Genomic DNA, 144179 nt, shown 5'->3' with positions numbered 1-144179 from the left:
TCAGCCTTTACGCAGACACATGGTTCAGTTTTAATGACAGAAATGAGAATTATTGGAACAGTCTTTGCAGTGGAGAATTCTAACTAAACCTCCAGAGGGAAGTTAAGTATGTAAGTGGAGTGTCTACTAAAGTGGGGTTCTCACAATTCTCCAGTCATGTAGATGTTCAGATTTTGTCAACATTAGCAATTAACCATGTTTATTTTTCATCATTTTACTTTACTTTGTATCCATTAGATGTTTCCCAAATTGAGTCCCAGTGTACTGAACCCCACAATTTACAAGACAGCCATGACTAAATAGACTCAAAAGAAACCAGTACAAATTATAAATGTGAAGGTTTCTTGACCCAAGATGCCGACAGATTCACTTCACACATTCATTGATGGAAATTGAGGTGCTCTGACGAGCTCAAGTCACTTTTTGGTCTTAACCACCTTTACTACAGTCACACAAATATTTCTGTTAAAAAAACAACATATTTTCATCATATGCATTTTGTTTTGTGTGTCATGATACAAGCTTCACCCCAGTTCAAGATGTATATTCCCTTATGGTGATGGAAATGATTGACTTCCCCAGTGAAGACGAGCGTATGGTGACCTGAGCTCTGGGTGAGAGCACAGACTTCTAGGTCATGGGTAGCAGACAAGGCTGAGATGCTGATTGGTTGGCTGTAGCACTGTGAATCGGGATTGGCGCCCAAGCCCTGTCCCTCCCCCTTTCCTCTGTAACTGAAGTCTGCCCAGGTGGACAGTCATCAGTACTGAAAGCTCTGCATTGTGTTTTCTGATGTTCTGATCCCTGTCATTTTAGTTTTGTGCTGTTGTTTTTATTTTTCAAACAAAAGACTGATGTAAAATATTTGTACATTCTATTTCATACTTGACCTGACCGAAAGAAGACAAAGAAAAAAAAAGATTCATTTCATTAAATAAAAATTTGTTTTGTAAGTCTTGTCTTTGATTTGTGACTTGCCAAACAGCTGATGTTCAGAGAGTGAAATTATTCCATCAGCAGTGGAACTCCTTTTATCATTTTGAAGTAATCCATGAAGGAGACGGAATACATGAAAATGGCCTCTCATTCTGGGCCTGAAGAAGACACGGATCTTACCTGAGATGTAAACAAAACAACTGGCAATATTATATTCTAGACTTGTTTGATGTCCTAAACGAAGGTCCATGAATTGTCATTATAGGCCTAAATTACAGTTTCCCTGCTGAGGCTATAATTGTGATGTAATGTTAATGTGAAGAGATCAGCATTCTAAGACGCTCAGAAATGATATACTGTATATAGCCTCGGAAACATAGAGACGTCTGGCTATATCCTCACTTGAAAGAGCTTTTGTGGACAAATAGGGTGAAGAGTTAAATGGCAATGATATTATTATATACTCGTTAATCTGACTCCATTTGATTAATAATTTGTATCACCAATCAATTACCAAGTAACTAGTTTATCAGCTATGGAGGAGAATGGCATGGCACACTACGAGAATTGAAGTTATCCGATTGGTAGACAAATGAACAATTTAATAGGCATTCAGTCTTAAAGGTAAATGTAACCAATATCACTTCAGTTGAATGTCCAAGTAAACTCACATGGTCTACTGTAACAAAGTAGCAAATGGTAATAAAGGAAACTTAACCAATTCACAGAGATAAACTTGACAAGTTAGAGATAACAGATACACCAGATAAAACAATACAAACCCAGAGGTAGAGAAAGACAAAGGGAGACAGAGAGAGAGAGAGGCAGAAGTCCAAGCCACAAGGGCCTGGCTCAAGAGGAGAGTGGAGATGGAAAAGGAGAGAGAAGAGGGAAGAGAAGTAGAGCCCAGGAGGACCAGAGCCTCCACTTTTATCATTCACTTGGGCCACCCCCGACTTATCAGAGCCTCCACTTTTATCATTCACTTGGGCCACCCCCGACTTATCAGAGCCTCCACTTTTATCATTCACTTGGGCCACTTGGGCTGTTAAGAATGAATATTTGAAAAATTCTCCTGTCAGGAAGACAGGAATAATTTTACTACTTAGGTTATCTGTACAGTCTAGGTGCTTTGAAAACACAAAAAAACTAGAGTCTATTGCTCTATACAGAAGCATACAACAAACCTATTACATCAAATTGAGTGAACATTTAAATGTTAGCACTATGTGTCTGCCACACATGCAGTCAGCCATGTGTGGACGTCCAACATTTTCGCTCGTCATGGCCCACTTTGTGGCACGAATGGCAGAATCTGCTGGCTTTCCTCGTCTGGCCTTTCCGCTTGTTGATCGGGCTCATCAGTAGCATTTCTCACATCAGAAAAAGTTTGCAAAGATGATACATCAGAATTATCAGAGGCTTCATTTGTGTTAACAGCAGCATCATCGTCTCTCATATCAGAAGAATCAGTGTTAGGAATTTCGTCTGTGTTAACAGCAACATCTTTCACATCCGCAGGATTCCTTACTAGAAATATAACTTCAGGAAAACAACGTTGCTATACGGTTTTGAGAATATCGGATCATCTACTCACCAAATTAAGCATCCAGAACATCAATGCTACAAGTAGATAAATGCAGTAGTTATACAGAAAAAACACCTTTAAATCTGAGCCGAGTGAACACATTTTTCTTTTCTTTTTTTCAGAGTAAAAGGTGTCTATTGTGTCTGGATTTTTCTCTCCATCTATCTCGTCATCTTTAATAAAAGCGATGTCCTGGCGAGTGTCGGGAAGTCAGTGGAAGATTAGCGTCTGTTCCTCGCCGCTCTCGCTCTCCCGTTCACAGACACGACAGTGAAGGCATGCCTCAGATCTCCCGGCGAAGGACCGCGTCTGCCTTTATTCTGACAGGGTGCCACTGATCTCTGAACACCGGCGTCTGGGAGAGCCGTACCTGCGCTGCCTCCGATGTAATTTCCTGAGTCACCCTACGAGGGGTTGTGAATTAAACGAGGTTCACACTGTAGAAAACAAATGGCCTCTCTCCAACTGAAATGTCTCGAAAGTTAGTCTCAGAAACCTTTAGACGGCAATATCACCCTGAATTACTCAACACATTAGCCTCTGCACAGCTTTACTTATTTCCCGCATGTCAGCTTTTCCTTGCTCTTTAAGTGAGCCCTAGTGTTCTGACTTCTTGTTTGATTAGCCATATTGATCCTGGGCTCATTTTTAATTAGTGTGTTTGTAATCCCATTAGTCACTGAACTGCAGAGTGGAGCGGCCGGGTTATTCCTTCATAATTACGCTGATGAGCTCCAGATTGATTGTGAACCTCGAGCGTCATGATCATCTGTCAAAGACTCCCTTGTGTTTTCCTCTGATATTAACCCGAGGGAACTGGGTGAGCACTGTTCCAGTTGCTTTAATGTAACCGGCGCCTTTCACTGCACATAGTGATTGGGTGGGTGACACAACACTGACACTGTGGAGAAAAAAAAGAAAGAATGAAAACTATGTTTTTTTCCCCTGTTCTTGCGGTCTAAGAGAGCAGAAAAGCTTTAACAAGGCCAGGCCATGCTGTTTGGGAGCAGAGGGGTTCCTCTCCAGAGATCTGCCATTGATCCTGTAGTATCCGCCCAGTGCTCTCTTAGGCTTGCTGGATTTACCCACATGCTTCCATTAAATCACTTTTATGACTCCATCGACTTGGCAGACAGAAAAGTTATGCGTCGCTCCCTTTCTGCACAGCTCCCAGAGAAACAGGAGAGTTTAAAGCTATTCTCTTTTTTAAGCTTGTCTCTTTCCATTCTTGCTCAGCCCTGAAAGGCAAGCTTCTCTAACCCCTGAGGTTCGTTGGAAAGGTCAGGCCTGGGTTTGACAGACAGTCGGCAGTGCAAGAGCAGGTCCCAGGGAGATTTCATGCTCACCTCTTATCTCATATCTGTCTACAGGGCATTTGAATCCCCACTCCCCTAATTTTAGTTCTCTTACCATGAGAGACTCCAGTCTGAACGTTGTGATTGGTGGCTATGATTGATTGGCATGCCTTGAAACCAATGGCACGTTTCAGACATTCTGATGGACAGGTGAACAACACCCTTTGCCATGGAGGTCCCAGGAGAAGGGGATAGAAATGCTGACAAGCAGGTTTCCATGGTGATGGGAGAGTGATGACTGGTATTTTGAATGGGGGGAGAGGGAGAGGAATGGGAGAACTGTCACCATTTTAAACACTGAATTATTGGACCCCAGGTGGTGGGGTGCATATACACAGTAGTGAAATGAAAGAAATTCCCCACAAAATGTACATACAGTTTGAATCTATGCAGTCTCACTCTCTGAAAAACAATAAATTCCTCCTCCACGGCGTCGTGTCCCTTTGATCTGCTGACGTTTCTAGAAAATGGCGCGTCTTTTCAATCAATAATCGAGCCGAGCAGGTGGGTAATGTGAGACAGACACCAGGTTTTGAGGCGATGTTCTGTCACCTCAGTTGACCTGATGTAGCTACAGCGTCATACTGTCAGGCATCAAACAAAACACAGGAGGTGTGAAATGATACAGACTCTCTTCATGGCCTCACATCCAACACAGATACAGGAGACCGCTGGGTGAGTATTCATCAATGTTTCAGAAAGGGAAAAAAGTAGGACTATAGTGGAAAAATAGAGGGACTATAAACTCAATCATGATGTGTTTGCATGCATACACTCCTAAAACGAATGTGTTGAAAACAACACAACTTGCATTGTTTTTAACACATCTCTGTGTCCATATAGGGACAACACAGTTTGTGTTGTTTCCTTTTTTTATTTGTTATGAGGCAAACAGGGTATCGCATCGACGACTCCAGGCCTACCGGGTGTGTTAGTTCAAATAGTAGCTTATATCAGTCCTTCAGTCAAGAAAGAACTCACACACCAATATTGATGAAAAGTGCAATGTGCTACCAAAGTGTCTTTGTTACACAATATGTGTTGAAAATAACGAACACATCTCTGTGTCCAGATAGGGGCAACACATTCATTTTAAAAGTGTAAAAACATGTACTCACATCTCTGCAGTTACCTATCTTCTAATATAGGTGTGTCTTTGGTGTTACAGATGCTGATGATGAGTGTTAGGGGTTCATCTGACTCCAGGGCGGATATGGCCCTCATCCGGCATTCCAGAGGGCTCTGGTTAGTGGAATAGCTGCAGTGAAACATAGGGAATGAAGGGGAAAAGGTAGCCGAGGTTGAACGGACACAGAGGAGAATTTAAGACAGGTTGATTTGATATTCTGTTCTGGACGTGAGCCATATTGGATCGTTATGTGTGGATCGATGAAAAGGCCAGTGACCTTTAATGTGAACCTCACTGATGATTACTGCCTTTTTATCGCTCATAACCAAAGCTGTAATTCAACAGAAAGACATTGGATGCAGGCCAGATTTGCCAGCCTTGCCTGTGTGTGTGAGTACTGCCACACATGCACACAGCTTTGTGGTGGCATTTGGTGAGCATGGGCACGTTCATGACAAGGACAGAGGCTTGGTAATGCAGTCGATCAATGTCTTGCATTCGTGAACAACAAGTCTTTCTGAGTGTGCTCAGCCCTCACTCCCTACTCTCTCCTGCACCTCCGTGTTGGCATGTGTTCCGCTTTGGATCTAGATAGCTTTTCAATACACCAGTGTCAGACGGCCTCAATGGTGCTTTAAAAACGGATGTGTTGTCCCTATCTGGACACAGATATGTGTTAAAAAAAAACAACGCAAGTTGTGGTGTTTTCAAGACATTCGTTTTAAGAGTGTATAGCTTTTCAATTCATCAGTGTCAGACGGCCTCGATGGTGCTTTAAAAACGGATGTGTTGTCCCTATCTGGACACAGATATGTGTTAAAAAAACAACGCAAGTTGTGGTGTTTTCAACACATTCGTTTTAAGAGTGTATAGCTTTTCAATACACCAGTGTCAGACGGCCTCGATGGTGCTTTAAAACGGATGTGTTGTCCCTATCTAGACACAGAGATGTGTAAAAAAAAACAACGCAAGTTGTGTTGTTTTCAATACATTCGTTTTAAGAGTGTAGCTTTTCAATACACCAGTGTCAGACGGCCTCGATGGTGCTTTAAAACGGATGTGTTGTCCCTATCTGGACACAGATATGTGTTAAAAAAACAACGCAAGTTGTGTTGTTTTCAACACATTCGTTTTAAGAGTGTAGCTTTTCAATACACCAGTCAGACGGCCTCCGATGACTGCAGAAGGAGTTTGGCATAAATCAGTTCAGCCGCCGTCCCACTCATGCCCACCCGTCCAAACCCTCCACCCCACCCCACACAGAAGATGGAGATGATGGATGGGAGGGAGCCTCATTTGCACATGCATGACAACATGCTCCGAGCTCAGCCTCCACCATTTCCTGGTGAGTCTGGAGCCGCAGAGCTGCAGAAGATGAGGTTTTTTGGTCTCTGAAAAGACCCTGCGGGTGGTCACTCTGAAACGGTGGTCGATGCACACTGCAAAGTGCAGACACTTTTAAGATCATGGAGCATGCCTACCCGAAGAAAATAGCCAACTGTTTTGGCAGAAGCAGTGTTTCAAAGCACTGTAATTCCGCTAATGTATTTAGCTTTGATAATAACTAGGTCAGCTTGACAAGGCACCGGTGCGTTTCTTTCTCTCTCTTTCTCTCTCCCTCTCTCAATCTCTCTCTTGTGGAGCTTGCTAATGCTGCTTTTGAAAGGTTTTACACTGCAGCCTTGTTCCTTTTCCTTTTTGAAGTGGGCCTCAGAAATGAGAGGGGCACAAACAAATGCACAAAAACACACACACACACACACACATACACATATTAGTTCCTCAGCCATCAAAGATGAAAAATGGGGCCGGAGCTCTTGGCGTATCCGTATCTGTCCAGTGTCACCAGCACGGCTCAATACAGATGGCTCTCTCCTAGCCATCCGCCTCTCACACCTCGGTGTTCCATTGTCAGATTGAATCTGTCGGCGAATTCATAAAATAAGTGAGAGCTTGGCCATTTCCCTCTCCCCCAATGCCAGGTAATTCTACAAGATGTTTTTTTTTATTATTTTGAGGATCATGGCTGAGATGGATTCTGCCGCTGATAGTTTAAAAATTATAGTGAATTCTTGGAAGTGTTTGCCCAGGCGTGATTATAAGTGTGGTTGCGAGAGGTTCTCGGAAGTAGAGCTTTTACGACAGGAGCTGAAAAACATTTCCAGGAAAGGGAAATAGACTTCTTCATGATGTCACCAGTCAATATAAGGGAAAAAAACGTCCTCGAACCTTATAGCGCTGTGAGACCCATTGTGAGAACCTTGAGTGCAACCTTTTGTGCTCTTAAATGGGCTTTTTCATGAATGTTGATGATATGTATGAAGGATAAACATGCCAGTTGAGATTGAACCCTCATCACTCATCAATGCAAACTAATTTCCTTCAGATGAGAGCATTATGTGTGTCTGTTCCATTGCATTTGCCAGTCCTCAGATGAACCTCATCAGATGGACTGTTTTCTGAGAGGGAGGGCATTTGAGATTCTTGGTTTCTATTTTTCTCACTCTATTTTTCCTACTCAGCAGGAAATTGCTCTCTTCTCTCAAACACTGAGTCATACTGTATAAAAGCTTTAACCACATCCAGCTTCTGAGTTTGAAAACACTATCCACTTTTCAATCTGTAGATAGATAGATAGATAGATAGATACTTTATGGATCCCCAAGGGGAGTAGCAAAATTGTATGGATGACTTCCACTGATAGTTCTAGAGCATCCGTTCTTGGTTCTTCCTTTTAATGCTCAATGCCAAATATCCTGAGAGACATCCAGTTTCCATCTTGTTTATTCTCTGTTACACTGCAGAATGAATAAGCAATGTCATCATGTTCACAAAACATATTTCCAATCTAGTCTGCTACCCAATAAAATATTTTTATTGAATACTTCAGATAGCATTTTGGTGTTTATAATCTTCCAATATATAGTATTTATGTTCTTTTATACCATGTGCATATTTTATCAGTTTGGAATGCAGAGGAGATCATATGTTTCATCAGGAACGAGGAAGTCATAACAGTAATGTATCAGCTTGTGCTCACTGTCCACTGAAATTATGTTGATATTGGCCTTCAAATTGATGCTATTTCATCAATGCAACATACATTTATTTGCCTTAATTATTTTTGTTTTACTTACATTCTCATTGATTGTGCTGCAAATCCTCCACCACTAGCACCTGTGAAGTTAGCAACAGATATTAGGCCAGTGTCTTCACCTCTGCATGACCGGGATGGGCGTGTTCAGCATGATCATGTCAAACTCTTGCCGTGGCCCCGGGGCTGATGAAATGAACTCAGCAGGCAGAGAGACTCACTTTTGCCATCTCCCGCTCAGCTGCGCAGTCCGACAGCTTGCGGAGACAGCCATGCCCTTTCCTGCTGGAGGTGTCTGGGCGGAGAGGGGAGAGGACATCCCCCATCGGTGGCTCACCAGCAGGGGAAGAGACTGGCTGGCATTAGCCCTGCAGCGCCAGGCGTCACCAAGCTGAAATGAATTCCAGCAGAGTGGCCTATCATGTCTGGAGCAATCTAGCCATCTGACGGCTTTATCGGGAAGAGCCTGTGTCTATCTCGACATTCAGCTGTGTGTGTGTGTGTGTGTGTGTGTGTGTGTGTGTGTGTGAGTGCGCACGCACATTCTACAGTAAATGTAGACACATCTCATTTTATGGCCCTGTTCAAAACTCATCAAAATGCCCTTGCTGTGGCAAAGATGTTTCCCATGTAGAGGAGGATTTGTTTTGGAACTCAAATCTTTTTATTTTAAACTATGGCCACTTGTATCCGATTTGTTTCTTTACGAGTTTAACCTATTAATTATCAATTATATATATGATACACAGTGACATCAAATAGTACACATTTTGTTGTCTTCTGGTTAGGTGACTTCTTCCACCTCATGGTCCTGTGTCCCTTATCACATAATTGATGTGTGTTTTGAGCTGCCTGCTAACATGCTGGTTGTTCCCTTAATCAAAGACCTGTGGTGGGAGATAACGCCACGAGTGTCTGAGAGTTGATTCTTATCCTGGCGCACACCGCACCCGTCGCTGTGATATTCCGATAAACCAAATCCTCTTCAGCCGAGACGGGGCCACCGTGTAGGCTGTGGAAATAGAGTTATAGGTGTCATAACATCACAGTGAAACGGGCTATCATCTTCCTTCTCCCGAATTGCGTGCCCAAATGGCTAGGCTAGTGCTAAGGTGACACTGAAGATGAGACACGGCTTCATGGTTATCGCTCTCCCTCTCAATTCCCCCTATCAGTCTTGGTCTGTACCTTTCCCACCCTGTTAGAGCTGAGGAGATTATGCCTATACTTCTTCAGCTGTGCTACTCGACTCGGCACAAAATATTAATGTGATATATAACCCTTCCACGACTGTGTGTTATCCCCAGAGCCGGACAGTAACGGAGTACAGTACTTGAGTACAATTTTGAGGGATCTGTACTTTACTTTTGGGGAGTACTCATGACTTTACTCAAGTACATTTGAGTGGCAAATATTGTACTCTTTACTCCACTACATTTCTATCCATAACCGTGAGTACCCGTTACTACTTCTAAAAAAGAAGGAAAAAAGAAAAATCTCAGAAACCCTCAATTTCTTGTTTCCCTCTCAAACGTGATTGGATTGTGCAGGTGCCACTGATTGGGACAGCCTATCAGCAAACACCTTCAGCTTTCCGCCAAAGTCAACTCCATGGTTAGATTTAGATAAGAGACGAAACCATGGACGAAACAATGGATGAAGACGCAACAGGTCCATTCCGGGAATGTGCCAACCTGTGGCCCCACCTCGCCAGACTATTTCAGTTTTCTGAACAAGTTAATGATAGTTTTCGCTTCAAGTGTTTTAATTACAAAATAGTATTTTGTATTTTAAATACATGTATTAGAAATAGGCTACTGCCCATCCCTGGCAACATGGTAAAAAGATGAAAATGACTTGATTTTACTTCCAATTCATTTTACATTCTCCAAGGTATTAACATTAACATTTTTCATAACTACATGTAGGATGTTTCTGTACATAAATATAAGCACTGTGGCAGTAGTAATGCAATATTTAGAAAATGTAAGCTACTCTTGTACTCTTGATACTCAAGTACTTTTAAAAACAAGTACTTCAGTACTTTTACTTAAGTAGACATCTGACTGTTGTACTTTTACTTGTACTTGAGTAAAATTTAGCAAAGGGTATCTGTACTTTTACTCAAGTAATGAAGCTGTGTACTCTGTCCGCCTCTGATTATCCCCCATAATGCATTGTGTCCTCTCCTGTCCAACCCAACAGAGCAGGCCATCCAGCTAAAGGAGGCTGCTGGGACGCTTGGGCAGCTGTACGGGCAGGTTATCAAGATTGATGCGGGTTCATGCAGTGGCCTCTGTGGATATTATGGGGGGAAATTGGTTTAGATAACCCACTTACATGAATGGATGTCAGTAGTATATGACACAAGTGTTGGATAGTTTGGATGAAAAGTGTAACACTTATGAAATCTCCTTTTGAATGAAATGCAGTTAACAAAGATTCATGGCATATTAACGTAAAGCCTCTTGAAAGGAAACGTCGTTATAGGATGGTCAATATTTCTGTAAAGGGTCGATATGCCAAATATCATCAGCCAATTTGAACAGTATAAGCTTCTCATATTTGCTGGTGGTCATTGTATTTTTTTCGCCACAGTATTACCAGCATGGAAGCAGTATTTGTTTTTTGTTCACAACTGGCCTCTGGTCCTTACTTTAATTCCACTCAAGTCACTCTTTGAGCTACAGAATGTGTCTCATTTGTGATAATCTCTCTCTCTCTCTCTCTCTCTCTCCACAGCTAGTCCTTCAGGTCTACCAAAGGACCCCTTCAGGCTTGGCCTCATTGCCCCATTGTTGTTCACCTGGATCTCTCTCTCTCCCTGCGCTTCATGACGCGACACTTCCAGAGTGAGTGTTGTAAATGCACAGAGGTCGTCCATTCAACTCTGAAACGGTGGTCGGAATTACAGTGCTTTGAAACGCTGCTTCTGCCAAAACAGTTGGCTATTTTCTTCGGGTAGGCATGCTCCATGATCTTAAAAGTGTCTGCACTTTGCAGTGTGCATCGACCACCGTTTCAGAGGTCGTCCATTCAACTCTGTTTCTTTTGAGGAGCCCCTTTCTGTCCCAAGGGTTTTTCACCATCAAATGGTATATATATCTGGTATAGATCCTTTACCTTTATTTGCCCATTCAAAAAAAACATCTGTTTGAAGTGGAGTATTTTTTTTCCCTTTTGTGCCCTCTCTGGTCTCAGTAATGACCCTGATACTGGTAGCATCATGGTCTTCTATTTACAGGAGTTAGACGTTGCAGGAGCATGTGGGTTTGAAGACTCTCTCTCTCTCTCTCTGTCTCTCTCTCTTCTTTCTCTGTCTGTTTGTCCTTCTCTCTCTCCTGTTTTCTATCTATAAATCAGACCATTCTTTGTGTATGGGGCTGACTGGCTAGGGAATCAGACTTGTGACCGAAGGGTGTCAGTAGGAAAAGTGTGGACAGGGACAGTGGTTGAACATTGCTCTTCCATGTCCACATATACTGTACTGTACGGCTGAGGTGCTATTGAGCAAGGTGCCTAACCCCCCAGTTACTTCCCAGGAGCTGCAGCAGAGTGTGTGTGTGCGTGCGTGCGTGCGTGTGTGTGTATGTGTGTATGTGTTCACTAAATGATGTTTTATAAACAAAGTTCAGGTGGAGCCTTCGGGATGATTGACAGCAATTAACTCACCCACTGCCGCCGCAGGGTAGGCCTATTTAAGCCGACCTCCTTTTCCATACGTCACACGCTCCGACGTTCGCGAAATCATTCAGTCTGCGTATTGTTTGCATTGACAAGACAGCTCTCATGGAACTGGAAATCCACGCCTCTTCCAGCGATCTGGAGGACAACTTCGTCCCGCCAACACCCGACACCCAGGGCCCTCCGCCGGGCGAAAATAATCTTATTCGTTCCCCTCGCCGCCAGCGTAGGGAATCCAGGACACAGGGTCGCAGAAGGTGCTCCTCTCCTGCCCCCGTGCGGGGCAGCATTTCCCGCTCAGCAGCCTCAACTCGCGGCAGCACCAGGACCCAGCGCCAGCAAGGCGTTGACCCTACCCACTGGACAGTGGCTCGCATCCGCAGCACTCTCCATTCCCGCGGCATCGCGTTCCGTAGGTCGGATAGGAAGTTCCATCTCCTCCGCCTTCTAACGCAGTCGGATAACCCGGTCTTTTCGCCCTCCCGCTCCCTCACCTTGTTTTCCTCCCCAGACCAGGAGGCAAGCTGCTCCTTCTGGCATCCTGACGCGGTTCCTTCCGCCGGCCATTCAGCCGGACGAAGCACACACCACCAGCCACCTCGCGAACCGGGCACGCCGACAGCACTTTCCGGCACCACACGCTTCAGAGCGTATCATTCCGCTGCTTCAGCCACAGCCACTGCCACGTCAGCGCTCAGGCCCATTCCCGCCGCATCTCCGCCGTATTTCCGGGTCCAACCCCACTTCTCCAGACGGCCCCGGTAGCGACAGCGTCGCTACTCCTCCCACCCCTTCTTTCCCTCCCCCATCCACCTCCCCTAGCCAGGACTCGGTCCAGGCCTGCCCCACCTCCAGTCGTTCCGACGACTGCTCCCTCCCTCCCCCCTCTCCCCCCTCCCCTTTCCATTCCGGGAGCCACGTCTGTAGGCCTACAGCACGCCTCAACTCACGAAGCGTCAGCTCGAAGAGTCACCTCACTAGCTCCCCATCTCTCTTATGAGTTAGCGAGCACCTGGTCTCAGCCGGCACCGATAGCGACAGCGTCGCTACTCCCCCCTAACCCTCTTTCCTTCCCCGTCCCACTTCCCGCGACCCTGTCCCAGGTTGCTCCCCTTCCGGTCGCGTTAGCGACCGCTCCCTCCCTCCCCCCTTTTCTCCCTTCCCATCTCTTCCCCGGCTCCGCGCTAGACCAGCCCGCAGCAGCGGGTCATCAGCACTCAACGAGTGCTTCGGACCACAACGTCCCGTTCCGGCAGCAAAACTATTCTTTAGCCACAGCACAGGCCCTGCCACCGCCTCCTCACGCTGCAGCATTCGAACCACCACCCGTCACAGCGTCCACCAGGAACCTCATCTTGTCAGGTGCAGACGTAGACCTTTCTACCATTCTTCCCTCCCTTCCTATTCCCTCTCATAACCGGGATCTAGTTTGCGGCGAACTGGTTTTTTCTCTAAAAAATTCTGGCCCAGCATCAAAAACCCTGTCATTTCCCGAGTTCACCGTAGCTTTTACCAACTACACGGAAGTCATCTGTTTCGCGTTCCCCAGCCGACACAAAGAGCTGAACGACTACCTGGCCATCATCGCCGGTCTAGCCGTATCCTACGGGGGAGCTCATTTCTACACATATCACCGGCTGTTTTCAGCTAAATGCGCTGCCAGAGTCGGCCTCTGGAACCAAAACCCCTACTGGGGCGCGCTCGATATGGAGCTCCATAACCGCGTTTTTCTAGGACTTAAGCCATCTTGTCCCCTCTGCAATAGCCCCAGTCACGGCGCGGCCGAGTGTCCACTAGTCAACCCCGACCATCAACTCCCCAGCTTTTCGGAGACCATCTTCCTATAAACCACCCCCTCAGCTATCTTCAGCCCATCACGGCCGACCTAGCCCTCCAAGCCCTCGCACCCAGGACCATGCAGTCCTACTGGACTGTTTGGTCGTGCTTCAAACAGTTCCATGCAAAGCACTCACTACCATTTCCCAGTTTCGATGCAGTCACCATATCATCATTTATCACCCATGCCCACACTTCACTCGGGATCAAAGTCTCTTCCATTAGAGTCTACCTAGCTGGCATTCATTTCGTCTACAAACTCCTCCACGGCTCCGAATGCCCTTCCTTCTCTGACACCAGGATAGGCTGTTAATCAAAGGTATCCGTAGGCAACAGCCAGTCCCCCAAGACTCCCGCCTTCCCATTACCTCAAGCATTCTCGCCACCTGCCTCGCTACCCTTCGCAAAGGGTTCATGTCACCGCATTCCGATTCCACCATCTCCGTTATGTTTCTACTGGCCTTTTTGGGCTGCTGAGATGTAGCTAGTTTACATGCCCTTCGTCTCTCTTCATTCCCGATGTCCACCCGTGCATCGCAGATCTAGAGCAGCTAGACCAAGACACCATTCGATTTACCATCAAACAGAGTAAAACCGATCAGTCCCGAAAAGGACACTCCATATCTATTTAACTCCGCCTCAGATCTTCAGCCTTTCCAATACCTATCTCACTACATCTCATATCGGTCAGCTCAAGCTTCGTTTACTAGCCCGCTCTTCGTGTCAGACGAAGGGCTACCCATCACTCGCCACAGATTCCAGACACTCTTAAAAACCATTCTAGTCAAATCTGGTTTTCCCGCGGATCGCTACTCCGCACACTCCTTCAGGATAGGAGCTGCCACAACAGCTGCGCTCAACGGCTTATCGGAGCAACAAATTAAAATACTGGGCCGTTGGTCCTCGGATGCCTACCAGTCTTACATCCGCTCCAATCTAGCGGATTTACGACTCGCTCAGCAAGCACTTATGTAGTTGGTAGCCTTCCTCTGTGATCTTTTGGGGTGCAAGCGGTCATCGCTCTATTGCGATATCCGCTCCAGGCACTCCAGGACCACGGACAGCTACCTTGCCAAACACGCACTTCTCCCATACATTCTAGTCTAGCTGAAGCAATCATATAGAAGGGCGAACTAGTGAAAGGATGTTTTATAAACAAAGTTCGGGTGGAGCCTTCGGGATGATTGACAGCAATTAACTCACCCACTGCCGCCGCAGGGTAGGCCTATTTAAGCCGACCTCCTTTTCCATACGTCACACGCTCCGACGTTCGCGAAATCATCCCCCCTCCTCCCCCTACTCCTCCATTTCACCAATTGCCCTGTTACTCATCCTCCTTACACAGGGGGGTGCAAGCGGTCATCGCTCTATCGCGATATCCGCTCCAGGCACTCCAGGACCACGGACAGCTACCTTGCCAAACACGCACTTCTCCCATACATTCTAGTCTAGCTGAAGCAATCATATAGAAGGGCGAACTAGTGAACCACGGATGGGTGAAACGCAGCGACAGCATTTCCCAAGGGGTCAATTATAGATGTTATCTCTGTACATAACTGAAATCCCACTATGAAGGAACTCATCTTCTGAGTGTACCGCTTCATTTGCCTAATGTACACAAGACCCCCTCCGTTATTGCCACACAGGCCCTATTGGCCAATCATGTGGCGCAGCACAAAACCACATTTACTGTGTCCTATGATTTGAGAGTGAAGAAGCAGAACCCAAGAGGGAGAGATGGGGGTGGGGGGTGGGGGGTGGGGGGGGGCACTCTAGTGGAAGGACTGACACTTGTCCACGTTTACCGCTTGATTGCTCTCAGCAGGGATCGGGGTGGGAGGCTTTTTGTTTCACATCGCTCAGTTTAGCATCTGGCTTTGATGGTGTCATGGAGGGCCCAAACACCCACTGCAGCACACAAGGAGTGATCAGTGGATCTAAATCTCAGCTAACGGCACTGTAACCTTATCTAAACAAAGTCATTATACAGTAAGATGTTGGTATGCACAGGCGATGCTTTAGAAATGTCAAGCAGAGCAAATGCAAATGTAAATGTCTCAAGGCTCTTTCGGGGAAATGTGTCGCGCTGATTTTTTGCTGAATGATCTCAGTAAAAAAAAAAAGGTTCTACTTAAATGTTTTGATTAATAATAGTGGTCTTACATGACTGCACATGACCTTAGAGTAGCCCATTATTGACATTTGTGGATGCCTTCTCATTTACCCTCAAAGTAGGCTCTTACTAAGGTCATCCAGTTCTACTCCCATATTCAATTTCAAGTAAGAACCACATCCTGTATATGTACAGTAGCAGGTATTTTCTCCGTGCCTCATGGTAAGTCCTGGCCCTATACTGTTTGTAAATGACTGACAATGAGATTGCTGTGAGATATTGACCTTGTGAGGGCTTGAGTGGGGACAATAAAGTCTCTTGCAAGAAGGTGGACTTAGTGTGTCCTTGGCTTTGTGCAAGCTGGGCATGAATTTGAATATTGTACAAGAAAGGAAAATTATGTTGTTAACTCCACATGGCTCTGTTAGTTCTGATGATGGCCCTGTGTTATCAGAGTTTCTTTTCTATAGTTCTGATACTGTATCCAGGTAGATTCATAGAACTTTAGCTGATGCTGCATTTTGTTTGTGCACAAATAATGTTTTTGGAGGAAACTTGTGACCACAACAAGAAGCCAATAACTGTAGTCTGTGTATTTATGTCTAAAGAATCCATCACTGCCGTATGTGTGTGTGTTTATTTGCAGAGGCAACCACTTTCATTGTGGTTGAAAGAAAGAAAGTGCATACTGAAAGCATAACATGATACCCCTGTGTGTGTGTGTGTGTGTGTGTGTGTGTGTGTGTGTGTGTGTGTGTGTGTGTGTGTGTGTGTGTGTGTGTGTGTGTGTGTGTGTGTGTGAAAGTGTAAGAGAGATGGTGAGTGTTGGAAGAAGAGTGAATGTAAGCAAAAGAGGGCTAGGGAGAAAAGATTGCTGGGAGGAAGTGGACCTGAAGGGAGACTATAGCACCATGTGTCCTCACTCTTTAACAGAAGCCATAGGAAAGGAATAGCACGTCCCTTTCCATGTTACTTTAAATTCTTAGTAATATGAACATATGAACAGGTGGTATTGATTTGCATATGTGTGTGTGTGTGTGTGTGTGTGTGTGTGTGTGTGTGTGTGTGTGTATGTACATAAACCATAAACTTTACACACGTCTGCTTACACAACTTGCCCAAGACAGCTGCTTTCATCTTTCACTTTCAATCTTTCATCTTTCAATCAAACCACAGCCTGACAGTGTAACGTAACACCTCTAAACCAATATCGCTCTCTCGTTTGTGTGCATGTGTGTGAGAGAGGGTTGCCTTAAAAGTTGATAGAAGATCTTTATGCTCCCCAAAAAGAGACTGCACGGTAAGCCTCAAACCTTTTTCACTTGTGTTGTATCAGTTTGTCTGGCTGAAGCATAACTGCTGGTAGGTATTACAGTTACTGGTCTCACTACATCAGAGCAGAACTTTCCATTAGGAAAACAATTCTCTATGTACAGAAAAGACAAGTGCAGACTAGAAACTGAACGCGATGCTAGAACAATTAGATAGAAAGATAAAAATAGAAAAGATACACAGTCGTCTATTTAAAAAGGATTAATTATGATTGATAGTATAGGTAACAGACAGTATATTACAGTACGTGCCATAAAGCCATGTATCATATAATGCAGACATAACACGTTCAAGTGAAGAATTCGCTCCATATGTTAGCCGCTGCACTGGTGAGACAGACTCATCAGTCTTTGCATGAGTTCCCTCAGTGGTACCAACCCTTTCCTCATCACTCTTTATTCCTTCTCCAACTCATTCTCCTCCACTCCTGGCCCTAATTAGCAGACCTGGCGCTTTCTGTGTCTGCTGCATACCATACAGCAAAGCTGAGTTGCTGTCAAGATCCTGGGGACAGAAAAGAAGAGCGTTTGAGTGTGTGTGTGTGCGTGTGCGTGTGTGTGTGTGGCTGTGCTGCAGGATGTGACATCATGCAGAGTCTCGTTGTAGCTGTGTTCATTATTTAGGCTCAAACCCCCGCTGTCTGTTTGAGTGCTCCTCACCAAGTCTCTTGTCTCTCTCTCTCTCCCCTCCCTGCTCTAACCCTTGTCTGCATGACATCTCTAGACCCCCTCCTCCTCTTCCATCTCTCTCTCTCTCTTCCTCTTTCTTGTGTCTATATTCAGCATGGATGCTCTAGGCATCATTTCTTCCTCCCTATCATCTCCTGTCATCCTACCTTCCTTTATTTTTTTCTTCATGTTTTTCACTCCCTCCGTTTGTTCCAGGAGAAGCTGGCCCAGGAGTCCACCCCCCTGCTTCTCTCTCCCCACCTGCCCCCTGCCCCGGCTCCTGTGGTCAGTCACTGTGATGGGCTGCACTAGTGGGCTTCGCTTTGAAGTCTTCTGGAGAGCCGAGGAGGGGCCGTCGCCGGCAGGCCGGCTCTGGAGCTACGGAGGACGGAGAGGCTGGGAGTTAATGACAGGATGTTCAATTTAGCTGAGCTAATGCACCACAAATACAGACAGACGCACAGAGATCCCAGTCAGTGGCCACGGCTTTCAGCTGGAGAGTTCCTGAAAAATGTCACTCTGAACCTCTCAATGAAGGGGGTTATATGATTATCTCTTTGTACGTACAGTACATAAGTCTTATTCACCCAAGTGGATAGATATAGATAGATATTATATAGAAGAGGTGTAAAGGAAAATATTCATAGGTTTGCCAAACAGCCATAAAACAACTTTGTAAATATTTATGAAACTGCTCATAAACTATTCAGGACAGTAAGATTCAATTGTTCTAACAATTGTTTAAAAATTCTTAAAAATGCCCAATTTCCAAATTTGCTGACGTATTCAGAATGTATTTATTCCACATTATGTTATTAATTTCCACTGACAGAAACAAAATATTTCAGCTTACCAAAACAATTGCTTTTCTGCATTTTGTTTGTGCTTGTGTGTGTGTGTTTGTGGTAAGGATAAGCAAAATGGGGATGTGTTTCATTGTCAACTTACCTCTAAGAAGAGCAATTTGTTATTGCTGTTTTTTTATGAAATTGGAAATATTGTTATACACTGTTTTATGAAACAAGTCATGCATTCTCAATTCTTAACCGATAAAGTGTCTGAAAGAGCATATAGTTTATTCAGGATACTTACAACAGCAATGGCAGTGATACACCCAAACCACCACCCATTTCCTTTGATGTATTCTATAACACAAATGTTTCACAACCTTATGAATTTTCATTTAAATATGGTTTGGTCTTTATGTTATTAGTTTCAGTTTTTACATCACTGTGTTTCCCTGGCTTAGAAGCAAATTTAAAGTCAGATTTTCATTGGTTCTGTGGAGGTTAGCACAAGTGAATGAGTGCTATTCCTTTGCCCCTACACTCAACCGGAGACAGAAGGATAAAATATGGATCAATTTGGCCCTGATCACACAGAGGCCCAGTCAATTCAGATGGAGTTGGGAACTGCCCTCTGCCGCACCAGTGAAGTTAGATGATGTGAAGGAACTCATTATGACTAATCATTACATGGGTCATTACTAACCATTTCAAATGTGCAATTTATAATATCGGCAAAAAACTGCTGACCGCTGTACATGCTTCTTTGACCACCTCAGTTGGACAAGCTGTTGCTGAAGGGCATGTTCTCACTGTGAGTTTGCCATTATGTTCTTGTTCCACCCAACTCATCTATCTTTCCAGTGGCTGTGCGGTAAGAGGCGACACCTTCTCACTCCATTGTTCTACTTTTCCTCATCTCTTTATCACACCCTCCACTCCTCCCCTCCACTCTCCTCTGCTCCTCCCCTCCACTCCTCCCCTCCACTCTCCTCCACTCCTCTCCACCACTCCTCTCCTCCGCTCTCCTCCACTCCTCTCCACCACTCCTCTCCTCCACTCTTCTCCTCCACTCTTCTCTGCTCCTCTCCTCCACTCCTCTCCTCTCCTCCACTCCTCTCCTCCCCTCCACTCCTCTCCTCCATTCTCCTCCGCTCTCTCCACCACTCCTCTCCACCACTCCTCTCCTCCGCTCTCCTCCACTCCTCTCCTCCATTCTCCTCCATTCTCCTCCGCTCTCTCCACCACTCCTCTCCACCACTCCTCTCCTCCGCTCTCCTCCACTCCTCTCCTCCACTCCTCTCCTCCACTCTTCTCTGCTCCTCTCCTCCACTCCTCTCCTCCCCTCCACTCCTCTCCTCCATTCTCCTCCGCTCCTTTCCTCCACTCCTCCCCTCCACTCCTCTCCTCCACTTCTCTCCTCCCCTCCACTCCTCCCCTCCACTCCTCTCCTCTCCTCCACTCCTCTCCTCCACTCTCCTCCACTCCTCTCCTCCCCTCCACTCCTCTCCTCCATTCTCCTCCGCTCCTTTCCTCCACTCCTCCCCTCCACTCCTCTCCTCCACTTCTCTCCTCCCCTCCACTCCTCCCCTCCACTCCTCTCCTCCACTTCTCTCCTCCCCTCCACTCCTCTCCTCCACTTCTCTCCTCTCCTCCACTCCTCTCCTCTCTCCTGCTCTCCACTTCTCTCAGTCCCCACATATAATGGATGCCAGCGCTCATAAAAGAGGCCCAGTCCCAGTCAACGTTATGAAGGTGACATTTCATTTGAAAATAAAAAAATGGCAGGTGGCATAGAAGAAGCCACTGGGCACTGTTATTCAGAGGTGATACATCACACAGAAATGTTGAAATAAGCACACTGGATAAGATGGAAGGGATGATTATAATACAATTATGTCTTAATAACTGAGTTTTGTGTGGCCATATTGAACACCTCATCTTTGTGATGACCATAGTCATATATTTTGTATGAATTAAGGGTTGTTTGTAAACGGACATGGTCCAGACAGGAAAAAGTGCATTAATTGTATAGAGAATTCAGAGAAAGATCATGATTATTTTGCATTAGAGGGACCAGCTCTCAGTAGTTTCATAATTTCCTCTCAATGGTTCCAAATGTGTAGACGTTACTAATGGCTCCAGACAATGCGCACTCTGTGAAAAACTATCATCCAACTTATGAGCAGCTTTGCATATAAGAGTTGTTATTAAAGTTGATTTTGTGCACATCTTGTGCACATTTATTGTGTAATATACAAGTGTTTGCACATGTGTGTGAATGCGGATGTTACATAATATTGTAATATTGTTTACAGTGTTGTTTTGTTTGTTTACACTAAGGCAAATTACGCATTCCTCTAGCAGGCTCCTTACACTTCAGACGCTGGGATCAAAGGGATGGGCTTGGGCCTTATTATCATCTGGTGCCTTTTATATTTGGGTCATCAGCAGCACCGATAATTAAACGCACGTCAAAAGACCACTGCCTTTTACTGTAGTTTGAAACGTTATATTCATATTAATGCATCCTTTTTCCGTTTCAACGACACACGTGTTTAGTTCAATGATTTCCTGTGGCATTGGAACTGTAACAGCATGTGTCTTGGAATTGTATTTATATTTGGTAAATGTCATCCATTACTGTGAGTGTTTGTGTGTGTGTGTGTGTGTGTGTGTGTGTGTGTGTGTGTGTGTGTGTGTGTGTGTGTGTGCATCTGAACTCTGACTGTCATGACAGAAACATGATAGAGAAACCTTGTTAAAGCCAGCATGATGCCTTACAATTGTGGCCAAGCCATGATGAAACCCTTAGCAGGGTAATGTCATATTACTGCTCCCCAGATGGTGGTGGAAGTCCCCTGGACAAATAACTCAATAAGAACTGATAGACCATATCCTCAATGGAGGAAAAACAGCAGAGATGTCTGCCAATGCCTCAGGGTTTGGAAACAGTCAATGTCTCATAGTCATTTGCATGAGAAACAATGATTTTCTTTGTCCACCTTCCTATTCGGGGCAGCCGTGGCCCACTGGTTAGCACTCTGGACTTGTAACCGGAGGGTTGCCGGTTTGAGCCCCGACCAGTGGGCCGCGGCTGAAGTGCCCTTGAGCAAGGCACCTAACCCCTCACTGCTCCCCGAGCGCCGCCGTTGAAGCAGGCAGCTCACTGCGCCGGGATTAGTGAGTGCTTCACCTCACTGTGTGTTCACTGTGTGCTGTTTGTGTTTCACTAATTCACCGATTGGGTTAAATGCAGAGACCAAATTTCCCTCACGGGATCAAAAAAGTATATATACTTATATTCAAATTTTTCCTTTACAGTAATTGAACTTTCATGAGAATCCAATATGCCTTCTTTCTTTTGAAGAATCATGTCACCATCATCTAGGTCTACTTTGTGACTATCTTTTGTCTGACACCCTAATCTGATATTGCTTAATTGAATGGAAATTTGCTTTACCAAGATCTTGTATGCAATGTAATTTAATAATCTGCAGTTGTGCAGACATGACTGTATTAATCCACGTCGCTAACTCGCTTTTCAAAGCAGCGTCTCGGGCTGTAACAGGATTTTCCGTGGATAGGCATTTGATCGCTCTTAATCAGGGGCCAGCAATCATCAGGCAGATCCGCGCAGCCGCGCTACTTTTCAAGCTCCCTGTTTGGCTCATTAACCCGTGATGTAAACCCAGAGAGAGAGAGAGTAGATCAGAAGGTTGTAGACGACACGTCACAAATGCAAGCCCAAAGCAAAGGCAAAGATCCGGAAGCTGATGAATGGACTCTGATATGGATGGGGTTCCGCAGGCTGTCCATTCATTTGCTCGCTGTTTGTTTGTTAAGACTAAAAGGATGTCCGCTTGTGTGGAATTGATCCTGTGGAATCAATAGATCCTGTGGGTTGCAAACATCATTAGCTAGGTGAGAGCATTGGCCTGGCAGCCCTCAAGTGATTGGACACCCGCATTTGCTTCATTATTTTGTACTTAAACGGTACAAACCTCTTTCATTTCTGTTTTCATGCGTCCAGTAATTATGTTTAGAGCAAAAAGAATACACAAATGAAACGGTCACATTAATGGGGATCGATGATATACATTTGCTCAGTATCCATCAGTTTTTTTGAGATACTTTCTGTTTGCTGTGTTTGCAAACATTTTCACTGTGTGGAGTCGAGAGAAAGGGAAGGTTCTGGAATTCTCTCTCTCACTCTCCCTACCTCAGTGTGTGTGTGTGTGTGTGTGTGTGTGTGTGTGTGTGTGTGTGTGTGTGTGTGTTTGTAGAGTAGTCAGACTTCCTAATGCTCCCGAGGGAGCACAGTGCAGCACAGTGGGTGCTCTGTAATTCTTCTTTGTCGGCAGCTTCGTTCTACTCTAGATTGTAACTCTTGTCAAGCTCTTGACACTTTTATTCATTCGATCTGCCACAAAATATGAACCAGAGTCAGTATTTTGTGTGTGCTGACTTGTTTTCATATCAAACTTGTTCACGGTTATAACAGTTTCAAAATGCTACACAGACTCAGTTACTCTGTAAATTATAAAATGTGCTGACAAGAAAACCTATTTAGCATGTGTAGGAAACATTGCTTTGTACCAAGCCATGATGAATGAGAGCTAAAGGAATGGAGACTCAAGTTCACTCAAGGCACTTTGTTACTGTTTTTTAGCAATATGCAGAAAATGGGTTTTCCAATTGCTTTTACACCTAGAACAGTGTGGGTGTGTTTCTCAATTAGAGGATATGAAAGGAGGATTAATAGAATGTATCAAAGATCTGTAACACAATGTTGATCCTACACTAGGCTGCTAACACTGTGCTCTGCCACCTATTTCCTTCAATATGATAGGGGCAGGTGGGCAGAGGGGGTGGGGGTAAAAAAAAATGTCAATGAGATTTGCGAAGCGACTGTACAGGGAAGTTGACATTTAAGATTCAGTGTGTGTTCACTGAGAGACAGGAGGATAAGTCACAGCTGTGTGTGTGTGTGTGTGTGTGTGTGTGTGTGTGTGTGTGTATGTGTGTGTGTGTGAATGAGTGCGTGAGTGAGAGGGTGAGTGAGTGAGTGTGTGTGTATGTGACGGATGTGACTGAGCTGTTAAATGATTCAGCTGTTATTATGCTGCATGTTCATAATTCTTTTCTCAGCTTTATGCACACACACACACACACATACACATACACATACACATACACACATACACACACACACACACACACACACACACACACACACACACACACACACAGCGGTGTGATATCACACACACAATATGAATGACGTCAGCCATGACTCTGTCACACAGCCATGCACACAAACGTGTGAACACACACACACACACACACACACACACACACCAGTCTGGGACAACAACAGAGCATTTTGCTCAGCAACTGAGCATGTATGTGTATGTGTGTGTGTATCTTTCCAGTGGCGCCCCAGCACCTCCCTCTAATACGTCTCTCTTGTCTGACACCAGTTCACCACTCAGCTCACGCTGGCTGTCAATCAACCCCACCCCTTCACGCTGGCAGCCAATAAACTACCCCTCTGAGTGTCTGACACTCACCATGTCACCACTCCCTTCCATCCATCCATGTTGTCTTCCCAGTTCAGCATGTCAAAGTGTGGATACAAATCTGTGCAGTGGCTACTGTTACATACATTACTGTTAAATACGTTTTTCATAGAATTATCCAGCTGTGTGTGTGTGTGTCTCTCTCTCTCTCTCTCTCTCTCTCTCTTGCTCTCTCTCTCTCTCTCTCTGTGTGTGTGTGTATTTTGAAAGCATAAAATATGTGTGTGTGTGAGTGTGAAAATGTGACTGAATTTCACGCACCATGCCTTGTGTTCTGCTGTGTAATTGTTGTCGTTGGCATGTGGTACACAGCGTGTCCCAGCCTACCTCACTCACTGAAAAAGGGGAAAAAACATAGACACACACACTCACACACACGCGCACGCACGCACGCACGCACGCACGCACACACACACACACACACACACAGCTTTCCCATATACACATACGTACACACCTTTCCCTGTAGCTACATGCAGCTACATCTACGTCTGACTGTATCTCTCTGCAGGTCTGTGACACTCATCACACATGCAGAGCTCAAGACAAATAGCTCCCAGTAGCTCCTCATTCATATGGCCAGCGCTGTTTGTCACACAGACACAGGCGCATCAATATGAGTGCTCCTTCCCTAAAGATTGCGTCTGCTTGGCCTGATTAATTGCATCTCCTCTCTCTAGTGTGCTATAAATGACTTTATCAATAGCCTGCCCAGGACCTCCTGCCCTGGACCACACCAGGCAGTCTGCTGGACAGAGGAACCTCTCCGATGTCTATATCTCATGGTGCGTCCAGAACAGTCTCATATTACATGTGAATGTAAGTTGTCTTCATCTCATTATATCCACATACCATGTATTTTTTCCTTTGCTGTCCAATCTTTAAATTGTACTAATTTATATTAATCTTACATATTTTACGCAATCCCATATGATTCATGCCACCCCATGTGGTTCATGCCACGCCATGTAGTTCAAGGGAGATGCTTCGCTGTCTTGTTGTTTTATACAATGACAACAAAGATACCTTTACATGATCTCATGGTGTGCCCAGGAAGATCTCAGACCACATGCATCACTTAAGGATGTAAGCTAATGTTTAGTTTTGTGTCTGTTGCCATTTTGCTGTTCTTCGTCTTAAAAACTCCAATGCAGATATTTTAAATTACAAATATCCTCCGTCTAGAGAATGGATTCAGGCAATCTCCCTCATCTCAATTATAAACAAGGTCAAAGATCCCCTTTATGACAGTATGTGATATGAAAATGTAATCCCACTGTGTTAACTGTTATGAGCTTCAACACAATTTTATTCCACAGCCACAAATAACGGTAATCTTACCATACTTTTTTTGTCGTGTATACTTTCCATTTTGTTTATCGGAGGGGTAACAGCTGCCACCTTTATAATATTTCCTCCTAGGTCTACAGTAGCTTATTTGGTGTTTTTTTTTTTTTTAATTATTATTATTTTAAGCCAAAACTTGGTGGAATGGAATCTAATGGAAACACTGACTTCAGTAAAAAAAAATGTGCCCTGATAGATAACTAAAGCCCTACAGATGTAGGACAGTTGTAGGCCTATCCTTTAAGTAAACGGCAAAACTGATATAGCAGACTCGGGCTAGTGACATCAAATATATAGAATTCTCGCCCAACAAATCAGTTGTGTCTCGTCCTGGAAAGCCTGAGATTTTCATAGCTGCTCATTTGCTGCTTATCTGATTCCAATCACAGACGGAGATCGGGATGCAGCTGAATTGCTGCTCCATCTCTCACCTCGAGCTCCACTTCTTTGTTGAGTATTTGATATGACCGCTAAAAAAGGTCTAGGCTCCCTCCAGCGGGAGGAAGAGCGGTGGTCGAATGATGCAAGGGGGTAAGTGTCAGACTGTGACTTGAGGCTTTTTGATGCAATGATTTTGGTCAGACAATGCGCTGAGGTTGATATTTCTGGAGATAAGGCATAGGCTACACACTAACTTCAGCATTCTGTGAGCATCGGTGTGTGTCAGTGAGCGAAAATAAAGAAATACACTATAGTCTACTGGCCAGTGGCCAACCGTCAGTTGTGAAATATTTGGCCTTACCAGGTTCCATTTAAGTTTTAGGGAGTTTTATTATAAATCAATATTTTAGGTCATCTTATTTTAATTTTCATTTCATTTTAATATCTAAATCTAGCTTTCGATACGAGATCCAAAATTTAGGTTAGAAAATTGACAAAATGTAACACAAATATGAATGCTTAAAACATTCAAAACGTGTGGCAGGTTTTAGATAAGCTCTTTTTCTCTGTAAGCCCTGTTCTTGAACGTTTTGTCAGACAGCACGCAACCTCTTCTTCACCAAACTGGCCCAACTAGTCCAATCAATTTGCGCAAACTGACAAACGAGGTGAAACTGGTGCGTGCGGCTCCGATGTGGAGGATGTGAGGGACGAAACCACTACACCCTTCTTCCAGCCAACTGTAAGAGCTGAGCGAATTCCGCCTGTTTCTATCACTCTTTTCTGGTGGGATGTTATGCTGATTTTATGTAGCCTATTTCCTCATTTTAAACGTTTGCCAGCCAGCTTACGACGACTGTGGTCAAAAATCGTAACTTGAGGAAGGCGTGAAACTTGCTCTCCCTCCTTCGCCTCTCTCTGCGTCTGGATGGAAGAAACCTGCGGAGTAAAAGATCGGCTGTGCTTACCTGATTGGGGTGATGAGGATTCGTGAACGATATGTAGGATCGATGGAGTCGCCTCAGTTATCTTTTTCATTTTTTGCATGTTGAGCCCCGACATGCAAAGAAGTTTCTTCTCAATGGGTTTACGCCAGACACAGCGGGTGAGTTGCAGATATGAATATTCACCTTAAGTTTGAGAATAACATAATTTTTCGTTTGTGTGAGCCTCTTTACAAATTTAAATGAAAGACCATCACTGCTGCGTTCTTGTGTTATTCATAATATATGTAGGCTATATTTTATCAAGACCAACACCGTAGGCTACTGTAACATGAAATAAGAATGGGTTTAGCGTTTATTTGTATAGTTCAGCAACCTTTTTGCAAGGCAAGCACATTTACTCTACTTTAGTCTTTTCTTTCATCATAAGCTACTAGCCTATATTGTGCACATTATAACGGCAAAATAAAATCAGACTAACATTTCCCATTAGTAATAGTAGTTTATTATCTAGAGCTAATTTCTGTGTTTTCCGAAGTTCAACATTTTGATCAGAGGCATGTTGCGCAGACAGATGTAGTCGACCAAGAAAGATGAAAAATGTTCACAGTTCTACAATAGATTGCTTCGCGCAAATAACATATTGTGTCTTATGTCTTTCCACACGACCTGCTTTATGTAGGCTACTAACTTCAGACATGGTCCTCGAAAAAATGCAGATGTATTGGGGGATGGTTATGCATTACGGTTCTGGTTCAAAACAGAGAAGGTCCCATGAACGGTATATCAACGGTATATCTTTAAACTGGTTGACTGTTGGTTATTTCAAGTGCGATGAGGAGATTGTGATGCTAAATGCATGGTCTATTTTTCCTCAAGTTAGAAATGCAATGCAATGCAAACGTGCTAGTAAATAGACTTTGCCTGGTGGTAAATTGTGCACACAAAATATTGAGCATTGCACTCAGAGAGAAAAATCCAGACCACCTCAGAGTTGAAGCAACACCTTGGAGTGTAACCCCTAAGGGCGGTCTTCAGCAGTAGCCAATACACAGTACATGTGTGGAGGCTATTTGTAGTCTGGCCAGAGAGAAAACCATCTGTGCCCTGGGAAATTAGCTACAAGAGCATCCCACATGAGCCATTGCAGTGTCTAGTCAATCATTTGTGGAAGAATTGCAGCATATGTCTTTGATTATGTTTGCCAGATTATTGCTCTTGTGACCCCTTGTGTCAGTGTGTCCATGTTAACAAAATTACAGCTTACCCACGTTTAGGCCTTCAACCTGATGTAGCCTACCTGTCTACCATGCCTGAATTTTAATTATGCTGTTTGTATAGTCTTGACTGAGGTCCAGTCCTTTTGCATGTTGAACCATTAAGTCAAATTTTAAAATCCTTTATTCACTTGATCCTTTTTCCATTTATTACCTTCAGCTTTTTATGCATGAGTTATTTCTGAAATGCAAGTTAGAGAGAGAGAGAGAGAGAGAGAGAGAGAGCTTTCTCTTCGGGGTCCTCCCCAACCAACTTAGTATCTTAGTGTTTATGAAGAACACAGACTCGAGTATGTCTCAGACTTGGTTTGCAGTTTCTTAACGTGCACAAGCATCCAATACACACACTGGCACTTCCTGATAGACTGTCATGGGTAGAACAGGGGGGTAAAGGGTAACACATACCCATACATCAGGTTTACAACAAAGGAAATTATAGTCCTCAATACAGCATGCTCGTAATCGCCACAGCTGACTCTTAGGAACACATGGTCATATTTGTAAACATAACACCTTTTCAATCACACAGTTCTGAACGCACTGCACCCTGGAAACATTTAATTCATAAACACGGAACTCTGCTTAGTTATCCCTTGACAATCCCCATGCATACAATATTCTAGTTATGATCTCAAGAAATAAACGCACTGAGCACATTCAGCACTATTCTGATTGCTGAATGATTTTACAGGAGAAATTATTTAGTTAATTAATCTGCAATTAGTTTGCTAGAGAAAATCGACCAGAAACATTTGCACAGCAGCCGTACACAAGTTGCACAGGGTTTGATAAAGCAGTTTTCAAAACACCAAAATGTCAAAACAAGGCTCTGATGTGTCAGCAGCAAAGCACATCTTCCCACCGTGTCATGAAAAGTCAATCTGCTGAGTCACCACAGCATCACTTAAGTCATTAGACGTCTGCCATCACAGACACACAGAAAGGTCACTGAAACTGTTTGGTGGACACATCATAGCCAAGGTGGCCACAGATGTCGCCTTGTTTTTATTCCAACATGATGCTCCGGAGATAATCTCATTTCCATCCATCTTCACAGTGCCCATTGCTGTTTGTCTAGTGCAGTTCTCAGCCTGGCTCAAAACATCCCTGACCCCCCAGTGAACTGTTTGTAGTGTCCACTAACCAGCTTTGTTTTCTGATGTAGTCAAAACACTATTGTGTGGAATTGCTATCATCTTTATAATCATTGTTATTTTCTAGCATCTTTCCCGTTATTAATCCCAAATTGCTGGGATTATTGTCTGGCATGGCACCTACTGCCAGTGAGCTGTAGGGAGTAGTGGTGATGAGAGCAAGGAAAGGGTCATCCTTCGATATCCACCGAAAACAATAAACAGCAGCTGCTGTCAGGGAGTCAGAGGAGACCTGTGGTACCAGTGGTGACAGAGTAATGGAAGACTGAGCAGGATGCCTTTAGGCCTTCCAGGGGGAAGGACGGTCAGACTGGTCTCTGTTTAGTTCAGTAAGTTAATTTACATTTCTCTGTCCTGACTCACTCTACGACGAGCAGTCACTTTTCATGTCATTCGGATTGATGACACAGCCCTAATCTTAATCAAATCTGATTGTACCGCATGTTTCCAGACTCTAATGAATGCAGAGACTCTCGTGAATGAATGAGACGATCATGATTCAGCAATAATTGTGGGGGAAATGGTGGTGACACAGCCGTCTGGTTTCATTATAACAAACTTCTGTGCATATGAAGTTTGTAACAGATGGTATTTTACTGTATGTCAGGAGTGCCCAGTCTTCATCCTGGGGATTCACCCTGCTGCATCCAAGAACTCAACACTTTTGGGTACTTGGTGTTCAGGTGCTCCTGAGAAGTCTCAGCAGCTGTGTTAGTGGCCTCACATTAGTCCCTTAATAAAAGGAGGTTTGGATCTGACAGAGAAGGGAATTGAGCGCACCTTCCCAAACTCCAGCATGTGTCTTTTTCTAGCACAGGCTCTGGTAGGCTCTGGTGTTTATGACTCCTGTGGTTAGTTGAGGTAATTTCTTTCTGAACGACATGCCTAATAGTTGATGATTATGCCTGGAAAAGAGCGAGTCTGGAGGAAGCCAATTTAAGCAGACGTGAGCCTCCATTCACTTTCGCTAGGCTGCCTTCCGGTTTCATTACCTGTAGACCCCTCCATCATAATCAGAGCATTAATTCAGGAATTAAAGTTTGTTAAATTGCCTCGGCACTTGGAAGTGTAAAAGTTTTGAAGAGTGATTTAAAGTTGTTATTTTTAAAAGGAGGTCACAATGCAAATCTGAGAGTGGAATTCCATTAAGAGGCTGTGATGCATAAAATGCTTAGAACCTTCTGAACCTTGAGTAAAATCCAGCCAAATTGAATGACTTACACGGTAGTTCTGTTGGGCATCTTTGACATGGTTAGTTAGTAATGCTTGTAAACTTCCTCTTTAAGCCGTATAAAAGCCTAATAGCCCTATGGGGTTTTTAAAAACTGCCATGATCTTTTATGAGGTTGCTTTCTTATGCTGTTTCAATAATCTCGAATAGGCTTTTCTTTCAGCCAGTTCAGGACAACGTTCTGTTTAGTTTACATTGTCATATGTATCTTTCTGCATCGCCTATACAAGTATTTACAGAGTAACTGTTTACTCTTTGCAACATAACATCTGTCTCTCATCATCATTGTATTAACATTGGAGTCAGAGACCAATTGCTGCCATTAATCAATGTCATTCCTAGGTAGATGTGTACATTGTGGGGTCTTTCACATGTGCTTTTGTTCTGTAACCATCACATACTCAATACAACCACATAATTCACCTGAATGGGGTTCTACTGCAGGTGGAGGTGCAGGATTGAGCCAGCTGGTTTCCAGTTAGCTTTTATAATAAACACTTTGGAAGCTTTAAAGGGAAATACAGTAGATTGGTTGAGTCTTGGATATTACCATACTGTCATATCAAGCCTTTTCTGCCTGCATTTGAACAGGACTACAGTTCAGAGATATCTGACGAGCAGGCTGAGATAAAGATCCATGTCACATGATGCATTGATCTCGCAGCTCTGTCATTGCAAAACTGCACATGCTGTTGTAGCACAACGGATGGACGGCAGAGAGAGAGAGAGAGAGAGTGTGTGTGTGTGTGTGTGGGTGTGTGTGTGTGGCACATGTCCCTGTGGAACAGCATTGTGCAGCATCAGCGTCATTCTGATCTCATTTCTGCCATTCCAAAGCCTCTCATTATCCATGCTGTTCTTTGGAGGATCTTAGCATTCATTACTATAGCTACCCCACCCATTGTGTTTGAAGAACATACATTGTACATTACTGCCTCAGAAAAGAACAGTCTTCAAAAACCGTTAGCTAGTACTTCATATCAAGGGGCCGATTGCAGCTACTGATAGTCCTAGGGGATCTCTTAGTGCCTTTTTAAGCAGTGATCGGTCTCAATTTTGTGTCCCTCGGGTGAAAAGCTTAGTCGGATAAGCTGTGTGTCTCAGAGGCTGTGATAAGATGAGGCTTTGAGCCCCATGGACTTGGGTAGGATCCTCGAGACAGTCAGGAAGCAAGACAGACCTCACAGCTCACTGGCTGATACTCTAGTCTCTGTTTTGCTGTTCCCTTGCTGTGATCCTGATGCTTGGTGTCAGGTTAGATAGTGTGGGGTCGTGCAGGTGGTTTTTAAAAAATAACCTGTTTGTAGATTTCAGTTAAACTAGACGTCAGCTTAAGCTAAAAGTTGTTTTTCCTTCATGGACTCACTTAGTCATACAGTATGTGTAAGAGGAGGATGTTCAGTTACACTTTACTTGAAGGTACCTACATAAGAGTGACATGACACTGTCATGAACGTGTCATAAACATTATGAAGTCATAGATGTTTATGACATAACGCTTCTGTCACTCGCTTCTGTCAAGTGTCATTCGGTTTTTGTCATGACAAGTTAGGGTTAATGGTTATGATAGTGTCATGTCACTCTTATGTAGAAACCTAAGGTAAAGTCTGGATGTTCTTACTTTCCACATATTTGAGCTTACTGTAAGTGCTTGTGTGGTGAAACCTGTTTCTAATGTCAACTTGTTAAAAACCAACAAAAGCAGAGAGCAGCGCTGTGATTATAACCACTGTAAATATTAGCAAGTAATCAGTTGGTGAGAACATGATTTGGGTGGATTTACTCCTTTCGGCCACAGCAAAAATTAAACAATTACAATATTTCCTGCATATATAATGAGTTGTGTTCGGCTGTAAACATATATTAAACTCATATTTTCATACCGGTTAATATAATAACCCAAACGAGTGATTGTGCAAGTCTCTATTTATGCACAGATAATGATGCAATTCTGAAACCAAAACAGAAAGAGAATGGACAAATATCTCTACTATATTATCCAGCTCAGCTGAAAGAGTAAAATCAAACTATACTAATCAGTCAACCCAAAGCAAGGTTCGGGTCTAATTTCAAAAAAGGCCTTAAGGTCTTGGAGACAAAGAATAATTAACTCCATCTCCTCTGCAGTAGCCAGTACATCAAATGGAACATGTATAATTTGTTTGACTGTCTGATCTCTCTCTCTCTCTCTCTGGCTGCTGTGTCCCAGCAGTAAATTGCACTCAAGGCAAAATGATGTTCCCACATGCGAGGTCTTGGCTCTCATTCCTGTTGCTCTGTCATCTGTTGCCATTAGCGCTGGCTTTTTGGCTCTACCGCCGGCCGGCTCTCTAACTTCTGATGATGACTGTTAGCGCAAGCTTCTCACCAGTTGCTTCCCCATAATGGATTCGGAAACACTATCAATCAATATTTTATGAAAGAGAAAAAGGTTGGACTGACATGTCGGACAAGGACAGACCAAAAATTAAACACTGTAAAGTCATCAATATTCTCTCAGACTTTTAATGACATGCCTAAATAGACATTTAGCTTACTTTAAAATGCATTTGCAATGTTCAAATTGATCCCTTGGGACTGATTACATCATATGATTTCATCTTTTCATCAGCATCAGCATAAATAAGTCTGCATCTGATTCGTATCCCTTTTCCCCACATCACATAGCTGTTTGTTAGGTCCCATCATCACAATGTCTCCCTCATGAGCAAAAGTCAGGAAGGTTCTTCGGTGATGGAGGGTACTCTTTGTTCCACAGAGACCCATCTCTGTAGCCTTCATACAAGCTCATTGAGTTTGCTGTGTGATCTCAATAGTGCTGTAAATGAATCATTTATGGGCAGGGAAAGCCAGATCGTGGTATTTCAGATCATTTTTGAATGTCTTTTGATTCCAGTTCACAATGTGCACTGGCATGTATTTTTAAAATCGCTCCAGATGTGACTGTAGTGCCGAGACTAGACTTCAGTCTCACTCTCTGAAAAATGGGGCTTTCTAGAAATTAACTGTTTGAGTTTACCATAAGGCACCGACCTGTATTTAAATTTATCTGAGTGAATTAGTCTTGCATGGGACTAAACCTCGGGCTTATAGTTGTATACATACAGCCACTGATGTCTCTGGACTCCTCGTCAGTGATGTTCCTGAAATCATCTGGTATTTCAGGTTTTTTAACCTCAGGTCTTTGAGCTGGAGGATCCACCATCCTCCAAGTCACCCAGCTGGTGCTGATGCAGACTCCACCGGCAGCATTGAAGTGATATTGAGGACACTAGGTATTCGCTGTTGATCTGAATTCATGTCTGACAAGTTACTGTCTGTTTCATGCCTGCATTTTAACCCACTGTTCTGTGGGTTGGCAGTAAACCAAGATATAATCAACAATATGCTAAAGACTAAAACCCTAAAACTGAATTTAACTTGGGATAGGGGATATTGACTTGTGCTGCCTCCTTGCAAACCTGGAAGTTAATATATTGTAGTCAAGAAAACAGCAAGAAAACAGCGAAGCATGACTTTTAGAAAGGGTCATAAAAATGTGCAGTGTTCCTTAAGTGTTTCCACTCCAAGGCACAAGCTGATGAGCTTCAAAGAACCCTGGGGCCTATTGCACAAAACTAGGATAAGGGATTAAGCCAGAATATCTTGGTTATCCTGGCTCAATTTATCCGTGATCCAGTTGCACAAAAGCGGGATAGGGGGCAGCAGGATATGTTATGGTATAAGTTACCATGGCGATTTATTCAGTGGAGCTAGCCTGCTCCAGACCAGGCTAAGCTCCAGGATTTAATCTCATCCCTTATCTCAGTCAGCAGTCACCACAAACGGAAACTAATAGTTATTTCACTGCCCACTACTCATTGTCATCACATATAACTAGACCCACTGTCATTATGTAAATGTTTGTGATCATTAATTAACTTTTACATACTCGCAACCCGACCATGTGTGACAATGTGACATCACGGGAGTGCCTAACCATTTCGCGCGTGGTGGTCGCGGAACTAGTTGCAATATTCTCCTAAACAGAGGTGTTGCTGTTTGTTGCTGTTGTGAAAAGACTATCGCTACCTACTTCACACTGTAGAAGAAGCAATGAAGCCGCTCTAGTTGCCATGGTGAATCAGTGAATCTGTGATCGGTGGCGGGGTCTATTTGAGGGAGCTGTGAGCGCACACTTATCCAGGATAGGTTTCACCTGGCTTGATGAAGCCGTGTCTGCTCATCCTGGCTTGCTCGTTGTGCAACCAATTAAGCCTGTACGCTCTTGTTTTGGATTCATTGAGCGCAGCTCAGTAACTTATCCCGGATGTCTTAATTCTGCTTTTGTGCAATAGGCCCCTGGATCATTCAGTGGCTTGGCTGCCATATTTGTTTGCCCAAATTGAGTCCAGTGGCCACTGAGTGATGAGCATCCTCTATCCTCTGCCCCCCCCCCAGGGTGCAGTTTCTTCACCCCATGATCCTCCTACAAATGAGCTTCTACTGTGTTCACCACTTAAACTACTCTGTCTTTATTTTGGATCAGTGGGCCGTATGAAGCAATTGTTTTAAAGCAAAGTGTCTCATTTAGATATGCAGTGGTGTATTCAGGAAAGAAACTTAATTTTCTTTCTCCCTCTATTGCGGATTAGGCAGTGAATTTTTCTGTGGAAGTTTTCTGTGCTTTGAGATGCATGCTGCCAATATAGTTTGACATCTTCAAGATCCTTGACAACTTATTTTGACACGGGTCATTAAAAATTAAAATGTGGGCCTTGGTCTTTAGGTATCAGCACTTCTCATGTTTGATTTATGCATGCACAGATGTAGCAAACATCATAATGTCGTCACAAGCTCTGACATACACTGTTAGCTCTGACATACACTGTTGGCTCAGAAAGAGGTGAGATCATTGCTCAGCAGTAACAACACCCACTGTGTCTCTGTGATGTGATTTTGATTAATTTTCTCTGAATAAATTTAACGTTCATATTCAGCTCTTTAGTAATTCTTCAGATGAACATGAGAAATGTTGTAATGCTTTGGGTTCATAATATACCATATTCAGCAGGAAATTGTCTGCTCTTCCAATCTTCCGATGTTTAAGGGTTACTTCATCATTGGTTTGGTTTTAGTTATCTATGTTTGGTGTATTCATTTATTAAAGCAACACCAAAGAGTTTTTTGTACCTTAAAATAATGTTTCCAAAATTGGTTCAGTGGTTCATCAACTTGGGTGAATCGCATTTCTGCATTCACTTCGCGACCCTCTATCGGCTATAACCGCACAATGCAAGTTTGGCAGGTCGGGTAGCGGATCTGTAGTTCGATGGAATGAGAAACTACAAATTTGACTTGCTTCTGATGTCGCAATACACCATACTTTCATGCAACATATTCTACTTTGTCTGTGGACATCGTTATTTGCAAAGCCGGTACTGGATAAACAAATAGTGTGTGTGCGACATAGGAAAAGTGCTTTGCTGTTGCTTTAATTTTTTTGCTTGCTTTAAATTTAGAATCTATTTTTGATTTATTCATTTATTTATTTTTTTGCTTGCTTTAAATTTAGAATCTATTTTTGATTTATTCATTTATTTATTTTTTTGGTTGCTTTGAATTTAACATGAATGTTTTCCTTTGCTCTTCCTCTTCCTCCTCTCTCCTAGGGAATATCTCTGCTTCTGGAAGGGTGACCTAGCTGTCCTCATTCCCCCTGACCTTTGACCCTCACAGGGCGGGGACCCTAACCCCCCCGCCCGGCCCAGCCAAGCTGCGGAGATGTACCAGGAAGTGGCCCTCCTGGCTGGCAGCTCTGAGCGCCAGTTCACCACCTTCCACTTCAACCCCGTGGAGAACCCCCAGGAGGTCACCGCCAGGAAGGGCATCTTCTACAAGCGCGTCCAGTTGCTCCGGCTTGACCACGAGTCCTCACTGCCCCCCCGGGTCGATAGCCTGGCCCCCAGCGCCGCCGTCACTCCACCAGCCACCACCGACGACACCCCGGCCATCATCAACGTGGGCGGCATCCGCTACCGCATCCCGTGGTCAACGCTGGACGAGTTCCCGTTGACCCGCCTGTGCAAGCTGCGTGGCTGCAGCAACGCCGAGGAGCTCCTGGACGTCTGCGACGACTACGACGTGAGCCGCAACGAGTTCTTCTTCGACCGCAGCCCCGCCGCCTTCCGCTCCATCGTGACGTTCCTGGCGGCGGGCAAGCTGCGCCTCCTGCGCGAGATGTGCGCGCTCTCCTTCCAGGAGGAGCTGCTCTACTGGGGCGTGGAGGAGCAGAGCCTGGAGTGGTGCTGCCTGCGCAAGTTGCGCCTCCGCCAGGAGGAGCACCGCGAGCAGCTGTGCCGCGACGAGGAGGAGGCCGAGCTCGCCTCCCCGCAGTCCTGCGACGAGGAGGGGCACCCGGGCAGCGGGGGAGGAGGAGGAGGAGGAGGAGGAGGCGGCGGCAGCGGGAGCAGCAGGGGAGGTGCAGGAGGTGGGAGCGGGTCGGCGGCGCTGGAGGAGACGCGCATGGCCTGCTGCATGCGCAAGCTGAGGGACATGGTGGAGAACCCGCACTCGGGGCTGCCGGGGAAGATCTTTGCGTGCCTGTCAGTGGTGTTCGTGGCCATCACCGCCGTGACTCTCTGCGTCAGCACCATGCCGGACATGAGGGCCGAGGAGGAGCGGGTGAGTGAACGAGAGAGAGAGAGAGAGAGAGAGAGAGAGAAGGAGAGAGAGAGAAACGGAGGAAGGGAGGGAGGGATGGAGGTCCGGTGAGCAGATGGGGGAGAGAGATCAAGTGAATACTCGACTAACAAAGTGAATTAATGGGGATGTCAATGTCTGACGCAGAGGAGATAAAAAAAGCAAATGAATAAATCAGTAGACGAGGGACATAGTGAATGATCAGATGACTTTGATTCACACACATGGTGAATAAATGTTATTTACATACTAGTGGTGTTCAGATTGAATATGCATCCCTGTGCACCAGTGAATGAGAGAGTCCAGCGGAACAATTGGGGGAATGATGGGAAAGCTACTGAGAACAATGCAATATTTTTTAATTATTTATTGAGGGCAGCCGTGGCCTACTGGTTAGCACTTCGGACTTGTAACCGGAGGGCTGCCGGTTCGAATCCCCGACCAGTTAGGCATGGCTGAAGTGCCCTTGAGCAAGGCACTTAACCCCTCACTGCTCCCCGAGCGCCGCTGTTGTTGCAGGCAGCTCGCTGCGCTGGGATTAGTGTGTGCTTCACCTCACTGTATGTTCACTGTGTGCTGAGTGTGTTTCACTAATTCACGCATTGGGATAAATGCAGAGACCAAATTTCCCTCACAGGATCAAACGAATATATATACTTATACAAAAATATAAGTGGTGGCAGAGACGGTTCATCAACCGCTCTGTCAAACTGTTCTAGAGGATCTTTGGTGGTGATGATAGTGGTTATCAAAAAAAAAACAAAGAGTAGAACAAAAGCAGGCTTGAGTGGTGACAGTGGAGTGTGCAGGGACAGCCACAGGCATCTGCAGTCGGGCGGCGTGCTCTTCCCTGGGGTGCAGTGCTGGGCAGGTGAACAGCCTCAGTTCCATTCACAGGTACACAGATTAGCATCGCTGAGATATTCACCATTACTGTGGTTGAAGTGAACCGGCGAAAACTGAAAACTTCCTGCATATCTGCAACCAGCAAATGAAGTGTGTGTGTGTGTGTGTGTGTGTGTGTGTGTGTGTGTGTGTGTTATATTCTGAATAGGAGTTATGATACTGTATGTACCATATGCTGTATCTATGCATGTTGATGAGGTTGGTGTCTGAGCGTGGCAGAGTGTGAACTGCATCCACTTTGGCAAAATATTCTCATCTAATATTCCCTGTGTTTCTATGTGTATGCACTTGTGTATTTGATTCACTGTGTGTGTGTGTGTGTGTGTGTGTGTGTGTGTGTGTGTGTGTGTGTGTGTGTGTGTGTGATAAAGTGACTGAGGGATTCTCTTTGCAGCTGGTCTGAGTTCTAGACAGGAGTGACATCCTCAGCCAAGGGACAGCCCTTAGCCAAGTCTATGAATACTAAAACACAGTTGCTCAGTACACACACACACACACACACACAAACACACACACACACACACACACACACACACACACACACACACACACACACACACACAGACACACACTTCTGCATATCAGCTCAGTTTACAATATGTTGCTTTCTGCTTGCTTCTCTGTTTTTGTCTCTTCTCTCTTAGCCCATGCCAAGAACTCTGTCGTTTCGAAAGTGTTAAATATGCAACTCATAAAAAATGAATGCATGAATGTGGAAAAAAGTATTTTAAAACAAGGCTGTACAGCTCCTGCGTATAACTTCAGAAACCAATTATTTCAAAAGCACACTGTTCCAACAGCTGTAGGGGGCCAAGTCCAACAATCCATAAATCTTACTGCGCCAAACACTGATTTGTGGTGCGTTTGTGTTTCACAGCAATACTTTAAACATTTTCACAGCCATTACCCAAAGAATGACTGAATTAACAAATGAGCTCAATAACGCTGTGGGACATAGCTTTCTAAGGCTACCACACATTTTATTCACAATAAAAGAAATGATATGCTAAACTACCAAAAGTATTGTCCACATTGCTACTAAATGTCCAAGAAATGTCCATAAACTAAGTAACCTCTCTTAACGGTCAGCATGTCTGACATGTTGCAAACAGTCTTGTTGACATTTATGACTGTAGAGGGGCAGTGTATGTCCAAACCGGACCACAGGCCTTTGCCTTATGCTCTGACTCCTCTCCCCTTACTCCTGTCTCCCCATGTTAGCTCCTGGAGAGAGCCAAGAGAAGGGGCTGGCAGCAAATCTAACAGTCAAAGAGCTGCTTAGAGCCGGGAGGAGTAGAAGGGTGTAGGGAGAGAGAGGATGGGTGGAGGTGGTGGTGGTGGAGGTGGTGGTGGTGGTGGTGGGGAAGGGGGTGTGGAGGAAGCACCTGAACTTCAAAGTGTCAGGCTTTTTGGAGTGCAGCCGAGGGAAGGGAAGGGGAAGGTGCTGCTCTCCAGGGCTGGAGCCATTCATCTCCAATTAACCTGCAGCCCAGAGAGACAGGCCCTCTGAGGAAGCACAGCTCACAGGCTCTGGGTGATGAAGGTGCGTCTGTGTGTGTGTGTGTGTTCGTGCGTGCGTGCGTGCGTGCTGGGAGATGTCGGAGAGAGGCCTGGAGGCCAGAGGTGGGAGGCGAAGCAGTGGGAGTTTCACTGATCTTTACGCTTTCAGCAAGGTATTTAAAATTAGCTCTGTGAAATCTTTGAGTCTACCTGGAATTAACTGCTGATAAAATGTGGGATGATATTTATGTAAATCACAAAAATAGGGAAGTGCAATCTAATTTAACTAATAACCTACAATCAATAATCCTCTTTATTATTCAGATCTGGAGAAGATTATTATGACTGCCGCAAGCGCCGGCTCAGAAATCAGTTCAACTTTACAACCATTGCACCAAAGATGACGCAATTTTTTGTGGTATGCTGGTCTCAAGGTGGCTGTCACTGTTTCTGTTGCTGCAGACTTGTCTTAGTGAAGCAGTGCACATACATTTGTAGAGTCGCACACATACACACACATGTACATGCACACACATGGACACACATGCACACACACTCTCACACACACATATGACACACACAGATGTTTAAACGCTTCAAGTAGTTCAGACGTTGCTGTATAGCATTGTTTAACTCTCATTGAATAACCAAGGGGAGAACATGTAACACTTTGTGACAGATGTTTGCAAAGAGTTACAGGAGTAGGGCAGAGAGTCATTGGACTTGGGATAGCATTATGCGGTACTTTAATTTAAAGTGACGGCGATTGGACATAAATGTCTTGCTATTGCAGGATTATATTAAATTTTCAGTGACTGCTAGTTTGATTCAGGGGTGTTGGCCATACAGCCTCGCGTACCCCCACCATCCGACACATAAAAACGTAACACATTCTACTGACGCATTCCAGCATGTTTACTGTAGGCTAATTAGCCGCACAACATAATAACAAATAACAAAATCAAAATGTGCAACTGGTCTATGAGCTCTCACACTAAAGAAACAGGGTGGAGAACCACATTATGAAACAAAGAGAACATACGCTTTGTCACAACCCGGTCCAGAAGCCTCATTTCCTAGCCTGTGACTTGAGATGCCTTTGCTGCTCCGGTCTGGGTTTTCCTTCTGCCTTGGCTTTTGGTTGACTGACAAGGAAGGTGTCCAATCACCTGTGTTTGCTCTGCTACACCTGCTGCCACTCTCCTCGTCAGCCATGGCTTTTAAGCCATGCCATGTGGAACACTCTTTGCCAGATCGTCACGTCTTTCAGTGTGGATTCTTGCGTTGTCTCATGTTCTTGCTGGATTTACTGTTTTTTGACCAAGGATTGTTTTTGGACTTTGTGATTTTGCCTGAACCTTTTTGGAAACCTTTGCTTGGACTTTGCTTGCTCTTTGTTACCGACCTCTGCCTGTTCTGACACGTGTGTCTTGCCTAGCCCCTTTGCTTAACTGCCTGCAGCCTACCTGTGTACCGAACTCTGCCTGTTTTTTTGCCACTCTGGAGATCTGCTTGAGCCCTGCCTGTACTGCTGCCTGTGCTTTTTTTGCCTACTAAGTTGACTCTGCCTACCAAGTGGTTTTGCCTGGCTGCCTATTTTTGTGTTCCTCAACATTAAAGGGACACCAGGCAAGCCTGATGCTTTTTCTCTACGAAACTCCCCCTCGCTCGGTCTGAAGCTCTTTTCCTTTTTTTTGCGTCTTCCGTCAAGGGTTTTCGCTGCTTCTTCGCCGGCTCTGCCATTATACACACGTTTCCAACAATCTCTAGCGTTTCGTTAGCCTGGCTCTGTGCTGTAAACTGATCCTGCTTTGGTCGGCGAGTAGGATACACCGAACTTGCAAGTGGGATATTCTTCCTACAGGCAGTAGGGGCGGGCAAGAGCCTTCATTCGCCCCGTAATGAGTCATTTAACCATATACCGACTTACGAAGATGATTAATTAACACGAAAACGTTGCCTGGTGTCCCTTTAAAACCTAATTAACCTTTAATCAGCTTCTGAGTCTGCTTTTGGTTCCACAGTCCCTTACCTGGCCTCACCGGCCCTGACACGCTTAAGATTTAAAAAAAAAAAATTCATCAATAACATTGCCCTTTTCATCTTGGGTACCCCCCTATGAAGCTCATACCACAGTTTGGGAATCCCTGAGCTAGAGATTCCTAAAGGATTCCCCCTGCCCCCCCAGCAGGAGGTGGTGTAGTTGGACAGTAAAGTGGGGTAATTTGACTCCCAATGAATACAATCCTATTTCCAAAAATGTTGGGATGCTGTGTTCATTTTGCTCATTTTGAGTGTATGCCGGCAACACGTTTAGAAAAAGTTGGGATGGGGGCAACAAAACAAAAGGCTGGAAGAGTGGTGTAGCCTAACGCTAAAAAAGCACAAGGAGGAACATATCACAACTAATTAAGGTAATTGGCAGCATGATGTAACCTGCGTTGTGTTGAACCTGCGCGATTCAGCCCTGCACACGCTCGGACCCGCGAACAGCAGCACCTTGGATCGGGAGGCGAGCGCGCTAACAATTGAGCCAATAGCCCAGGCTACTGGCTCGCATGCCAGCAGCACTCGAGGCGTTGGGGAGTGAGGTTTACCAACGTTCCACAAGCACAGCTAAGCTAGCTGGCATCATTACACTTTCTTATGCAGCCTTTGCCACTTAATCTACTAAACCCCTCTTCTACTGCACTTTTTACCCCCCCCCCCATAAATGCACAAATAGACACCAGACATAATTTCACTGCATTTCTTACTTCCAGCAACCAAAAACAATGTTTGTCATAGGCCTACATCTCCACCGTGTCCCACCTGTGTAGCCTGAAAGGGAGAGGGAGATTTGATGTTTGCAAAGAATTACAGGAGGGGAAGAGAGCGTTATATCTAGTTGTTAATAACCGCATGGGAAAATGCTGAATAGACACATTATGGTAACCTGGAAGTGATTTCAGGTGGTTTTGGTGTGTTCATTGACTGTAATACTTTAAGGATTTGAAGCCACCATACACTGTGTTTGTCTGTTACAGTGTCCTCTTGATTAACTTTGAAAATGGATGCAATGGAGAAGTGATACACTACATCCACGGTAGATGATTGTGAGCTTTAACTGGATGGCTAGCTGCATTGGCTATGTTCCCTGTGAAGACTGTTCTGAGCATTGACGTGGAGCCAGGCCTAGATAAATGACTGGATAAATGACTGGTTAGATTGGGTTGGACTCTGTATGTGCAATTCATTTTGCAGTGCAGTGCATGTGAGGATGTAGTATGTGCTGTAGTACCCAGTCGCTGAAAGCTTCAGCCTACTAAGTTGCTGCTGAAAGTATGTCTTCGCTGCATATAGAGGTTTTTTTTAGATAATTAACTGACCGGACATTTGAAATGCAATACTGACCCAAGAGTGAAATGCAGCAATTAACTGGTCTGACATCCATTATAAGTACATTCAGAAGAGATGGTGTGATGGTGTCGTGGTATATTTTCCTTTTGTGGGAAGCTAAGAACGCCTCCATTCAGTCGAAGCTATTTGAACAGTGATTGCTACCCTTAAATCTTTGCCTGGTGGTATTAAAGTACCATTTCTGAAAAGAGTGGACTAAGCTTGCTTTCTCTGACTCATGAATAAAGCCTCCACATCAGTCTGACTCTGACACTGAATAGCCTTCGCTGCTATTGTAAATTTGCCGGTTCTCAACTAGTTCATTTTTCGCATGAGTGGGTCAGGCTGATTTTGTGTGTTTGGCCAAATGTGGTCAACCACACTGGCGTTGTGATTTAAATGAGAGGGGCAGGCAGAGTAATAACCACCGCGACCCTTGTGACCCCCCCCCCCCCCCCCCCATCTCATGAACGAGGCTTCAGTTTTGCCCAGAACACACCTGCGTCTTCATCACGTTCGATGTGGTGTAAAAAAGTAAAAAAAAATGACAAAGCTAGAGTAGGCTACCGAATGCAGGCTGGCGGTGTTCGGAGGGTGACATTCTGAGTAACTGCTTTAGATGAGACCTACCTGTCTGTCTTTTGGGCATATATTAGATCACGGGAGTGAACTGAAGCCATTTTTAACACAGTTTTGGATTTACAGACTGGTTCACCTTCTCTTCCTGGTCCTTTGTGCTTCCTCACCCTCACCACAGGCCTCCCTGGCGATTGAGCACATTAATCAGCTCTCCTCTTTATGCAATTTTTAGCATTTCAGGTTTCAGAACGGCGTCTCCTTTCTCTATAAATGTCTCGAAATGTATGAGCTCTGTCTCTTTTAAAAAATATGAGATATGCCTCAACCGCTCATGAAATATATGAGGTTGAGGAACTTTCAGGCTACACAGGTGGGACACAGTGGAGATGTAGGCCTATGACAAACTCTGTCGCAAGTAAGAAGAGAAAGAAATGGAAAGAAAACAAAGAGGTTTGAGGGGAAAGAGTAGTGATAGAGTGAGAAGATGCCATTGTTTTTGGTTGGGAGCCCTGTTAGTGTTTAGAGTTAAATGCATGTTGTCCTCATAAATCTTAGGTCCTTATACTGTATTGCTGTTTCTGACAGTGTGTATTTTGTACAGCAGTCCATGAGGTACCTGTTGGGGTGAATGAGACCCAAAGCACTGATGAACATGATTAACGTAATTATGTTACTCCAGATCCTCAGCCTCATCGTAATCAAATCACAGGCAGCTGTCTCTGACACGCCGTATTATTCTGTAGTGCTTTGAAACAAGCTTTTGTAAGAAGTGGATTGTCATTCTGGTCATACAAAACCTGCTATTCACGAGCAGCAAAACCTACAATTCATGCTGTAAGCCGTGTCTGTGGTTTTCTGTAGCACTTACTGTATTTCTCTGACTCAGCCTCTCTGACTCTTCTTGATTCATCCCTCCTAGTTTCGATGTCGGGAAGGTGAAGTGAAGTGATCGCAAAGGCTCAGGTTCTCTCCCTGCCATATCAAGGCAGCAGCCAGCCACACTAGAACTGAGGGATTGTTAGCTGTTCCTGTACACACACACACTCACATTTGTATGGGGAAATACTTTCTGGGCATAGAACAGGTGATTAGAAATGTACATTTGCTGAATTGGTCCTGCTGGGAACAACGTTTATTAGTTCACTGCACATTACACATCTCCTGCCTACATACATACACACATTTATGTATTGACGGTTGACAGTGACACAGCACATCGAAGAAAAAACTGAAAAGGTTGACAAGCTCTTGTCCTTGAGCGTGTGTGTGTGTGTGTGTGTGTGTGTGTGTGTGTGTGTGATTACAAAGTCAAAGCTGCTGAGAGAAAATGGGGAGAAGAAAAAGGTATGGATCCGATGCATATGGATAAAACACACAGAAGAAAATAAGTGTGTACAGACGGAGAGAGAGAGGAAAAGAGAGAACTGGTTTCTCTTTTTATCTAGTTCACCCAACCTTGCAGAGGGGGTGTAGAGATGAAAACTCAGGTCTTGTGCAAGCAGACGGAAACACACATACACACAGACATACCAACACATTTATTGTCCTCAGTGAATATCCCTCAAACATATTTACAGATCGCCATTTTTCCAGGGCCTTGTTTACTGCCATGCTGTGAAATATAATTTCTGGCTCTTTGGTGTCACAGTGGCGTGCGGTGAGGACAATGGAGAGCGAGCATTGACAACGCTAAGTGCGTATGCTAACAGCACCCCCGCCGGCATTTCAAAAGTCTATTTCCCTCGTGCACCGCTCTGCCTCACACGGTGAATGGGCCCTGCAGAATGACTACTACTGTAGGCCTGGCAGCCCAGGAGGTGACGGACAGGCCGCTAATAAGGGCGTCTAACAAGTGGCATCGATTTCTCCACGCCTCCTCCTCCTCAGAGCAAAAGAGTTTGGACCCAGACCGCAACGGAGGTGCGGATTGTCGGCGGGGGGAGAGGAATCGATAGCCGTCATCGCTCCTGCGGAGCCGTGAGACGAGAAGACAAGACAGACTCACCTGAGCAGCGGCCAAGTGAAAGGAACAAAACAAAACAAACCCAAACGGCCTCCCCTCTGTGCAATCCCAGTCTCTTTGGTTAGTCCATGTTCGGTCCGTTGGGTTCAGTGAGAGGTTTAAACTGTCAGTCGTTTTTTGAAGGGAAAGATCGGACTAATCTCAGTTGCACAACAAAATAGACGAGGGTAACGGAGCAGAAAGGATCAGACTTTTCAGGGCTTGAACAGATTTAGGATGTGTGTGAAAAAGAGGTTCAATCTCCCACATGTTTGGTTGAAATGGATCCATCCCGTCCATAGACCTCCAAAATAGCCTAAGTGGGTCTGGGAGCCAGAGGGTGGAATAAAACCTCAGATGGAGTGGTGGGATGTTGCACCTGGGAGGCAGAGACAATGCCTGTATCTTTATCTCTTTCTCAAAAAGACAATCTTAGTCATTACAATCCATTGCTTGAAATGTTCTCTCTGGGATAACTGAGCTCACTGTACTATTTGAGAACATATCGTAATGCAGGTTCCATTCCGGTCTATTCAGTATGATGGTACAGGCATAGTTAGCCAATCCACTTATTACAGATTATTAATTATTAAAAAGTTATAGGGACATTGGATAAGGCTGTTATTCTCTGTCAAATCAGGAGTCAGTAAACATTTTCACCTGACATTTCCTGTCTACAGATCTAGCATGCCACAAAGCAAGCATCAGTGCTACTACATCTGTAAAAGAAGTGGCATCTCAAATATCCCACAAGATTTATGCACGGTGCTTCTCCTTCCTGAAACAATAGCTTGGGGCTTAGCACTTTTATTGACTTTGGAATTTATTTATTTAAGACTATTATTTATTTATGTTTGGTGTTTTTATTGGTTAGTTAGGATAATGTCAAATGAATGGTTCAGTGATTTAATTATACGGATGTCGGATTCCAGAATAATCCATGACAGTCTGAAGACCACTTTGTTGTTCCTCTTCTCCTCATCTGTTAGCTGACAGTAATTAAAACAATGTTAGGGCAAGCATGAAGCCCAGATATTTATCATTCCAGCATCGCCGATTCTACAGTGGCTCATGCACTGCACAGTGCTGTCAATCATCCCTTCAAACATCACAACAAAAATGTTACAAAATCAAGCCGAGTAAATAGTAATCAGTGGATATATTATGTTAATAGAATAACAACAGGACACATGGAATTTGCCTCTGGCTCACTCATTGAAAATCAGTCCTGTCTGATTTTCTGCACAATGCATGTGGATACAGTGTTAAAATATGTCTCTCGCTCCACTTACACACACACACACACATACACAGAGAGAGAGAGAGAGAGAGGAAAACACAATGCAGTCAGTTAGGCTAGTCTGGGTAAATAAGTGGAATAAAATGAATAAGTAGTAATACCCTGAGCCTCTCTCCCTCGTTCCCTTTCCCCCTCTCCATCTCTCCCTGTATGTTTTCCTTCTCCCTTTATCTCCCTTTGTGTGTGTCTCTCTCTCTCTCTCTCTCTCTCTCTCTCTCTCTCTCTCTCTCTCTCTCTCTCTCTCTCTCTCTCTCTCTGTCTGTGCGCATAGAAAAAGCTAGCTCAGCAGGGTTGGTGGTGGTGAGCTGATCCGTTTGTGGATCACGCCCACTCAAGCAGAGCTCCGAGATCAAAGGTCTCTCGTTTCAGTCTGCTGCTACTCGCTCCGAACGCCGCCGCCGCCGCCGCCGCCTTGTGTTGGGGAGAGGAGGAGGGTCGGAGGTGTCCGGCGCAGCAGGACGGATAATTGCGTGGTTTTTTTATTTTTTATTTTTTATTTGATGCGCAGTGTTTTTACACGCAGAGTCAGGGAAAGATAAACATGAGAGAGGGGGGGGGGGGGGAGAGAGAGAAAGGAGAAAAAAAGAGAGAGGGAGAGAGAGGTAGACAGAGAGAGAAAGAGAGAAGGAATTGAATTGTCAGCCTCCTGTCAAAAGAGAGCAACACAGTGACATTTTGTAGGATGGAGCTAATGGCCGTCCATAAAAGATGTTCATGCATATCTCACACAGGCACGCACGCACGCACGCACGCACGCACGCACGCACACACACACACACACAGTAAAAGGAGTAAATCAAGTCCCTTGCTGTTTGTAAATACTGTGTGCTACAATTGTAGGGCAAAGACATGATGTGTAGAATCTAAGATGCAGCTGCCAACTGTGCATCATCTAGTGCCCACATCATCACACACACCAATCCTAACTCCCATAGGTTTCGTTTGCTGGGCTAGAAAGAGCGACTTTTTGTGGTTCACACACTCAGATCCCAGATCAGAGGCTCATGGCTCCCACTGCACCGCTCCTTCTTTCTTGGAGTGAATTGGATTCAGAGGTCAGTGGTTTACTGTGTTTGCTTTCCCTCCCAAATCAAACTTCCTGCTGCACCCTTTTTAGGCCTAAGTGGACTCAAGTTCCGACAGCTTGACACTGGACACATCACCATGGTTACATCACCAACCCAGCGGTCTTCCCCTGGAGACCTCCAGGAACAATAAAATAAAGTCCTGCAAGCATCACACATATCAAATATTGATGGCGTCCATTTTCAGAGAGTATGCAACTCAGTAAATGGGTGCGGTGAACGTTAATGACTGAAATTATACATTAGGAGTCGTTTCCGTGTTCCCCATTGATTTTTTTCGGAAAATAAATGTGTTCCTCTAGCTGCAGCTCATTAGCAAGGCTCTTCAGTGGAGACCGAAAGCAGTATCTGATCGTTTCCTTTGGTCTAGCCCTTTGTGGAAATTAATGAATCTGGGAACTTCTCATGCGACGCTGTTCAAACATCTTCATTAAGTTTCACTGCAGTAAAAGGAGGGCCTATGATAATTTCACTTCTGAATGCTGCTTCTTTTTTGTAGACCATCTAATCCGTTAAATGAATAGGTCCACAGAGTTTAGTTTTAGCAGAGCAAAATAAAGCACCAGCACATGCTAAGCCCCCATTAACAAGTGGAAATAGAGGGTTGAAATGCCTGCATGGACTAAGGGACTGTGTGTGTGATGTGTAAATATTCCACAGCTATCATGTCTGTTACTGCTGTTCCAGAGATTTACCATGAGGGAGTTCTCTCATCTCTCGGCTCACTGTCTCACTATGATGTTCCACTCTTTTATCATGTATCTTCCCTCGTTCTTTCTCTTCCTTCGGCCTCTCTTCTCTCCTACTCTGTCTGTCTATGTATCTGTCTCTGCCTCTCTCTTTCTTTTTCTGTGCCTGCATCCCTTTGTTTTTTATCTCTCCATTGATCTCTCTTTTTTTTTTCTCTCTCTCTCCCTCCTTTTTTTTTGTCTTTCTCTCTCTCTCGTCCCCTCAGGGCGAGTGTTCGCAGCGCTGCTTTAACATCTTCGTGCTGGAGACGGTGTGCGTGGGCTGGTTCTCGCTGGAGTTCCTGCTGCGCTTCATCCAGACGCAGAGCAAGTGCGACTTCCTGCGCACGCCGCTCAACGTCATCGACGTGGTGGCCATCCTGCCCTACTACATCACGCTCATCGTGGACGCGCTGTCGCCCGAGGGCGAGAACGGCGAGCGGCCCGCCGGCTCGGGCAACAACTACCTGGAGAAGGTGGGCCTGGTGCTGCGCGTGCTGCGGGCGCTGCGCATCTTCTACGTGATGCGGCTGGCGCGCCACTCGCTTGGGCTGCAGACGCTGGGGCTGACGGTGCGGCGGTGCACGCGCGAGTTCGGCCTGCTGCTGCTCTTCCTCTGCGTTGCCATGGCGCTCTTCTCGCCGCTAGTCTTCCTCGCGGAGAGCGAGATGGGCGCCAAGCAGGAGTTCACCAGCATCCCGGGCAGCTACTGGTGGGCCGTCATCTCCATGACCACGGTGGGCTACGGCGACATGGTGCCGCGCTCCATCCCCGGCCAGGTGGTGGCACTGTCCAGCATCCTGAGCGGCATCCTGCTCATGGCCTTCCCGGTGACGTCCATCTTCCACACGTTCTCGCGCTCCTACCTGGAGCTGAAGGAGGAGCAGATGCGTGCCTCACGCCAGCGGCCCGACGCGCACGACAGCACCAAATCGCAGAACAGCGAGGACTCGCAGGACACTGACAACTCCTACCACATGACCACCGCTGCCGCCGCCCAGGCCTCCGTAGCCGCGCTGCACCGGCGCTCCATCGCCGTCATGGCAACACAGAGACCAGAAGATGTAAAGAGGTCAGAGAAGACCTGAGGTTGGAGTAAAGAAATGGTGGGACTGTGGACTGTCTCCTTTTAAAGAAAAGAAAGAAAGAAAGAAAGAAAGAGAAGAAAAAACTGCAGTAATTTATGAGGGTGTGTGATCTTTCACTGAGCTGGAGTATAGCTTGGGAATAATCCAACACAGTAGCTGCAAGCAACTTTCAAAGCAGGGAATGCATTTTTAAACGGCTGGAATCGAGGACTACAGTAGTATTTTTCCTGGGCTAGTGACCGTGATCATTGATCAACAACACATCGACCCTGCTGCTAGCTTTTAACTAGTGTTTGGGGCAGACTCTTTTCACAGAAGTAATCACCAGGAAGCCGTTCCCTTTTCTCTTGTTTTGTTGGACCAATGAAAAAGGAGAAGCTGGATGCAGTACCACCTTGTGGCTTTTCATTTTTTTTTATTATTATTATTATTATTATTATTATTAACAGGAAATGAGACGAAATATTGCCTGTTTTCTGGTTTCTTGTTTTTTTTTTTCCTTTTTTACCAGAGTATTTCTAATCCTACTGCAAAAATCCTTTAAACTGATGAGGGCTCGTAGCAGGAGAGACAGAGGCAACCAGTGCACTTAAATGTGGAGTTTGGCGGTCTGTTCGGTCCGTGATGTCTGTCTGTGTTTCTGCGCGTCTTGCATTGCCAGTGGAAGTCTGGAGTGGAGAGGAGTGCATTAGCGGAGGTGCGTTTCTCTGTGTCTCTCTGCAGAGAAGATAAACGTGTAAACTATCTGCCTGTACCATTTTTGTGGAACCAATCCCAATAGCCAACTCCCCTTCCTGTTCACTTCATGCACAGCAGCCCTGTTTTGACATGGGCCTGAATCCTACCACTCTCTGTATGGCTTGCTTCTAGACTCCTTAGACTCAGGATTTGCTGGTTTCAATAAACACGATGAAGCATAAAAGTCACTCTCCCATTACTCCTCCATATCCAGTGAACACACATTGAAACATTTCCTAGTATTTGTTGGCCTGATTCAAATAATGGTTATTGTTCCATTTTTAGACACCTCATTAGGCACATTCCACAGTGGCTATGTCAGTGTTGTGGACGAGACCAAACATGGGGCAGCATACATAAATAGCCTAAGGTCAGTAATGTTACATATTTAGCTTATGTGCATGCAATTTAAATATTCCTTGTGCATAAGAAGAAAGGGGTCATTGTATTCACTAGGCATGCCGAATCCTCAGCACCAGGCTCATTGTTGCAGTCACAAGCAGTCTGAATAAGAAAACTGTATTAATATTAATACATCAGAATTTTTAATATCATGAACAATTATTATGGATTACCGCTGAACAATGTTGGCGTGCATGACTCCTGACATCATTATTGGACTAGCACAATGGGTAAAATTCTACTTAAAAGGCCAATATCCATAATGAATGTGCTATGAATGAACAGCTGTAAATAGGAGCAAATGACCACCAGTTTGTCACGTTAAAAAAAACGTCTGAAAACAGGATCTGCCAGTTTGGTCTGTTTAAAGCTTCATAAGCACAAAGGATAATGGAGAATAAAGCAGACGTGGCTGGTTTGGAGACCCTGGTAAACAAACACAGACATACTCAATACACACACACACACACACACACACACACACACACACACACACACGTACACATCGACTGCCTCTCTGTGCGTCATACACATTACTCATGATGCACTCATGAAGTTTTCTTGATTCACACCCATAATTATCTTGACATGTAATGCAAATCAAACATGCTTTTATAATTGTGTTCCTCAGAGGACACTGAAGATATTCCAACCGTGAATCATATTTCACTCTCTGCGACAGTGGCAATAACCTTTTAAAAAAGCCACTTAGTCAGTCATTTAAATAGCCATGATGAACATTTTAGAAGGAAAGTTCAGTAGTTGACCGAATAATGAACCTCAGCACCACTTCAAAAGTTCAGACATACTCAGCCTTCATAGAATATCAAGCTAGAGGACCGTTCCTGCTCTCACCTCACTGTGATGTAAGCATCAGAGATGAGGGTGCATTTGAATCCCCTGCTGTACTCTCCGCATTATAATAGATGCCAGGACTTGCTAGTTTCCTCTGTTTTTCATTATATTGTGATGTCTTGATTGAGCAATACATGGAGAGGCTGAGTGCAATCTGATCGAAATGACCCCGCCACCATTTTTTGTCAATTTGTCTCTTGCTTTCTGGAGCAGTGCTTTTTTTTTGCAGGCAATCAGGAGTATGACAAAAGCTCAGAGACACTGAGATGGTCTTACTCATAATGGAGTCCATTCACAGTTTGCCAAACCCATCCAATGAAGGCATTAGTTAGCCTATATGAGACCTGACAGAACAGCATGACGTAAGCTTGTGCATCACTTTATAGCCTCTGAGAATTTTAGATTTTTGTCATTCTAGTATATCTAGCTAATTTACTTCATTTCAAAACATTTTCACCAACCATTTAAGATAATTTACATTTATAATAATGGTCATAAGACTACTGCACATTACTGATTAGGCCAACAATGCCATAGAAATGCTAATTCTGTTAATTAAAAGGAAATGTATAAGAAGTAATTGTAAGCGAAGAGAAATGTCAGGGAACAAACATTAAACAAATGTACCAAAGCTTCATTTTGATCTATGTTCTGAAAAGGGATTCATAATATTGCCTCATCTGAAACAACCTGAAAACCCAACGGCCTTGTTGCACATTCATTGCGAGCCAAACTAGAAGACAAGAGTAATTTCACCGACTTCTAAATACCACAAGACAACCAGTTCATAAATGCTTGCAACACTGGCTGTTGTATGAATGATGAAATTTGAGCAATTGTCCTGAACTTTATGATTACATTAACTGCAAGTAAAGAAGTCAGGCCTGCTGTTATAGCACCACTTATGGGCAATGGCATGTTTCTATTCATGTATCCAATTTACAAAACCACGATGGTGTTAGACCACCAGTGTTTGTTTTGAGCACACATATAATGGGCAGCTACATAACTGTATACTGTAGTAAAGGTAAAGTAATATGACACAAACTGTAATGGATCAGAATAGTGGACTACCCCTTGAACAAGAACCTAAGAACACCTAAATTGTTCTGTTTATAGCCAGCTACCGAGTATGTCGTTTTGTAGTTTGAGGAAAATAGTTTTTGATGTAGTACACATTATTGTAAGTAAATGCAATTTTTCAATTTATCAGTGAGCATCTTACGCACTATCTTCAAAGCAAACTTTTTTTTTAGAACACTACAGAAAACAAAAAACATTCACTGTGAGTACATTTCTGCCTACACCATAATGTCCCCATCAAGCTTCAGGTGCAAGATTGCATGTCATTTTATTGAAAGAAAAACACTGATTTGCATGTGATTTCTGCTGTGCAGGAAACAATCCCAAACATTACCTAATTAGCATCATCCTCTCCAAGCACCTGTTGTTCTAGCATGTCTCTCCGAAACCATCAAAGCCCTTTTTCTGTTTGAAGACTGAAGAAGGAAACTCGCACACACAACCTTATACAGAACCATTCTTTTTTTTAATGAGGGGATTCCATATCGCATTTCATAAATAGGCATAAAAGTCCCATATGGCAGATATTCACAAACCATTCTCAGGCAAAAGGAATGTATGTTTGGAAAGATTTGAACAACAAAACAAAAACCCTTAAAAAAACCCAAATTAAAACAGACACAGACTTTGGTAACCCATGTTTGATGTTCAGGTGTGTGAATAAATCATGGCATACCATCAATATATTTCTCTTTGAACATGTACATTTAAAGCAATATAAAGCAAACCCCATTGATTTTGTTTATACATTTCTGAGATCCATACCAGCATGTAAACGTTAAGGCCGCTTGTATGTCATTGAGTACATGAGATGAATAAAAACTGCAATGCCACAGTGCCCCCACTGCAAATCAGGGTCCATATTGACTGATCACTCACCATACAAGCCATTTAGCAGTTACATAATGTGTATCATTTATTGACAAACTTTTTTTTTCTGGCATAATGTCAAAAAGTAGAAGAACAGGAATGTCCAGTATGTGTGTTTGAGGGTTACCCCATAGTGATCATGTAAAGGAGCGATATGCAGCAGACCATTGAGTGCACCCACCAAGACATTTGGCAGCTAATTCGCCTGATTGATCTCTCTCCTCCCCTGACATTACCAAGGCAACGCCAGCATATTATGGCAAGAAATAAGCTCAAATAACAGGTCACTGAGCAAGTGACTTAACCGACACCCACTTCCTATACCTCTACTACAGCTAAGCAAATACTGACCCTATAAAAGCAAAGAGAGATCTCCGCTTCTACAGATGAAAAGGAAACTGGGTTGTTTACTGACCATTCAACCTAAACTTCTCCTTATGTTTCTGGTTAACCTTTACACAGCTCAACCTGGCACCGCCCCTTCATTCTGACTGACGGTGGTCAGATGAACAGATGATCAACCCGATAGGCCGATCAACAAAGTCCCTTCAAGGGACTTGTTTTTGGCTCACTGCTCAGTCAAGTTTTCCTGTGAGTTCATTTGAGGGACCTTCAGTATGACACTACTACACATCTGATCAGCATACCATATTTAAAACTCTTGAGTGAGAACATCATTCGTCAAGAAGGTACAGTGTTCACTCCCATTAAAATCTGTGTTTTTGAACTCAACATTGGTTATAAAACTATGGCAAAGGGAAATGTGTCAAAATAGCCACGAAACACAAAGAAAGCACACAGTCAAAACAGGAATAAGTACAACTCAGTAATAACAATCTCAGTATTAACTTGACAGATACATGAAAAATAATAACAACAATAACAAAGGAAGTTCAAAAGGATAAAAAAGGATAAAAAATTTAAAACAAAGAATATATAAAAAAGATATATACACACACACCAGTATTCGTTCAACATACGTAACCAAGCAACCCTCAACTGCACTTCTATAACTTGGATACATAACCTTCATAACAGATGCATTAGAATGAACTGCTGGGCATTCTTCCACTATTACTTTGGGTCATCTTGGGCCTTATGCCCTGAACGGTTCAAGTGTCTCGAGTCTGAACGTGGATAAGAGGCAACAGCACTCATACTGGCGACCCCTGACAACCATTTTACATTGAACAAAAGAAAATCTTACAAAACTACAAATATGGCCAGAGAAGGGAATATAAAATGGACATGGAACAGAAACATGGCTGAGGCAAAAACACATGGGGGGAAAAATCAGTGATCCAACAGCAGGATAACAAGGGTGCTGTCACAACTTGACCTACATGAGTCCTGAAAGTGTCCAGCTTCCAGCAGAAAGCCCCCAACACACACACACACAGAGACAGAGAGACAGAGAGAGACAGAGAGAGAGAGAGAGAGAGAGAGAGAGAGAGAGAGACAGACACATCTAACTTATGTCAATCCTTTGTACATCATTCCAAAAGAACATAACTGACTCCTTGATAACAACTCTAGCGAAGGCTTGCGGGTCCCTTTCCTCTCCTCAAAGGGCCCACCAGAGTTAGTGTGACTGTGAGTGAGAGTGAGAGACTTAGCAGCAGCTTCAACTTATATCACCATAGCAATCCCAAAGCAGCTCAGGGGTTGTGTGCTGGAGGGGTGGGGTGGGGGGTGGGGGGTGGGGGGTCGGGGGTCATGCAGCATTGGCCGTCCAGACGAAACTCCACCTGATATGTACGCAGGTGCAGCTCACCGAGACACACCCTTCCTTTGTGCCCAAGATTTCCAACTCAGACCAAAACACACTATGTGCACGAACATGGACATACATAAACATGTACATCTACAACACACACACTCATACAGAACCTCAGCAACAGATGTCTGACTTGTTCTTCTTTTACACATGTGGACTAAATAAGGGACAGTCCTGATACCCGTACGCACAAATAAGAGGTCAGTTCAGTTCCCTCTGATAAGGCCGACTCCTGCCATCTCCTGCTTCGTTGTCGGCCTTTGGGTGAGAGGGCATGTGCGGCAGCTGACCATGGAAACACTGGACCGTCTTGTCCTCGGCGGATATAAAACAATGCTAGCCTAAAAGCGACATCACAGCCATCTCCATACATTCATCAACGCCAGGATGAGCTAGTGGGGGACATTACATTTCAGCCTCAGAGAAGGAGAAAAACAGCCCTTTTTTGTAAAGAAATGTCTGTAAGGCAACAGTGTCCATGCAACAATCATCAGTTGTGGGCTGTGTGTCCTCAGAGGACTTCCCAGAATGCAACACTCTTAAGTCCAGGTGTGCAGTGCATTTGTACAGACACAGATTGTATGCATGCACAAGAATATATAAATTCAGATAGATAGAGAAAAAAAAAAAAGAGTATGCATACATTGCACAGTACACTAATGCAAACAGGTTTAGTGGCCAACTGTCTCACAACACGCAAACATTTCCAGAGCTCCATAAATACGATTGCGTTCTTTCACTAACAAAAAGAAAATATAAAAAAAGAACAGTAACAAGAGTTCAGGAGGTCATCTTTGTGTGGCAGTCTTCCTGACCTTTGTCTCAGTATATGAGTGAGTGAGTGAGTCTGTGTGTGTGTGTGTGTGTGTGTGTGTGTGTGTGTGTGTGTGTGTGTGTGCGCTCATGCCTGCTGTGCACACTATGGGGTGTGTAACGAAGTTGCTGCCGTGTGTGTGTGTGCGCCTGTGTGCATGAGATGTATGCTGTTTTAGAGCGCCTTGGCGCTGGTGGTGTGTGTGTGTGTGCGTGCGTGCATGAGATGCGTGCTGTTTTAGAGTGCCTTGACGCTGGCGGTGTGTGTATGTGTGTGTGTGTGTGGGTGTGTGTGAGTGTTGTTTTAGAGCGCCTTGGCGCTGGTGGTGTGCACGGTGTGGGACACGGGCTTCTGTGGGTAGCGGCTGTAGTAGTAGACCTGGAAGAGGATGGCCACGTCCACACACACCTGCAGCATGCCGCAGATCCAGAACTGCACCGGGGCCTCGGTCAGCAGGAAGTAGCCCGTCTTAAACGTGTCCCCACTTGTCCACATCAGCACCATCTTAATGCTGCACACAGACACACACACACACACACACACACACACACAAACACATTAGGGGGACATGCATGGCTCCATCTATAATATTGGTCAAGAGAGGGAACTCCAGTTTTCTTGAGTGGACAGCCCCTTTCTGTTGGACACAGTAGACCCAAGTCTTTCAGGCCAACAGGAGTCCTTGTTGGTAACCACTGCACAAACACATATGCACGGCTGATGCAGTTCCAACTTGCTTGGCAAAACAAAGGCTTACATGAAGAGTTTGGTTCCAAAACACTTGATCTCCATTTTTAAAAACATTAAAAAAAAGTCATGTCATTTCAAGGAAATAAAATTGCAATTGTGTTGTTTTGATTGAGTAAAGATAAATCAAACAACAATATCCAATTACAGTTTTACTAAAATTACTTGCAAAACAAAATGTAAAAAAATATATTTATTTTTCATTAAAATGGAATTAAAATTCATTTAAATGGAGGATATAGCGTTTTAGAACCATTTACATGTGTATGCAGTATGTACAAATGCAAAAAGCAAACATGTACAAAGTCAAATAATAATTTCCATAAAACATTTGGAAATGGATGGAAGGCCTTAATGGAAGGCCATTCCCCAAAGACAGGGTGCAAAGGCCGGCTGTTTGACTGGCTGATTTTCTTTTGACAGACGGAATGACCAAGAGACCAGCTTTGAGAGAGCAAAGAGGGCGTGCCGGTGTATTAGGGATAATAAGCTCAGTTAAATAAAAGGCTGCAAGTCCATTTAAGGCTTTGCAAATTAAAAGAAGAAATTTAAAATCAGTTCTGGCTTACCAGTGTAGAGATAGTAAAACAGCTGATTTAACGGTTATCAAAGTCTTCAACTTTAACTGCAGCCTGAACACTGTCTAAAACTGTTATATGTGGAGATATGTCAAGAACCTATAAAAACAACCTATATAAAAATGTATAATACATTTTCACTTCTCAGGTATTTATTACCATATTGCATCTTACTTTTACAATGGTCATCCCCTGTCATGAAACAGCAACTTTCCTATGGGGTGACCAGCACAATCTCAGGGCTTGATGCGACTAACATGTCCACTGCAGAGTTAAATATGGACTCTAATGAGACACGTGGGGGACAAAATGGCAGCTTATCTCCTCCTACAGAGAAAGACCCCCCCCCCCCCCCCAGAGACGGTGAGAAGAGTGGAGAGGCTCTTGATGTTGGCGCGGAGGGCAGGGGAGTACCTGCGCTTTGTCTGGCACAGGATGTGCCAGTCTGGGTGGCACTCAAAAAAAAAGGGCCTGTGAAAGGCGCTAATGAGGAGCGCAATGTCAAGAGCCCTGACAGCAGAGAGAGAGAGAGGGAGAAAGAGATGGGAAGGTAAGATGAGAGGGAGAATGGGAAGGAGAGAGAGAGAGAGAGATGGGGAGGTAGAGAGAGAGAGAGAGGTAGAAGGGTAAAGAGAAGGGGAGGCAGGGAGAGACAGCCAGAGAGTAGGGGGACTGGATCGGAGAAATCCAGTTGGAGACTGGAGTCTATTCAGCACCCGTCCCGGACTATAAAAACCCGGACTGACAGCTCGAACTCCAGCCCCAGACAGCTCTGCTGGAGTGTTTGCCAAGTGGATGAGCATGGCTCTATCTGGCTAATCAGTTAGCCATTGTGTCTCCAGGGCCTTTTTGGCAGGTGGGAGCTGGGTGACAGAACAGTCATCACAGAGAGCAGAGAGGTAACGGGGTGGGGGGGTACACAGTGCGAACAGCTTTGGATTGCTTTAAAAGTTATCTGATGCAGTTAGCAAAAGAGACCACATTGGAAAAGTGTGTGTGTGTGTGTGTGTGTGTGTGTGTGTATATATATATATATATGTGTGTGTGTGTGTGTGTGTGTGTGAGTGAGAGAGAGAGAGAGAGTGGGTGTGTGTGAGAGTGAGTGAGTGAATGAAAGAGATAGAGAGAGAGCAAGAGAGAGAGAGAGAGAGAGAATGTGAGTAAGTAAGATTTCCACACATAATCACAACAATGAGAAAGAGAGAGATAAATAGAGACAAACTGAAAGGAAGGAAAAAAGACAGTGAAATGGAGAGAGTCCAGAAAAGAGATGGAGAGAACAGATTCTGGGTTTGGCTGGTGATAGTGCTGACAGCAGCCTTATCTCTGTTCTGATTGGGTTGGGTGGCTCTCTGCACACAGAGGGCTGTATTTTGGGCACCAGCGCATGGCGTAAAACTCGTTATTCACCCGCGGAAAGTTTAATTCGGTATTTTGCACATTCATTTTTTAAGCATTGCGCCCAGGGGTGTGGCAATTAACAACCTTGGGAGGGGCCTGGCGCGTTGTCTAAAAATTGCTATCATACACCACCTAAACCTGGTCAGAAGTCACTGGCGAGTTGTTCATATGCTATTTTAAGAGCGCATGTCAACAGTCATATTGGCAGGTGCACGCACCATCCTTCTATCATTCATGAACGCACAACAGCGCACGTCCATGCAAAGCATTACAAATTGCACGATTACAATGGGAAACATAATTAGAATAAAGCTATTACAAAATACTGTACATCTCATAATGAGTAGTTTATTCACCATCATTTGCAAATTGGTAATGACGGTTAAAAGTGATTAGGGGAGAGGCGAGAGACACGTATGGAGCACAGCTGAAGACGCACTGTCACGAGATATAAGCAACTCCTCTGCAGGATAAATGTTGTTTTATTCATTCATTTGAGCAATATTAGGGTAAGTGTTGCTTTTTCCAGCCTATGTTTTCGGTGGTAACCCATTGTCAGTCAATAGTGAAAGTAACTGCATATAACTGTCTTGTCGTTGACTGACTCCTTGGTGAAGTTAGTTTCACTTTGCCAATGAGTTCAAATAATAGACGAGTGCAAATGCGTGAAGGCTATGCTAGGTTTTAGTAAAGCATGGTTTAAGAATGACTATTCCATATGGTCTCGCAAGCAGCCTCCTTCAAATGCGCCGTTGAATGCCAAAATACCGATGCATTTATTTGACATATCGCGCGTTGCGCCGTTAAAGGCAATGACAGATGTCATTCTCATTGGTTTAAAATGATGTTACGCCCCAAACACACCCATATGACTGATTGAAAAACCTAGGAACACCTTGTTGCGCCATGCGCTCCACGTTTGATAACGAAACCCCTCCCAATGTGAATTGGACATCCTACTAAATTTGAATAGACTTTTGACGAGTGACGATGCACTTTAGAATGTCATGATAGGGTCCAGAGGCAGGCCTGGAGGCTGCTTTCACGTCAGGGACAGAGTTAGCTTCATACACTCCTTCTGCTGCTGCCTTGAAGCAAATGTGCGATTTGCCCCTTATGATTGTGATTAGGGACTCTCTGCAGAGTCAGCAAGTCTCAAGAATCAAATGTTTCAGACGACATCAAGGTGTGCCCCAAGCTGGCACCTTCCTAGATTTTTTTTTGTCTGAATGACAAACACACTTTCTTTTCTAGTTTCTTCCTCTATCAGTTCTTTTATACATTTCTTTTTTTCCCTATCTCAGACCAGCCTTCAGGTATGGTCATGATTACTAACTAGAACTATTGATTTAAAAAGTAATCCTGGTGAAAATGACGGAAGCTCAGTGTAAAATGTGTGACCAATGTTGTACAATGTGCAGCAGCATTTGCCTGTGACTTGAAATTAAAAAAAATAATACTACAGGGTTCTACCAATGATGTCAGAATATGAAATGGAAGGCTGTCAAATTATGCAGAGATGTGACTGTACAGTGGACAGGTGTATTTACCCTCTATAACGTTGTTTAAATGACAGCTAAATTATTCACATCTGCCATTTGCCTATTGATATCCATGGGACCGTTTATAATTTTTCTATGTCAACAACTGAGCTCAGGTAACAATACACTATAGTATGCAGTCCAGCCTGTGGCACTAGAATAAATATTACATTGAGGTCATCCTGGAGGTGGAGGAGAAAGTGAGGGTCTGTTGTGTACCAGCAGGATGTTAAATTAACCATGGGGCCGAGAACAGTGGGAATCCCAAAGGAAGTCTGGGAAGAGGGCGCAGAATTGCAAAAAATCACATCCACCACCACTGCCACAATCATGGGTTAATTTATAACCGGCTTTATTAAAGTGGATTTAAATGAAGTATTAATTTGATGAGGGAATGGATGAGTCTACATTGCTGACGGAAAATTGGTTAACAGAGAGGCTGTACACTCCAGAGCGTAAGGAGGGCTTGCTGGACACGGCTGTTTCTATGGTGACAATTACACAGCATAGACAACAACAACAAAAATGCTCTCGCCCATCATGGCACCACGGTCGGTGCTTCAAGACAGGCTGGCATTCGCCAGACACGCTGATAGTTGCTGAGGAGACCGCTGCACCATGACAACCGAGCCAAATTGCAAGCAACCAAGGACAAACGTGTTAAATCAAAAAGCTCTCACTACTGGCCTCAAGAAGACCACTAAACACATCTCATCCTGACAAAAACAAAGATAGTGGGCCATCTGAAGTACTTGTCATTGCAATTTACAGCTCAAGAAATGGAGCACAAGAATAAATCTCTTCACTATATGACTGACCTGTTGTCTAGTGGATGGTATGGCATAGTACAAAAGTTGCTTGCTCTTTGTCTCGCTGTATATGGTTTAAGCGGGCAGAGAGAGTAAAAGGGGTATTTTAAAGGTGAGGGCAGATTCTGATGGTGCAGACCCCTGCTTCACAGTACTAAGGGTCAAGGTTTAACAATGCCCCAACAATCTTTATCTCTCTACTCCTCTCTCTTTCACACACACACACACACACACACACACACACACACACACACACACACGAGGGGAGACACCTCACCTTCACCCATTAACCTCGCACCCTCCCTCCACCACACACATGCACTACGACCATAAATGCATGTAAGCAGAGGGAGGTGGGCCACGCCTGCCACCTGCCCTGCTGCATACTTCATATGCTACCTTCACCTTTAACCCCATCAAGCTCAAAGCATTTCCAATGCACCTACAACACTCAAAGCATTTCCAATGCAACTCTCAAAGCATTTCCAATGCACCTACAACTCTCAAAGCATTTCCAATGCACCTACAACATTCAAAGCATTTCCAATGCACCTACAACACTCAAAGCATTTTCAATGCACCTACAACACTCAAAGCATTTCCAATGCAACTCTCAAAGCATTTCTAATGCAACTCTCAGCATTTCCAATGCACCTACAACTCTCAAAGCATTTCCAATGCACCTACAACACACCAGACTCTCTTTTTCTCTTTTATATTATTTTATTCCTCTCTCTCTTAGTGAACACTGGGAGGACTTTGGCTTGGATGAGCTCAATCCCCTACACCCCCCTCCAGCCCCCCCCCCCCCCCCCCCCCCTCCCAGGCTGAGACTGAGAAAGCGAGACCAACAGGGAGACGGGGAGCCGCAGCACATGTCTCCGTCCGCAGCTGAGCAGTCCCTATATGGGGACGGAGGAGCTCGCCACACAAGAAACACAAAATGTAAGGCCAGCAGAGACCCCGCAGCTCGTGTTTCTACAAAGTTGGGACACTGAGTAAAATGTCAATAAAAAAAAATGTGATAATATCCATATCTCGCGAACCCATGGTTAGATACAATAAGGACATAGACAACATATCAAAAATGGACTATTTCATGGAAAATATAAGCTCATTTTGAATTTGATGCCTGGCAGCAACACATCTCTAAAAAGTTGAGACGAGGCCAACAAAAGGCTGGAAAAGTTGTGTAATGCTAAAGAAAACACAAGGAGGAACATATCACAACTAAGTTAGGTTAACTGGCACCATGATTGGGTTTAAAAAGCATCCCAGAGAGGCAGAGTTTCTCCGAAGTAAACAAATGGAGGTATTCACTTTGAGAGAACCCGTGTGGACAAATAATGGCACAATATTTAAGGAGAACTATGCAGGTTTTTTTTAGCTTAATTAACCTTAACTTAAGAGCTTCGGAGTCAATGGAATGGTTACATGACTTTTTTTCTGGGGTGAATGGTGGCCGTCTCGCTTCCCCCTAGCGCTTGTAAGCGGAAAAAAACAGCCTTGCAACTTTGGGCCGGCCTCAGTCAGAAAGAGCTATTAAACTAGTAAACTTTGTTTATTTGAAAGGTCTATTTTTGAAATTATGCCCCCATAATTATTTATAAAATGTATATATAATATGATAAACATGAATATGTATGATAAACAAAAACAATAACAATTTTACACAGCATCCCAATTGTTTTGGAAACGGGCTTGTACATACTGTTTGGACATTGGGAAAGGAGAAATACGTAGGCACACAGAATAAAAAGAAATAACAGTGAGCTTTGCCAATTCTCACCTCACCAATTCTTACATTGCTCCGTTATCGCTCTCTCTCTCACACCAACAAACACACACACACACACACACACACAGACAAAGAAACACCTTCCCCCAGACCTGAATCAATGTTTTTCTCTGCGTGTATGGAATAATGAGCAGGTGAGTAGCTGAGGACATAAGCGGCTCTTTGATCGATTGCTCTGGTCTGTTATGATTGCCAGGGCAGCTCAAGGGTCACGGCCAGAAGCTGCCGGATCATGCTCGCACTCTTATCTGTCCAATCTAGTTCGCACTAGTCTCTCAGCCACAAACACGCTCACACCTCACAGTCACTCTGTCTGTCACTCCCTCCACACACACACAAACAAACATTTTTAGACTCTAAATTAGACTACACAGCCTTTTTCTCTCTCGTATACATAGGCAGACACAGACACAGACACAGACTTAGAAGCCATTGTAGCACACTGTCATCAAAGTAACTAGCAAAAAAGCACTACAGTAGATCTCTAGAACTGATCTCATAGTTCTTGTACATCACTCCTGTGATGAAAAGAACACAGTTATGTCTCAAAGGCAGCATTTGTCAGTAAGTAGACATTTCACACCAGCCTCACTAGACTTTCAATAGGCAGTCGGCTGAGTACAACGAAGCAAATACACCCGTTTGACTCCTAGCGTGTTAAGGACACTGTCGTTAAATTGAGGCCGCTTCAACTGGCAGCACTGTCTGGCCCTCACACCAACAGAAGATGGATGTCAGAGAGCTAGTTGAACGGAAACAAACAGCATTGTTTTACTACTCGTACATACACACGTCTTCCTGCATGCAGATGTTGAACAGATGTATAGGAAATAAATTACGTAGCTGACCGGTGGCGTAAGCTTTGGCAGCATCAGCCGTAAAGATGGCTGGACAACCGCAGCCTAAATAAGGCCTGAAGCTTTTGGTGGCGGCCGCATGTAGTCTGACCAAAGTGCCTTTTAAGGACCGCGGCAGGAGTCGGGGTGGCGAAGGGATTGGGATTTACAGGTGGTCCACAAGACCCTATCCCTTTCATCTGATGGCAATGTACTGGAGATAAAACACTCCACGTTCCCAACTCCGTGACACTCGACTGATGCAACAAAGATGGAAAATTCTTCATCTTAAAAGAATGAGATGCTATCTCACGGAAACAGACCTAACACACCCCAAGAGTCCTCTACCTGAGACACCTTCCTACGATGAGTAGATCATTAGGGGGTGGATAGGTAAGATAAGATCTCCTTTCTGAGGCATCAGTGATGTTTGCCTGATAGAAAAACAGCAGCGAGCGATGATATCTGCAGCAGTGTACTCTTTGATGAGCAGTGGGGAAAAGTGAACTTGTGAGTGAGTGTGTGTGTGTGTGTGTGTGTGTGTGTGTGTGTGCGCGCGCACGTGTGTGCGTGTCTGACTGAGTAAGGGAGTGAGAGAGAAAGAGAAAGAGAGAGAGTGTGTGTGTGTGAGTGTGTGTGCACGCATGTGTGTGCGTGTCTGACTGAGTAAGGGAGTGAGAGAGAAAGAGAGAGAGAGTCTGAGTGTGTGTGTGTGTGTGTGTGTGTGTAAGAGAGTGTGTGTCTGCGTGTATGTATGTATGTATGTGTGTGTGTATGACACTTGTAAATTATTACAAACACAACCTTAAAGTCTGGCAGGGATGGGGCGAGGCAAGCTAATCTCCTGACCTTTCCACACGGCTCCTCCTGGACACACTGAGAGCCGTAACAAGACAAAAACACAGGCATTAGCATCTACCTTTCCTATCTGGTATTCCTTGTGGCAGGTATTCCTTTCCTATCTGGTATTCCTAGGGCAGGTGATCATGCAGAGCCAGATGCAAACAATGCAAATAATTATTTTGAATGAGCCAATTTGGTATTACCTTTATTTTTCAATACAATTCTGTAAATAAGGGAAAGACATAATTAAACTCCAAATTTATGAAACTTGAGTAAGAAAAAAAACATAATTAAATCCATAATTTAAGTCACTTTACCACCCACCCAAATACACACTGACACACAACACTCAACATGACATTCCCAATACACACACACACACACGCACACACACGCTCACTCCTTCTCACTCCCTGAAAACAGGCCTTGGCCCTTGAGAATAGTGTTCAGTTCTTACAGGTAAAATCACAAAGATTTGGTCCATAAACTACACAACCACAAACACACACACACACACACACAAGCCAACACACGCTGAAAGAGACACACACCATTCCTCTGGCACAGACCAAGCACATGCTGGCACCCAGCACTGGCAGAGTTCCTTATCTCTCATGGCTGCCATCACCACAGCAGTCCCTGTTAAAGTGTCATCCACGCAGCTGGGAGCGCACACACACACACACACACACACACACACACACACACACACACACACACACACAATGAAGTGAAATGACACCCTGCACACAAACCCACCTACACAGAGAGGTATTGACACACACATACACAGTATAGACCCGTGTACTGATTTGGGGAGCCAACCTCATGCTGAGCATTGTGTGTGTGTGTGTGTGTGTGTGTGTTGTTTCTGTTTGTGTGTCTCCAGCCCTCTGCGTGTAGGTGGGTGGGTATGAGTGTGTGAAGGAGAGAGGTAAATACACTTAACTCACTGTGACAGAGATCTCCTCCACTTGCATGCACACACAACCCAACTACCCAGAAACAAAAACCTCAGACTCTCACACATCTCGCACGTACACAAGCCCACACACGTACACAAATCCATACATCCACACACCCACACACACCCACACACACACACAAACACACACAAACACACACACACACACACAGGCAGAAGAAATCCGCAGCCCTTCTGAAGCCCATCCGTGCCTACTCCCCCCTACTTTAGTTTTCCCCGCGTGCCCATTCTTATTAGGCAGGGACACAAAATGAAGAGGTGGTTCAGACCTGATTCATCCTGACAAGCATCCATGCTGAGGGTCGAGCTCCCGCCCCAGTCGAGCATCTCGCCCCGCGGGGGGAGGGAGGGATGGGTACCATGCTTTGGAGCAATTACACGTAACCGTCACAGGGCCTCGTAGCCGTGGCAACGGCCCCATGGAAACGGGCTGAGTAGGAAGCCCCCGACAGCCAAACACGGGGGAGGACTCATCACTACGACAACAAAAAGCTTATTTTCTTCACGTTCTCCCGCCGCGTCCCAAACCCGACGCCCGAAGCAAACTTCCTCAGCCAAGAGAGAAAAAGGGAGGAAAGAGACCAGAGATGGTTAGAGGAAGAGAGAAGAGAGGGAAAAGAGAGCAGAAAGGAAACACAAAGAGAGTCAGAGAACGAGAGAGCAAGAGCAAGAGAAAGAGAAAGGTAGAGAAAAACGCAGAGCGGGCCAAGAACAGGGGAAAAGACGAGAAAGAAGGGACACACTGAGGGCCACTTGAGGGCAGTAAATGACCCGTGGCTGCCGCTGAGCAGCCGTCATATTGCTGAATATTAGAGTACACCACGGCTGCTTCATGTGCTGTAATTAGGACTGGTCTGCTGCCAGCCAAAAGCACCAGTCACACTGAAATTTAATGGGGGGAAAAAAAATCTCTCACTGGATGAACGGTCTGTTTATTCAAATGAACACAACACAAAACAATTTGTTGGCATTTCACAGACAGAAATGGGGATTTATAACTTTAAATTCCGCAATTTTCTTAACATTCTTCATGATCACTGCACTGCACTTTCGAGACAAGATGAGACGCTGGGGGCATTCATTTGTACTTTCTCAAACCAAGACTCTATTTGGAGCTTGGAAAGTATCCAATGGTAATGGTGTATTGTTGTCTAGAGGAGGATTATTGCACATTTACCTGCAGTGAGGTTATATCATTGATTTACAGGCAATCACCAGATATGTCACACAAAGCAGGCATTACAGGAGAGGGGGGAGAGAGAAAGAGGTGTTGATAGAGAGATGAAGAAGATGAAGAAGAAGATTAGGACATTTTTGAATGGAGAGCTGAGGGAGCAAAGTAGTACATTTACAGACGCGGAGTTTCCAGATAAACACAGATAATTCTGTGACAATTAGCTCTAGTGAAACCTCAGACGTGAAGCCAGTAAAAAACAATGACAAATTATTAGATGTAATGAATGAACAGAAGCAAGTTCTTTCTCAGTGAATATTCCCTTTCTACACTATCTACATCTCAAGAAGGTTATGGGAAATGTAGTTAATTGTGAAAGCCACTGGGGACCTCCTAACATGGCTCTCCGTGGCACTGAAGTGACCCTGTTTAATCATGTAGTAATGACCGATGTGATACGGTGCTGAACGCCTGTTGTGTGTGTGTGTGTGTGTTGCTCGCCAAGTCCCCTATGGCCTTTAGCACATTAAACTGCCCCCATTAGCCATAACACATGGAGCCATTATACCACAACTACAGCAATGCTAACATTTATTGTCCTCATTACCATACCAATCTACATAACATTTGTTATATTCACACAACATTAGGGCATTTACTCATCAGATAATGTAGTTATAACTACTGCATCTAACTACTGCATCTTCAGGATGATTACTCTGCACTGGCAATCATGCACTGTGGGTGAAAGGCTGAGAGCCATTTCAAATTATTAGCGTTATTTCAATGAGTGAAAAAGAGTTCCAGAATGAGTGAAACAGATTTCCATCTCTCTAGTCTTTCTCAAGCAATGAGTAAAACAAGGCAAATCAGCTACCGCCCAAGCTATTTGGAAGGACAAGGACAGGCCACATGCGGCCTAATGAACACGTCAATATGATCTTTAACGCTGATAGATTGTTCCCGCACACTCCAGAAGACTCCCCCGAGGCACTCTGCCTCCGAGCGCCCTCGCTGCCCTCGACTGCTAAACGCGGAACACAAATCTTCTAAGGCCACTCCAGGGGGAGTCGGCACACGAGGCGAGTCCCAGAGACCTTTTCAAACACAGGTACGTCTGCTCTGATCTTCAGATGGAAGCATCGATAATTACAGCGTGCATGTGTGTGTGTGTGTGAGTGTGTGTGTGTGTGTTGTGGTGGTGGGGGGATTTGTGGGGTTGCTGGCACATGGCTTCCCCAAGGCAGAACTTGTGAGTCTTCATTAAATCAAAGGATAGAACAAGGAGAGCTTTGACAGAGAGAGAGAGAGAGAGAGAGAGAGAGAGAGAGAGAGAGAGAGAGAGAGAGAGAGAGAGAGAGAGAGAGAGAGAGAGAGAGAGAAAATGTGTGTGTGTGTGTGTGTGTGTGTGTGTGTGTGTGTGTGATGGCACAGGTGTTTCATTAAAAAAGAAGAGGCAGGGGGCGTGGAGGTTTAGCGGAGAACCGAAAGAGCCTACAGACAGGAGTGAGGAAGAGCATTCTACTCTACTAAACTAGCACAGCCTCTTCAGAAGGGTGTGTGTGTGTGTGTGTGTGTGTGTGTGTGTGTGTGTGTGTGTGTATTAGTGTGTTTAATGTTAGTCTTCCATATAAAGGCTGTTCTGTAACCTCTGCCTATAAATGTGCACATGCCTAACAATTATTTTTATCAACAGGTTTCAAATCATTTCTGCAGCCTCGTCTGTGAAAAAGGTGTTCTGTTCAGGTACTTAATCTACAGGCCATTCTCAAACAGCATGCATTTCAGAGTGTGCATGCAGTGCACCAGTCCAGTATAGACCCTTTCAAGAGAGTTCCATTATCAGCATCATAGTTGGCCCCACAAGACTTCCTTTTTAACATTCCATATGTTATCTTAATGCAGAGGAAGTAGATTGGGGCCCAAATAGAACGTTCAAGCATTGTTTTTGTTTACCTTGTTGAAAGGGTCTATATCGTTTGCATTACCCACCTCATGCCCTCTGTAGACTTGTTCTGGTAGTTGCAGTAGAGCTGGGGTGTGCCTAGCATGGCCTCGGTGAACACGGCCAGGAAGCCCAGGCTCTCCACGAACACGTCCGAGTCCAGCAGCAGGTAGGTGACGTAGGCGGCCACGGCCGTGAAGGCCAGCACGCACTGCAGGTAGTCGGCGAAGCGGCTCCAAGACCAGAAGTGGCCCCAGTCGAAGTCTGAATGAGAGATTTGGCCACGCAGATCAGCTCATCATATACAGTACATACACATTTACCGATATACAGTATATAATGCAAACAATCTTATAGCACAGCGTGCTAAATGAATGTGTGTATGGGATGCACAGATGTAAATGTGAATGAAGACTGTAGCATCCAAACAGGTGTTAGACACGATTTAGTCCAACCCCACAATAACAATGAACTCTGTTACAAACCACTTCACAGACACCAAGATGTGAAAACCTCAGAGAAGAAGCACATTATGAAAGAAGAATATTTATACAATATTTAACAACAGGAAGGAACATCTCCATTATAACAGACAGGAAAGATAATTAGGGATAGCCTTCCCTACAGACAGCACTGAACGGCACTCTCTAACTACACGGAAACACCAGGGCCCAAACTGTACAGATAGATTTCCCCCAGATACCTTTCACACAGACGTTACTTCCATTCTGTTAATCACGCTCATATTCTTCTGGTAGTACAAAAGCCAGACTTCCTACTCCTGCTCCTAGTCTAGATCACAATGGTTTCCACTCCAGCTGAGAAACGTGGGAAATGAGACAATACTCACTTGGACACTGCTGGGATTTAAAATAATCCTTTATAAGATAGTCCGTTTTTTTGTGCCCTTCAACAGTGAAACTTGAAGGTCATATGCGGGAGACCCTGACCTGTACTGTAAGAGAGACCCTGGACCCCTCAGTAGGTTACTAAAGGGCAGAGCTGGAGAGTAAACAGACAACTGAACCATCAACACAGAGCTGAGGGTTGACACCCAGAGGGCTAATCCACACTGCCAATTAACCCACATGGGAACCAAAAAGATTCTGGTAGATTTCATTAGGATGGAACATCGACTTTTTGAAGTGATTCAACCATGTGTATACTCAAAAAGTTCTGATGGAAGATGTTTCTCCACCCTGTTCCGCCCCTTAATTATCTCGGACTGTCAGGAAGAGGGCTCTCTCCACCTGCACATCCAGGACCTCGTCAGGTCAGCAAGTTCTCAGCACGCGGGGGAAAAGAAGATCGGGGGCTTGAGCAGAACCAGAATAATCCACCGTGCCAATTAGCTGTGCCCCTGTGAGCCGAGGAGTTGACCGTGCAGGCCCCGGGCCCTGTCCCCCCACGCTGGGTCAAGGCTGACCGCCACCCCAGAACAGGGCACAGATACTACACAACAGTGCACAATACCAAAACTAACACCTCACCTCACCTCAACATAACTAGATCATTTATTTCATACAGGAGCTTAACAAACACAAAAATCAATGTTTCATTAGTTACAAATGACTGAAGCCTTATCTAGAAAAAAAATATGATTTTTATGCTGAAATCAATACTTGCAAAAAGCTACTCTGACATGACCCTATTGACATTGGGACTCTGGCACCCTCTAGGGCTTTTTAGCTTCACAATTCTCCTGTCATACTAAAAAAAAAAACAAGTTGTTTTTACTTAAACGTTAGTGATGGCTGTTAAAAGGGTTACCAAAACAGTCTAAAAGCAGTGTGAATTGAACACACTGGAAGTTCAATCAAAGGTGAATCTCATTGGGGGACAGCCCTGAGGTCCTCATTTTCAGTGGAGTTGTACATCTTCAGTAGCCTGGAGATTCCAGACCCTGGTAATCTAGAAAGATTAAGGGTCTGGCCACGAATAATGTAATAGCCCAATTCGAGGGGCGGCACCAATCGTGCATTTGAAAATCTCACTGCACGCAATTGGATAAGACTATACGACCAACGTTTACTGACTGATTCCGGATTTCGAGCCTACGACTGTCATCTGTTTAACTCGCCTTTGGCCTGCCTATATCAGATACACCGATGTGATTGGCTCCCCGCGATACAAGTGGCAAAAGTAACATGCATCATTACTCATTGCCAGAGTGTCTCGCAGGGACAATTTAAATTGTGCTCTTGCGAGAACTCTGGATTTTCCAGTGCACATCTTCATCTACAATTACTCTACACTAGGCTCAACATTCAGAGAACTGCCCCCAGGTAGGTTTTAACAAATCAGAAGGTTTCGATTTTGCCATCTCTTCAACAACAGGCCAATCTGGTTGCAGGGCAGGTGGACAAGAATTAACTGCTGACTCGGCAGGTCTCTGCATGAGAGAAAAAGAACTCAGAAGCGCTCGGGTAGAAAATAAGATGTACATCGACTGCGAGGGATCCTTTAACTGATCCAAATGACTTTGTTTCATTGATATCTTTAAGCCTCACTGGTCTCATAAAAAAAAAATCCCTCCATGAACTCAAAATGAAACAATGACAATGACAAAAAAAAAATAAACAGAGCGAACATATTAAAGGATTTGGGGGGCTTGGATGAACAGAGAAAACCCCAGCACAGCAGGGAAGACCCCCACATAACAACAGCCACCCAAACCCATGTTAAATTAAGGGACTCGCTCTCCCATCACTGAATCTGCCACCCGCAGAGATCCCTGGCTACAGATCCCAGAACAGTGCTGAGGGCCAAAAAGTAGACAAGAATGCACCGGAAAGGGACGATAAGCAGTACAGAGGAATGCCTGGTTGTAGATGTCTTTTTTTTGTCGTTGTTGTTTTTATTGCGGTTACTTAGTCTGTCATGTTTTATTATCTTCAACGATCTCTAAAAAGCCATTAGTGCTCCTGCGCTACTTGAAAGAGCATGTTCAATATCTATACCGGTATGAGAGGACAAAAACAAGAGAGAGAGAGAGAGAGAGAGAGAGAGAGAGCGAGGGGGGGGGGGTATTACAGAACAAACACAAAGGGGGGCGCCAAACTTCCCCAATTCTAAATGACATTACAGAAGAGGGGGAAAGTACACAGAGCAAATGCAATCAGCGCTAAGAGGGAAAAGACCTGACACGGCTGCTCTCAAATGAGATTCCAACGGCATCCCATTCCCCACGCTGCTCCATGCCCCTCTCCGTTTCAGCCACCCCAATTAGCTTACCCAGGATCAGATTTACTTTCCTCCACTGCAGGGGCAAAAGCGGATATACAGTAGTGTTTATTTTTCATTACCAAGATGCAATACCCATTATTGCAGTTAAAGGTCTCACCCCCACAAAGATAAAGGCTTGCAGCTTACACTGCCAAACAGGTGGAACTACCGGGACTAAGAAAAGCTGATGTGAGGTTTGAAGTGTCAGAGAAAGCTAAAGGGTCTTAACATGTCACTGTCAGTCCTTCACAATGTCTTAAACGGCCTAAAGGGGAAATATACAAAAGTTTATTTTGCCATTTCACAGAGATAATCAGTTCTGATTTCTGACTCAATTATCCTTTCACATATTGTTGTGGAAGTGAAGACTAATGCTCGCTCACCGACATTTCATAACAACGCAAAATTGCCATATTGATAGTGGAAACTACTGGTATTTCGCCTGATATTTCTGCCTCTGTTCAATTACGCCTTTTGTTCCTAAGGGTAGTCAAACAATCAAAAGCTCTTTCTCTCACACACTCTGTGTGAGTAGGTGAGTGTGCGTGCGCGTGTGCGTGCGTGCGTGCGTGCGTCTGCATCTGGATAGCACTTGAAAAAGCACAGCAACAGTTACCTCATCAAAGGTAACAAATGAGAAGGAATTACTTTGGGAAAAAGCAAATCATAGTCACAACCACCATGACAAACATTTCTCTAACACCCCCCAAAAAAGAGCAGGTGTTATTTCACACTAAACCAACCGAACAGGTTTCCATGGGTTTGTATTCACTGTAGAGATGGGGATTTAGTCTCATTTGGCGTGATATGGTCACTGCACCCAATGTTCCAGTATCAAAGCCAGGACCAGTGCCACTAAACTGGCATCTCTCGCCAACTCAAAAGACAATCCTCGTCTCTCTCCAATATGTACACGTAGACACACACACACGCACACACACACACACGCACACACACGCACACGCACACACACGCACACGCACGCACGCACACGCACACACACGCACACACACGCACACGCACACACACACGCACACACACACACGCACACACACAGTAAAACCACTGAACTGGGGCCTGTTAAACTCATCCTGGGATTAAGGTGGCAGCACTGCGGGTGTAGCCCTGAGTGATATGGCACGTCACTGGCTGCGCTAGCATCTGGACCTCACAGATAACAGCCAGAGCCTGGGGGGGGGGGGAACACCAGCCACCGCTGCCCACACCGGACACACCGAGTTGGGCACGGGGTAAACCCACAGCCCCCTCCTCTGGAAACCTTTGCTGGAGCTGGATTAACTTGCACTGCGAGGAGAGTCCGCCACAGAGGCACTGGCCAGACTGGCTGGCACTGGCACCTCCTGTCGTATGGGTCCAAGTGCCACATGACCGAAGACACCGATGAATGTGTGTATTTGTACATGCATTTTGATGTGAAGTGAAGTGAGAGAAAACTGGTTTGAACTGACACTGACAAATAAATTGTCTACTGGAGGTAGTATATTTTAACTTCTACTGATTGCAGATTGCTGGAGGCAGCACTTCCACACCTCCACTACACTCCAGGGAATGAAGTGTTAGCTTCAAGCTAAAATTAAATACTAAACTCCTAGTGCCCTCTGTAACTATCTAGAATAAAATCAATTACCTGGAACATTCCATCCTCTCCATTCAAAGAGGACATTAATATGTGATGGGAATTATTTTGGAGTTTCAAGACTGGTTTTGGTGGCCATTTGGGGCCTCTTGGCATTAAATAAAGACATCCTCCCCTCCCCCAATGAAATGCTAATGTACTGGTTCCAAGGGCTATCAGATCCACAAAACAAAGGATGTTACCTTGCTATAATGTATCCATGTGTCATGAAATGTAAATATATTAATGTTTGGTATCATTGTAATAGTCTCAGTACAAGGATTGTAATGATTTGATTGTGAGAATGTTTGGAACATTCTATAAGTGATATTTCTGATATATAAGATATCTCTCCTCATGTTCTTCAGATAGGTGTGAAGTAGGTGTGTGAGTAGGTGTGTCTGATGCCAACTGGAGAACAAATCATGTGGGCTTGTCTTGCCGCCAATTCTTCCTTTGTTTAACCCATACAAAAGTGATTAACTTGCATTGTTAGAAGAATGAGGATTAGAGGGATGGAGAACTGAGGAAGAGAGGGAGAGGTTGATCCAACAGAGGCCATGGCCTACACAGACCATAGACCATTTTTACCCTCTCTGCTTGTAACAGAATAAACCTGATTCCTGAATTTTCCTGAAGTTTGCCAGTCTAAGATTAATATTAAGTAATTATTCACCACAATTACTTTCATATGTCAGGGTTGGGGAATGTTTACGATCACCCCATGAGAAAACCCAGAAGACCAGACACCTGTTCTAAATACCACCTGTTTTCCACCAGGACACGCAGCGCTGTCTGACACGACAGACTTCAGACTTCAGACTACCAGCCATGGCACGTGTGTGTGTGTGTGTGTGTGTGTGTGTGTGTGTGTGGAGGGGGGGATGACATAGAGATGTTTGTGGTCTTTGTGTGATTGCCAGCACAGAGCTCTCTCTTTTCTTTCTCTTTCCCCCTCTCTCTCTCTCGCTCTCTCTCGTGGTGTTCAATCCCTGGCGAGTGGGCATGGACCTGGCACCGCTTTCAAACGGGTCCTCCCCGCTGTGCCCTCCTCTCTCAGCAGGAGGCTGCGAAACTGGCAATGGCTACGGGCGTGTGTGTGTGTGGGCAAAGAGTGGACGCAGTGAGGTGCCCGCTCCCAGGCTCTAGAACACGGTCAGGTGACTCTCCCCCCCCCCCCCCCCCCACGCTTCTCCAGCCTAAAATCACACCACATTTAGACTGGGCGGCTACATCTGCACTTCTCACTCGACTGCAGTGTGTGTCTACACCACACCACACACACACACAGACTGGTATTGGGAAACTGTATTTAAGAGGCTTTATCCTTGCACTGAACGTTTGTATAATCTCTCCTAATAAATACTGCACATTCCGTTTTTGAGGATTTACTGGGAAAACCATATATTGACAAAATGTTTACAGGTATACAGCCAAGCCTTAAAGGCAAGGCATTAAATGCATGTTAAGGGAGAAGTCGATTGAACACAGCGATATCCTAGTGTGACTGCAGCTTGGAATAATTCCTTCTCTTTGCAGTCAGAGCACAGTCCTCATGAGAGCACATAAACACCTTACCTGATACAACAGGTCATAATCATTCCTAATCCCATAATAATCCTTTCAAACGTGTTAAAAAACACAACACTGTTTATCCAGTTTAAAACCTAGTCTATACCGCTTCACTTTTTAATATGGCACCAGACCAACTTTACAACTTTTAAACTGACTTAATCTAGAGGATATACAAGACAGCATGCAGTCCCATTCTACCTACATACTACATACTACATACTACAACTGCATACTGTTTGTACTCAATCGGCCACCCAGTGGCCACATCAAAACACAGGCCCATTAATACATTTAAGGACCACTTCTCCACAAAAATCATACATCCACACTGTACAGCTAGGCGCAGTGGCTATTACATGATATCACGGATCACTGAGCCTCGATGTGCCACAGACGATTGGGGAACAACTCAGCCATTTTAATGCCCAATAAACAGACTTGACAGTGTGGACCGTGGGAAGCCTAATTCTCCATCAACTCCGCAGGGCATTATGCACACCTCAGTGGAGGGTCAGGATCCTGCATTGGCACGACTGAGAACTACTATAACTGTGCAAGTGGCATAATAAAGTCACTTATCGGAGAGTCTCCTGACAAGCCTCTCACCTGCCCCAACATATAGATGGGGGGGGGGGGGGTGGTAATAGCCCTAATCTGTTATCTCCTTAAAGATTTCATTGGACCCAGCTAAGCAATGCCTCAGCTTTGTGAATCATAAGATTAAGATACTAACAGAGACACAATACATATTTCACAGAAGTGGAGACACACACACACACACACACACACACAGAGAGAGAGCGTGGCGCCTCTGCAGATGGCTGACGAGACAAAAGTCAATTGAAACACTCCCAGAACACTAAACCAAGGCAGAAACGCATTAGTTTCAATAAACACATTACGTTTCAGTCTCTTCCTCCCATCTCTCTCTCTCCCTACACAGCAATCAAATGGTAATTGTGGCTGGCACAGAGGACCTGCAGAGATAATGTGGCACAGGCTCCTGCGTACGTGGGAGGGCTGTGCTGTTTGTGCGTGCTATTGTGTTTGTCAGGGTGTGTGTGTGTGTGTGTGTGTGTGTGTGTGTGTGTGTGTGTGTGTGTGTGTGTGTGTAGGGGGGGGGGCTTACGAATTGTTTTCGGACGCACAAGCCCGCTGGGGCCATGCCTTCTGGCCAAAAATATCTGCTCCCGTCTGGAGCTTTAGCATGCATACACACACACAACACACACATGCACACACAGAACAAACAAACACATATTCAGACTGTGTTTTCTCGAGTCTGTGTCGCACGTTACGTACCTTTCCTGTGTGAAGTGAAAACCTGTGATTATACTGTGTCTGTACTTCAAAGTTGAAAGCTTGTGTGTAAAGATGTGTGCGTGGATGTTGGATGTTGTATCTTTGTGTGTGTGTGTGTGTGTGTGTGTGTGTGTGGGGGGGGGGGGTAGTCCAGGCTTTGGGCACGTATGAGCAGAAGGTGGTCAGATTAGCAGTAGACGGCCACACATATACAGAAACACACACAGATACACACACACAAATAGTTGCAATTAGGGGGACATGGCTCTCTGTCAAATCTAATGAGGTAAGGCAGGAAGATGGAAAGGCGATAGGTTGAACCAGTGAACAGTGATGTGTGTCTATGTCTGTGTGTGTGTATGCCTGCCTGCCTGCGTGCGTATGTGTGTATTCACAAGTAAAAGAGGCATTCAATTTATTATTGACAGTATATGCATTTCCCGAGCTCTTCACATCTTTTAATCCCAGCATGCAACATCCAAATGACCACTAGGGGGCTCACATGGGTAAGAGACAAGTCAGCACAGGGATTGGCCATGAGAGGCCTGGACTGAAAAGATGGAGAGACATGTAGCACAAGGATAAAGACACATATCTAGTTTCTTACTGAGCTAGGTCTGCTTCTGGTGTGTATTATTTTTGTTATCAGCTTTCCGTCCACTTAGGGATTACGTGATCCCTGAACCCCTCCATCCCGCCGTAAACTTTAGCAAAAGACTAAGACCATGTGAGCTTTGTGCCATCACACCAAGACAAAAACAAACAAAAAAAGCCATGGAGCATGATGGTGGGGAAAATGCAAAACAACAAAACACACACACACACACACACACACACACACAATTCAAAGAGCAAATACTCCAAAATCCCCACAATAACACTGGTGCGTTCTCCAACCTTAGACTTTCAGTGCCATCTAGTGTCCCATTCCATTTTAGTCCACATCAACATCCAGCACAATAACTGGTCTATCTCAACTCAGCCTAAATTCTCAGCACTCAATTTTCAGTGCAGTAACAGAACTGTAATTCTCTGAAACAGTGACTCCGGTGGATGAAGGTACCACTTAAAGTATCTCGCATTTGACCCCTGAGTGAACCAGTAACACAGATGCAACCAGCACAACAGGCAAAACCAAGCAAAGAGGAGCAACCACTGTTCCCAGGCATCAGGAGAGAGTCCTCAGCAGACGGGTCAGACAGAGGCCCCTTTCAAGCATGCATGCATGCATTGTGAGAGCTCCTACAAGCGGTGAATGACCCAAGTTAAGAGTGGCATCCGAGGCGGGTCAGCCAGCGTGCACATGACAAAGTGTTTTTCTGCTGTCCCAGTTAGCTTGTTTATATCGCATCCAAAGCAAAGCTTAAACAAGTTATTTTTCCTTCAAAGACAATGTCTCACTGCTTGCAACACATACTGTCATCAGTTATCAGTGCAAATAAGGCTTTCATATGTGAACCGTTCACATGCAAACCACTATTTTTAAGATTTAACACAGACATGCAACACATAGCCGTTGTCAACAGTTATTGGTGCAAATAAGGCTTTCATATGTTAACCATTCACATGCAAACCACATATTTTTAAGATCCAACACAGACATAACAAGAGATCATGTACTGAGTACTGAGATTAAATGTCATTCAAGGTCATTAATGTCCATGCATACACATCTGTGCACTCACATATACTCTCTCACATATACTCACATAGTCTCTCTCTCTCTCTCTCACACTCACACACACAATTAATGTACATTATTCTTGCCAGCATGCAATAAGTGAACATCAGCAATTTCAAACTATGACTTAGAATCAGCTAAAGCTACCATGCATGCAAACAATGGCACATTATCATGCTCAGTAGAGTAGAGTGTATTTAAAACAGAAATGAATCAAGCTGGGATGATTCACAAGCTTCCGACTTGGAGGCACATGCAATGGGGACGGTTCCAACAGTGCCAAGCTGGCAGGTGGTGATCAGTCGTGAGTTAGTGAGGGTGACGCCAGTTAGTGTGTGACGGGGTGGCGGAGTGCCATCACTGGACCATGCGTGAGTTGGGTGACATAGCGGAACTGGAGACGAGGGCACAGTGTGGGGAGGGGGGGTGGTGGGGTGAGGTGAGGTGAGGGATGACCTTGGCGCCGTTTAGCGAAGCGGAAACGGTACATACCCAAAAAGAGCTTCTTGGGGAGTTTGATCTCCTCATCCTTAATTTCTGAAGCTACAGACACAGAACAAAAAATGAGAAAAAGAAAACAGAAAAAAAAAGAGGGAAGATGAGAGAAGAAAGGTTGGTCTTCACAAGACCCCAGTAGGATGTGCGCACGTGTGAGTGCGTGTGTGTGTGTGAGTAAGTGACTGACTGAGAGATCTTGTGTTTTAATGTGAGTGTTTTATTTCTGGTCAACGAGAACTGACTACACCTTCAAATCATGATTCATACGTGACATGGACTAACAAGTTTATCCACTGTAAAACACACCTTTTATAAGACTACTCTTTTACGATGGTCTTTAATATACAACCTAACCTTTAAAGGGTTTGTTAAACTTTGAAATGGCCTTAGGGTCATTGACCCCCTCTTCAAAGGAACTGGTTTTAAGCTAAGGTGAATCATCTTTCTACTAGTCTACTACTAATCTACTAGTCAAACTATTTTCCATTCCATGTGACAAATATTACATATGATTCTGTCTGCATGGCCACTATGCATCTGATACTCAGAATGCCATCTACTCAGAATGCCATCTGCCCACTCAGGTCATTGCAGGCATGTGACATAACAGAGAGCCCCCTTACACAACGCAGTTCCTCTGCTCGCCTAATCTCCTCATAGATCACCATTTAAGCCTGTCAAATCCCTGCTGATTATTGCAGCCAAACCCCCACCCTGGAGCATCTATCTATCTATCTATCTCTCTCTCTCTCTCTCTCATCTACCCCCTGGGGTGACAGGAGACTGTACCCCCCTCTGTACTGTGGGAGTTAGATAGGGGCTGTGTGTATATAGGGGTTGTAGAGCCTGCAGTACATGATGACAGATCTGGAGTGTGACCAAACGGGCACTGCACAGAGGTCCCAGATGGGACTGCAGTGCAGCCTTTTCAGACACCTGTGAAATCAACTGAAGTTTAAAAGGTTAACTTATCCCCCCTTCTCTCTCTCCCCCTCCCTCTACACTCATGTGTTCCTTTTCCTGATGTGTTCTTGTCTCATGACGTCCACGTGGCCCAGCCCAGGGGAGGGGTCTGGAGACGTTCTGACATGACCAGACCCCAGTAAGGCCGCAAACATGTGGACTCGCCAGTGTTGTACTTTCTGTCTGCGTTCTGATAGGCTACTGGAAATGGAACCTACTGCAAGGAAATCGCTTCCACTGACAATACCACCCAGTTTAGTGATCATTCCAACCTGGCTTGGCAGATTAAAATGTTAATCTTTTACATTTTGTTTTCATTCAACTGCAGGGTGTAGCTGTTGAACATGGTGGGTTCATAGCAGAGTGATGCTTACTTAGTAAACAGTTGTGTATAAATGAGCTGAAGCCTAAACAGAGCCTTACTCAAAGGGAATATGTGGCTTCCTGAGGCTATCGAATTACAGAGGTTATTTGATGTACCTTTACCACAGTTCTTTGCCAAGACCCATAACCCAAACAAATCCTGTCAAGTGAACATTTGTCACATGGCAACATCGTGCCAGGAAGTAGTTACTCAAATACTAGTGTGTGTACACGGAAATATCTGTTGTACAACAAGCACACACTCACTCACTCACTCACTCTCACACTCACACACACACACACACACACTCACACACACACTCACACACTCACACACACACACACACACGACTGTATTTCTTCACACACCTATGACAGGCTGTAAAGCAGTAAAGAGGGGTTGTTTGGCGAGGGGACTGACCTGTGAAAGAGCGGCGTTTTGTGTTCAGCTCGGCTGTCACACGGACATCAGTGCACAGGTTCAGCATGACCAGCATGGTGACAATCATGATGATGCTCTGCCACAACAGGGGGGTCTCAAAGTAGCGCCCAAACCTAGTGAGACACACATTTGCCTTGATGAGTAAGAGTCGATTTTTTAGATCATTTGAACTTCCCTTTGAGGTGATGAAGCTTTTTCACTCTAACTCATTTGATATGTATTTAGCAAAGCAGAAGAACCAAATTTGACCATTCTAGAAAACTGAACCTCTTAACACAAAAAGATTACCTGAACAGTATTCTTAAAATATTGGCTACGAGGAGAACAAGGCAAACATAGGTGGAGAACCCCTCTGCATTCTGAGTCCGCTTGATCTCCCTGTATTGAGGAATGTATGGCACCACCCCACCAAATATGATGGCTGTGGCAGCTGTCCAGGTGACGAGCAGATTGACAATATGCATAGTCTGTTGAAAGACTTCATCTTCCATTGTAGTACTGTCGCTCAGGGCTCAGCTTGCGAAATTATTTCCTTTTCCCCAAAGAGTGTTGTTTGAATAACTTTCCTTTAGAAAACCAGGGTCAGTTGTATCATGCTTAGTGTAGCATGCAGATACACCAACAATTTATTAAAGAGTACCCAAATCAAATGCTTGAAACGAATCAATTTGTTAACGCGGAAATGTCAGCTACACCATTAAGAAGGTTACAATCCCAGAATGTACTTCGAGCTAACTTTGGTGTAAATACACAATTGTATGATGTAACCCGTGATTCAAATGGGGAAAATCTCAATCCAGAAAAAATGCTGGGTTTTCATAGATGATGGGCTAAGATGATTAACAAGGTAGGAAACTCATAACGTACCAAACTAATTTAGGCAATGAAGGCTAACATTACTGAATGTGGCTAGCTAGCAAGCTAGCCTAACGTTACTGTTATGGTATTTCTATCAAAAAACCTGCCCATACCCAACAGTTGGTAGATTTGAGTTAAGATAAGAAGCAGCTGTTACTGTTCATCAACGAGATTTGCAGTGAAGAAAAAATATATATTTCCCTGTTGTACTTCCATGGACTGCTGCATCTCATCTCGTCGACATAAACAATTCAAGTTATCATTTGATGACCAGCGTTTGCCGTTGTTGTTCATCCGTCATTATATTTATATCCCAAAGGCGTTTTGTGGAGTGAGCTGATCGGTTACTGTCAAATCGTAACAAATTCCCGCTCCCATGCGTTAAATCACTGCTTAAAATGTCCCAGTGAAGTGATGAAGCCACTGAGACTTCTCATTCCAACAGCTGGCGCAGCAGTGCTGCTTCCTTATTGACGCCCGACACGTCATAACCCTTGACGATCCCATGGTCCTAATACTAGTTGTTTACAACCTCGAAGGCTACAAGTTAGGCTAGTGACAATGGCCCCACATTTTTGAGATACCCCTACCGGAGGTAGAACTAAACCCAACAATGTTTTTCCTCATCTCTAAGGTCTCCCATATATGAAATGGATTCTTGGCTAAAAATATTTTACTGCTAAGATTGTTAAATTAACAGATATTGTTATACACCCCAAAACCAAAAAGGACTAAAATATAGCCTGTCCGTATGGGAGTTAAGGCATATAAACTAGTGCAGATCAATCATACAAGCTCTGATCAATCATACAAGCTCAGCGAAGCGGCGGTCATATAGGTTTAGTCAGATTTTTTTCGCAACCTTTTTCGCATGTCCAAATTTCCGTCAAGGATTCCCGGGACACTGAACGACCGGGGTAGACGAACATTTTTGTAGCCTATGTTGATCTCAAGGGGCCATGTCAACCCATTCCATAACCACTCATTTCATGTATAGCGCCACCTAGTTAAACACAAAAAAGTAAAAATGAGGTGTTGTAATCGCAGGTATCTGTGACCTAACATAGTCAAAACTGCACGAAATTGGAAGTGTAGGATCATTATGACACCCTCTGAATGCACGCCAAGTTTCGTGGAATTCCGTTCATGGGGGGCCACACAATAAATTAATTTATGTTACTATACACCAACTGGCCTGTAGGTGGCCGGAGACAGTTTTCTGTGAATATCTCGAGAACCGTTGGGCCTAGGAGGTCCACTTTTTTTTGTATGTTGGTCTTAAGGGGGCATGTCAACCCATCCCATTACCACTTATTTCATGTATAGCGCCATCTAGTTAAAAATTAAAAAGCAAAAAATTAGGTGTTTTCATCACAATATCTCTGGCTGACATGGTCAAAACTGCACGAAATTGAAAGTGTAGGATCATTATGACACCCTCCGAATGCATGCCAAGTTTTGTGAACTTTCGTTCATGGGGGGCCTTACAATAAAATAACTTATGTATACATTTAGTGACCGTACACCAACAAGGATTCCCGGGACACTGAAAGACCAGGGTACACGAAACTTGGTGGGCATGTAACCCCACATGGATAGCATGGAACCATCGTTTTTTGTTTTGATCTGTAGCCCCCCCGCTATACTGGACCCCCCGAATGGAGGGTAGGGCAGACACAGTTTTCTGTGAATATCTTGAGAACCGTAGGGCCTAGGATGACCAATTTTTTCCGTATGTTTGCCTCCAGGGGTCATCTTAACCCATTCCATGTGCACACATGTGCATAAACAGATACACACGCACACACATACATTCACAGTAATCATACGTATGACACATACTCACACAGTAGACATATGTACGCATGCAAACACAGGCACATACACAGGCACACACACAAGCACGCACACACACGCACACACACACACACACACACACACCCACACACATAAACATAAACATGTACACGCACACATGCACACAATTCAAGAATTTCTCAGAATTATGAACAGGCAAGATGGGGGTGGGGTTGTATAAAATGAATTTTACATGTGAAATTTATGAACTAATCATGTTTTGGTACTTGTTGTCTAGCAGATACCAGTGAGAATTGAGTGTGGATAATGCAATTTAGTGAGACAGTTAGAATCATATAGGCCTTTCAGCGTGATTTATTTTTGTGGGAAAAATGTGCTGGACTGGGCGGTGGTCATATTTTGTACCGCTCTGCGGTACATCTAGTTCAACTTGATTTGCATTTCAATGAAAATTCTGAAATTTTTCCTTTTCACTAGTCTCTTGAATTATAGAGTATGTCTTACAGACTTTAGATCCAAAGCTTGTGGGAAACATTTTGAAAAGGGCAAGAAAAAGATCTGTAAGTATGTCCAAAACCCTGATCTCTGCATGATACCAAATACCATAACATGCCTTGCACACTACATCTCTAAATGAAATATAGCAGAAGCCATAGAAAAGGATAAAAAAGCAGACCGATGTCTATAACAAAGCCTTTATTAAGCTCACTGAAGACATTGATAAAACAGTATTGTCCAAAGGTAGGAAAGTGAGTACTCTCAACTCTTTGACTGATAGCTATGAGAACATACTAAAGACCATTGCTGAGCATGAAGGTGTGTCAACACAACAAATATAGATCAAGGACAGTGGTGTCTACATCCATGGAATTGTTGATGCAGCCATCGACAACTTTTACCAAAATGAAGACACCCTGGATGGGAAGTGTACAACTCATGCTATGATGTCTGTTGTGTTCCAAAGAGGCCAAGTCTCCACAGCAGAGAAATGCCTAGCACAGGTTTCCTCAGGTTCAGAGGTCCCTCACCACCTTAAACACGATTGATATGAATGGATGGAGATAAACTTGTATACAGGTACATTTTGTCCATTCTTTTACGCTTCACATCCAGGGTGTCTTAATTTTGGTCAAAGTTGCTGATGGCTGCATCACAAATTCCATGTTCAGCAACTCCAGTGGGGCCAGTTGGGATGTAGACACCACTCTCTGTCCTTGATATCTAGTCTGCTGCAAAAGATGTGAGAAGTGCCTAACATCTGTATAGGAAACACTGTGTCCCATTGCACTGAGCTCATTGATGACTGTCTTACTACCAAACTTAAGATGTATCAAAATGGGAAGTCCCAGTGTGATTGGCGTATGGATGTGACAGCTCTGTTCAATGAGATCATGACAAATTGGGATAACACACAGATTCTCCTTTGAAGCTGGGTTATCATCACATGTTTGGTAATTTCTGTGGGCATGTTAATCAACACACCATGCTTTTCCTCAATATGTCTGCAGCCCTGTGTAATATTTGGATTTCAGAAAGACTCTGACTTGTCTGTGGAAGTGTAGTCTCAGTCTACTGTTATTTCTGTGAGTTTAGCAGCTTCCCTCAGTGCACAATATGGTCATACTATCTGAGCAGATCAAATCTGACTGTCTTGGACGTGGAACAAATGCAAGCCTGTCTTTGTAATGCTGTATCAGCTTTTCCTTTAGTTTCCAGGATCTATATTTCTTGTGTTGAACTATAGACACACCTTCTTGCTCAGCAATGGTCTTTAGTATGTTGTCATAGCTAGTCAAAGAATTGAGTCCTCACTTATATCTTTGGACAATACTGTTTTATCAATGTCTTCAGTGAGCTTAATAAAGGCTTTGTTATAGACATTGGTCTGCTTTTTTATTCTTTTCTAAGGCTGCTGTTATATTTTGTTTAGAGATGTAGTGTGCAAGGCACATTTCATGGTATTTGCCATCATATGCAAAGAGATCTGGGCATGAAAGAATTTGAATGTACATTCAGAAGCTGCCCGAAGGACCTTGTCTCTGGTACTGGGGACAGCCGTGGCCTACTGGTTAGGGGTTCGGGCTAACCGAAGAGTTACCGGTTCAATCCCCGACCCAGAAGGGAAAAAAGGCGGGGGAAGTGGTTCCCATGCCCACATCCATGGTGCCCTTGAGCAAGGCACCTAACCCCTCACTGCTTCCCGAGCGCCGCTGTAGTAAGGCAGCTCACTGCTCCGGGTTAGCGTGTGCTTCACCTCATTGTGTTCACTGTGTGCTCTGTGTGTTCACTAATTCACGGATGGGATAAATGCAGAGACCAAATTCCTTGTATATGCAAGTATACTTGGCCTATAATTTACATTGCCCCTGTACCAGTCGAATTGGCTGTCAGAGGTTCTGATCTAGAGCTGGCCTTCCCACAAATGAAATTCAATGAAATGAAATGAATGATCTCTGTATTTGAAATGCTGTTATTTCAATCCTACTCAGCCTTTTTGGTGCAGATGTGCTCTCACCAGGGCTGTAGTCAAGACCACCTTTGTCGAGTCCAAGACAAGTCCAAGACCAGGACTAGTCGAGACCAAGTCAAGACCGAGTCCAAAGAGGTTCGAGTCCAAGACAAGACCGAGTCCAAAAAGGTTCGAGTCCGAGTCATGACCGAGTCCAGGATAGGAAAAAAAGTCTTATGCATGACAGTATCAAGACAATCATTTTGGGTTATTATTATTATTATCTAAAAGCAAAAACAGTGTGAACACACCCAGGATTTGTAAGTGTAGCCATTCCCCTTCTCCAATATTATTATAGGGCTGTTAAACGATTCAAAATATATATTTTGAAATGAATTAATCTCGATTAACCGCAATGAAAAAGTTCCTAAAGACTAAAGCTTCAACATAAATCACAAAATTAATGAGTAACCACAAAGGTAAAAGTAAAACACTTTTATATTATTTAAATGATAATACTGACACAGTAATTGTGTTTTAAAGTATTCATTTCTTAAGAAATACTACACATATGATGCTGTTTAACTCATTTGTAAATTGTGCACTGTTACTTTAAGCCCATTGTGGCCACGTTCTCATAATTATCTTTTTTTTACCAGCTCCATTGAAATATAGCCTATAGCTAGTCCACAAGCTCTAATATTGTTTGTACCACATGTATTGTACAATATTAACAATGATAAGCATGATATTAAGTTGGTATAAACAGTTTTCATTCCTTTGGAAATAGAAGCATGTAATGACATGATGCTAGCTAGACATTTTTTGTTTGCAATTAAAAGTGAATGATGAGCCTGAGCCAGTCACCTAGCTATCTGAATGGAATGTGTTTCAATCGGCATAATATGTGCTTCATGTAAACAAATTATTGAAGACTTCAAGACTCACCAGTTCCATTACACAAAGGCAAAGACAACTCTTCATATTTTTGTCCATTTTTCAAATCACAGTGAGTGCAGCCTACATACATGTTTATAACTGGTCAGTAGTGGAAATCGGATAAATCCGCAATCTCCTCTAACCTCGTCTTTGTTGCCTTCCTTTTATAAGTTTCTTATATTAAAAAGGAGATATCAATTATCATCAACAACGACAAGCCAGCTGGAGCCTGCCAATCGTTTTCTCTCCTTCTCGTATGCGTTCAGACGCGCTCTTAATTAAATGGAGTAGCATACGTTCAAGTTGGATCTTAATGGAGAGGAGCCGAAAAGTATCATCTTTATGTAACTGTTGCAGTTGGTGCATTTTGACATTGTAAACGTTATCTAACAAGAGTGAAAAGCAGTTTGCAGTAAAGCTACTATTTGGCTAAATGTTGGTTCCTCTTTATCTTCAGCTAACTCCACAGACAGTAAAATAAACTCTCAGGCTTGCGGTTTTAGGTTTTGCGGCTTCCGTTACGTGACATCAGCCCCCCACAAAGGTAAACACTATTGAGTTAATCTTTTGTAACGCATTATGTATTTCAAAATGAATCGCGGCGATTAACACGTTAATTTTGATGGCCCTAAAGACACCTGGACTCGGTCGAGACCAAAAGCCATATTTGGCAAGACCAGTGGCCGAGACCGAGACAAGACCAAGTCCAAATACTAGCGAGTCCGAGACAAGTCCGAGACCATAGAAAAACGGTCTCGAGTCCGGACTCGAGTCCAAGACCGGACTCGAGTACTACAGCCCTGGCTCTCACTCTCAACATTTGCAACTTGCTGCTGCTCACTGATTTTTGTCTTACTGCAGTAGTTCACTCTACATGATACATGATATAAAACTTTGATTTTGGAGGAAATATCATCTGTATATGGAGCCAGAGTTTTATGGACATCACCATCTCTCTCTCTGCTGGGCAAGGGTAAGTATGTGTTGGAGGCCTTCTACTGTAGGGTTTTGGACATAGGGATCTTTTTTCTTGCCCTTTTCAAAATGTTTCCCACAAATGATACAAAGCTTTGGATCCAATGCCTGTAAGACATTCTACATAATTCAAAAGACTAGTGAAAAGGAAAAATGATTTCAGAATTTTCATTGAAATGCAAATCATTGTGGTATCGTTGAATTACACATGCAACATTGGTCAGAGGGCTAAGTACTTTCTTAGCTAGGGAAAGTAGTTTCTACAACTAACTGTTTAGCTACTTAGGGGTGAAGTAAGCAGTGTAGGCTCTACTGTCCACTGGCTTGCTACTATTTGCGATGCACTCTGCTTTCGACATTCATTTACATTAGATTCCATTCTTTTCAATACAACTCCGCACACCAGCATTGCACTTTGCAGCCGTGTAATCACGATTCAGTTATATTTGGTCGCTGCTCCATAAAATCGATTGTTCATCCATTGTTTGCCTGTTAAAAACTTCGGCGTTGATGTGTGTGGCAAGTGACAGTGCACCATAAACTGTAGGCCTATAAAATGACAATGCACTCATGTTGAAAAGTTCCTTATTTTCAACTGAACTCAAAGATAATGAATATAGTATGAATATAATATTTTCTGTTTGTTATGCCCTTTATAATGTGTGTAGGCCTACATTTTGTGCATGCACTTCTGCAGTAGCATTTATTTCAGTTTATATCAGCTATATTTCTGAAGACAGTGGCGCAGAAAGTGGGTATGCGCTATATGCGGCGCATAGGGGCGCAGCACCGTGGGGGCATGTCAAGGGATGCGACAGTAGTTAAATAAGTGGATGGTGAAAAGCAACAGGTAGGATTTAAAGTATGATGTCTGTGCTTGGAGGCTTGCAAATATTCATGTTAACAGATAGCGTTTGCTAAGCATATGCCGATTGAAACATTAACCTATTCCATTAAGATAGCTAGGTGGCTACCATGCTCATACTGAACTTTTAATGGCAAACTGCTAACAGAAATGTCACGCTAGCAACAACTCATTACATGTTTCCATTTCCTAACAATCCTACTGTAATATTAATAGCCTAATATTGTGCTGATAATGTGGCAAACAAAGGCCCGTGTTGGATCAGCCTTATCCTTTGTGAGCAACAGCTGGCAAAAGGACGTTATGAGAACCGTTTAGACTCTCTTAAAGTCTTAAAGTGACAATGCACCATTTGACAATACTTCAAGTTCAAATTGGCAGAATTTCTTAAAAAATAATAATTTACACTAATAAATTCTGTAAATTATTGGCCTTTTGTTTTACTTTAGTTGTTGTTGTTTTTTTGGTTTTTTTTTGGGGGGGGCGCCAATTTGTTGTTGCATACCCCTCAAAAAATGGGTAGCTGCGCCCCTGTCTGAAGAATATGTGTTGCCTCAGGTCTGCTGCACATCTTTTAAAATTTGATTTGAAATAATCAAATAGACCTATGTCTTAAAGTTCAGTTAATAAAGTAACTTGCTTTGCTTTCATTTGAATCCCAATCAAGATAAACAATAATTGCTTTATTGTTAATATGGACTCTTGGAAAGTTCAGAAATGCAAAATAATAGAATTTTAATCATATGATAAAATATGTGATTAATCGTGATTAACTATAGGAATTCAGCAATTAATCGTGATTAAAAATTTTAATCGTTTGACAGCACTACCTAAAATGCATTAGGCTACACCACTGACCAAAAGAAACCTGATCAGAAGTCCATTGTGAGTTGTTTATACTGTATGTTATTTTAAAGGTATGCAGGTTTAGGTATTTTTGGCGAGTGCAGAGCTCCCTTTAGAGTCGCAATGTACTTCTATGTTACTCTGATATTGTAAATAGCAAACTTCTTGTGACTTAGCCCTCCTGTACACAATGCAAATGCTTTTGTTGTGGAGGTGAAAGATTAACAACAGGCAAAAACTGTCTCCAAAGAGCTATATCTACTGACAAAGGTAATGTTTCACGAGATTTAGTGGGGCGCCGCTCTTGGAAGTTGCAAGGCTGGTTTTCTCGGTAGGGACTCAAATTGGCTTCATAAAGGTGAAAATCTTGCATAGTGTGACTTTAAGAGCGCATTAATAGCCACAGTGATATGGGTGGGTGCAACACACCTTCTCATCCACGAACGTGCTTCCTCCTCCTCTGCAGGATAAAGGTTTTTTTATTCAGTCATTGGAACATTATTGGGGTAAGCTAATACTAATACTAGTTGTAGCCTACGAAAATACCGATGCGCTGTTTAAAGTTGCCCTGCTCGCTGTTAAAGGGAATGACAGATGTCATTCTCATTGGTTTAAATGATGTTACGCCCAAAACACATCCATGACTGATTTGAAGAAACCTAGAAACACCTGGTTGCACCATCAGTCCGACGTTTGATAATGAAAACACACCTGTGGACTGGACATCCCGCTAAATTTAAATAAGCTTTTCGCGCCCACCTCAAAACATTAGTAGCTCAACAATTGTAGGGGGGTCCGGGGGCATGAAAAATAAAATGATAGCATTAATGATTAAATGATGACTTCTGATGAGTTTGTGGAAAGAAATTGACAGATTGAGACTTACAAAGATGACATAACCATCAACAGATTTAAGGCATATTGCTGTGAAAAAAGATGTTCATTACAAAGCATATTTATGTTCCATTCAGATATCAGGGGTGAATAACATAATCCATCATTTGATTGAGGGGCCCTGTTAAGACATATTACATAACTTAACTCGTGTTATTTGACTGAGGGGCCCTATTCAAATATCAGGGGTGGAGAACATAGTAGTGACTTCACGCAAAATAGATAGATAGATAGATAGATACTTTATTGATCCCCATGGGGAAATTCAAGAAATGTGTGTGCGTGTGTGTATGAGTGTACGTATGTATCAGAGATGGAAATAAAATATGTTTTCCACTACCATTGTGGCTGGTGGATTCCAAAATCTATAAAATCTAAATAGCAGCGTGTTCCGTGAAGGTGTCGCGGAGCGGAAAAAATTGTCAGCGAATCAACAATCAGAGCAAACTGCGCCGAGAACGTTGTAGGCAGATATTAGACCTGCTGTTGGTCTAAAGACATATGTATGCCGTAAACTCGTCTCATGTCATTTAGAAACAATGCTGTGGTCTAATCTAGTCATCAACAGAAAATGAATGGATTGCAAAAAAATAATTGAGATTGATGCTGAAAGCATGAGTGTCCCCCAAGATGTGTGAGAGTTGGCAACCCTGTGCTAAACGCCTGCCAAATCCCAAACAAAGACCTACAGTACAGATTCTTTGTAATGAATTTCAACAGCACATACATGCCTTTTTGCAGAACACCCTGTCAAGAAAGAAGAACCTATGGCCTACAATATGCTGGCTGGATATACTGTAGGCCCTATTGGCCTACAACACAACTAATTTTACATTCTACTAAGAGGTTTTTAATTTAGGCTATCAGAGAAAGAGAAAGGAACCACCTGAGGGATACATAGGCATGTATCATAATGTGGTTAAAACATATTTGAGTGTGAAAAGCCTTGGCCTATGTGTTATAAAGATTTAAAATGCAATCCCTTAAATATATCAGTGTAAATTGAATACCAGACAATTAAATTGTAACTGTATTTACATGTATTCAGTTACTTCCCAACACTGGTAACCATATCAATAATGATTTGATGATCTAATTTCTGCATTACCAAAAAGATGAGCTGGCAATTTCAGGTAGGCTGTTTTACCACAGAGCAATAACACAGACTCATACAAAGGTAGAAAGGAACTTATTTATATTCCATGCCCCAGTAAAATAGGTTGAGCAATGTCCATGGTTGACAAAAGAAACCCAAAAAGAGTTACTTACAAACTAACTTTTAATCACGTATGTCTTTCAGTACCTAAGCCCTTTTATTCTTTAAAACAGTGTTTCTGGGAGAAGATGATGGGTTTCAGCAAAAATAGAACCGGAGAAATTGCTGGGTTCAAAACAAACATAGGCTACTTAAAATTCTCAACAATATTCAAATGTAAAAAAAAAAAAACACTTGACAGAGATGTGGGGAGTGGGGACATGTACTGTGCTAATCATCATGTCTGCTAATCATCATGTCACCATGAAATAAGAGAATAAGAAAACTTAACAGGATGTTGAGTCTTACATCTCCTTTTAACAAAACAAAAAGCTGCTTGCGAATCAATGTGGAAATTCACAATACATAAATAAAAGAACACAAATTCATCGAGTTAAGTGATTGACATCATGCTTTTTTGCTCTGTCCTTCCTTTGATGGAGTGACTGTGTAATTTGCTGCTAGGAGAGGGCATAGTTTCCTGTTGGAGACAAACAGAGGTAGGGTTTTTCACAGTTGCACAACTGAATTAACATCTGTGATTATTCAGGGAATGTAGCCTTTACAACACAAAGCTGCACCGTATTAGTCAGAATGAGCAGCAGGTGCACTGCAAAAAATGAAATCTAACCAAGTGTTATTGATCTTATAATAAGATCAAAAAATCTATTTGGTATTGTTTTTAGTATGAAAAGACTTACCTAGCGCTCTCTCGAAAGATCATTTTGACTTAATTTAAGAAGACTTCGACTTATTTTTAAGTATTTTAACGCACTGGCAGAAAAATTTGCTTGTTTTCAGGATGTAAATTAAGTCAAATGATTTCACGAGAAAGTCATTTTATACTGAAAACAATACAAACTAGTTTTTTTTTTTATCTTGATCTTGTTAGATTTTATTAGATAAGCAGTTTTTGCAGTGTGAATGGTATGAGCTAGTTTCCCATCTAATCATAGATGAGGATAATTTAATTTATAATTTATATTACATGATTATGAAAAGCCCACATTTATCACATTAAAATATACATTGCTTTTTAAATATGCAGTCAAAAATACTGTAGTTTCATTTTGGCACAGACAGCCACAGTCTAGCAGACTGGGAAAAGCATTTGTCGAAGACCAGGATTGTTGCCTATTATTGTTAATAAAAGCGCTATTTGGTGTGCTCAGTTTACTTCCATGGCAAGAAAGGCTAGAATTGTTGCCTTTCCAATGGGCAAATTCTAAAGTTCCTAATACATTACGTGTTTGAGCATTTTTTGCTTTTTCTTTGTGCTCAATCTGAGACTTTCTGCATGGGAAAGTAAGAAACGAAATTTCAATTCTTTGTATGACCAGTGCATGTAAAGAAATTGACAATAAAAGCCGACTTGACTTGACTTGACTTGACTTGAAAGGAGAACACACCATAGGTCTACCCCCCCCCATTTCAGCTAACCACTGCTGTCTGTGCATGTGGCCAAAACATCAAAGTTCATCGTCACTCACGCTGACGCGGGTGTGTCCTTCTTCACATAGGCACACGCTGGGCTCGGCTGCTCCAGCTGTTGTTTGAGTTTGTTTATCTCATTACTCCATTCAGTCTTTGACACATTGAATTCCCCTGAGAGTGATTGGGTGAGAGTGTAATTGAAGAGAGAAAAGGGAGAGGAATGTGTATATAATGTAATGGATGAAAGGGGGAGGGAGGCAGAGAGAGAGAGAGAGAGAGAGAGTTGGTTAACTATAATTATGTGAACTGACAGTACTTGTCTTACTGTGTTTTTGACTTTTGCACTGTTACATTGAACCACAAGAGGGTGCAGAAGGCATAGAAAAAGATACCATTCATATCCATTCATACTGTACATGTTGCATGCAAGAAATGTACCCTAGTACAAGCCTACACCTCTTACCTGATGAACAATAGTATTATTTATTTAACTGTGTGGTTGTGAATACAGGCAGTCTAACATGAGTGAAACTGTCAACAAAGTTAAAAAGACCAGGGTGAAGGAATATCACTGGATAGTTCCAAATAGTCAAGTCAACTTTATTTATATAAAGCATTTCATACACAGAGGTCTTTCAATAAGTAAGGGATAATTTATACGCCGGTCATTATTGGGAAAATAAGTCCCGACAGGGCGAACCAGACCTGTTCCGCCCTGAAGGGACTTATAAATGTAAAGGACTTGTAAAGGTCAATAAGACATAATATGTTTCATACCTGTGTTGCAGCATGTAGCCTAGCTGTCTAGCTAGGTTTACAATGCAATCCAATGTCCTAAAATACTAGCATTTCGCCTGTCAGCTAGCTAAAAAGATCGAGTGCTTAAACTAACATATTTGTATGTGCTCTGACTAAGTTCGTGTGGCATATAAACCACAATTCGTGTTGATACAAGTGCCAGTGCCATTCAACCTCAATGAGAGCGACGCGAAACGAATTGTGGTTTATATGCCACACAAACTTAGTCAGAGCACATACACCACTAAATATGTTAGTTTAAGCACTTTTTAACGCTGTTTTTATACCTCTTCCACAGTTCCAAACAACATAACACTTACGTGGTAGTGAGTAGAGGGTCCCTAAAGCCAAACCGAAGTATCCCGAGGTCTTTATGTGGTCAGATAGAGAGACCAGAATGAATTTCATCAAGCCAGTACCTTTCCGGAAATGTTGCCATCTTTGCTGCCATCTTTAGGGAAAAGTCCGTAGGAGTCGATTGCTGAGTGTGTTGTAACACGCTCTGGAAATTCACAATTTCGTCGCTGTTTTTTTTTTTTTTTTAAAAACATAGTCCAGTATTTCTTTCGAAATTGAAATGAAGTTGTATGGACTGGACTATGTTTTTTTTTTTTTTTTAAACGGCGACGAAATTGTGAATTTCCAGAGCGTGTTACAACACCCTCTACTCACTACCACGTAAGTGTTATGTTGTTTGGAACTGTAGAAGAGGTATAAAAATAGCATTTTGTAGTGGCGAAATTGATATGCCCTGCTCACTTCCAGGCTACGAGTTTTGACTGAAAACGGTACAATCGAACTTTCTCAAAACACATCCGAATGACATGATTTTGATGTCAACTCAACGTATGTACCCCCAATCATCCGTAAATCGATCTAAAGTGCATTTTACTCCGGATAATTCCTTTAAGTCTAGATTTGAAACTGGCTACAGTACAGGAGAGGGGGCGCTACTCTTGCTGTAGCGACCAGCAACAGGTGTGTTTGCTGCGTTTTGTTTGTCAGAAGTGCTGAAAAGTTTCCTGTTTTGAGTCGCTGTTTGATGAAATGAACTAGATATGATTGTTCATTCAACTGAACTGAACTGAACTGAACAGTTGGGGCAACTTCGATCTCATCTGAAAGTTGGTTCCAGAAATGAGCTGCATAGCAACTAAACGCTACTTCTTCACCATGTTTAGTTAACATAGGTTTTACTAAGTATTTCTCCTGAGACCTGAGAGGTCTGGAAGGTGTGTACTGCTGAAGCATGTCTGCTAGGTAATTTGGTCCCGTTCCATTTAGTGATTTATAAACAAGCAGAAGCGCTTTAAAGTCAATTCTATGACTTACTGGAAGCCAATGCAGGGACTTAAGTATTGGAGTAATGTGGTCAATTCTTTTAGTTTTTGTGAAAACCCTAGCCGCTGCATTTTGTATCATCTGAAGCTGTTTGATAGTCTTTTTAGGAAGGCCTGTGAAAAGCCCATTGCTGTAGTCAACCACTAGAGATGAATGCATGTATACGTTTCTAGATCAGGTTTAGACATTAGCCCTCTAAGTTTGGCAATGTTTTTGAGGTGGTAAAAAGCTGATTTAGTTATTGCTTTCATGTGGCTGTTTAAATTTAGATCACTGTCAATTATGACACCAAGATATCTAACAGTATCCTTTGCTTTAAGCCCTTTAATATCAAGGAAAGTGGCAACCTTAAGGTGGCAACCTTTTGAAAGTGGCAACCTTTTCTTTGTTCAACAGAAGAATTTTTAGACATTCAGTTGTTAATCTTGTCAATACACTGACAAAGAGATTCAAGGGGACCATAGTCGTTAGGCGAAAGAGCTAAGTAATGTTGGGTGTCATCGGCGTAGCTATGAAATCAAATTGTTTGTGATGGTTTGTCCAAGTGGGAGCATAGAGTGCTTAGAGAGCATACAAATAGTGGCTTAATGCCAAATAGATACCACAAATGAAACAAACCCTTAGCCATGGCAGAAATAGTTTCACACTTACAAAATTGCTAATTAAATATTTGGTAGGTAAGAAAAATTTGAGAAGTCGCATGTCCATACCTTCCAGTGTAGTCGTCTCCTTTTGCACTGCTTCCATTTCTACTGCTAATTTGCTCTGTGAAAGCACAGAACAGGAAAGGCTCAAGTCCCCTGACTGCATTACTCCAACATTAGCACCTCGTTGTTTTTAGCCCTAGTCAAACACAGTAACAGTAATGCACACAAACTAGAAAAGATAAATAAAGAATGTCATGTTTTTTTTTTTTTTTTTTTTAAACAGCTCATGTAACTGTAGTTGAGTTCTCTCTCACCTGTAATTTCTCACATGCTTCCCTCTCTGCTACCTTTTTGTGATAGTCAACAGCAAGCCCTTCCAGAGTGTTTTTGTCTTTATCCATCTTCATTTGGGCGATTTTTGCTTGTTCGTCATAGAGCTGTACTTTATGATTCTCCTGCTTGACGTCCCACAGCAGGGACTTAATTCTTTGCTCTGTGTCCTCTGTGTCCTTTATCAACCTGACTATCATTGTCCTCTGGCCAAAGACAATGATGGCCAGTGCCAGCATTAACAACACCGATAAAGACACTAAAACCTGACATGCTGATAATTTCATGGCAAAAAGGTTTGTTTAAAAAGAAAGTTTAAGGTGGAATACTATATGCTTCCTCCCAGATGCAGTCCACTTTTCAAGATTAATGGACTACCCAAAGCAGAACAGTCTAGCAAGATTTGCGTGGTTTTTTTTGCTGGCAGTTTGTCTCAGATGGGTAGTCAAAAGCAAACTGGCTTTTTGTTCTTCCCTGAAAGTGGCTTGGGAGTAGATAACACCACACTATGCCTCTGGCATCCTGCATGATCACCTGGTAAAACAGGTTATTCAAATTCTGAGAACAGCAGAAGTGGTTCATCTTGATCCCATTACACCGACATGGTTCATCAGCGTGCTGCTCCTAAAACTCTAAAGTTGGTCTTTTGAAAACAAGCAACAAAACATTGCCTATATGACAAACATGACCTGTAATTGCACACATGTTTGTGTGTGTGTATTAATGCAAACACATGCATCACTACACTCTAGTACAATGTTTTTCAACCACTGTGCCGGGGCACACTGCCGTGAGAGATCATCAGGTGTGCCGCAGAAATTTACCCAAATGTCACTCACTGGTCCAGAAAAGCAACTGTTGCATCAAAGAATTTATAACCACATGCTCTCATTGATTGTATGATTGCACTATTTGTAGTATGCAGGCATTGTACAACAGGGGCCCCATATCCAGAATTCACAGAATCATCACATATCCAGTTCAAAACAACAATTAAATTAGATATAGTCAACTACAAATGAAACAGAGGGCGCTTGTTTTATTGAGCAGGTCTTGCATAGAAGCCATAATAAGGCCATATCTGTGTATTATTTGAAATTTTAGGCTATGGTATGTTTATTTTTTCTTCACACAGGATGTTAGTGTGCCGTGGGACATTTTAAGTGTCAAAAGTGTGCCGTGGCACAAAAAAGGTTGAAAAACACTGCTCTAGTACATGAGTACTGATACCATTTTTAATGTGTGTGTGTGTGTGTGTGTGCGCGCGTGTGTGTGTGCGTGAGTGCACATGCGGGTGTGTTCAATCAAGCTTTTCAACACTTGACTGTTAATACCACACCAAAAACTATTACCAAACACAAAGGATCTCTTCATATCCGGATTGAATGGGCTCTTGAAAGCTATGTATCTGTGCAATACCATATATATGGAATAGTTCTCAGCATTACAACATGAGACAGTGGAAAGACTAGGAAGCCTTCATATGCTTGAGAAAGCTGCCCATCCAGTCTGAAAACTGCTTCTGTTCCTCTGGTGTCGTTTGATATGAATGTCACTTCACTTGAATTCACTTGAATTTACTTAAAAGAGAAAGGTCAAGCAACAAAAACACCTCCAACAAAGAGAAACATTTAAAAATGTATCTGAAGATACACTCTCCACAAATGCTTGCAGCACTGGTATTTCTCATGCTGAAGAGGATTGACTCTGTCATCCACAATAAAGATGGACTTGGTGGACAAGTATTGAAAAAAAAATAATAATTTCAGTAATGAAAAGTGTACTGACTTTTAAAGTAAACTGACAGTTTTAGTGTGCTACAAAAACTGCTTATCTGTGTTATGACCCTTTCAAGAGAGTTCGATTATCAGCATCATAGTTGGCCCCACAAGGCTTCCGTTTTAACATTCCATATGTTATCTTAATGCAGAGGAAGTAGATTGGGAACCAAATAGAATGTTCAAGCATTGTTTTTGTTTTTATTGTTGAAAGGGCATATAATACTCTTTTGATCCCATGAGGGAAATTTGGTCTCTGCATTTATCCCAATCTGGGGATTAGTGAAACACACTCAGCACACAGTGAACACAGAGTGAGGTGAAGCACACACTAATCCCGGCGCAGTGAGCTGCCTGCTACAACAGCGGCGCTCGGGGAGCAGTGAGGGGTTAGGTGCCTTGCTCAAGGGCACTTCAGCCGTTCCTGCTGGTCGGGGTTCGAACCGGCAACCCTCCGGTTACAAGTCGAAGCGCTAACCAGGCCACGGCTGCCCCCAAATTATTATTATTAATCTTATATTAAGATAAAAAAAGACAGTACAGTACAGTAGTATAAAGAGACGTACCTAGCACTTTCTCATCATTTTGACTTGTTTGACTTATTGTAAGATGTCTTATCACAACAAATTTGTTTAATGCACTGGCAGCCAAATTTGTTGTCTTTAAGACAAATTAGCTTAATGCACTGGTTGCCAAATTTGCTCTCTTTTATCTCAAAGGAACTGTATGTAAGAAATGTATTTCAATTAATCATAAAATGGCCCTGATATGTCACTAGACATTAAGAAATCATGTTCATTTCAAACACTGTACTTATATCACTGACAACAGTAGTCTGGCCAGGATATTGTCATTTCAAAATAATTTGTAATTTGAAAGTGATTGCAGTACCAGTTTTGGCCACAATCTTACATATGGTTCCTTTAATATAAGATTAATTACACTTGGTTAGACAGTTTTGCAATGTGTTATACTTACACTGTTAGTCCCTAAAATGAGGTCTCTCAGGTGTCCAGTTTTACAGCATTGGCTATTTCACGCATTTCCTGATGTTGTCATCCATTTGCTATCCTTATCCTTAATGAACAGTTTGAGTGTCTGCACTAATAGGTTTTCACAAAGGCTAACATTAAGTGACCCTTATAAACTGTTTGTTATATAAGAGTGCAATTCTAAGGTAAACCACTCCACTCTAATCCACAAGTATTTGCTTTCTTTTAAACATGCTTGGTCATATTAGACCTATTCAGCCGTTATCTGTTCTCAAATCCAATTGTTTAGTCCAAGTTCAACTCAGACAAAGGTGGATGCCAAAACCACCCAGGACACTGAATTGCAAAATGCAGGTTTGGCCGTATTGTTTTTCAAGAGAGAGGTGATTTGATGTCATGTGAAATGATACAATTGTTGATGATACAAATGGCTGTGACTGCGTCACCACTCTTGGCATCTACACCCACAGTGCTTTTTCTTTTTCAGGGAGGTGTCTCATATACCTTTGACTAGAGTAAACAGTCTAATCTTTAAAGGAACACGCCACCCAACATTGGGTGGCGTGTTCCTTTAAAGGAGGAAAGGATACATATTGCACATCCTTCCCTGAAACAGGAAGAAAAATAAATATATATATTAATTTTGATTAATTAATTTGAGAAAAAATAACGGATTAAAAAAAATAACGCAGATTAATCGATTCCGTAGACCTTTAACCCCGAGCCGTTGTAGTCAGTAACCATTAGACTGTAAAATGAAGGAGAGAGAAGAAAATGTGCTGCCTAGATCATTGATTAGAACATTTACTTTTCAAAAACGGCTTGATGGTGTTGATAAAAGTAAAGTGATTAAAATAAAATCCTCTTCAATGTCTGCAGCAAAGAATTTGTATATCACCGGAGTTCATCAACTCTAAAGTCGCACATCATTGCAAAGAAATAGTGTTGACATTGAGGGGAGTGATACTTTATTTTCATTGTGTCCCCTAGATTATATCTGTGGCCTGAAATACCATGTATGTGATAAAAAAAACTTCTTCCCGAAGCACTTTTGAATTTATTTCCTCAGCATATTAGGTCATATCATAGATTATTATGGCCATTATTAAAATAATAATAAAAGAGTTTTTGAACTTTAATGTTACAAAGGCTGATTATTCAATGATTATTCAATTACATATTTTAAATATTTTTTAAAACATTTTCATATATGTGATTAATTTAGATTAATTAATCACAGAGTATGTAATTAATTAGATTATTTTTTTTAATCGATTGACAGCCCTAATTAATATATATTATATATATATATTATTTTTTTTTACAAAAAGGCATGACAATCCAAATTCTCATTCCTCATTAGGGAAGCGTCCCATTAGGATAACAATACATGTTTAACATTATACAATGTGAATCAGCTAAATTTGCAGCAAAGGTTTGCATATGCACAGTCACAGCACAAATTAAGAGTGTAAAAGATAGTCTGCGTGCAACGTTTCGAGCCCCTGGCTCCTGGCTAGCCCCTAGCTAGCCTGAGGAAGAGCCAGGGGCTTGAAATGCGGATCACTCTCTCTTGTTTTACTTTTGGAGTCCAGCACCCATCCAAAATTGTGAAAAGGGATGTCTGTTGTCACACGTCTACTGTAAAAGATAGTTTGCGCGACAACAAAGTTTTGTGTTACATTTGTGTTACAAGTGTTTTGAACCATGTGAGAGCATTACCTGAATATTGTCATTCTGTGCTCTTGAAAATACAAAGTTGTTTTGTTTACACCAGCTATCTACGAATGGACAGTGAATTGGACAATTTATCTGCCAATGGATTAAATAATTTTATCTTAATTTAAGATAAGATTTAAGACAATTAAGGTAAATTTCCATTGGCAGATAAATTTGTTTTATGTCTTAATTTAAGAAGATCTTGACTTATTTTAAGTCAAATAATCTTACAAGAAAGCTCAAAGTAAGTGTCTTTATGCTAAAAACAATACTAACTAGATTCTTTATCTTAATATAAGATTATAACACTTGGTAAGATATCACTTTTTTGCAGTGATTATGTTTTGTGGATGTCTTTTCCTTCTTTCCTTTGGTGTCTGGTAAGACATCACGTGAGCATGTATATCAACTGGGTAAACAAAACAAATCTGTAAGCTTGCTGTTGATTGGCTGGTGACTCAACACCAAATGCAATTTAAGGCTTGATCACCTGTAGTCTTTGCACCAGCTGGCAGGTTCAGGTAAGACCATTTGTATGATACCTGAATGTTCTTTTATAGCTTACACATAGTGCTTCAGCCAATTTAATGCATGCTGATTCAGATTCTAATTCATTTTCTTATGTTGGCTGTGTAAATCCCAACATTCTAAGAGACATTATAATCTAGCTTAGATTCTGTAACATTAATGCAAAGTAATTTAAAATGATTCCAATCTTTTAATGCACTTGGAAAATATCATGTTGCACAATGTGATTATTTTCATTTGCACTCTGCAAAGTCTCAGCTTATGACCACATGACTACACATTTTGTCAGGTGTTGGAAAACCAAATTGCATCTCCTGAGCGTAGACATGGAGCTGAGAGGAATATTGTTCTGCCTTGCAGCTCTTGTCCTCTGTGGTAAGTGCTAAAAGTCCTTTACTCTCTGGTCTCCTCATAATTGATCAGTGTTGGGTGATGCATTACAGCACTTACGAACAAGCGCCTGTTCCCTTATATATCATAATATATAAGAATTTTAATTACAACCCCAAATCAGAAAAAGTTGGGACGTTGTGTAAAATGCAAATAAAAACAGAGTCTGAAAATATACAAGTCTTGTAAACCCATATTTAGCAGCAAAAAGGACATAGACAACATATAAAATGTTGAAAATGAAATGCATATGAAAATGAAGATTTGGACTATTTCATGGAAAATATATGATCATTTTTAATTTGATGCCCGTAACATGGAAGTTTACTGGAACCAGCTGTTGCTGTATTTGCAATTACCGTCTGTGACTCCACCTAAGTTCTTTAAAAAGTGATAAGTAAGATAATGTTTGTTTCTGGAAATCAGACAAGAAATGGTTTCTATTGTACCTAACAGCCAGAATCCTTAATCATAATGGACAATTAAACAAAAGCTCTTAAAAATGAAAGGGCCGCTTTTGTAATTGGATAGTCTTGAATACTGTGTCAAATGCCAAGTGTGCCACTCAGACTTTACCATCTGGGTCCTGACTGGGTGTCTGTGGGCTTTTGACCAGATACTTCAATGTCCTTTGGTTAAATGCTCTATTCAGATATTCTGTTTAGCTAAATGAACATATGCAATACACTCTTAAAATGAATGTGTTGAAAATAACACAACTTTTTGAAGACAGCTCTATGTCCAGATAGGGACAACACAATTTGTTTTTCTTATACTCTTACAACAAATGTGTTAAAACTTGTGTTGTTTTTAAACACATCTCTGTGTCCAGATAGGGACAACAGAGTTTGTGTTGTTTCTAACACATTTATTTTAAGAGTGTACAGGATCACAAATGTACAATATAATTCTACATACATTTTGGATACTGATTTAATTTCATTTAGCTCTTCAACCTGGCCACCATTTGACCCTTATTCATGCATGGCCTTTCCCATGTATGCTAAATGACAGCACTTAATACACACTCTTAAAACGAATGTGTTGTCCCTATCTGGACACAGAGATGTGTTAAAAAACAATGCAAGTTGTGTTGTTTTCAACACATATTATGTAACAAATACAACACAAACTGTGTTGTCCCTATCTGGACACATTCGTTTTAAGAGTGCAGTATACAGGATCTCTTAATTCACTAAATGTACAGAGTACATAGAAATTTGACTTAGTAATGCAGCACTTGTAAGCACGTCACTGCCTAATATGCACAGCAAGCTTGGATGATCCCTATGCGTTCAGAGTTCAAGAGTTTTAATAGGTTCAACATTGAACAGTAGGCTATTTGTTGAATTATGTCGCTGTCTTTTCCAGGTCAAGCTTCTGTAGTTCCAGCCATTGCACCAGAAACAGGGGTCTGCTGGGCCATGGGGGACCCTCACTATCGCACTTTTGATGGCAGTTACTTCAGCTTTATGGGTAACTGCTCTTATATCCTGGCCAAGAACTGCTTTGTCGACAAGACCCACCCCACCTTTGAAGTGTCTGTGAAAAATGAGAAGAGTGGCAAATCACTCCTCACTGCAGTTGGCGACGTCACCATTAAAGTTTTTGACCAAGTGATTCAAATGGTCCGCAATGAGATCAGCATGGTCCGGGTGAGTACATGACGAGTCCTACAATTTACACACCGACACGGTTACTTTGGATGCCATTTAACAATGCTAGCAGGAAAATGATGTCCTTTGTTTAACTTACAGATCAACTATGAAGTATGGAACCTTCCTGTCACCTTGAAAACACCCCAAGGAGAACTGAAGCTGGTGCAGAGTGGTCTGTCTGTGATCTTCTGGACAGACTTTGGGCTGACCGTACAGTATGACTGGGAGGAGTATGTGAAGGTGACCCTGCCCAGCAGCTTCATGAACAGCGTATGTGGCATGTGCGGTAACTTTGACGGCGACAAGAACAATGACCTCGTCAAACAAGATGGCACCAAGGCAGAAAGTGTTGAGGCAATGGGAAGGAGCTGGATGGTGCCAGACCAGAAAGGCGCGCAGTACTGCCAAAACCAGTGCATCGGGGAGTGTGAAGGCTGTAGCTTCTTAAAGGACATTGGAGCAAATTTGTTCTGTGGTATCATGACCCCAATTATAAATTTTCAGTTTAAGGCCTGCCATGCTGTCATTGAGCCTAAGGTTTTCTTTGACATGTGCAAGTTTGACCACTGTCGAGGTGGTGACATGAAGGACTACATCTGTGACATGTTGCAAGTCTACACAGATGCCTGCCAAAGAGCTGGGGTCAACGTCCCTGACTGGAGACACATTGCTCACTGTTGTAAGTAGCCATAAGATAGCTAAACTGCAGACTGACACAAACAGTGATTCTCACAACATCATGTCAGTTCATCGAAGTTGCAATATGCAAGATCATCTCCTCTTGAAATGCACTTCAGATTGTACTACCACAACTAATCGTTAATCACTAAATTAGGGGCAGCCGTGGCCTACTGGTTAGCGCTTCGGACTTGTAACCGGAGGGTTGCTGGTTCGAACCCTGACCAATAGGCACGGCTGAAGTGCCCTTGAGCAAGGCACCTACTGTAACCTCTCACTGCTCCCCGAGCGCTGCTGTTGTTGCAGGCAGCTCACTGCGCCGGGATTAGTGTGTGCTTCACCTCACTGTGTGTTCACTGTGTGCTGAGTGTGTTTCACTAATTCACGGATTTAGACCAAATTTCCCTCACGGGATCAAAAGAGTATATATACTTATATACTTACTTAAATGCACCTCAGATTGTACCATCACAACTAATTGTTAATTGCTAAACTGTCGCTAAACTGTTTCTTTCCCACAGCTCCTCCTGCATGCCCAGAGCACAGCCACTTTGAATACTGTGGAAATGCCTGTCCAGCAACGTGTGAAGATCCATCTGCCCCGTCCTCATGCAAAACCCCTTGTGTGCAAACATGCACTTGTGACGAAGGCTATCTCCGTAGTGGCAACAAATGCGTACGCAAGGAGGAGTGTGGCTGCCAGTTTAACGGACGCTATGTCCAGCCAGGAGAGGCCTTCTGGAGCGATGATATGTGCACTCAGAGATTATTCTGCTCTATGGGGGGTGAACTGAACACGGAGACAACTAGTTGCCCCGCGAGCCAGGCGTGTGGCGTGGTTAATGGTATCCGGGACTGCTACCCAGTGCATTACGGCATCTGTATGGTCTCTGGTGACCCTCACTATCTCACCTTTGATGGGGAGGCCTACGACTTTCAAGGCACCTGTGTGTATGAACTGGCTGGGCTCTGCTCCAAGCAGGCTGGCCTAGAGCCATTTGACATAATTGTGCAGAACGATGCCCGTAATAAGCAGATTGGTTCAAGCACGAAGCTGGTTGAGGTCACGGTGTACGGAAACACCATTGTGATCAGTAAAGACAGACCCGGCGTGGTCACGGTGAGTTTAGGTCCTCATCTCTGTATAATATTCCACACACTGGAAAAGGTCCTTCCAAGTAATTGAAATGATTTGCCTTCTTTCTTAAAGGCAAAATAGGCATCTTTGCCTCAGCTTAAAACTATATTTTGGGTAGGTTTTAAAACAGTGGGATTGATTGAATGCAGGGTAGTGAGAGTGGATGTGAGTGTTAGGAGTACAAATCTTACAAATCTAAACTCATTGTAATACAATTACATAGGCTGTCTTCAGTGTGGATCACTTGGTCATTAAATTGGTTTTTGTGTAAAGGCCCATTCACACCAAGAACGATAACGATAACTATAACTATAACCATAACGATAAAAGCGTTCACACTGAACAACGATAAACAAAGTCTCTCATTGTGTTAATAAATGTGAGGGCTAAAATTCGATGGGTTCTGATTGGCTATTAGCATTTTATCGTTGTGAAAATCGCTCTGAAGTGATCCCCAACGATATCGTTCTTCATGTCGTTATCGTTATAGTTTATGTGTGAACGTCGTCATTCATATTAACGAGAACGATATTTATTTATAGTTATCGTTATCGTTATCGTTTTTGGTGTGAATGGGCCTTAATTTAGTATTATTTTTAATTCTGTTCACTCCAAAGGTTAATGGAGAAATACAGAACCTGCCTGTAAACCTGGATTCAAACAAGGTGCAGATCTCCAAGAGCGGTTTCTTTGCTGTGGTGGAGACAGACTTTAGGCTGACGCTGTCCTACGACTGGAACTCTGTGGTGATGGTGACACTGCCCAGCACCTACATGGGGGCCATGTGCGGCCTGTGCGGGAACTTCAACGGGAATGTGTCCGACGACCTGCTGATGAAGAACGGTCAGGTGGCAAACACCGGAGCGGAGATGGGTCAGAGCTGGCGTGTGGCTGAAATCCCCGGGTGTCTGGACAGCTGCAAAGGCCCCTGCCCCGACTGTGACATCACCCAGAAGATTCTGTATGAGACCAACGACTACTGTGGTCTGCTGAATGACCTCTCCGGTCCCTTCCGCGAATGCGTGGCCGTCATTGACCCAAGCACATTCTATCAGGCCTGCCTTTACGATGTTTGTCTTCACCAGGGAAAAGGGAGCATGCAATGCAAGACCCTCACTGCCTACACTGCAGCCTGCCAGGCTAAGGGCATCACTGTCTACCCCTGGCGTACAGCAGCCCTCTGCAGTAAGAGCTTACTTATCTTTATTACCTTTCATTATTCATTAAATTTCTCACTGCAAGATTAGCCTGTATATTCAAGACAAAAGACCATGGTATCAGAAAATAAATCCCTTAAGTAGGTCATATTTATCATTTCATAATGAAGCCATTTCATGGGCCTCACAGTCACAGATTAAATGCCCTTATCATGATTTCTGTATTTAGATATTCAGTGCACTCCCAACAGCCATTATGAGGTTTGTGATAAGGGTTGCGGTTCCACCTGCCTGAGCAAGACTGCACCCAGTGTCTGTAAAGAGCAGTGCCAGGAGGGGTGTGTCTGCAATCGTGGCTACGTCCTCAGTGGTGCTCAGTGTGTTCCAGCGGACCAGTGTGGCTGCCAGTACAAAGGCATGTACTACAAACCGGGCAAGGCATTCTACCCTGATGGACTGTGTGCCGAGGAGTGTATGTGTAATGGAACAGGGGTAAGAGGCTGCAATGTGAAACACATTAAAGACGAACAGTACAATACAAATGTGCTTGTTATTAAAGTGTAGTCAGTTTTCAGTGGATAATGTTTTTCAGTCATATCTGACTGAAAAACATTGCATTGGCTGTTGCAAAAGTTATTTTATTTTTTTTAACAATATTTGTATTCATTTTCTCCCAAAGTGACATGGTAACACCCAAAAAAACAAACAAATACACAAATAAAAATAAAGACCAAACAGGGTGTACATCACAGGGCAGTAAATTATACTGTTGCATTGCTAGTGCTTTAAATTGAAGTACAAATGCACAAAAAAGATGTGAGTGGCCTCTTTGTGGACCTTATTACTGGGCAGGGTCTCCATCCAGCTGAGCCAGATGATTAAAAAATGGCTGCCATGTACTGTAAAATTTGTTAAGCTTGTCTATCATGCCATATTGGATTTTCTCCATGTGTAGTACATCTTGAAATGAAGCACAGTGTACAATTTCAATAACTTTAAAATCAGTCTCTTAGCGATTATCATGATAGTACCAAACTATTTCTTTTTTTTTTCTCTTGGAACTCCAGGTGTCATGCAAGGTGTTTTCCTGTGGTCCAAATGAAAAGTGTGATGTGAAGAATGGGGTCAGGTCCTGCCAAGCCATCGGACAGGGGGTTTGCTCAATCTCGGGTGACCCTCATTATAACACTTTTGACAATGCAACTTACAACTTCATGGGAACCTGCACCTACACAGTCGCTGAGGGCTGCCATCTTAATGGTACCCAACTCACCAACTTTGCCGTTGTGGTGGAGAATGAGAAATGGTACGACATATCAGATGATCCCAAAGTGTCTGTGGCCAAGCTGGTGGCTGTGACTGTTTATGGCTACACCATAATCTTACGCAGGGGTCAGATTGGATTGGCCATGGTAAGTGACCGCTGGTTTTACTGTTATCATGTATTGTTTTGAAAGGTCCATTTTGAGCATTAATCTCATGTACTTTCACAGTTGACACAAAAAAATGTTGAAGGAGCCTTTTGAATCTCTTCATTAATTACAGGTAAAATAAGTACGCTGATGATTTTGTCAGATTTTAATCATAGTTCCTTTGTTCCTCACCAGGTTAATGGAGCTATAATGAATATCCCTTTGAGCATAGATGATGGACTAATTTCTCTTAAACCGATCGGTAACAATTATGTAATCTCAACTGATTTTGGGTTGAAAGTGACCTATGACCTGGTGTACCATGTCACTGTCACTGTTCCTGGTAACTACCGTGACAAGACATGTGGGCTCTGTGGCAATTTCAATGGCAACAAGAACGATGAGTTCCAGCTTCCTGACGGTAAATTGACAAAAGATGTGACAACTTTTGGAGCGGCATGGAAAGTTGGTGTGGAAGGGGTGGTGTGTGACGATGGCTGCGTTGGTGACAACTGTCCCACATGTCCAGCAAGTGAGGCCAAAATCATTGAATCTGACTGTTCCATCATCACCAACCCCAAGGGACCCTTCGCAGCATGTCAAGCTGTTCTTGACTCTGAACCATACTACAGAGACTGTATCTATGATGTTTGTGTAGCTGGCTCCACGTGGCATACAAAGATGCTCTGCCACAGCATTAATGCCTATGTCCTTGACTGCCAAGACATTGGAATCAAAATCTTGAATTGGAGGACATCCAGCTTCTGTCGTAAGTTGGCCTTGTTTGTTTTGAACTGCTGATAGCTCCTAAAGACCCCCCCCAACATTGTTAGCTGTTTGATACTGTTGTCAAATTGAGTTCATATTAGCCACACTCATCAGAAGCAGAGGCTGTAGAAATACATACCATCGGAGGCAGAGGGTGTAGAGATTCATACAAGGCCATGAAGGTTTTTTTAATTATGAAAATACGTATCTTTGAGGAACTAAGATTAGTTATAGGGGTTGATCAATGGCTGGAGTGGGCCTTTAAACCCTTACAAATAACTGCAGAAGTTAGTCAGCCATACAGTAGGTGCATTATCTTAATGACACAGAGGTCATACATTTACATGTCTTTTTACCTAGCTGTCTGTTAATGAAGAATTTGTCTCTCTCCTTGTCTCCTCTTTGTATCCCCAGCCATGATCTGTCCATCAAACAGCCACTACGAGGACTGTGCATTGCCCTGTCAGACCCCGTGTCCTGGTCTTACCAGTATCACCTGTGCTGACACCTGTGCTGAAGGCTGTGCTTGCAACACCGGCTACTACTTCAATGGAACAGGCTGTGTCCTACAGGACGAGTGCAGTTGCTACATCAACGGGCAGACCATCAAGGTAATCCCAGACTCAATTCACTGATATGCCATGGTTTTTTTTACAATGAAGCAGAAACACATTGTTGAATCTTTTTACATATGTGTGATGGTGTGATTGAAGAGTCTGACCAGGCTAACCTCTGTTTTGCTCAGATCGGAGAGACAATAGTGACACAGAACTGCGAGGAAAGGTACATTTGCCAAAAATCAGGGGTGGTCCTGACTGAGCACATATCCTGTAACATCGATGAGAACTGTGAAGTTCAAAACGGTGTTCGCGGATGCTATCCCAAACAGTGTGTCATGGGAAGCAATGGGGATCTCACCACCTTTAATGGTATAAAGGGTGAAGCCACCGCCAGTGGAACATATGATCTGGTTAAAGTGTGCGACGACACCCAAACAGATGGATGGTTCCGTGTTGTGATGGACCTGCAGGCCTGTGGTAACAGTAGTCAGATGACTGCTGTAGGTATCTTTGCCTTCTTTGATAGTGCTTTCATCATTGTCAACAGCAAGTTTGAAACCATGGTAAGTCTGTTGAATAAGAAGGTTAGCTGGTCCAACGCTAATCACTGACTTACATTCTGTGGGTTATTTGCTATAAGTTTTTAATGCATTATCTAAATGGAAATCAATTAATAACAGATAAAGAGCTGGAGAGAACAAATCTTTTAATCACCTTTGGAACAAACCTGGAGTTTTAAACCATTCTGACAACCAGAGCCTGACAAACTGCTTAATGCATCTTTTAATAGGTTAACGGAAAGATGGCAACTCTGCCCATCAAGATGAGTAACGGCGTTTCCATTCAAATAACAAACGACCTGCTGGTGATCGAGAAGATGTCTGCAGTTGTTGTGTCTTACAGTCGTTCACAGCAGATCACAGTGACTGTCAGTGACAGTGTGGCCGGCAATGTGTGCGGCGCATGTGGAAAACTCACAGAAGATGCCACCTTCGCTAAATCCTCTATACAAAACTATCTCAATGGCTATAGATCAGCGATCTTTAATTTCTGGTAAGTTATGATGTCCTTAGTGTTATGTCAAAGACTCTACAGTAACTTGGGTGTCTTTCCACTTACTTAAGAGACAAGCATTTAACCCGATGTTTAACTAGATTTCTCTGATAGGGATGTACGTACCATAGCTTATCAATGTTGGAATTATATGAAGTATAAGGTCGCTGTTGGACTTTCATAGTAAATCACAGTATTAAAATATTTTAATTCCATCTCATTCCAGATAGTCACCTCTGCTACTCATACATAACACACATAATACAAAATGCCATTATGTATGACATGCCCATTTTCATTAGAAGTTAATGTTTCATTTCTGTTTTTGTTCTTTTATTCTAGCAACTGATCTGAAGACGATCTAGTGAACCCATCTGAAGACTCCTGTGAACCAAAATGTATTGCACATACTATGATTTATTTCCTATAAACACACATTATTCCTGTTAGCATAATTATGAGCATATTTGTAAAACACTTCTCAATCAAATAATGCCTCAGAAATATACTTCTTCCTTTATTATCAATAAATTTCCTCTGTCATATAAACTGCATGACATTATTAAAACATCAGAACTAATTTTTGACTGAGAGAAAGTAATCTATTGTTAATATGAAAAATACTACATACACTTCAGTTGTGTTTATGCTCAAGAATATGTTGTATGTATGTACTAATATTTATTTTTTAACAAATAAAACAATAAATCTGCATCACCAACAGCATTGCAGAAATCAGCTGACATCATGTGACTGTCCAAACAAAAGCTACATTTGATGCAAATGGCTCTGTGTTTATATTTCTTCATATTTCAATCAGTAATAGATAGCGACAGACCGCCACAATTATTGTTTCACTGAGATACGAAAGTGAGACGCAGAGGCCAAGTCATTCTTCAACATGGGAAAAACAAGAGGTTACACAATTCCAAAAGTGAGGGAATGGCTATGAATAAAGGTACTCTGATTCACCTGAAAGTACAGCTGATAATGCCCATATATTGCAGTAACAATGTGATATTTAAATGAATACCATCTTGGAGTCACCAAGACTCAAAAAACATCAAATGCAACATCCATGGTAATAGATTATACAGCAAGTCAGGAAAAAGCATGTCCACTGATTTAAATGGCCTAAGGTCAGACGGCGGCGTAGCAATGTTTGGGACAGCTTGTAGCTGACCAATAACCCTCTCGCCGTCACACTCCCTCACATAATGACCTGGTTGTTGACATCGTCTGTGTTACGGCCAGCTCGTTTACTGACCGCAACATAAAGGATAACGGACAACAAAGTTCCAATTTAGAATTTATTAAGATTAAGCAACAATAGTAATACCAACCATAATGTGTCTAGGGGGAAGATGAGTGTTGGTGTGCATGTATGTATGAATGCAATGTCAGCATCAGTATGTAAGATGACTAAATGGTAGACAAAAGAAGACAGAAAGATTAGAGAGAGAGGAGAGAAAGAGTAAAGTGCCAGTGCAGAGAGAAAGTCAAAATGGTGCCTGCAAGAGAGAGGAAAAGTGCCTAAAGGGGAAGAGAGGAGAACTCCTTATATATAAGCACACCCTGATGCAGGTGTACACAATTCCTAATTGACCTAATCAGGCCCTACCTGCCCGTGCACTGACAAGGAGAGGCCTGAAGGGGCACAGGGGGTCATGACAGTCTGCAAACGACAGCTCCATCACGGGGGTAGCGGTTACGCCTGAGAGGCTCCTGTAATGCCGCCATACTACGAGTAAGCTGGTTTATTTGACTCTGTTGTTGTTTTAACATATCCTTCAGCTCCTCTAACTCAGACCTTGGTGACCTCCCACTCCTAATGTCACTAGTTACTGCACAAGACGCCCCTGAAAGCCCAAATGACCCTTCACCACCAGATGGGAGTGAGAAACTACGAGCCCTTGGTGCTTCTGTTGCTCCCTCCCGTTCCCACCTGGTGGCCTCTTTACGGACATCAATCAGGGTAGCAGTTGGTTGGGCTACGAAGCATTTGTTTTAGCTCTCGACGAAGAGCCCCGTCACAAACATGCTCCACAAACTGGTCACGTAGTAAGACTTCTGCATTAAAAATACCTTGGGGTCATGGGCGGATTATGAACTTTCAGGCCCCTGGGCCCAGATGTATTAAGGGCCCCCCACTAATTGTTATATATGTGGGAGGGGGGGTTTGGGGGTCCTCCCCCAGAAAAATAATAATTTGTTTGATGTGATTTCCTGTATTCTGGTGCATTTTAGGGATGGCCAATACTAAATTAAATCAGATTCATAGCCTACATCCTGATTTGTTGATACTGAGGCAATGATTCCATGCAAAGGCTTGGGCTTCAGGGCACCCTGACCACTTGGGCCCCTGGGCCTGGGCCCGGTAGGCCCGTGCAGTAATCCATCCCTGCTTGGGGTGCACGGCTTTTCACTTTCTCCATAGAATTCATCAAGGCAATAGAAAACTCTAGAAGAGATTCCCCCTCCTGCTGCTTTCTTGAGAAAAAGGCCTCTTGTAGGGCTACGTAAGACTGTGGGCAACCATATAACTCCTGCAATATTTTGACAATTTTATCTGGATCCTCCTTTTCTGCCCTAGGTCGATACCTGATCCCTTCTTTGGTTTCACCCTCCAAGTGATCAAACAGAAACAATGCCTGATCTGCAGGGGACAAGTGACGAGCCTGCATGCAAGCCTGAGCCTCCTCTATCCATTCGTCTATGCCTATGCCCAAGCTACCTCGAAACATTGGACACTTTTTCTCTCGTGGAATGAACACCAATCGCTCAGTCTGTATATTAGGTTGAACAGATCTAAGGGGTTCCCCTGGGGGATTAGTTATATTCTTATCTCTTTGTCAGATCTTAGCTGAGCTACCATGTCCCTAAGCTGTTGCATTTCCACATCCATTGTAGCTACTCACCACGAATCTAGTACCAATTAAGAGCAAATTGACCAAATACACACACACACCCAACTCACAGCAGGTGATCGGAGACCAAATGTTTGACTGGGACCACAGTTCCTTGTGGGTTTTTCCTGCTACTGGATGCTGTTTTGTCTCTGAAAACCAATTATTCAGTTATGAACACACATACATACAAAAAACTGGACCGACAAGATTTACAGCAAAACAAACACAAAAATAGAATACCCGTCTCTGTTCTTATGCAAATCCTGCCGACACTACGTCAAAATGTAGCGGGGCGGGGGTAGAGTTTGAGGTTTTACTTGTCGACTATGCCACCTGGAGGAGTTATGGTGCATTCAGAGCACCTCGGAATGACAAGGACCGCCCCCATGGCTACTTTGTTTTTCCGACAGCAAATGTTCATGCTTTGCCATCAGAATGTGTGACAAACACGGATGCCACAACAAAGGTTAAAACATACACTCACTAATCCTAAACAAACAACTGTATCTGCTTAAAATATAGTGTAAGATGCTCGTGAAAGAAAGATATGCAGCTTTCAAGTGATAAAAAGGGCAAATTCCCAAGTTCACATTAAAACTGTTGGACATGAAAGGCCACATGGACTACAAACGAACTACAACGTGACGACAAAAGTGATGACGAGCCCCTAACTGGGCAACTCTGTTAGCAAAATCTAGCCCCAGTTTCCGACCTCTGACTCACACATTAAGTGACGTGAATGACGCGGAATGATGATGTTTTCACTCGGAGAAAGGTTTTTCCGAAGCCCATGAACGCTAGGTTAGGGTCCCCCAAGAATTAAATAGTAAGGTGGTGTGCTCAAATGCAGCCTGGGAACACACTTCCTAGTTATCAGATTTACAGACACACAGGTTCGTTGCAATTATGAGACAGAGATGCAATTCTATAAATCAATAAATAATTGTCTTTATTGTATTTCAACGACACATCAACCCAAAGAGAATGGCATTTAGAAAATACTGTAGCGTCGGTGGATGTACATGTCTAACGTTGAATGAGTGTCTTCCAGAATGCAGTGCGAGTGAATGCTATAAGGTGTAATGTCGATTATAATAGTTGTAGTTGTAGTATACCATGTTGTGTATTTGTTAGCGTGTTAGTCTCTTTGGTTGTACCTCATGTGCTTATCCCCGTGTTGATGTGTGTGGTAAACCCTTATTGTGTTGCATGTGCGGCTGAGACTACCCCGTTGTTGCTCTGTCCTAGTTGTCTGTGAACGTATGAGTTTTCCTGTTCCAATAAATGGCCGTCCTGGCTAAAGTTGATTCTTGTCTGAGGGTGAGATCGCTACAATACAATCATTTTATTTTGACAATAAAGAACATTTCATATTATGGATAATCCCATGAACAGGACAGAACAAAAAATTAAATACATGGAGTGGGGCTTACCCAGGGGAGGCAGGCTATCTGGACTGGGGTCAGCAGGACCACACGTGGAACTCTGGATACACCACAACCACCCAGGTGAATGCTACACTGGGAATACACACAGTGAAACACACATGCAAAATAGGACACCCACCACCAGGTGACAAGCCTCCCTGCGGAAAGACCCCAACTTCTGTAACAAAAGGAAACAATGAAACACAGACACAATATCACACCAATGGTTCAAGAAACAGGTCTAGGTCGTAAGGAGCCAACAGACGCCTTCACCGTCTGAGGGGCAGTGAAACGAAGATGTAAATAGAAAAGCGTATAGGGCAATTCCACGGAAAATTGACTTTTTGTCACATCCATAACGCCAGTGAAATGCCTTGGCATTTGTATGATGTGCATGATAACATTAATTTATTTGTGCATTTTATCTCATGTACATTCTTCAGCCAAAAATAGCAAATGCTCAAATTTCATGTAATCATTCACATCATACCATACCATCACATTTTATTGGCGTTATGGATGTTACAAAAAACATAATTTTCCATGGAATTGCCCTATAGTAAACACACCATGCACAACTGTAACTGAAACAAAAAACCCAAAAGCGCCTTAACCACTTACAGCAGATTTTGTGACAAATACAGACACATGCCCATGCAACTAGACGAGACTTGCCACTGGTAAGACATAATGGACAAAATAACAAAGAAATAAACAACAAACTAAACACAACGCCAATTACACCAATACAAACTAGATGTACCGCAGAGCGGTACAAAATATGACCGGCGCCCAGTCCAGCACATTTTTTCCACAAAAATAAATCACGCTGAAAGGCCTATATGATTCTAACTGTCTCACTGAATTGCATTATGCACACTCAATTCTCACTGGTATCTGCTAGACAACAAGTACCAAAACATGATTAGTTCATAGATTTCACATGTAAAATTCATTTTATACAACCCCACCCCCATCTTGCCTGTTCATAATTCTGAGAAATTCTTGAATTGTGTGCATGTGTGCGTGTACATGTTTATGTTTATGTTTATGTGTGTGGGTGTGTGTGTGTGTGTGTGTGTGTGTGTGTGTGTGTATGCGTGCTTGTGTGTTTGCCTGCATATGTGTGTTTGTGCATGTGCATGCATGCGTACATATGTCTACTGTGTGAGTATGTGTCATACGTATGATTACTGTGAATGTATGTGTGTGCGTGTGTATCTGTTTATGCACATGTGTGCACATGGAATGGGTTAACATGACTCCTGGAGGCAAATATACGAAAGAAATTGGTCATCCTAGGCCCTACGGTTCTCAAGATATTCACAGAAAACTGTGTCTGCCCTACCCTCCTCCAGTCCAGTACAGCGGGGGGGCTACAGATAAAAAAAAAAACGATGGTTCCATGCTATCCATGTGGGGTTACATGCCCACCAAGTTTCGTGTACCCCGGTTTTTCAGTGTCCCGGGAATCCTTGTTGGTGTACGGTCACTAAATGTACACATAAATTATTTTATTGTAAGGCCCCCCATGAACGAAAGTTCACAAAACTTAGCATGCATTCGGAGGGTGTCATAATGATCCTACACTTTCAATTTCGTGCAGTTTTGACCATGTCAGCCAGAGATATTGTGATGAAAACACCTCATTTTTTGCTTTTTAATTTTTAACTAGGTGGCGCTATACATGAAATAAGTGGTAATGGGATGGGTTGACATGCCCCCTTAACACCAACATACCAAAAAAAGGTGGACCTCCTAGGCCCTACAGTTCTCGAGATATTCACAGAAAACTGTCTCCGGCCACCTACAGGCCAGTTGGTGTATAGTAACATAAATTAATTTATTGTGTGGCCCCCCATGAACGGAAATCCACGAAACTTGGCGTGCATTCAGAGGGTGTCATAATGATCCTACACTTCCAATTGTGTGCAGTTTTGACTATGTTAGGTCACAGATACCTGCGATTACAACACCTCATTTTTACTTTTTTGTGTTTAACTAGGTGGTGCTATACATGTAATGAGTGGTTATGGAATGGGTTGACATGGCCCCTTGAGATCAACATTAAAAAAAAATGGTCCTCCTAAACCTTACGGTTATCGAGATATTCACAGAAAACTGTGTCTGCCCTACCCTCCTTTCGGGGGGGGAGGGGAGGGTGCAGTCCAGCAGGGGGGGGCTACAGATCAAAACGAAAAACGATGGTTCCATGCTATCCATATGGTGTTACATGCCCACCAAGTTTCGTCTACCCCGGTCTTTCAGTGTCCCGGGAATCCTTGACAGAAATTGGGACATGCGAAAAAAAAAAAAAAAAAAATGACTAAACCTATATGACCGCCGCTTCGCTGCGCGGCGGTCATAATAACACATACACAGGCCGGCATGCACACACAAGCAGTGGGTTACGTAAAAGGACTATGCCAGCACGCACGGTAGGCTCGCCTAGACTAGGCCTACTGCTAATGGCATCAAGTCGTGGACAGGCGGCATGCGAAATAAAACAAAACAAAATCAGAGAGACAGCATGGGTTTTTGTTCACAATTTGGTTCCCCTCACTTTGAAAATATCTCTGTCACCCCTATGTAGGTCAGATGTCTTTCTCCCACAATTCTTTAAAACCTGATTATTCTGAGTGACTTCAAATGAAAGTGGAAAGTTGTGTAATAAGTTGATTAGGTTTGACTATTGTTAGGTTAGTAACTTTAATTTAATCATATTTTTTGCGCCCGTCTCCCTACCCATTCATCTTGGTGGAATACTTTGCGAACTTTCCCTCAACACATGACAAACCATCTATCAGAATAAACAGCAGACCTTACCAAGCATAAAGGTGTAAAGCATCCCCCTGCACAGTTAGCCATTCCAGAGTAATCCGGTTTTAAATTTGCAGCAATGTCTTTATGCATGTCTCCAACTTTGCGGTTCCTAATGTGTTTAAATTGTTCAGTAAGTCTACATGATTTTATAACAGGCCAAATACAAAATAAATGTTACAAATATCAGTGTTGTAATGTAACGGAGTACAAATACTTCGTTATTGTACTTGTATTGTATTGTACTTAAGTAGAAATTTCATGTATCTGTACTTTACTTCGCTATTTAAATTTATGTCAACTTTCACTTTTACTCCACTACATTTCCTAGATAAAATGTATACTTTTACTCCGTTATATTTCCACTAAGCATCTTCGTTACTCGTTACTAAAACATAAAATTAGAAGAAATGTGTGCGACTGCAATAAGTGAGGTTTGGCGAATCACTGCTCCTAGATTGCATTACGCACGCTCCGCACGCTGCGCGCTCTATTTCAGCGCTTGTTTGTTGCTAAAGGAGGAGGACGCACAACTGAAACCGCCATGAGCACGAGCATCTACTGGAGGACCTCCCGTTATCATAGACGACCACCCCGACGATAGTGGTGAACTCGGTGAACAGGGTAGTGGTGAAGATAACGTCATACACCTGTGGCCGTATTTGCAAGAAATGTGAAGCCCCTGTGAAAGGCTATTTAGCATCGCAGGACTTGTCTTTAGTCCAAGAAGAGTAAGACTGAATCAGGCCTGGGGTGGGGAATCGGGAGAATTCCCGCTTCACTTTTGGGCCGGTCGATGAAAAAAATATTGTAATTTGTCACGTTAGTCTATCTTTTTTCTTAAAGTAGGACACGTTCAGCATTCTGTGCATGACACCAATGCAATGCCTCTGCATGAGTTGTAGCCTACAGTGTACGTGAGGGAGTTCTCCCCTCCCAAAAAGAGTTGGTTGGGTCCATATAGCCCGTCTTTTCCAAAAAGTTTTCTCAGATACGGATAGCCGAGCCGGCCCTACAGTAGACACAAGCGTCAGGAAGGATGGAGAAGAGGCCAGGAGAGACTGAGCAGCAGATCAACCAGTCGACCACTGAAAATGATGAGCCCGAAATTAGTGATGAGGAGGCCATGACTACAGGGACAAGTAGAGAGGATAAATTAAAGTTATTTAATGTAAGAAAGAGCAATTACCACATGATAAACCTATATTGTTTGCTCAGAAGAGGGTGTAGTAAAGGAGTAGGCTAAATCACCAAACAACAATATAGCCTACCCATGCAAAAAACATGTAGCCTAAACATTTTGTGAAAGCGTGGGATAGGCTACATTTCAAAGGCTTTCTTTCTTTCTTTCTATCTTTCTTTCTGTTTTTGTTAACTTGTGGAATAGTGGAATATTTTTTGTTAACTTCTCAGTTGAAGTGAATTATTATATAACCTTTACACATTTGTTGAACCATGGTACTAATAAAAACTACAGGATAGTAAGAGCTGAATTTATCCAATTTCCACCACTATGAAAAACGTGGGCCGGTCTTGGGCCTGAAACTCCCGGGCACTGAATTCTGGCAACTTTGAAAACCAGCTTCTTTTGAAGATGAACAGACACCTTTTCAGTCTCAACTAATGACTGGCATTTATTAGTAGCTGCTGGACATAGGTGGCCTCTGTGTGTGTGTGTGTGTGTGTGTGTGTGTGTGTGTGTGTGTGTGTGTGAGTGAGATGGCGACCTGGGGAGTAAGCCCTAGAAATGCTCATACCACATGACCAAAATGTTCTCCCTACCAGCAGGTCTTTTTTTTTTTTTTTTTTTTTTTTTTTTTAAGAAATAAGTTATTTATTTTTCATTTTTACCTGAAGTTTATACAAAAGTGACATTTCTGTTTCTGTTTTTTTCTTTGATGTCAACTCTAAACATATGCTTTTTGTTCTTTGAACTTAAGAGAATTGTGCCTGAAAAGTCCTAGAAAAGAATGTGATTTTGATTTGATGAGTGAGATTAAGAAGATATGGGAACCCTGAATAGGCTATACTTTATGCTTTACTATAAGAAAACAAAGAAGAACATAATAAGAGAACAAAATAAAGTTCATAATAAAAGTTCAAAATAAAACCGCTTGCTTTTTACTTTTTACTATTACTTCAAATACTTAAGTACATTAAATATCAGAAAATTACTTTTGATACTTAAGAACAGTATATATCAGATACTTTAAGACTTTTACCTAAGTAATATTCTAAAAGGTAACTTTCACTTCTACCAAAGTCTTTTTCTAGTACGATACTTGTACTTTTACTCAAGTATTGCTTTCTAGTACTTTATACAACACTGACAAATATCGCCTAGATATCTGTAAGCATTACAATCAGAGTATATACATATAGGGCAGACAGACGCTCATGAGTTCATGCAATTGTTTTATCGCTGGATTTTAGGATAACCTATTATGGATTGCATTCCAAGCTACAGTCAACTCTAGCAGGCATTGAATGACAGGAGACTTTGTGATTTAGATTGACATAATGTGCTGTCTCTGCTATTGCTGCTTTTGATCAGTTAGATTTATTTGCAATCTCCTGTGGTGGGCTGGACATAGCATTGAAATGCCCGCCCAGATTCCCTTTTCCGCCTTGACCCATTCACACTGGTGGCGGAATGAAAAAACTCGGCAAAATGTCTAGGGGGCTTGGTAGTAAATTTGTTCCGCCTCGGTCTATGTGAAAGGGACAGTCGTTCCGCGATTCTGGTACATAAAATCGCGGCGATTTTGCCAGTGTGAAAGGGCCTTATGCCACTCCAACTCAGGGAATCTTGTCAATGTGGACAGCTTGTGTGCATGTGAGTGTGTGTATGTGTGTGTGTCAGTGTCCAAGCTTTGGTGTCCGTCCCTAATACACATATTGTTGACAACCCCTGTTGATTGCTCCATCTCTTTTTCCTCTGGCCTAATTACAGGTGAGTCACACCTGAGCTAGGCCTACCTGTGAAATAAAAGGATTCTGGGGCCGCTCCTGTGGGAGCACACACAGAGATGGAGAGATTTGTAAGAAGAAGCACAGCCATGCTTTCCATGCCTTGAGAGACCTGACCTGCGGGCCTATAGCTGTCCACCCGGCAGTAGAATCCATTCCACTTCGTATTCCTTTGTGGACAATAAACTTTACTTTTGCCCATTCTGTTAAATAAACATAGAGCCAAACTGTGTGCGTTCATCCCCTTTATGCTATGGCTGGTGTCCGACCGCCCGTAACAGTGTGTGTGTGTGTGTGTGTGTGTGCGCGCATGTGTGTGTGTATGTGTGTGTGTATGTGTGTGTGTGTGTGTAAGGGGGTGAAAGATTGTAAGGCCGCTTTGTATGAGCTACTGAGAGCACTTTAAGAGCAAGGCTAACATAGCCAATATGGGGGCTAAATGGGACAATGCCCAAAAGGGTGACTAATTATGCCAACACTTCAAAATCCCTCAGTTATAGCTCGCTGCCAGTCAATAAAAAGTTTAAATAGTACTGAAATGGAATGGAAAATACAGTGTAGATTTCCATCATGGTGTTCAGATGCCCCCTAGTGACTGTACGATAGTACTATTTCTACTGTAGCTATGTGGCCTACGTGTATCCATGATAGCAGATCCACAAGTCCTATTGCTGACATTTGGGCACTTCTCCAATAGTGACACAAGGGCTCTTCTAGCAGAGCCTTGTCCCTGCAGATGAGGAACAGAACAGGGTATGAGGGCTGACTGCCCTTTCAACAATAAAAACAAAAACAATGCTTGAACGTTCTATTTTGTTCCCAATCTACTTCCGCTTCATTGAGATAACATATGGAATGTTAAAACGGAAGCCTTGTGGGAACTATGCAACTCTCTTGAAACGGTTAATATCAAAGATCCTCCGCTCCGCTTCAACCCTCTCTGTCCTGCTGCTCTGGAACTTATGGTGTAACGATGGTTTCTTTTTCATTATAGAAAGTTGTCAGTTTGGACGGATAAACAAAAGTACCTGACAGATCGAGGCTGATTAATCAATCAGTAATAATAATCAATGTTATAGGACAAAACTAAGAGATATTTTGTGTGCAAAACTCAACTCAACTTTACCATTAGAGGTCAGGGCACTGTATAATTGTGGGGGGCGCTGTATCAGTACCAATGTAGTGAAAATGCTGACACTATAATCATGAAAAGTGCAAAATTGTTCTGGGGCAGTTAGGCCAAACCCCTATTCTAGAATACACAGTGAATATTATTTATTCAGGTAACTGGACATTCATCTAATGAGCTAAGGTGTCTGTGGGCCCAGGGTCAGATGTGTTTTCTCCCACATTCTCCGATTCTGTGATACCTGGTCACTCTGAGTGCCAATAACCAATTCATAGTAAACTCTGTCTTAAAATAAAATCAGACCCACCTTCACATTTCTGCCAGGATAATAATAATAATAACTTGGACTTATATAGCACCTTTCATGGTATCCAAGGTCGCTTAACAAATTAAGGGGGGGGGGGGGGGGTTAGGAGTCAAAGGACTTAGTGAAAAGAAATGTTTTGAGGTGCTTTTTGAACATGGGCAGGGATGGGGCAGAGCGGACGTGGAGTCTGGTGTGGGGGGTGGCCAGCAGGTCCTTGCAGGGAATGGGAGTGTAGGGGTGGAGGAGATCTGTGAGGTATTGTGGTGAGAGTCCATGGTGAGATTTGTAATTGAGCAGGAGGATCTAGTAGGTGATGCGTGACTGGCAGCCAGTGGAGCTGTTGGAGGATGGGAGTGATATGCTGCCAGGGCTTTGTGTGGGTTAGATCCCTGGCAGCTGAGTTCTACTGGAGTCTGCTAAGGGCCTTGGTGGGCAGTCCAGACAGGACACCATTGCAGTAGTCCAGACGGGAGGTGATGAAGGCATGATTGAGGAAACTATATTAAAAGCTGCAGAAAGGTCGAGAGGATGAGGATGGTGATGAGACCATTGTCAGCAGCAAGCAGGAGGTCATTAGTGATTTTGATGAGGTGGGTCTCAGTGCTGAGGAGGATGGGAAGACAGGCCTTGACCAGGGTGGGGCGCATTTGGTCAAGACTGCTGGTTAAAGTCTTTGCTGAGGTGACCAGTTTTTTTACTTGGTCTGCATCCAGTGGAGAGAAGGCGGATAGGCAGCACTGAGGTGAGCAGGCAGCTGAATGGTGAGAATCCTTTTGGGGCAGTTTGGGGCAGGGGGAGAGCCCAGGAGACTGTAGCTACCGGTAGATAGTGTCCACTTTCTGCTGGAAAAAATCCAGGGTCCTGGAGCAGAGGTGTGAAAAAGGAGTCCTCTCCTTTTCCCCTACGACAAACATTTGAAAAACTGCCTTGTGCCACACCTTCATGGACTGCAGCCAAACACACTCACCTGCACTCAGTTTGTTTTATTGCTGTTTATGTCTTGTATATGTAGGTGTACAGTATGTATGTGTCTTTACTGGGAAATTTTAACTGTGATTGGGTTAATGGTATAGACCACCACCACCCCCGCATTCCCTATGTATGTTTAGCCCAGACCTGGGTTTAGCCCAGACCTAATTGGGTAATTGCCTAGCCTATTTAATGGCAGGCTTATTTCACACGGGAGAGACACACAAAACACTGGAGACTAGAGATGCGCAGATGGGCTATTATTTCAACCGTAACCGCATAGCAAAACTTATCATCCATCCGCACCAACGTTTTTTGACCAATTTTCAAAACCGCACCCGCCCGCCATCCGCAGGTTGTTTTAATGTATATGGGTGATACGTTTGATTGGTTCAACCGCCACCCGCCCCGAATTTAATTAAAATATTATATTTCTTCACGTCATCCGCCCGATCCGCGGTTTAACCGCGGAGTCCGCGGCTGTAACCGCGAACCGTGCATCTCTACTGGAGACGCAGGAGAAACAGGAGGACACATGGGAGTGCCAGAGATCCAGCGCCAGAGATCCAGGGCCAGAGATCATGGATTTGGCCAGAGATCATGGATCCTGGATTTGGTTTGTGTGATTTGTGAGATCATTCACATCAGTGGCAATCATAGAATTTGATTGACCCTCCACACACACACACACACACACACACACACACACACACACACACACACACAAACACAAACACAGACATACATAGAAAGTGATGGTTGTCATCAGTGTTGGGCAAGTTACTTCAAAATCGTATTATGTATTACTCATTACTGTCATTTCAAAATAATTTGTTACATTATAATATGTATCTGAATTGTAAGGCATTACACTACTGTTGTATTACTTTTGAGTTACTTTCACCAAAATATCTAGAAATATGAATTTGGAATTCTAAATGCAGTTTATTATGCTCAATGCAGCTCATTGCACTTCTAATGGAGGGTGATGTGGTACAACATAATGACTGTGAGCTAGGCTTAAGGCTAACAACAGTAGAATGCAATAGGCACAGTGATGGCTCATGATGTAATACAAGGAACAATCATAGCCAGAATTTTGTTAAAAGCAGACCAAAGGTCAAAGTCTGGTCAATTGTGATAGAAATGCTGTAACTTTAGGCTTAGGCCTACTCATTAAAATGAACAGAGAGCCCACTACCTGTATATTGCAACCCAAAACTTAGACATGTCAAGATTTCTGAAACATGTAATATGTATTCTAAATACAAAATAGTATTTTGTAATTTTTATTTTATTGGGTTGAAGGAAATGGCTCTGTATTTTGTATCAAAATACTTTTTTGGTGTGTATTTTTGTATTTTAAAAATACTGCAAAATACTATGTGAAAAACACTAAAAAAAAGTTACTACTTGATGAATAATTGGTAATTAGGCAACAATGGTTTATGTTTATCGCAATCAGCTAATGTGAGAACAGCTGTGTTCAACGACATTCACAGCTTTTCAGTGACGACCTTTGCTTAAGCATCAGCTCTGGTCTGCAGTATAAATACTCTTTTGATCCCGTGAGGGAAATTTGGTCTCTGCATTTATCCCAATCTGTGAATTAGTGAAACACACTCAGCACACAGTGAGGTACCCACTAATCACGGCGCAGTAAGCTGCCTGCAACAACAGCGGCGCTCAGGGAGCAGTGAGGGGTTAAGGGCACTTGCTCAAGGGCACTTCAGCCGTGCCTACTGATCGGGGTTTGAACCGGCAACCCTCCGGTCACAAGTCCGAAGCGCTAACCAGTAGGCCACGGCTGCCCTGAAGCACTGGTGTGAAGTCGTACGCAAGTAAAGATGAGCAAGGTTACCTGTGCAAGTTCACATAAGGACACCGACAAGGGCAACAAAGTCCTTTTGTATCCAAGCCAATTAACAGAAAAAATGTCAGATATCTCAATGAACCACAATGACATCAATAGATGGTAAGGTGTTGAGTGTGTTTGAATTCCCTTCCTTGTAGCATCCTTTTCTGCATTGCACAGTGGGGAGAAGTTCACCTTGTTTAATTAAATAACAATTATATTTCCTTATTAGCTGCATACTTGAGGTTGGAGATATTAAGGCAAGTCAAGTTTCTCACATAATGGAAGTTCAAGATATACAGCCTTATGATTTTCTTATTCAGTTTTACACTGGACTTGAATTACGAAATTCGGCACAGATACACAATTATGATTTTGGCCTATTGATTATAATGTGGTTAATTGTAAGTATAAGTATATTTTAATCTCTGCATTTATCCCAATCCGTGAATTAGTGAAACACTCAGCACACAGTGAGGTGAAGCACACACTAATCCCGGCGCAGTGAGCTACCTGCAACAACAGCAGCGCATGGGTAGCAGTGAGGGGTCGGGGTTCGAATCGGCAACCCTCCGGTTACAAGTCCGAAGCGTTAACCAGTAGCCTAGGCCACGGCTGCCGAATTGAAAGCTCTGTCAGTCAAATTCAATATCAAAATGTTTTACTTTGGCCTTTTATGGGGTATGTATTGGCAGACAGCCCTGGTAACTTACCGTTGTCGTTGACACACCTGCTCGCTTGACTGCCACTGCAAAGTAGCCTGTGCATTGGCATTCTCCATGCGTGTAGCCTGCGTGTCACATAACCCTGACGTTTCTTGTATTGTCGTGCTGACTGTCGGAATGATCAGCAGAACAAATAAGTTCGCTAAAATATTGGTGGGGACAATTTTGTCATCTTAAAAATTTTGATTAGGACTAGTCCTTAGCGTCCCACCCTAAATCTACGCCCATGGTTCCTGGCGCCTAGTTTAACGGCACGGTACATGTTTGTTTGTCTACTGAAGATCCCTGGATTTCATGTTTGGACTTTTAATTGTGCTTCCTGGTTCTGCCTGCTTGTTCATGGACTAAATAAATTATATGTTTGTATGGAACTGCTGTCTCCTGCCTTCCCTCGACACCACCTAATCCAGTGGCGCACCTCCCTAAACGTGGGGTGGTCGTCTCGGTCCCTCACAAGAGGTCAGCTGCATCTGAGTGTTTAGCGGCATCAGGAGGGTGAAGACGACGGTTGATGTATCCTTTATCATCTCTCGAGCCTACGTCCTGTGGTCTTCATCCTGTGGAGCTCAGGGCTGAACCAGGATGAGAGAAAGACACATATCGCGGGGTGAGAGGAGCTACAAAGTCCAGGCTAAGAGAGAGGGCACAGTTGTAGTGTTCCACCATAGCATCAACTGTTTGGTTGGGGTGGTGGGTGGCGAGGTGGGTCGCTAGTGAGTCAGATAGCGTGGAAGTACACACCCGTTTGATGTTTCTGAACGTGATGGGCTGTTTGGTGCACTGCTTTGGGAGAGGCACAGGGTGTGTGTGTGTGTGTGTCTTTATCTCATTCTAAGTTTCAGAACAACACATTCGGTGTCCTTATGTTTGTTTTGTAAATGTATGTATTGTTCTCGTCATGGCAGGGCTTGTGAAACTGTCTCCACCCCTATCAGTATCTCATTAGTTATCATATCGATTAGCTTTGTTCTTTTCATTTGTCATGTTTTTGAAGATAATCTTTTCCCCCTTTGTGTTTCTCCTTTGTATTTACACCTGGTGTTTGGCTTGTTCTTGGTCTGTCATTTTTCTTGAGCAGATTGTGTTTCTGCTTCATGTTGTGTGCACCCTTGTTTCTTGACCGCGGTCCCTGGCTGTTCTCTTCTGTTTTGCCTATTTTCCAAGTAAATGTGTGTAAAACATCACACCACCATACATTGTCAAGCCTAAAATAGGAAGTCAAGTTGGTCAGTTATGTGTTTAAAACACAAACATATAAAGCATTCAAATTCTAGCAGCACGTAGTCGTGGTCTAAAAATGTCATTTAGCAAGTGACTATAGAACTTTAAAGCGTCATAAACCACTTTTTTTTCTTTTTTTTTCTATTTCACTTCCAAAATAGAATAATGAATGAACACAAAAGTACACGGACCAAATTCTATTCTATAGACCCTTTCAAGAGAGTTCCATTATCAGCATCATAGTTGGCCCCACAAGGCTTCCGTTTTAACATTCCATTCCATCTTAATGCAGAGGAAGTCGATTGGGAACCAAATAGAACGTTCAAGCATTGTTTTTATTGCTGAAAGGGTCTATTAGCAGTTAGTCGTGGTAGAAAAGTGGTCTAAAAAAGACAAATTCCAACATACTGTTAGTGAAGTATTAATAAATATGTCAATCTACTAAAGGAAAAAGAGTAGCCAAATGTTTGTACAGAAAGTGTAGACTATTCCTCTTCATCCTATGTAATCTTGCTTGTAACGTGACTAATCTGAATCTTTTATTTTTAAATTTAGAGATTCAATTGTCTCTGGGGTGGCAGGCAGTATTTGCTGCCGATTCAAATGTAGTCACCGTTAGAGCGAAACTATCACACAAATCAAACACAAACACGTTTTATAAGTTTCAAATCATATATTGTGATAGTTTAAATTAAACCAAAAATATTCATACACAACTTAAATAATCGATATCCCTCCATACAATCAAAAACAAAAATGCTATTTAAACAAAAAGGGAAAGTATGAAAGTCTGAGTCACTGAAGGAAAGTGAGTTGTGGAATATGTTGAATTAGTTGTATACTGGTGGAAGGGAAACGTGAACTCGGAGATGAGTGTTGAGTTACCAGCGGGAGACTAGCCATGGGAGCTGCAGAGTAGGCCTACGACTTGAACCAGGGATCTTCGCAACACCGCGACAAGAGAAAGGAAAACATCTTGCCATGCTGCCGATCCATTCCGTCGTGCGCAACACAAAGTAGTTTGAGCCAGTCCTATTTTGCTCAGGATCCGCGCTGCTTCATAGTAATTCCTCAAAGGGATTAATCCACAAGGGTACGATCCAAGGAATCCAATGTAACTTATCCAGTGTGAATGTTCTGTTTTAAAATGCTCCCGCCATGTTTCACATGCCCTCGGTAACTACTCTCTCCGATAGAGCTTCCTGTAATTAGCGCTCTCTCTCCGCAGGTTAGGCCAAGCAGCCTTTTATCGTCAGCTGACTGCGTGAAGTTAACCTAATTGGCGTTTAAGCAACCCGGTTGGATAAGCCTAAAGTAATACATTTTTATTATAAAGAATATGGAGCGGTCCGCTACATGCTTTACAGGTGATAAATGTATAAACATTTACATGATTCGGGAAACTGACTTACATAAAAATTATAAGTCATGTGACTGTTCATCCAGTCATGTAACATCAAGGTGAAAATCAAAATTACCTTTTTTTTTTATTTTGGTGGACACCAAAACACTTGTTGTCCACCTGAAACTTTGGTTGCATATTCACAACGAAAATAAATCTACACTAGCAAAACCTGACACAAATGTATTTGAAAAGTTTTTGTGTATTTGAAAAGCGATGTAAAAAGTAGGCCTATGTGATGTATTAAAATAGATAGTGATGGAGTAATGGTAATGTAGTAGTAATAGAGTACAATAGTTCCATTGTTGACTGCATTCAGTCAGATACAAAGTAATGTGTCAATCAAACACAATACGCAGGGTTCTTATTGCTATAAAATCTTTTCATTTATTATGTCTCAATGCACTAGGCAAGGGAACAATCAACAGTAATGTTGCATAAGTATGTTGTCCACGTGTTGGTAATTTCTCCTTTTGTGTACAGTCTGATATCATGTGAAGTACCTGACAGATTAGGGCTGATTTGTCACCGTACAATTGCCTTTTGTTTTTCTTTTTGCCGAAAAAATTTATAGTAGACAGAATTCAGGCCTGACAGGTGCCAACCATTAAACAATGAAAAACTAAGAGCTTGCTGCTGATTGGCTAATGACTTGATGCCAAATGCAATTTAAGGCCAGGTGAACTGTAGTCTTTGTCTCAGCTGCCACGTCCAGGTAAGACCATCTATGTGCTACTTCAATACTCATAAAGCTTTCAGATGGTGCTGAAGCTATGCAAAGTTTCAGACTGATTGACTGAATGCACAATCTTGTTTTGTTGATGTGAAATCATTTAGACAAAGTGTGTGTCTGAGGTCTGTGATTATTTTTTCAGACATCCAGAGGAGAAAAAACATTTATCTTCTGTAGCCATGGAGATGAGCGGGATACTATGTTGCTTTGCCACTCTGCTCATTGCTGGTATGTCTAACCTTAGTTGTCTTCATGAATTGCTCCCAAATACTTACTTTCTGGATACTTCCAAGACTGTGGAAGTATGTTTTAAGTATGCTTTATAAGCCTATATATATAATGCCACAGTAATATGGCTTTTCTGATATATATATATATATATATATATATATATATATATATATATATATATATATATATATCTCTATCGCACTGCATATTACTGTTTTGATTTTGCCACTGCTTTCAATGTAAAAAGAGAGGGTAGGTTATTTCTTTATTTATTTGTACTGCAACATATTAAGCAGCATTGTTTGAAATGTTAAGGACACATTTTAGCGTGGTTGAAGAGGAAGGTTAAGGAAACTGCCATGTTAAATGTGCAGTCGTATCTAAGAACTCAAAGGACTCATAGCTTTAGATTCCTACACTCTTAAAATAAATGTGTTAAAAATAAAACAAGTTGTCAAGTCAGATTTATTTGTATAGCGCATTTAACATGCACAGAGTGCAACCCAAAGCGCTCCACCTTTGTGTTGGGTTGTGTTGTCTTTAACACCTCTCTATGTCCAGATAGGGACAACACAGTTTGCGTTGTTTCTAACACATTGCTTTTGTTATTCGTTATTCGAGTGTACACAGTATGTGTTGAAAATAGTACAACTTTTGCTGTTTTTAACACATTTGTTTTAAGAGTGTACAGTGCTGGCCAAAAGTATTGGCACCCATGCTAAAGTTGACTGAAAAGAGGAATATAAAATCATCTTTTGGAAATTGATCTTAATGCCTTAAGTGAAAAATGAGGAAATATCTAACCTTTAAGGACACCAATTTTCTTAGTGAATGAATAATGTATCATAAATAAATGTTCTTCCTTAAAATTTAGTTAGTTAGTTTATTTGTCCTTACATAGGAAATTTGTTTTCACATACCATACAATACAAGCCTCACAGACATGAAATACATAGATACACACAGTTACGGTTCTTCACCCACCACCCTGTTACCACATACCCCACCCACATAGATGTTAACAGCACATATACAGCACATATATCACAACAGCACATATACAGCACATATACATCACATTACACCGATACAAACGGGAAAACCATCACCAGTTGGCATTACAGAGGAATGAGGGCGGCACAGTGATCCATCACCGCTGTGTGTTGTTCAATGCTGCTATTGCAGAGGGCACAAAGCTTTTCCCAAAGCGTACTCGCTTCCACCCCATAGCCCTGTATCTGCGTCTTGATGGAAGCAGAATGAAGAAGGGATTGAGGGGGTGGGTGGGGTCATGAGCGATGGTCTGTGCTCTGTTCTTGGTGAATTTACTGTTGAGATCTAATAGATTAGGGGTGGGGAGGCCTACAGGGGTCATAAGTATTGGCACCCCTATGTTAAATTCCCATAGAGACAGGCAGATTTGTATTTTTAAAGGCCAGTTATTTCATGGATCCAGAATACTGTGCATCCTGATAAAGTTACTGTACCTTGGCCTTTGGAATTAAAATAGCCCCACATCACATACCCTTCACCATACCTAGAGATTGGCATGGGTGTTATTTCAGTTAGCCTATTAGCTGGTTTGATGCTCATTGAGCTCAATGCAAATCAAACCAGCTAATAGGCTAGCTGAAATATCATCTGAGTTTCTGAACTTGATATCATTTACTGATATGCTATCAGCAATTTTAGTCATTACTGCTAATGCAATATTTTAAATGTGTATCTAATAGTCTTGATGGAGGCCACAAGAAGGTCAAAAAATGGGATGGACAGCTAGAAGAATGTGAGGAATGTTTGACAAAAAGTGTTAAAAGTGTTATGCATTAGAATCACAGACTGTACCTTTAATTAACCTTACTTGACAAGATAAGGTGAACAATATTATTGAGCAGAAAGTTAAAATACTGTAAATCAAGTCAAAGGGATTTTGACATTTATTCTCTTTGTACAATTGTCTCCATACCCCTCATCCTCCATAACCTTCTCCTAATCCTTGTATTATGTCCATATCTGATATAGACTTCTGCCACATCACTGTGGCAGTATAGGTTTAAAAAGTCACATTATGACTCACATCTATTTAACTATTTGGGAACTTTATATGCATTGTGAGTCATGAACTGCCTGATTACAATGGGATAAATGAATAGATGATAAGTCAGTAGTTAATGGTTAGATACCTTTCACAGAATGGTGGGAGAGGAATAATACCCTGGGAGTGGCAAATATGACAACGGTATTAAAAAAAGTCGTTACCATGATATAATGCCAATAAGATATGAATACAATGGTGGTGATAGCAAGCAAAGGCTTCACTAATAAGAGCATATTTTCCAGGCCATGTCTTTGCGGGACCAGCAGTTGCTCCCACAGACACAGGGGTCTGCTGGGCCATGGGGGACCCTCACTATCGCACGTTCGATGGCAATTTCTACAACTTCATGGGCAGTTGCTCATACGTCCTGGCCAAGAACATGGATGTGGATGCCACCCACCCAGCTTTTGAGGTCACTGCGAAGAACACAAAAAGCGCAGGCTCCCTCCTCACGTCTGTCGGTGAGGTGACCATTAATGTCTATGGCAACGTGATCAAAATATTCCGCAATGAACTCAGCACGGTTTGGGTGAGTTGACCATTTTTGTGACCTTAAAGGTGCGATTTGTAGGATTGTTACCGAACGTTCTGTAGGCCAAAATCAAAACACTGGTGAACGTTCTCAAGACTACCAGACGCGAGCCTCTTCTGGGTTGCCAGATGTAATGAAGACTTAGCTAACGTTTGTTGACCTGCAGCTGCTTTAACGTTTCTCCAACCATGACCCAGCTACACATTACGGAAGCAGTGAAAACAAAAAATACCTCTTTAACCAACGTAATATATTTAGCTGAAGTTAGCGATGCAGGTGAAGTTTAGCCTAGGCTACCTGTTGTGGAGAAATATGGCCAGCTCTGCGTCAGACTTGATATTCTTCGTTTGACGAAGACGTCACCATCTCAGGAAGCTCCTCCGATGTCCACTTAATTTGTTTCTTGTTTTAATTTTGCCTGCCTCTCGTAGGCGTTCATGACTACAACTGACAGCTGTTGACAGTTGGCCTTTGCTAAGTTGGCAACCCAAATAGGAGGACGCGCTAGCCCATTATTAATACGCTATAGAATTAATCGTTCAAAACATAAACGAAAATTCCAAGAGATTCCGCCCCGTAACTCATTTTTTTCATGGGTTTTACGGGTTAGAGTAATGTTGTCAAATAAGCCATTACTTCAATTCATCGTGTTTCCTTACACTCTGACAACATATGGTGATCATTTTTGGAATGGTTACAGTTTATTTTCCATTATTTCCTACATACTGGGCCTTTAATTGTGAACTTTGGCTGGAACAGAGTAATGTTAGTGCTAAAGCCATTTATTTGTGTTATTCGCAGGTCAATGATAAAGTATGGAACCTGCCTGTCACTCTAGCATTTTCACAAGAAGAGATCATGCTCCGACAAAGCGGTCTGTCTGTGATTTTGTGGACAGACTTTGGGCTGACCGTGGAGTATGACTGGAAGCAGTACGTGAAGGTAACCGTGCCCAGCAGTTTCATGGGCAGAGTAGGTGGCCTGTGTGGTAACTTCGACAATAACAAAAACAACGATCTTATCAACCCAGACGGCTCTGTGGCAAAAAGCATTGAGGCCCTGGGAAAGAGCTGGAGGGTACCAAACCAGAGGGATGAACAGGATTGCAAAGATGAGTGCACCGGCGACTGTGGGGGCTGCAGCTGGTGGAGGCGAGGAAAGGCTGATGTGTTCTGTGGTGTCATGACCCCAATACTAAACTTCCAGTTCAGGGACTGCCATGCAGTCATTGAGCCACACATCTTCTTTGACATGTGCAAGTTTGATTACTGTCGAGGTGGTGAGATGAAGAACTACATCTGTGACATGCTGGGAGTTTACACGGATGCCTGTCAAAGAGCAGGGGTCAAGGTCTATGACTGGAGAAGGCTTTCCCACTGTCGTAAGTAGCCAAAAGATATCTAAAACTAGGCTGACCTGAGCAATAATTCTCAATATATGTTTTTTTGATGATTAGTTCATCAGAGTTGTATTGATAAATGTGATGTCTACATGAAATGCACTTGAGATGCCGGTGTCTGAGCAGATGGTTCAAAAGCACTTATCTTCCCTGCAGCATCTCCTGCATGTCCAGAGCACAGCCACTTTGAGTACTGTGGGAATGCCTGTCCAGCAACTTGTGAGGATCCATCTGCTCCTTCCTCATGCAAAACCCCTTGTGTCCAAACCTGCACTTGTGACGAAGGCTACTTCCGTAGTGGCAACAGATGCATACGCAAGGAGGAGTGTGGCTGCCAGTATAATGAGCTCCATCTCCAACCTGGACAAAGCATCTGGGCTGATGAATGCACACAAAAAATAACTTGCAACTCAGGAAAAATTACATCAGAGAAGAAAACTTGTGGTCTTGGTGAGGAGTGTAAGGTGAAGAATGGCGTTAATTCCTGCCAAGCTGTTAAATCTGCTGTCTGCACTATCTCGGGTGACCCTCACTACAACACCTTTGACCATGTAAAGTACGACTTCATGGGAACCTGCACCTACACAGCCGCTGAGGGCTGCCATCTGGACGGTACCGACCTCACCCCCTTTACTGTTGTGGTGGAGAATGAGAAATGGTACGCCATGTCAAATGATCCCAAAGTGTCTGTGGCTAAGCTGGTAGCTGTGACCGTTTATGGTAACACCATAATCCTGCGCAGGAATCAGGTTGGACTGGTCTGGGTGAGTAGTTTTCTGATTATGCTCATGTACTGTACTTCAGTTTCTTGAAAGAGAAGCCAACAAGTTTTACAACCTGTTTCATGCTGTCAGATTGATCTAACCCCACACCCCAAGAATTCTGATAGATACTTTATTGATCCCCAGGGGAAATTCAAGGTCTCAGCAGCATACATACAAGACAAACACATTCAGATGATCACAACTACTTCTCAGCTTTTTATGAAAAATACCGCACTCCTTCTAGACACTTGTCATGTATTTCACAGCTCAATTCTATTTCTAAAATGAATTCTGGTTTTCTAAATAGGTCAATGGAGCCATTATGAACCTCCCTGTGAACCTCAATGAAGGACAGGTTGTCATCCAGCAAATTGGTACCAATGATGTAATCTCAACTGACTTTGGGTTGAAAGTGACTTATGACTTGGTGTACCACGTCACTGTCACAGTTCCTGATACTTATGCTGACAAGACCTGCGGTCTCTGTGGCAACTTCAATGGCAAAACAGACGATGAGTTTCAGCTCCCTGATGGCAAAATAACCAAAGATGTCACAGCTTTTGGGTCCTCATGGAAAGTTGGTGTGCCTGGTGTAGTTTGTGAGAATGGCTGCGAAGGTGACAATTGTCCCAAATGTCCAGCAAGCGAGAGGCCCAAGATTGAATCTGAGTGTTCCATCATCACTGACCCCAAGGGACCCTTTGCAGCATGTCACTATGTTATTGAACCTGCATCCTACTACCGAGATTGTGTCTATGATGTTTGTGTGGCAGAGGGAATCCAGATGCTTTGTCACAGCATTAATGCCTATGTCATTGACTGCCAAGATATGGGAGTTAAGGTCTTGAACTGGAGGACACCCAACTTGTGTCGTATGTATTCTTTATTTTCATTTAGTATTCTACCCCCTCTCTCCATTCAGTTTAAGTGTGTAGTTGTCTAATTTGTTAGTTCCAAATCTGTCTCATTCTATCTCTTCCTTTCCTTCTCACCTTAAGCCATGACCTGCCCAACAAACAGCCATTACAGCATCTGTGCTTCACCCTGTAAGACCCCATGTCCTGGGCTTACCAGCGTTACCTGTGCTGATGTCTGCGCTGAGGGATGTGCCTGCAACACCGGCTACTACTTCAATGGAACGGGTTGTGTACCACAGGACGAGTGCAGTTGCTACATCAACGGAAAGACCCTCAAGGTATGAGACCATTAAAAAGCCATCAATGCCATCGTGGTGTTACTACAACAAAATGCGTTTTTAGTTACAGTGAATATATTCATGCGTTGCATATGACTAAAAACCTATGTATCTATTATTTTTTTTCCTCAGATTGGAGAGACAGTGGTAGCTGATGACTGTACCTTCAAATATATTTGTCCTAAATCTGGACACGGCCATATGGAGTCCACGTCTTGTACCTTTGTTGAGGAATGCGGAATTCAGAATGGTATCCGTGGATGCTACCCCAAGCAGTGCATTATGGGAAATAATGGGGTTTTCACCACCTTTAATGGCAGAGTAGGAGATGTAAAAGACAGTGGGATGTATGATCTGGTGAAAATTTGTGACGACACCATAGCAGAGGGATGGTTCCGGATCGTGATGGACCTGCAGACCTGTCTTCAGACTGGTCAGATGACTGCTGTGGGCATCATTGCCTTCTTTGATGATGTATCAGTTGTTGTTAACAGCAACTTTGAGACCTTGGTGAGTCTATGGGAAATACCATAAATCCTGGAGTTGATTTGAGAAACTGTGCAGTAGAAATGATGTCAGCTGTAACACAAACATTAGCTGTAACAAAGGCATTACAGAGTTTGTTAAAGGTGCAGTCAGCAATCGTACAGTATGTAATTTCAAGCCCAAAACATTTTTGTTGCTCAACCCCACTTCTGACCTTTTAGTGATCTTAAGTTAATGGACTGTAGTCCTTATCACACATTTTTGCTTTTAACAGGTTAACGGAAAGAAGGCAACTCTGCCCTTCCAGCAAGACAGCATTTCCATTCAAATAACAAACGACCTGCTGGTGATCGAGAAGATGTCTGCAATTGTTGTGTCTTACAGTCGTTCACAGCAGATCACAGTGACTGTCAGTGACACTGTGGCCGGCAATGTGTGCGGTGCATGTGGAAAACTCATAGAAGATGCAACCTTCGCTAAATCCTCTATACAAAACTATCTCAATGGCTATAGATCAGGAATCTTTAATTTCTGGTAAGTAAAGTTATGGTGTCCTTAGTGTTATGTCAAAGACTCTAACTGGGGTGTCTTTTCACTTAGTCGTTAAGAGGCATTAATTTACCTGAAGTTTAACTAGATTTCTCTAATAGCCGAATTTACAAACCTTATTGATGTTGGAATTATATGAAGTGTTGGACGTTAATAGTAAATCAGAATATTACATTGTTTTAATTCCATCTCATTCCAGATGGTCACTTCTCCTACTCATAGATAACCCACACATAACAAATAATGACAATTACAATGACATAATCACATATGACATGCCCGTTTTGATAAACATATTAGAAGCCATTAGTTAATGTTTCATTTCTGTTTTTGTTCTTTTATTCTAGCAACTGATGAAAACATTGATATGAGTGAACCCATCTGAAGACGATCCTGTGATCCTGTTTTTTGCACATGCTGTAATTCATTTCCTATAAACACACATATTTCCTGTTAGCATAATTATGAGCATATTTGTAAAACATTTCTCAATAGAATAATGCCTCATAAACATACTGCTTCTCTATTATCAATACATTTCCTCTGTCATATAAACTCTATGACATTATTAAAACATCATCAGAACTATTTTTTGACTGAGAGAAAGTAATCTATTGTTAATATGAAAAATACTGCATACACTTCAGTTGTGTTTATGCTCAAGAATATGTTGTATGTATGTACTAATATTTATTTCATAACAAATATAACAGTAAATCTGCATTGCAAAAAAAAAACAGCATTGCAGAAATCAGCTGACATCATGTGACTGTCACAAACAAAAGCTAAATTTGATGCAACTGGGTCTGTGTTTATTAGGGGTGTAAAGATTAACCGATGCGTATCGGTATCCGTTTTTAACGTGTAAGATACGGCTACATCGATACGTGAAGCCCCGTATCGGAAAAAAAATGAAATGAACCGGTCATTATATCGATTTACTTGTTGTGAATCGGTGCACAACCTTTTCTGCTCACCGTTTTGAAACTATACGTGGCACGGAATTGTGGGTAATGCAGTTCGTTTTTGGTTACATTCATTGCCCAAAGTTGTCAAATGACCTCATTACCCATACATCTATTGCAACTTAACCATGTGACAACTTGCACTCGGTCGGCTTTTGTTTTTCAAAATCCAGCGCGAAATTAAGCACTTATAGCATTCCTAAACAGCAACGGTAGTCTGTAGAGTAGCCTTACCTTTGATGAAGGGATTTCCTTAATGTTCCTTAATAATTTGGCCCTTGCTGCTAAAATGATGCATAAATTATTAGCCAATGATTTTGTTCATATTCACTCAGACTTGTGGCATTTTAGGTTTCTGCATTAGGTCTACTGTTGGAACAAAATAAGCCCAGAGAGTTCATTGATTTGTAGGCCTATTTTATTCTTGTAGGGTAGGCTAGGCCTATATGAGAAAAGGCCAAGAGTGTCTTAAGCACTGTTTTATTTTATTTCGGTATTGTCTTACCTCAACAAGGCTACAGCTCCATGAAAACAATCAGATATAACTCTATAAAATCTGTAAAGTCTACAAAAATGTATTTTTATGTTGTATTTGGCTGCTGTGTTTGACTGAAATGTAGATTATTCTTTTTTTTATTTCAATACAGTATATGAAACAAACCTCAGTTTAGATAATCATATTCACACATTTTGTTGCCTAATTGACAACCATGACCATGATAATTGATAATATAAAATTAATGTGCACCTTGAGCAAATTATAAAAAATCTTTCAGAATGCTTTCCACTCTTGAACTGCATCGAATCGCATCGCATCGAATCGTACTGAATCGTTTTTTATAAACATGTATCTTTTCTTGTATCGAATCGTGCCCATGTATAGATGCGAATCGTATCGTCTTTTACATGACAGATTCACACCCCTAGTGTTTATATTTCTTCATATTTCAATCAGTAAGCGACCTCCTCAGTTGTTTCACTGAGATGAAAATTAGACACAGAGGTCAAATAGTCATTCTTCAACATGGGGAAAAAAAACAGAGAATACACAATTCTGAAAGTGAGGGAATGTTATGAAAAAGGTACTCTGGTTCACCTGAAGATACACCTGAAAATGCCCATATCTTAATAATTAAGGGGTTAAAATGTCCTGGAATTGTGACAAACTTATTATACCTCCCGGTAAGATTTCCCTCACTGTTTTCAGTGTACGGTAAGAGTACCACAAATACCTCTTTTTACTCAATTTTACCATTAGAGTGCACTGTAGGCTATCAGTAGGGGAGACGGTATGGTTGTAACACATTTTTCTTCAGCACCTAAAACTACCATTTCTTTTAAAGCTACAGTTCTGGAACTTTTTGGCAAAGTACCCACATTTGTCTACTACAAGTGGCAACCATTTAAATCTCTTCAACTATATTACAGAATTTGTGAGATTATGACAAATACAGTGTGTACCTTTGTTACAACCTACCCCACTACTGGGGTAGATTGTAACACCTATTAACGTTTTTCATGTGACGTATTCTAGGTTCTATAGCTTTGTTTACATCCAGCTGGTAGGCAAGGGACAAGTTGAACCCATTGAACATCGTTGTCTGCAGCTGCCTCTCAGTAGGCTACATCTCTGTATTTCAGCAATGTCAACATTTCAGGCATCAATAAAGGTGATGATGAAACGTTATCCCATTGTTCAATATTTGATAGCCTGTCACAGGAACGTTGTTTCGCTAAAATCGCCCTGATTTGGTGCATTGATCTGTATCGATAACGTTATGGGAGAACCTGCATGTAGCCTAATGGTAGCCTAACTTTTTTTCTCTGTTCAAAACTCGGTTTACACGAAGACAATAGCCTTTCTTAGAAGCTGTGAAATTTGACCAGAAAAGAACATGTCTTCCTTCTGAAAGCTGACACAAAATCAAACAATATTTGATCATTTAACTTCAACTGAACAGCGACAGGTCTTGGTAGGCAGTAGACTCAGCAGACGTTAAAACGGTAGCCTACTGTTATAGCCAGAGTCAGTCAGCATCATGTAACATTAATGGCGTTAGTCATGAATCCTGTAACATATTATATCATATAACAGCGATGGCTTATTCGAAGACGATCTGCATGGATATATAACCACCCAGAAAAACTCAGAATGTGAGTGATAAAGTTCATTAATTGTATGAAACTTTTTATTAGTTATCCATTGCAGCATCGCCTATATTAGGCTGTTATGCTAGCTCAGCCTTTAAATATGTTGTTATTTTGGTCATGTGGACTTGATTAAACGAATAAAGATAATTCATAAACTGCTTATTTCTTACATGACTGAAGCAGTAGCCTAGGTTCAACAGTGGTGTTTGAGGTTGCTGTGTTAAGTTGTTGTGTGTGATCCTAAACAATTAGGATCAAATCAGTTTATTTTGACATACAGGAGTTAGCCTGACCTGTAACGTTAGCCTATAGCACATAAGCCTATTCTGTTTTCATTTATTAGCATTTGTTGTGATTATATAATCAAATGACACTCATGATAACTTGAAATAGAAGGACAGTGATTGATGTCCACAAGCACGAATTTCACGAGACAAATTAGAACAAACTGTTCCGGTAAAAATAATCTTGCCATGTTTAAAATGCTGCACTTTTTCCCTTCATAGCCTATCTCTGGCAATTCATTTTTGGATGACTGTAGATAGTAGTATTTTAGCCTACGTCTTCGTAGACAGTAGGCTACACCATTAGGCTATCTTGAGAATTAAAGACTTCACAGCTGCTAATGATCATCCTCCACAACCACGAGGATAGGTAGGCTGAACGGTCGTTCATCGCCTTTTTGCTTCTTATTGTAAAACCAACTGTTAGGGCCTACACAAGTGGTCGGCATCCCGGTCAATATTTGATATTAAAATTTCAATTTTGAAGCTATTTGTAACTATGTGTAGCCTATGCAACCCGACTGTTGTAGGCTTGCCTACCACTCTCTGCAGTGCCTTGCCTACCATTCTTGCCTACCACTCTAGTTGTAAACAAACGGTCACATGACATTATGACGTAGGTGCAAAACCTTAATTGGGGATCATATTAACGTTTTAAACTAAATATAAAAACCACGTTTATACTTTTGTGTGTGTATGTATTTGTGTCTCTCATGGAAAGAGAGAGAGGGCTGAACAGTCATACACACGAAGATGAAATTAAATGATGTTTTATAAACAAAGTTCGGGTGGAGCCTTCGGGATGATTGACAGCAATTAACTCACCCACTGCCGCTGCAGGGTAGGCCTATTTAAGCCGACCTCCTTTTCCATACGTCACACGCTCCGACGTTCGCGAAATCATTCAGTCTGCGTATCGTTCGCATTGACAAGACAGCTCTCATGGAACTGGAAATCCACCCAGCGCCAGCAAGGCGTTGACCCTACCCACTGGACAGTGGCTCGCATCCGCAGCACTCTCCATTCCCGCGGCATCGCGATGCCGCATGTCGGATAGGAAGTTCCATCTCCTCCGCCTTCTAACGCAGTCGGATAACCCGGTCTTTTCGCCCTCCCGCTCCCTCACTTTGTTTTCCTCCCCAGACCAGGAAGCAAGCTGCTCCTTCTGGCATCCCGACGCGGTTCCTTCCGCCGGCCATTCAGCCGGACGAAGCACACACCACCAGCCACCTCGCGAACCGGGCACGCCGACAGCACTTTCCGGCACCACACGCTTCAGAGCGTATCATTCCGCTGCTTCAGCCACAGCCACTGCCACGTCAGCGGCTCAGGCCCATTCCCGCCGGATCTCCGCCGTATTTCCGGGTCCAGCCCCACTTTTCCAGACGGCCCCGGTAGCGACAGCGTCGCTACTCCCCCCCCCCCCCACTCCTTCTTTCCCTCCCCCATCCACCTCCCCTAGCCAGGACTCGGTCCAGGCCTGCCCCACCTCCAGTCGTTCCGACGACTGCTCCCTCCCTCCCCCCTCTCCCCCTCCCCTTTCCATCCCGGGAGCCACGTCTGTACAGCACGCCTCAACTCACGAAGCGTCAGCTCGAAGAGTCACCTCACTAGCTCCCCATCTCTCTTATGAGTTAGCGAGCACCTGGTCTTAGTCGGCGCCGATAGCGACAGCGTCGCTACTCCCCCCTAACCCTCTTTCCTTCCCCGTCCCACTTCCCGCGACCCTGTCCCAGGTTGCTCCCCTTCCGGTCGCGTCAGCGACCGCTCCCTCCCTCCCCCCTCTTCTCCCTTCCCATCTCTTCCCCGGCTCCGCGCTAGACCAGCCCGCAGCAGCGGGTCATCAGCACTCCGCGAGTGCTTCGGACCACGACGTCCCGTTCCGGCAGCAAAACTATTCTTTAGCCACAGCACAGGCCCTGCCACCGCCTCCTCACGCTGCAGCATTCGAACCACCACCCGTCACAGCGCCCACCAGGAACCTCATCTTGTCAGGTGCAGACGTAGACCTTTCTACCATTCTTCCCTCCCTTCCTATTCCCTCTCATAACCGGGATCTAGTTTGCGGCGAACTGGTTTTTCTCTAAAAAAAAAAAAAAAAAAAAAAAAAAAAAAAAAAAAAAAAAAAAAAAAAAGATTCTGGCCCAGCATCAAAAAACCCTGTCATTTCCCGAGTTCACCATAGCTTTTGCCAACTACACAGAAGTCGTCTGTTTCGTGTTCTCCAGTCGACGCAGATGACTAAGCTAAATGACTACCCGGCCATCATCGCCGGCCTAGCCGTATCCTACGGTGGAGCTCATTTTCATACGTAGGCTACCACCGGCTGTTTTCAGCAAAATGCGCTGCCAGAGTCGGCCTCTGGAACTAAAACCCCTACTGGGGCGCGCTCGATATGGAGCTCCATAACCGCGTTTTCCTAGGACTTAAGCCATCTTGTCCCCTCTGCAATAGCCCCAGTCACGGCGCGGCCGAGTGTCCACTAGTCAACCCCGACCATCAATTCCCCAGCACCAGCTCCACAGCCCCTAAATCCTCTTCCTATGTTCCCCGCATCCCCGATGCTACGGCAGGAGAAGCCAGGGAAGAGGACGAGCGTTCCTGGAAAGGTCGAGAAAATCTGCCGGAGATTTAACTTCGCTCAGTGTCGCCAATCCTCCTGCCGTTACCTCCACGTTTGCAGCTACTGCGCAGGCGCCCATGCCAAGTCAGTCTGTTCCGCACTCAAGAACATATATAAAAAGTTTAAAAAGTATCTCTCTACTCCAATCATTGTTTCTGCTCTCCATTCAGAACTTCAGTCCAATCCAAATAGGGGATTTTGCGATTATTTGACTTCAGGGTTGAAGCACGGGTTCCATCCAGGTGTTTTAGCAAGACCTACAGAGTCTTTCGTTTGTAAAAACCTACAATCTGCCGTCAAAGATCCGGAGGTAGTCACCTCACTCCTAAGCAAAGAGGTCGAATCTGGTTTTACGATCGGTCCGTTCACCATGCCTCCATTCCCAGTCTACAGGATCAACCCCATAGGCGTAGCTACGCGCAAATACTCAGGAAAAAAGAGACTTATCATCGACCTCTCAGCTCCGCACAATAGTACCACTCCCAGCATTAACAGTCTGATTCCACTAGAAGAGTTCTCGCTGCACTACCACTCTGTCGATGACGCTATCGCTCTGATCAAAAAGGCAGGTAGACGTTGCTGGCTAGCTAAAGCGGACATCACCTCAGCCTTCAAAGTCATGCCCATTGATCTCGAATTCTGGAGTCAAATGGCATAGGAGATACTATTTTGCAGTTCGCCTCACCTTCGGCTGCCGCAGCAGTCCCAAAATTTTTCGATACGCTATCAGAAGCCCCGTGCTGGATTCTCCTAAATAACTATAAGCTCCCATTTCTCGTTCATCTTCTGGACGACTTTCTAGTAGTTATCCCCCATTCCTACCCACCGGCCCTAGGCATCTCTACGCTAACCGACGTATTCAACAAACTGGGAGTCCCACTCTCAGAAGAGAAAACGTGCGGTCCCTTATCCAGACTCGAATTCCTCGGCATCATTTTAGATACCGAAGAATTCTCTTCATCTCTCCCCAAAGAGGAAAAAGACAGAATCTCTTTACTGTTGAACGAGTTTATAACCTCACCATCTCACACCAAACAAGAAGTTCTCTCCCTTCTAGGCCACCTCAATTTCGCCATGCGAATCATTCCCCAGGGCCGCCCTTTCATCTCGCATCTCCTAAACTGCGCCTCAGCATCCCCATCTCTCGAAGACGTAGTATATCTAGATGCCCAGTGCCTGGCCGATCTCAAACTCTGGAGGATGTTTTTAGACGAATGGAATGGTTTGTGCATGTTCTACGACGACTGCCAATCATATCCAGAAGACCTCCAGCTGTACACAGACGCAGCCCCCTCAATAGGCTTCGGAGGCTTTTTCAAAGGGCGCTGGTTTGCATCCCCTTGGCCACTAGAGTTCAGAGCGCTAATAACGGAAAACGAATCGTCAGCCGTGTTCGAACTCTACCCCGTAGTCATTGCGGCCCTACTCTGGGGGAAGGAGTGGACCTCCAAGAGCGTGCTAATCCACAGCGACAACGAAGCCGTAGTGCACGTCATAACTCGCGCTCAAAATCGCCTGCGCTTTCCCCTCTTATTAGGCGTCTAATCTGGATAGCAGCCAGCTACCAGTTCATCATAAGAGCCGCGCACGTCCCCGGTTGCCACAATGAAATTGCTGACTCTCTTCTCGTCTTAATTTCCAGAGATTCAGAAGCTTGGCTCCAGAGGCGGACCCGTACCCTACTCCACTCCCCAGCTTTTCGGAGACCATCTTCCTATAAACCACCCCCTCAGTTATCTTCAGCCCATCACGGCCGACCTAGCCCTCCAAGCCCTCGCACCCAGGACCATGCAGTCCTACTGGACTGCTTGGTCGTGCTTCAAACAGTTCCATGCAAAGCACTCACTACCATTTCCCAGTTTCGATGCAGTCACCATATTATCATTTATCACCTACGCCCACACTTCACTCGGGATCAAAGTCTCTTCCATTAGAGTCTACCTAGCTGGCATTCATTTCTTCTACAAACGCCCCCACGGCTCCGAATGCCCCTTCTCCGACACCAGGATAGGCTTGTTAATTAAAGGTATCCGTAGGCAACATCCAGTCCCCCAAGACTCCCGCCTTCCCATTACCTCAAGCATTCTCGCCACCTGCCTCGCTACCCTTCGCAAAGGGTTCATGTCACCGCATTCCGATTCCACCATCTCCGTTATGTTTCTACTGGCCTTTTTGGGCTGCTGAGATGTAGCGAGTTTACATGCCCTTCGTCTCTCTTCGTTCCCGATGTCCACCCGTGCATCGCAGATCTAGAGCAGCTAGACCAAGACACCATTCGATTTACCATCAAACAGAGTAAAACCGATCAGTCCCGAAAGGACACTCCATATCCATTTAACTCCGCCTCAGATCTTCAGCCTTTCCAATAACTATCTCACTACATCTCATATCGGTCAGCTCAAGCTTCGTCTACTAGCCCGCCCTTCGTGTCAGACGAAGGGCTACCCATCACTCGCCACAGATTCCAGACACTCTTAAAAACCATTCTAGTCAAATCTGGTTTTCCCGCGGATCGCTACTCCGCACACTCCTTCAGGATAGGAGCTGCCACAATAGCTGCGCTCAACGGCTTATCGGAGCAACAAATTAAA

At 43.2% G+C, this 144179-nt stretch overlaps 7 protein-coding genes across 8 annotated transcripts in view; 5 read left to right on the top strand and 2 right to left on the bottom strand.

Annotated features, from left to right (window-relative positions):
• Nucleotides 1-953, top strand: part of ctdp1 (CTD (carboxy-terminal domain, RNA polymerase II, polypeptide A) phosphatase, subunit 1) — an 89990-nt gene extending 89037 nt beyond the window's left edge. The window contains exon 13 of the mRNA XM_042076267.1: nucleotides 1-953. This exon is cut by the window's left edge and continues 1056 nt beyond it. The gene's annotated coding sequence lies outside the window, so the exon portion shown is untranslated.
• A 25540-nt stretch (nucleotides 954-26493) lies between these two features.
• Nucleotides 26494-50579, top strand: kcng2 (potassium voltage-gated channel, subfamily G, member 2). The gene is made up of 4 exons (XM_042076384.1): nucleotides 26494-26935; nucleotides 36088-36836; nucleotides 36870-37099; nucleotides 48823-50579. The coding sequence occupies exons 2-4, from the start codon at nucleotides 36200-36202 to the stop codon at nucleotides 49681-49683; spliced, it is 1728 nt and encodes a 575-aa protein (XP_041932318.1). The 5' UTR covers nucleotides 26494-26935; nucleotides 36088-36199; the 3' UTR covers nucleotides 49684-50579.
• A 2626-nt stretch (nucleotides 50580-53205) lies between these two features.
• On the bottom strand, nucleotides 53206-81891 carry LOC121695471 (solute carrier family 66 member 2). Of its 2 annotated transcripts, XM_042076356.1 has the most exons (5): nucleotides 80853-81891; nucleotides 80544-80677; nucleotides 78791-78841; nucleotides 68927-69143; nucleotides 53206-56733 (listed from the first exon to the last, which is right to left on the bottom strand). In XM_042076356.1, exons 1-5 carry the CDS (start codon nucleotides 81053-81055, stop codon nucleotides 56526-56528), a joined length of 813 nt encoding a protein of 270 aa, XP_041932290.1. In that variant the 5' UTR covers nucleotides 81056-81891; the 3' UTR covers nucleotides 53206-56525. The 2 variants fall into 2 exon arrangements, with proteins under 2 accessions (XP_041932290.1, XP_041932291.1); XM_042076357.1 differs by lacking the exon at nucleotides 78791-78841.
• Nucleotides 81892-87561: 5670 nt separating this feature from the next.
• On the top strand, nucleotides 87562-104506 carry LOC121696160 (alpha-tectorin-like). Its single transcript, XM_042077490.1, has 7 exons — nucleotides 87562-87601; nucleotides 100888-101023; nucleotides 101320-101405; nucleotides 102792-103075; nucleotides 103178-103757; nucleotides 104278-104448; nucleotides 104481-104506. Exons 3-7 carry the CDS (start codon nucleotides 101357-101359, stop codon nucleotides 104504-104506), a joined length of 1110 nt encoding a protein of 369 aa, XP_041933424.1. The 5' UTR covers nucleotides 87562-87601; nucleotides 100888-101023; nucleotides 101320-101356.
• si:ch73-347e22.8 lies at nucleotides 91387-96509 on the bottom strand. The gene is made up of 4 exons (XM_042076366.1): nucleotides 95998-96509; nucleotides 95747-95801; nucleotides 92954-93068; nucleotides 91387-91944 (listed from the first exon to the last, which is right to left on the bottom strand). Exons 1-4 carry the CDS (start codon nucleotides 96298-96300, stop codon nucleotides 91872-91874), a joined length of 546 nt encoding a protein of 181 aa, XP_041932300.1. The 5' UTR covers nucleotides 96301-96509; the 3' UTR covers nucleotides 91387-91871.
• LOC121695433 (IgGFc-binding protein-like) lies at nucleotides 104507-110426 on the top strand. Its single transcript, XM_042076276.1, has 9 exons — nucleotides 104507-104876; nucleotides 105512-106079; nucleotides 106281-106543; nucleotides 107119-107463; nucleotides 107659-108232; nucleotides 108646-108842; nucleotides 108977-109354; nucleotides 109582-109844; nucleotides 110187-110426. The coding sequence occupies exons 1-9, from the start codon at nucleotides 104508-104510 to the stop codon at nucleotides 110191-110193; spliced, it is 2964 nt and encodes a 987-aa protein (XP_041932210.1). The 5' UTR covers nucleotide 104507; the 3' UTR covers nucleotides 110194-110426.
• Nucleotides 110427-128286: 17860 nt separating this feature from the next.
• Nucleotides 128287-136178, top strand: LOC121695434 (IgGFc-binding protein-like). The gene is made up of 10 exons (XM_042076277.1): nucleotides 128287-128293; nucleotides 128454-128539; nucleotides 130883-131169; nucleotides 131974-132553; nucleotides 132728-133335; nucleotides 133643-134207; nucleotides 134334-134530; nucleotides 134663-135040; nucleotides 135291-135550; nucleotides 135913-136178. Exons 2-10 carry the CDS (start codon nucleotides 128491-128493, stop codon nucleotides 135917-135919), a joined length of 2931 nt encoding a protein of 976 aa, XP_041932211.1. The 5' UTR covers nucleotides 128287-128293; nucleotides 128454-128490; the 3' UTR covers nucleotides 135920-136178.
• Nucleotides 136179-144179: the final 8001 nt, after the last annotated feature.

The sequence above is a fragment of the Alosa sapidissima genome, chromosome 21, assembly GCF_018492685.1.
Source record: "Alosa sapidissima isolate fAloSap1 chromosome 21, fAloSap1.pri, whole genome shotgun sequence".
In the NCBI taxonomy this organism is placed as follows: Eukaryota; Metazoa; Chordata; class Actinopteri; order Clupeiformes; family Clupeidae; genus Alosa; species Alosa sapidissima.
The sequence above is the reverse complement of the archived record's forward strand: the minus strand, read 5'-3'. Positions and strand labels throughout refer to the sequence as shown.

What these genes read in the sequence shown, in the direction of transcription:
- kcng2 (XM_042076384.1), top strand. Translation starts at nt 36,200, where the DNA reads ATGTACCAGGAAGTGGCCCTCCTGGCTGGCAGCTCTGAGCGCCAGTTC. An exon ending in CGACGAGGAGGGGCACCCGG is followed by an intron (nt 36,837 to 36,869) that starts GCAGCGGGGGAG and finishes GAGGAGGAGGAG; the next exon opens with GCGGCGGCAGCGGGAGCAGC. An exon ending in TGAGGGCCGAGGAGGAGCGG is followed by an intron (nt 37,100 to 48,822) that starts GTGAGTGAACGA and finishes TCGTCCCCTCAG; the next exon opens with GGCGAGTGTTCGCAGCGCTG.
- LOC121695471 (XM_042076356.1), bottom strand. Translation starts at nt 81,055, where the DNA reads ATGGAAGATGAAGTCTTTCAACAGACTATGCATATTGTCAATCTGCTC. An exon ending in AAAACGCCGCTCTTTCACAG is followed by an intron (nt 78,842 to 80,543) that starts GTCAGTCCCCTC and finishes CTGTGTCTGTAG; the next exon opens with CTTCAGAAATTAAGGATGAG. An exon ending in CCCCAAGAAGCTCTTTTTGG is followed by an intron (nt 69,144 to 78,790) that starts GTATGTACCGTT and finishes TCTCTCATTCAG; the next exon opens with ACTTCGACTGGGGCCACTTC.
- si:ch73-347e22.8 (XM_042076366.1), bottom strand. Translation starts at nt 96,300, where the DNA reads ATGAAATTATCAGCATGTCAGGTTTTAGTGTCTTTATCGGTGTTGTTA. An exon ending in AAGCATGTGAGAAATTACAG is followed by an intron (nt 95,802 to 95,997) that starts GTGAGAGAGAAC and finishes GTGCTTTCACAG; the next exon opens with AGCAAATTAGCAGTAGAAAT. An exon ending in GGAGACGACTACACTGGAAG is followed by an intron (nt 93,069 to 95,746) that starts GTATGGACATGC and finishes AATCACTCTCAG; the next exon opens with GGGAATTCAATGTGTCAAAG.
- LOC121696160 (XM_042077490.1), top strand. Translation starts at nt 101,357, where the DNA reads ATGGAGCTGAGAGGAATATTGTTCTGCCTTGCAGCTCTTGTCCTCTGT. An exon ending in GAGACACATTGCTCACTGTT is followed by an intron (nt 103,758 to 104,277) that starts GTAAGTAGCCAT and finishes TCTTTCCCACAG; the next exon opens with CTCCTCCTGCATGCCCAGAG. An exon ending in ATGCGTACGCAAGGAGGAGT is followed by an intron (nt 104,449 to 104,480) that starts GTGGCTGCCAGT and finishes CGCTATGTCCAG; the next exon opens with CCAGGAGAGGCCTTCTGGAG.
- LOC121695433 (XM_042076276.1), top strand. Translation starts at nt 104,508, where the DNA reads ATGTGCACTCAGAGATTATTCTGCTCTATGGGGGGTGAACTGAACACG. An exon ending in GTATGTGTAATGGAACAGGG is followed by an intron (nt 106,544 to 107,118) that starts GTAAGAGGCTGC and finishes TTGGAACTCCAG; the next exon opens with GTGTCATGCAAGGTGTTTTC. An exon ending in GAGGACATCCAGCTTCTGTC is followed by an intron (nt 108,233 to 108,645) that starts GTAAGTTGGCCT and finishes TTGTATCCCCAG; the next exon opens with CCATGATCTGTCCATCAAAC.
- LOC121695434 (XM_042076277.1), top strand. Translation starts at nt 128,491, where the DNA reads ATGGAGATGAGCGGGATACTATGTTGCTTTGCCACTCTGCTCATTGCT. An exon ending in TGCCACTCTGCTCATTGCTG is followed by an intron (nt 128,540 to 130,882) that starts GTATGTCTAACC and finishes CATATTTTCCAG; the next exon opens with GCCATGTCTTTGCGGGACCA. An exon ending in TCAACGGAAAGACCCTCAAG is followed by an intron (nt 134,531 to 134,662) that starts GTATGAGACCAT and finishes TTTTTTCCTCAG; the next exon opens with ATTGGAGAGACAGTGGTAGC.